The 139,612-nt window shown below is 35.5% G+C and overlaps 16 protein-coding genes across 23 annotated transcripts in view; 7 read left to right on the top strand and 9 right to left on the bottom strand.

Annotated features, from left to right (window-relative positions):
- The window catches only part of LOC110711882 (histone-lysine N-methyltransferase, H3 lysine-9 specific SUVH4-like), a 13,564-nt gene extending 3,135 nt beyond the window's left edge, over positions 1-10,429 (top strand). Inside the window, exons 6-17 of the mRNA XM_021890327.1 lie at positions 221-275; positions 362-471; positions 1,869-2,045; positions 2,291-2,389; positions 3,019-3,117; positions 5,354-5,403; positions 5,495-5,583; positions 6,694-6,853; positions 8,297-8,402; positions 8,480-8,671; positions 9,201-9,437; positions 10,018-10,429. Coding sequence (XP_021746019.1) covers positions 221-275; positions 362-471; positions 1,869-2,045; positions 2,291-2,389; positions 3,019-3,117; positions 5,354-5,403; positions 5,495-5,583; positions 6,694-6,853; positions 8,297-8,402; positions 8,480-8,671; positions 9,201-9,437; positions 10,018-10,131 — 1,488 coding nt within the window. The 3' untranslated portion in view covers positions 10,132-10,429. The remainder of the gene's footprint in view (positions 1-220; positions 276-361; positions 472-1,868; positions 2,046-2,290; positions 2,390-3,018; positions 3,118-5,353; positions 5,404-5,494; positions 5,584-6,693; positions 6,854-8,296; positions 8,403-8,479; positions 8,672-9,200; positions 9,438-10,017) is intronic.
- Positions 10,430-12,110: 1,681 nt separating this feature from the next.
- Positions 12,111-15,381, top strand: LOC110711872 (trihelix transcription factor ASR3-like). The gene is made up of 3 exons (XM_021890318.1): positions 12,111-13,613; positions 14,116-14,157; positions 14,847-15,381. The coding sequence occupies exons 1-3, from the start codon at positions 12,782-12,784 to the stop codon at positions 15,146-15,148; spliced, it is 1,176 nt and encodes a 391-aa protein (XP_021746010.1). The 5' UTR covers positions 12,111-12,781; the 3' UTR covers positions 15,149-15,381.
- A 14,420-nt stretch (positions 15,382-29,801) lies between these two features.
- Positions 29,802-47,174, top strand: LOC110711862 (ADP-ribosylation factor GTPase-activating protein AGD3-like). The gene is made up of 19 exons (XM_021890308.1): positions 29,802-30,506; positions 34,029-34,105; positions 35,676-35,776; positions 36,067-36,137; positions 37,042-37,104; positions 39,317-39,361; positions 40,568-40,633; positions 40,741-40,788; positions 40,913-41,008; positions 41,513-41,554; positions 42,017-42,232; positions 42,328-42,459; positions 42,553-42,777; positions 42,890-42,976; positions 43,061-43,396; positions 44,510-44,655; positions 44,737-44,830; positions 44,987-45,477; positions 46,634-47,174. Exons 1-19 carry the CDS (start codon positions 30,462-30,464, stop codon positions 46,746-46,748), a joined length of 2,496 nt encoding a protein of 831 aa, XP_021746000.1. The 5' UTR covers positions 29,802-30,461; the 3' UTR covers positions 46,749-47,174.
- Positions 47,175-49,937: 2,763 nt separating this feature from the next.
- LOC110711853 (probable LRR receptor-like serine/threonine-protein kinase At1g51820) lies at positions 49,938-53,591 on the bottom strand. The gene is made up of 8 exons (XM_021890297.1): positions 52,438-53,591; positions 52,228-52,320; positions 51,977-52,042; positions 51,619-51,842; positions 51,393-51,519; positions 51,184-51,243; positions 50,895-51,084; positions 49,938-50,765 (listed from the first exon to the last, which is right to left on the bottom strand). Exons 1-8 carry the CDS (start codon positions 53,270-53,272, stop codon positions 50,363-50,365), a joined length of 1,998 nt encoding a protein of 665 aa, XP_021745989.1. The 5' UTR covers positions 53,273-53,591; the 3' UTR covers positions 49,938-50,362.
- Positions 53,592-54,157: 566 nt separating this feature from the next.
- LOC110711832 (glutamate receptor 2.6-like) lies at positions 54,158-58,035 on the bottom strand. Of its 2 annotated transcripts, none has more exons than XM_021890269.1 (5): positions 57,952-58,035; positions 55,966-56,497; positions 55,546-55,855; positions 54,941-55,344; positions 54,158-54,815 (listed from the first exon to the last, which is right to left on the bottom strand). In XM_021890269.1, the coding sequence occupies exons 2-5, from the start codon at positions 56,374-56,376 to the stop codon at positions 54,495-54,497; spliced, it is 1,446 nt and encodes a 481-aa protein (XP_021745961.1). In that variant the 5' UTR covers positions 56,377-56,497; positions 57,952-58,035; the 3' UTR covers positions 54,158-54,494. The 2 variants fall into 2 exon arrangements, with proteins under 2 accessions (XP_021745961.1, XP_021745969.1); XM_021890277.1 differs by having other exon boundaries at positions 55,966-56,326; positions 57,952-58,034.
- Positions 57,996-60,501, bottom strand: LOC110711844 (inactive leucine-rich repeat receptor-like protein kinase CORYNE). Its single transcript, XM_021890286.1, has 2 exons — positions 59,366-60,501; positions 57,996-58,710 (listed from the first exon to the last, which is right to left on the bottom strand). Exons 1-2 carry the CDS (start codon positions 60,223-60,225, stop codon positions 58,401-58,403), a joined length of 1,170 nt encoding a protein of 389 aa, XP_021745978.1. The 5' UTR covers positions 60,226-60,501; the 3' UTR covers positions 57,996-58,400.
- A 3,182-nt stretch (positions 60,502-63,683) lies between these two features.
- Positions 63,684-70,922, top strand: LOC110714076. The gene is made up of 6 exons (XM_021892546.1): positions 63,684-64,109; positions 64,225-64,312; positions 64,409-64,502; positions 67,897-68,378; positions 68,760-69,512; positions 70,903-70,922. The coding sequence occupies exons 1-6, from the start codon at positions 63,684-63,686 to the stop codon at positions 70,920-70,922; spliced, it is 1,863 nt and encodes a 620-aa protein (XP_021748238.1).
- A 1,385-nt stretch (positions 70,923-72,307) lies between these two features.
- LOC110711820 (aspartokinase 1, chloroplastic-like) lies at positions 72,308-78,063 on the bottom strand. Of its 2 annotated transcripts, none has more exons than XM_021890252.1 (13): positions 77,458-78,063; positions 77,300-77,382; positions 77,176-77,216; positions 76,906-77,060; positions 75,628-75,777; positions 75,434-75,529; positions 75,187-75,303; positions 73,637-73,756; positions 73,463-73,555; positions 73,251-73,373; positions 72,992-73,108; positions 72,851-72,913; positions 72,308-72,772 (listed from the first exon to the last, which is right to left on the bottom strand). In XM_021890252.1, the coding sequence occupies exons 1-13, from the start codon at positions 77,842-77,844 to the stop codon at positions 72,623-72,625; spliced, it is 1,695 nt and encodes a 564-aa protein (XP_021745944.1). In that variant the 5' UTR covers positions 77,845-78,063; the 3' UTR covers positions 72,308-72,622. The 2 variants fall into 2 exon arrangements, with proteins under 2 accessions (XP_021745944.1, XP_021745951.1); XM_021890259.1 differs by having other exon boundaries at positions 73,257-73,373; positions 77,458-78,062.
- Positions 78,064-79,447: 1,384 nt separating this feature from the next.
- LOC110714068 (snRNA-activating protein complex subunit-like) lies at positions 79,448-85,260 on the bottom strand. Its single transcript, XM_021892535.1, has 11 exons — positions 84,810-85,260; positions 83,609-83,976; positions 83,446-83,512; positions 83,300-83,355; positions 82,749-82,950; positions 82,075-82,163; positions 81,863-81,966; positions 80,726-80,934; positions 80,363-80,488; positions 80,025-80,282; positions 79,448-79,925 (listed from the first exon to the last, which is right to left on the bottom strand). The coding sequence occupies exons 2-11, from the start codon at positions 83,809-83,811 to the stop codon at positions 79,635-79,637; spliced, it is 1,605 nt and encodes a 534-aa protein (XP_021748227.1). The 5' UTR covers positions 83,812-83,976; positions 84,810-85,260; the 3' UTR covers positions 79,448-79,634.
- Positions 85,261-85,976: 716 nt separating this feature from the next.
- On the top strand, positions 85,977-89,622 carry LOC110711804 (protein NEOXANTHIN-DEFICIENT 1-like). Of its 2 annotated transcripts, XM_021890239.1 has the most exons (12): positions 85,977-86,130; positions 86,501-86,639; positions 86,770-86,853; positions 86,949-87,012; positions 87,194-87,240; positions 87,616-87,670; positions 87,799-87,837; positions 88,074-88,245; positions 88,788-88,851; positions 88,930-88,986; positions 89,196-89,443; positions 89,530-89,622. In XM_021890239.1, the coding sequence occupies exons 2-11, from the start codon at positions 86,572-86,574 to the stop codon at positions 89,425-89,427; spliced, it is 882 nt and encodes a 293-aa protein (XP_021745931.1). In that variant the 5' UTR covers positions 85,977-86,130; positions 86,501-86,571; the 3' UTR covers positions 89,428-89,443; positions 89,530-89,622. The 2 variants fall into 2 exon arrangements, with proteins under 2 accessions (XP_021745931.1, XP_021745926.1); XM_021890234.1 differs by lacking the exon at positions 89,530-89,622 and having other exon boundaries at positions 85,978-86,130; positions 89,196-89,519.
- LOC110711796 (serine carboxypeptidase-like 45) lies at positions 89,621-92,780 on the bottom strand. Its single transcript, XM_021890226.1, has 9 exons — positions 92,036-92,780; positions 91,783-91,878; positions 91,303-91,395; positions 91,028-91,104; positions 90,611-90,892; positions 90,404-90,528; positions 90,104-90,196; positions 89,890-90,007; positions 89,621-89,790 (listed from the first exon to the last, which is right to left on the bottom strand). The coding sequence occupies exons 1-9, from the start codon at positions 92,424-92,426 to the stop codon at positions 89,641-89,643; spliced, it is 1,425 nt and encodes a 474-aa protein (XP_021745918.1). The 5' UTR covers positions 92,427-92,780; the 3' UTR covers positions 89,621-89,640.
- Positions 92,781-93,559: 779 nt separating this feature from the next.
- Positions 93,560-103,620, bottom strand: LOC110711787 (coiled-coil domain-containing protein SCD2-like). Its single transcript, XM_021890215.1, has 17 exons — positions 102,731-103,620; positions 102,359-102,588; positions 100,992-101,067; positions 100,835-100,876; positions 100,684-100,746; positions 99,228-99,277; positions 99,108-99,135; positions 98,776-98,850; positions 98,564-98,674; positions 98,426-98,486; positions 97,216-97,332; positions 96,971-97,092; positions 96,764-96,833; positions 96,534-96,575; positions 95,631-95,671; positions 94,380-94,506; positions 93,560-94,010 (listed from the first exon to the last, which is right to left on the bottom strand). Exons 1-17 carry the CDS (start codon positions 103,130-103,132, stop codon positions 93,928-93,930), a joined length of 1,740 nt encoding a protein of 579 aa, XP_021745907.1. The 5' UTR covers positions 103,133-103,620; the 3' UTR covers positions 93,560-93,927.
- A 4,514-nt stretch (positions 103,621-108,134) lies between these two features.
- LOC110711775 (RNA polymerase II C-terminal domain phosphatase-like 3) lies at positions 108,135-116,728 on the bottom strand. 2 transcript variants are annotated; one of them, XM_021890204.1, is made up of 13 exons: positions 115,721-116,728; positions 115,486-115,618; positions 115,260-115,315; positions 115,068-115,128; positions 113,581-114,975; positions 113,012-113,181; positions 112,543-112,885; positions 112,293-112,439; positions 111,923-112,191; positions 111,699-111,810; positions 109,992-110,249; positions 109,790-109,836; positions 108,135-109,645 (listed from the first exon to the last, which is right to left on the bottom strand). In XM_021890204.1, the coding sequence occupies exons 1-13, from the start codon at positions 116,371-116,373 to the stop codon at positions 109,582-109,584; spliced, it is 3,708 nt and encodes a 1,235-aa protein (XP_021745896.1). In that variant the 5' UTR covers positions 116,374-116,728; the 3' UTR covers positions 108,135-109,581. The 2 variants fall into 2 exon arrangements, with proteins under 2 accessions (XP_021745896.1, XP_021745887.1); XM_021890195.1 differs by having other exon boundaries at positions 112,543-113,181.
- Positions 116,729-117,762: 1,034 nt separating this feature from the next.
- On the bottom strand, positions 117,763-124,520 carry LOC110711744. 4 transcript variants are annotated; one of them, XM_021890164.1, is made up of 14 exons: positions 124,227-124,520; positions 124,027-124,120; positions 123,823-123,957; positions 123,571-123,668; positions 122,998-123,081; positions 122,699-122,832; positions 122,440-122,512; positions 122,316-122,361; positions 122,033-122,142; positions 121,849-121,956; positions 121,688-121,747; positions 119,922-119,983; positions 118,225-118,540; positions 117,763-118,107 (listed from the first exon to the last, which is right to left on the bottom strand). In XM_021890164.1, exons 1-14 carry the CDS (start codon positions 124,314-124,316, stop codon positions 117,883-117,885), a joined length of 1,635 nt encoding a protein of 544 aa, XP_021745856.1. In that variant the 5' UTR covers positions 124,317-124,520; the 3' UTR covers positions 117,763-117,882. The 4 variants fall into 4 exon arrangements, with proteins under 4 accessions (XP_021745856.1, XP_021745871.1, XP_021745864.1 ...); XM_021890179.1 differs by having other exon boundaries at positions 123,823-123,951; XM_021890172.1 differs by having other exon boundaries at positions 124,027-124,117; positions 124,227-124,519.
- Positions 124,521-126,793: 2,273 nt separating this feature from the next.
- LOC110714058 (transcription factor bHLH137-like) lies at positions 126,794-129,514 on the top strand. The gene is made up of 6 exons (XM_021892524.1): positions 126,794-127,105; positions 127,312-127,536; positions 127,654-127,719; positions 127,823-127,891; positions 128,092-128,175; positions 129,365-129,514. Exons 1-6 carry the CDS (start codon positions 126,794-126,796, stop codon positions 129,512-129,514), a joined length of 906 nt encoding a protein of 301 aa, XP_021748216.1.
- Positions 129,515-138,389: 8,875 nt separating this feature from the next.
- On the top strand, positions 138,390-139,337 carry LOC110714049 (cyclic AMP receptor 3-like). Its single transcript, XM_021892513.1, has one exon. The coding sequence runs from the start codon at positions 138,390-138,392 to the stop codon at positions 139,335-139,337; it is 948 nt and encodes a 315-aa protein (XP_021748205.1).
- Positions 139,338-139,612: the final 275 nt, after the last annotated feature.

Below are 139,612 nucleotides of genomic sequence, written 5' to 3'. Positions count from 1 at the left end.
TAATTTTTTTTTTTCCTACACATACTCTTACATCTCAACTGATGTCACATCGACAATATAGTTGTTGCTTTGTCACTCATACACTGAAATATATATTGTGGTGCTGTTGTTGTGAAGCACATATGACTGTTGTCCATGCATTTTCTAGACCCTTCCGGCAGTGAAATCAATATAACTTGTACTTGCATTCACTGTTGACTTGTTTACATTGTGTTGACAGATTAGAGAGAAGAATGAAATATTGTATCCTCATAAGACGATTGGCTCTCTTCCTGGTTGGTGCATGTAACCCGAGCAAAAAGGATTTCTTATTTTCTCTGTCCTGAAATTAACTGGATTCCGTTGTTTGTGGAATGGGCAGGAATTGATGTGGGGTATCAGTTTTATTCTCGAGCTGAGATGACTGCTGTCGGATTTCATAGTCATTGGCTGAATGGGATTGATTATATTGGACAATCTAAAGGCAAAAAGGTAAAGCTTTTCAGAGTTAGTTGAGATGAGATTTGACGGATAGATTGATCATTATTTCCCCTATTATTTGGTTCATGAGTTAGTTCTACTTTCATTTCTTACCTTCAATGTTTTCTTAAATATTTTCATGCATAACATTCACATTGTTTTTTTTTTTTTTTTTTTTTTTTTTTTTTTTAATTTTTTTTTTTTTTTTTCCTTTTAAAGAACATTTCCAGATAATTCTATTGATATAAATTGATAAAATGCTCCAAAAGAACCCTCTTTATTAAATCAACAATATGTTTTGTATGGTAGGATGTACGAATTAGCTCTACACTACATTTTCATATATGTATTTTTAGTTTAGATTTTAAGAGACTTTGTACGAAGAAAACGGAAACAAGATAATCTTTATGATTTGATCTAGTTTGATATAACTAGAACAATTACTAAGCTCTTGAAAACAAGGTGTAGAGAGCCCTAGTACTTCACAGCTTCACTAACCTTCCTTAGGTTATAATTCCTCCGTTCCACTAATATTGCAACAGTTACCAGTGTAGGAAGTTTCATAAATTTTGCAACATTTCCTTATTTGCACATGGTTTCGCTCTACTCTCTCTGTTTTTTTAAGTGTTAATACACTTTCTTTTTGCGGCTGTTTTTTAATGTGCTACACTTCCTTTTTTTGGCAACATACTCCATCTATATATTAATTCTCTCTCATCTCATGGTCCTCACTTAAATCCACCACTACTTTATTTATTTATTATTTCTTTCCCTCTCACATTCCTTACTTTTCAATAAAATATTAACTCCACTATTTTGTAACGACCATATATGGGAAGTGGGGCTGAAACCAAGGGAGTGAGGGTTGACCATATGTAAAATTAGCCATATTGATTTGTTAAATTTGAATTTTGTAATGTAAAAAGATGTTTAAACCAAAATATAAAGGTGATAATGGTTGTTAGATGCCTGGGTGGTGAAAATATTTTTTTTCCCTTTTTTATTTGGGATTTGTTGATCTTTTCTTGTTTTGTTTGTTTGGGTTACTTTTGTTTTGATATAGATATGTTTAGTTGTTTGCTTTGCTTCTTTTCTTCTCCACACTGCCTATCCTTCCTTATTTGCTTTGGGAAAGATTGTATTACCAATTTCTAGTTAAGTTGTATGTGTTCTTTGCAATTAGTGACAATCTCGTCTAGTAAACCTTTATCAAGTTGGTGATTTGATTCTGTTTGCGCTACAATAATTGTAAATCAGCCAAGCCTTGGTTGAGTCATTGAACTTGTCTACATAATTTTTGATTCACGTTCTGTCATCACAAGCTCATGCCATATTAATAAAGCCAACCAAACTAATATTGAATAATCCAAGGATTGCAATTTGATTTGCCTTTTAATTTTATGCAAAAGGGACATGAAAAGTGTACTTTGCCGATTGCTGTGGCCATAGTAATGTCTGGCCAGTATGAAGATGATTTGGATAATGCAGATGATATTATCTACACTGGTGAGGGTGGCCATGACTTGCTTGGTAGTAAATTACAGCAGGAGGATCAAGTTTTGGTTCGAGGTAATCTTGCTTTGAAGGTGAGTGACTTGGGATTTTCGTACTTTGGCTATAGCTATTGATATCTTTCCTTCAAAACTATTACTTGTATCTCTTTTGGGATAATATTTTGTCTTTGATTCTTTTTAAGATGATCCTTCTTCCTGCAATCTCTCCATCCCTTGTCACTAGTGCATTTTTTAGTTTCAGAGTGGCTTCTTGCTCTTTTTGACTTTTTGCCAAGTCTTTAGATTTTCTTCTATTAAAGTATTTGGTAATCTTGCAGAATAGCATGGATCAATCTGTTCCCATTAGAGTAATCCGTGGGCGTAAAAATGCTGGCAGTTACTCTGGAAAAATTTACTCATATGATGGATTGTACAAGGTAGTTTGCTTAATTTAAGTAGGTTTGGTTTAAAGATAAACTATGTTTTTCTTAGTTTTGGCTCTCGTTTTGTGAATTAATATTTATCACATTTACTTTTCTATAAAAATAACAATAGATAAACCAACCGCAACTTATCATCTAAAACACCATGTGTTGATTGGAGTAGTGATTATATTTTATAATTGTAAAACGTTTGTTTCCTCGTGTAGCATCCATACGTGCGACTGAATTCATCTTCATGCTTCAGGAGTTTGGTCCCCTGAAAGTGAAGACCCTTGTGCAAATGTTCATTTTGCACTCCCTTGTAGCTAGCCTTGCAATCTTGATAGTCCCTGTTTTGGAAAAATTGAAGCTAAAATTTCTTTTTTTGGGATAACCCATCAAGTAGTTGATTATTTACCATATTGTTGCTTTTATAATGGTTTCTTTGTTCCATACCCGATATTCATCTGTAACATTACTGCCTCCTGTCATTAATACAATTGAGTCACATTTATAAAATCTGTTATTGCAAGGTCTTCGTTGTCACGATATTTTTATTTGATGTTTTGTATTGTCTTGAGTTAACTGTAATCTACAGTTCTTGTAGTTATTTGATCCTCCAACTTTGCATTTAATACATGCAGGTTGTCGATTCTTGGGCTGATAAAGGGTGTAGAGGCCATGTTGTTTATAAGTACCGTTTAAAACGGATTGAAGGACAACCAAAGTTATCTATGAATCAGGTTGATATTTGAATTTAATTTCTGATGTGCTGGAAGATATCTTACTGTTGTTAAGTTATCGATATGATAGTAAATTTGCTGCACTGAAGATGCCTGAACATGAATGAATTGAGGAAGCTTATCTTCAGATCTATAATCACTGTTTTGTGTTCCCATATTTTTTTTGTTGGTTCCTCTAGCAAGTTGGTGTTTACTCATCTATGGCAGCTATTTTCTTTGGCATATGCTTTCTTCAAACTGAATATTTGCTGTTAATATCAGATATATCTTTAGTTCTATTGTCAGCGTTTTTTGTTCCCAATATTATTCCATTTTTCTTCTTTTGTCGGCTAGCAAGTTGGTGTTTACTCATCTGTGACGGCAACTTTTATTTGGCACATGCTTTCTTCACGTTGAATATACGCTGTGAATAGCGCATATAATTGGCTTTTTTTTTTTGAAATTATTTTTGTAATACCTGTCTGTGCTACCTTTCAAACCTAGAATGTTGAGGAAAGATTTGATGGTATTATAAGACAAGTTCTAGTAGTCATTGGAGTATTATTTGGTCATCAATTATGCTGTGGATGAGAGAATCTGCTGCGCCATTTTTCTTAATCAGTTTCTTAAGAGAGTTTCTTTATATCTTGTTTAGACCACTTAATAATCTGATCCCAGTTTAGCCAAGCATGGGGATAAGAAACCACCCACATCTGCACATTATCGTTTGTATTGTCAAACCTTTTATTTTATGATCTATGTAATTTTCTGAATTATAAACACTGTAGCCCCTGGATATTTCCCACATCTGCACAGGGATAGGGATATACCCACATCTGCACTTTATTGTGCAGTAAAAGCTTTTATTTTGTGTTCTTTCTTTGCGAATCATATGAATTACTCCCTTCCTTTTTTTTTTAAAAGCTAGAGTTGGGATTGTGTGGAGTTTTAGGAGGTTTAATAAAATAAGATGTTAGTGGGGTGGATAAGGTAATAAAATATTGTAAGAAAAGATAGTGGGGTTATTATTTTATTGAAAAGTAAAGTGGTGTGAGAGAGAGTGGGGACCATTTGAGGAGTGAGAAATGATAAAGTAAGAGTGAATGGGGACCAGTAGTGGGTAGAGATATATTATTAAATTGTAAAGGTTTCCAAAAGAGGAAGTGTAGCTTTTAAAAAAAAAACGGACAAAAATAGCAAGTGTAGCTTTTAAAAAAAAAAAACGGAGGGAGTATTAAATTTACCGAAGCTTTTGGATATTCCTGCTGGCTTTAGCATAGGATTTCAATGATGAGAAAAGTACTGCTTTTTTAAAGTTGGCACATTTATTGTTTCAAACCGCACTTACTAAGTAAATTGTACAAGAGGAGAAAATGAGGGAAAGAGTGAGATTTATGGTCACAAATGGGCTTGACATCTATACTTTTGATGGGAACCATTATTTGATTTTATCTAAAATGTGTGTATACCACATGGCAACATGCAATTCTTTTCAATTCTGGAATTTGTTTCAAAAATGTCCTGTCCTTGCACCAGCGTCCAAATTTAGTACACTGTCCCATGTCCATATCTTAACCCTTATGTGTTAGGCACTTAAATATGTACCCGGTACTAGACATTTGTATCAGTGTCTGTTTTCTATAGTTTGTATTAGATGTGTATTTAGGAGCTTGTGAAGGTTCTGGACAGCTTAAGATAGCTGCTTCCTGAGCGAGTTACAGTATATTATCGCACCCTGTTAACATTGAGAAATTTATTGGTGCTTTAAATATATTGATAGGGCCTCCCTTTTATGGGGGTTTGGGGTATTTCTACAAGTATTATGTATCAGGTTGTATAAGACCATGTCTTAGAATCAAATCATAGTATTTTAATTTGTAGATAAGCTGACCATATGATTCATTTGTTAGGATGCCTATAGCAAGGCCTGTTATCTTAGGTTAAAGTTGAAACATAGAACCTTTCTTAAAAAAAGTGTAATAGATTTTCTAAATGTTGTTTGCTCGTTTGTACTTCAAATTTGATAACTTTACAAAAGGTTGCTTTTTTTGCCTGTATGCATGTGCAAATCTCTGTGACAGACAGTGGGAAGTTGATGCTGTTTAATTCTTCATTTTTATTGTCTGAACCTGCTTCAAATATTCTAGTTGCGTGCTATCAAATACCCATGAAATGAAAAGATTATAGCTGTTTAGGTTCAATTAGTTAATCTTTGATGCATGTATTGTGGGATTCTTAACTCAAGCAATTTTCTCAGGTCCAATTTATTCGAGGATGCCCGCTTAAGGTTGTTTCAGACTTGCCCGGGTAAGATTTTGTACATTAGTCTCAAACTGTGACAGAATTCTTGCATTTTCAAGATAATCTGCTTGCTTATTACAATATTTTTGTTGTGAAGGTTGGTCTGCCGTGATATTAGCAATGGTCTTGAAGATAATTGCATTCCTGTTACAAATTTAGTTGATGACCCTCCTATATGTCCCCCAGGTAAGTTTGCTTTAGTTTCTGTGCGTGGTGTTAGTAATTGGATCCGGTCATTAGTAGCTTTGCTTTTTAATTTTTATTTTACCATCTGTTGTGGTTGCTCATTTTAGTCGGGACCTCATGGTCCTTATTCCGTTAATGCTCACTTCTCCTACGTTTATTTTCACTTATTTCACGAAAAAGAAAATTCCTTTGAGTTAAGCTCAGTCGCTCAGGGCCTTTGAGGCTACACAAGTTCAATTCACATTTTAAATACTTCCTCGGTTATTTTACGTGCAACATATCTTCTTGGCTTGTTGTTTAAGGAAGGGACTAGAGAAGGTAAAGGGATAAATTAATTAATAATTAAAGTACTGATAAAGGGGGAAGTGTTGGGTTAAGGTGTAAAGTTATTTTGATTAGGTTGTCCGTTTACCTTCTTTTGATCTCTTTGTGAAAGTGCATACTTAAGGGGTCTTAGCATTTCAATATTCTAGAATTTCATCTTTTGGGCCACTCATTTCTAATTTATATACTTCTGTTTTTTTTTTTTATTATGGCAGAATAATTTTGGTAATGGGAAAAAGGAAGAGAGAGAAGGTAAAAATACAAAATTGTCCATGTGATGTAAACATAAACTAAAGAATAAGTGTGAAAAAATAAGAGTATGTTGGGTATTTACAATATGAACATAGATATTTTTTGTCCTAAAATGTAAATGGTGCAATATTTGTGAAACTTCTGGCAAGTGGTGCAATAGTTAAAGAACGGAGGAAGTAATAAAAATCCTTTCTGAAATTATAAATTTACCTTGTACCAATGTCACAAAACATTATTATCATCATGGATTTAAAAAGTATCCCTAATTAAGCTATCATTGATATATGTATGCATTATTTCACATTTCTTAAATTCTCCCACAAGGTGTGAAAGAAAAAAGGGATAAAATGGGCCTTAAGATTTGCCAAAATTCAGGAAAAGAAAGGGTGTATACCCTACTCCCCCCCTCCCCGTGTTATTACAACTTTTTACTTCAGACATGACATTATCTGTCCTTTATATATTTGTTGAATAAAATGACAGTTGGCAAACCATTTAAATTTGAATTACTTTGTGATGATGCAATATTTGTAGGATTTACGTATATCAAGTCTGTAGAAGTTGCAGAAAGTGTGAAGCTGCCTCCAGGTGCGCCAGGATGCTCGTGTAAGGGGAGTTGCACAAACCACAAAACTTGTGCTTGTGCAAAACTCAATGGACAAGATTTCCCTTATGTGCTTCGAGATGGTGGGAGGTGAGGTTTTTAGTATACTATTTTTCTGTTTTTTCTTTTTTTATATGGAAATCTTTTGTATACTTTAATGTAAATTATACATTTATGCCTCTTTTTTTCCTGTTATTGTTATTAATTAATATGTGGATGCGGGTGTGGGTGTGGTATTTACATTTTCTTTTGATATTGTTTTTTCTTAAATCTTGGGTACATAGTTATCATAGAAATGTGCATGGAATGTAAGTTGGAATTGTGAATACTAACTTTGGAATTCGAAGGTGAGCAGAAGTAAGACGGAGTATATGGATAAACAGGAGGCAGGGGTGATCAGCTTGAATAGGATGATTGTCATGAGGTGCAATATCTAGGATCTGTTATTCAAAAGGATGGAGGATTGGACGAAAATATAGCGCATAGGATCAAAGCGATTTGGTTGAAGTGGACGAGTGCAACGGGGTTTTTATGGTAAATTCTACCGAACGACAATAATGCCTGCTTTGTTATATGGTGTAGAATGTTGGATGTAAATTGTAAAACATGGCCACGTGCATAAAATAAATGTGGCAGAGATGTGTATGCTGCGATGGATGTGTAGCCATATAAGCAAGGATTGATTGAGGAATGAGATAATTTGGAAGAAAGTAGGGGTTACATCGATCGAGTGCAAGACGAGGGAGCATTGCTTAAGGTGGTTTGACCATGTTAGAAGGAGACCATGTGGGAAAAGATGCAAAGTGTTAGGATTGGGTAGAGGTAAACCTAAGAAAACTTTCTAGAGGGTGATTGATAGTGATATGAGTGCTTTAGGGACTGAGGAAAACATGGTGTTGAACAGGCAGTGTGGAGGGAGAAATATTACGTCAACGACGTATCATGATTACATACTACCTTTACCTTTGCCAAAAATAGATGCTACACATTATTTGCAACAGATATTTTCTTTTCTTTTGAGGTTGTCATTTCTCTATCTTTCTCCTCATCACATGCATCCATATTTCTCTCTCTCTATTTTACACTCACAAACAAATTTTTCTAAGGCGTTTATGGCTGTATGCAACCCTCCAAAGTTGCAAATTAATATAGAGTATACTTTTGTTTATTTTAAATTAGCATTTAATATTATTATTTACTCAATTCGTGTTTTTAAACTTATTTATTTCCTATGCTAAAGTTTTCTCAAGCCATTATGTTTTTCTCACATATTTTACCACTATTACTCTTTTAAAACTTTCTTAAATTTTATTCTTGGTACTATTTTATAACACTCTTAAATTTTACGTTTTCTCACTTTACACACCTTATTTTAAACTTTTTTAATCTTGTTATGGAACCTTTTTCTTTGGCTGACGATTCCTTATGACGATTCATGTTACCCGACCCAAATCATTTTGGGAATAAGGCTTTGTTGTATTCTAATTTATTTTTCTTGGAAGTTTATCTTATTAAAGCAATTATGATTTCCAGGTTAGCTGAGCCCAAGGATGTTGTCTTTGAATGTGGACCAAACTGTGGCTGCAACCCTGGATGCCTAAATCGGATATCTCAAAGGAAAATCAAATACCGTCTTGAGGTTTTGTAGCTTTTGATAGCATCAAATCTTTAATTATCATGTATCATACATTAACTGTGCTTTTGTCTTTTGAGCAGGTGTATCGTACACCTGACAAGGGTTGGGCTGTTAGGTCATGGGATTATATTCCTTCAGGTGCACCGGTTTGCGAATACATCGGGGTGGTGAGAAGAAGTGATGAACTTGATAACATTGCGGGAGATGAGTCAAATGAATACATCTTTGAAATTGATTGCTTGCACACCATTAATGAGATCGAAGGAAGAGAGGTAATGTTGCAACTATATTCAAATGTCTGCTTATTGTTTATTGACTAGTAGCAGCTTGTAATTGCATGTATCAATGACAATACATCGAAGTGAGGAAGGGGATGTGACAATTTTTCTTAAATTGAATGGATGTTGCTTACTAACTATTTAGATATTGCAAGTGTTGTGCACTGTGCATAGTAACAATGTTAATACAAAATAAGTACTGTTATGGATGCATCATCCTTAAGCCTTGGATTTGAAGACCCTGTATATGTTCTCTTGTATGTCATGTTATGGCCTGTTGCACAAGCTTCGCATTAGATTCTCATGGAATTAAATGCGTATTTGTTGGAATGTACTGGCAAGTGGCAAGTGGGGAGGGATTGATATCTGATGCAAAGTATATCATTCATTTGTGGTGTCAACCAAATTCTTAGCTGAACATTGTGTATTTCCTTGTGCTGCCTAGTACAACTGATTATAAGAAACAATTTTTTTGTACAATCCTCAACTCTCATCTGTAATAATATTTGATTTTTGTTTTCAGAGACGCTTAGGAAATGTACAGGTGTCCTCTGCTATAAGTATACCAAAGATTGATAAGACGATGTTAGATGGTACGCCGGAGTTTTGTATTGATGCAGGGTGTAGAGGAAACGTTGCTAGATTTATTAATCACAGTTGTGAACCTAATTTATTTGTGCAATGTATCTTGAGCGCACACCATGACTTACGATTAGCTCGCATTGTGCTCATTGCTGCAGACAACATACCGCCCATGCAGGTATTTTGACTCCTTTGACTGCTTGGCCTGATTCTGTTCTTTATGTTTAATGCACCTCAGAAAATAATTGTTTAAACATGTTTCTCGTTGTTGCATTAATTATGTGTTTAGTTTGGCTTTGGAAAGTTAAAATTACCAGATTTGAATGACCTTGCATAAGCGCTTAAAATTTAATGATCTATCATTGATTATTAAACATTTATTCCAATTCAGCCATCCAGTTTTCTGTGGTACCTTAACAACTAGGTCTAGGATAGCAAATAAATGCAGTATTTACTCTGTGTTCATATAGTGTAACTAGATATTTTGACTACCGAAACAAATGACTAACAAAGTAACAAGCATGAATTCATCTGATCTGTCATTTGTCTTAGAAGTACAACCTTCTGAATGGTTCAGGTTACTTCTAATTCACTCCTTTCCTCATTGTTGCTCTAACTGAAGTCATTAGCAATTGCTCTTTATGTTTTAAGTTTTTCCTTTTTTTTTTTTTTTTTTTTTTTTTTTTTTTTTTTTTTTGTCCCTAAATACACTGAGACCTGTCTGCTGATTACAACTTGATGTATGCTTCTTGCAACAGGAACTGACTTACGATTATGGGTACGCACTGGATAGCGTTATAGGCTCTGACGGCAAAATTAAAGTACTGCCTTGTTTCTGCGGTACAGGAGATTGTCGGAAACGTTTGTATTAGTGTAGTTCCCTGACCGGTGCTGAAGCTCAACAATTCCTATAATTTCTTGCCATAGTTAATTGACCCATTCTATAAACGTTGTAGTTTAGCAGGGTCAAACAGAGGTAATTTATTCTTTGTGCAGCAATTTTCAGTATTCTAGACGATAGCACAAAGAACTAGAAGGATCAATTTGTAAAAACGAAGGCAATGCTATGCTTCCGTTTATTCTTCGTTGGCTGCCAAATTCTACAGCATGGCGTTGCATTATTCGGCGTTGCATTATTCATCAACCCCATAACTTGATCTTTTACTAGTATGTGTGTTTTTCTTTTCTTTTTGATGCAACTAATTTGAAATTTCCATGTGTCGTGTGAGAGGACACCATAAAATTTTATGTTTTTGGTTAATTGGTAAAAAAATCAGCAGGTCTACGTATGGGTTAGGAGCTCGTGCCAAATTTTGTAAATAATATCCATGCACAACTCATAGCTTACCAACATTCCTCTTGTGTCGTGTAAGCAGTTTAGCCACATAATCTCAAGTTGTGATTTTTAATTGTTCACTTGAAAGGATAACTAGATCAGAGTGATGATTTGAAGCGAGATTGATACCATGCTATATTGCCATATGACCAATGAAATGCCTTAAAAAGAGGATTAAGTTATCTATGAGAATATTTGTACCTACCAAATCGTATTTTTGTACTTATTCCATCCTCCATAAAAAATTGGGAAAAATATTTATTTATTTATTTTTTTTGACAAATTGGGAAAATAATTTTAGCTAAATGGATTTTTTTTTTTTGAATGAAAATGGAATTTTTTTTACTCATAGCTAGCTTAATGCGGTTTAATTAATTAAACATATAATCTGTATGTGGTAATTAAATTACTCGTAATTGATAAAATTTAGGGATGGTGAGATTTGAAAATTTAGATCCAATTCCATCTATGTTATGGCCATTTATAGCTCTCTACACACCAAAAGTAAAAATAAAATTGTTATTAATATCAAAGATTAGAGGTAAGTAGCCCACTAATGCACTATAAGGTCATTATAGCTTATATTTAGGCACTAAACAAGTGGTCCCCATGGCAGGTCACAAGGAGAATATGACCTTTTACTAACTCTCCCCTTAATGACAACCCCTAATTGTGTTTCTATGCTCATCTTTGGAAGCTTTCTTAGGGGCAAAATAATAAAAATAATAATAATTAAAATTATAATGAGGTGTATTTTGATTAGAGAAGATGGCAAATTGTTTAAGGACAATGAATGACAAGGATAGGCATATCACATAAATATATATGTGAATGGTGTAAGAAAGAAAGGGCAAAATGGGTGTCCCTCAATAGTCTAGAAAGTCTTAATTCAAAACAACAAATTAAAGGAGCCACTAATAAAGGGACACTAATGAGTATTTGGTAGATAATTATGCCTAATAATATAATGAAGGATGAGGTGGTGAAGAAAATAAAGGAGTTGCAAATAGGAGAAGTCTTTCTTTTAGTGGTAGGGTAGATTTGCCTTATGGAGTAAAAGGATCGTTTTGCAATCAACATCATTATCTTCATATTAATGAGATTAGTCGATTATATTCTCTATATTTTTATTATATCATATTTCTAGTTTTTTTTTATTTATTTTTTTGCAAACATTTAATTACGTAATATTGTTTTACAATTTTAATTTATGGAAAAGACAAGGTTAGTTCAAATCTTGTTTTCATTAATGTCCTTTTGGTAATACAAAGTATGATAATATCCTTCCCTCAAAAAAAAAATAAAAAAAATAAAAAAAGTATGATAATAATATCCTCTAGTAAATTGAAAATACATTGAATCATACTCTAAAACAATTTACAAAGTAGGTTATTATTTTTGTTTTATTTGAGTGAAGCAAATAAAACAATTTTTTCTATCTCACAAATTATTCTACTTTGTTTATTTTATCTAATTTTTTCCGTTTCAATGGTAAAATTTATTAATAAAAGGTAAATTAAACTTGAATGCTAAGCATGAAAAATAAGTTAAAAAAAGTAAAAAGTAAGGGCATAAGAAAGGGAGGAATAAAAGGTAAATAAGTAAAGAGAAAATAATCAAGATGGTAATGAAGAAAGTAACCCCCAATTGGGGCTATCTCTCAAATAAAGAAATAAATCTCCCCATATTAGTATTTAATTAAATTTTTTGATAATAGTATTTAATTAAATTAATTACAATAATAATCAACAATCAATTAGGTATTGACAAGTCCCCACATAGTCATACGCAATACTCTCCTCTCTATAATCAATATTAGGGAAGAGATTAGCAAACTTAATTACCAATATATTATACTTAAATACCTCCCACCGTCCTACTTCCTACTCCCTTAATCCCTCTATACTTTTACTAATTCTCCTTTCAACAACCCTTCAAATTTCAACACCCTTTGATCTCCCTTTTATTTTTATTTTTTTAATTTTTAATTAATATAAAAAAAAAAAGTTGTAGAAATTTTTAGGGTAAATAAATTGGGGAGGAGGGTGGAGACACTGGAATTTAGGGGTTTTTTCTGTAACAGGATTGCCCTCTTGATTCCTTGAACGGCGTTTGTTTTGTAAGTCCATCCCTAAAAATAGTGTCACGTGTAAGATAACGAGGCCGAGGATTCTTCATTGAATTCAATGGCTCAGCACCTACTCCGACAACCAAACAACGATAATAACAGCATTAACAATGATGATGACGAGGAGGAGGAGGAGGTGGTTACGCTATCAGCGACACCGTCAAAGGCAGTTGACGTTGACTTTAACAACACCGGGGACGAAGGCGGAGGAGGAATAAAAGCAGCAAGGTTGCCGAGGTGGACGAGGCAGGAGATACTCGTATTAATACAAGGAAAACGCGTGGCGGAGAATCGAGTACGGCGAGGAAGAAGCGTGGCGTTGTGTGATGGTAGTCAAGGACAACAACAAGTGGAACCAAAATGGGCAACAGTATCATCTTACTGTAAGAGACATGGAGTAAACAGGGGTCCTGTTCAGTGTAGAAAAAGATGGAGTAATTTAGCAGGTGATTTTAAGAAGATTAAAGAATGGGAATCTTTGGTTAAAGATGAGTCTGATTCTTTCTGGTTGATGCGTAATGATTTGAGAAGAGAGAAGAAATTACCTGGATTCTTTGATAAAGAAGTTTTTGATATTCTCAACTCTTCTAACAACAACAACAACAACACTACTGCTACTTGTTCTGGTTCTGAATCATTACCACCCGATTCGAATGTCGAACCACTCTTTGACAGTGGCAGGAGTGCTGCTGCTGATGATGGGTTATTCTCCGATTTCGAACCTACACACCCGCAACAACAGCAGCAGCAACATCAGCTGCAGGATGATGAAATTATGGGTGATAATGATAATCAAGTTGAGGTTGAGATTAAGGTTGAACCTCAACCTCTTTTGCTTTCTTCTCCTAATACTACAACTACTACTATTCCGGCTCCTACTCCTATTTCTGGTACTCTTTTTTCCTACCGTCTTTTTTTCAATTTTTTTTTCTTTTATTACATACACTATGATATTATACATTTATACTCCACCCCCACCACCACTAGTAATAGACTAATAGTGCTATATATATAATTAAAAAATAAAAACTATTTTTTAAGTGTCATTAGGCATATCTAAACATTTTTTTATTCAATACTTTGATCTATTTCTATATGGTTAGTTGTGTGTCATTTCTCCACATTTTAAACCCTTAATTGATTATTTATTCCTTAATTAGTGTAATTTATTGATTAATTAATGAGCGGAATAAAAGTCAACCTTAATGGGTTTTAATATTGACCGGATTCTAATCTTATGTTGCCCCTTCTGAAGTTCATAAGCTAAGAGTACCAATGTACTGTTATACGGGTCTATTCTTTGGGATTTGTATTTTATTTGATCTTCTAGTCAACAAATAAATTGATGTTTAATTTATTATATTGTCATTAATTTTGAGTATTGTTTTTCAGAGAAGCAGTACCAGCCCAAGACTACAGAAGTCACACCTCCAGGCAAGTTTAATTTCTCTCTTCTTAATTATAAGAGTATTAGTATTACCAATACATTCTTTGAGTGTTATTAAATGATTCTACTATACTGTGCAACTTCCCAAAACCTAGTAACTTGCTTGTTAGGCTCAACCTGTTGATGTAGTCACCAATATATCATGTTTCTTTCTATTGTCAACAATATTTCCTCATTACAATCTAGACTAGTAGGAGCGTGCTACGTACGAGTACTAACTATGTTACCCTTATACTCTTGTACCAGCGTATGTAGTAGCCTTTCAATTTCTTTTCTTCAATAGAGATCAATCATGTAATAGTTTACACTTGATAATAGAGATCACAACACGTACATACGTACCAAATCAACGTTCCATGCCATTTGGTGGTTTATATCAAAATCCAAGTCCTTTCCCATAACTATCTACATACATTAGGAGTATAATTTATGTACAACTCACTGCTGTTTTGATTCTGAAATATTTATATACGACGTATACTATTTTACTGTGTTCTGTAGTATTTGGTTCTTTGGTATAGGATCCCACCAGATGATTTTAGTTGGCTAGCTGTGTTTTGTTTTGATCTGATGATGGTGAAATTAGTCGTATTTTCATTAGTCGTATGACTACCCTAGCTAGCTAATATATTTCCTGAATCAAAAATCGAATAAAATATTGTTACATGATCTTCAGGAACAAATAATGAGAAGCAACAAGACAGGTTAAATGTTGAAATTGGATCAACATCCCGTGAGGGAAGAAAGCGAAGACGGTTTATGGACGAAGATGATAATAATAATAATAATAATAATGGTGAGCAGGATGAATTATGCCAAGTGTTGGAGAAAAACGGCAGAATCCTAAGTGCTCAACTGGATGCTTACAACATTAACCTGAAATTGGATAGGGAAGAACGTAAAGACCATGCTAATAGCTTAGTTGCTGTTCTCAACAAGCTAGCTGATTCTTTGGGAAGGATTGCAGATAAGTTGTAATAGCTCAGCTAGTCTAGCTATTCGGCTCGACCTCGATCTCTTTTCTAGTCTTGCCTTAAAAATGGCGATATAGTCGTTGGTGCATTTCATGTATATAATTGAATACACTCCCATGCATTCTCTTCTACACCTCTAGTTGGCGATGATGGATAGGATTATCAGTATATCTGGAGAGTTTGTTTGATTTGCGTCTTTAATTAGTTTGATTTAATATTATACACCCAGTTTTCTGATATCCTTGGCTTCTTTCTGCTTCGTATAAGAATATATATGGTGAAGCACAAGAATAATCTACATACAGTGCATGCACAACAGCATTTAAGTACTCTGTTATGCATCATAATATGAAAATAATATACTTGTATATACCTAAGTTGTACTCCATGCAATGCCGGTGATTACACACCTTATTTCTTTGTACAATATTTTTTTAGTATTTTTTGTATAAAGAGAATTGTAAAGGCAAGATTTTAATCAACTAAACTAGCTGACATCCACATTTAACCGTATATGACGTGTTAATATAATGTTGGATATTTGGGGATGACTATGAACATTGTGTTCGTGTACCTCCATACATCTATTGTTAATTTCTTAACCTATGCACAATTCAATTGAAAGACGTACAATAGAGTTTACGTATATATGCATCTCTTCCAATGGGGTTATGCCTATATATGACAAACATTGTTTTTCCATTTCTTGCAAAGCCATTACTGAGGAATTTTTGGAATAGTGGCTTGCAATAGCTGATATTGACATTGGGTGCTTGTGCGGCTCTTCCAATAAACTACGTCTTTTTCTCGATTTGCTGCTTGTGTGTGTCACCTTATTATCATTCAAGTACATACGTCTTATGGTGGAACTCGCCATTGTAGAAGATCCTAGATTGAGAGAATAGAGTTTTAGCTTTGGATTCATCTATCACGTATCGCGTGAATTTACTAAGTTTTATAGTCACGCTTCACCAATTTATGATGGAAGACTATTGTTTCAATTTTTTATGTGATATTTTTTGTCTAACAAAGAGTTTCACCATTGAAGAATCTAGTTCAAACACAACTCTATCATAATTGAATAAGCTAAGGTAGTGAGTCTCACCATTTGACTAAAATAGTCTTTAAATAATATTGTTTCAAGAATAACCCAAATTGATTCCACTATTATTATGGATGATCTAAAGGATTTGATTCACCTTTATGATGGGGGTACGGGTACCCAATCAATGTAAAGCTTTATACTTCGTATGCTGTTCAATTGTATAAATGTTGTGGAATGGAGGGATTAGTGTAATTTAGAAAGTATTATCATACTTGTTTCAAAAAAAAAAAAAAAAAAAAAAAAAACTTGGATGGCTAATGGAGGGACTAGTATACTTTAAAAAGTTTTATCATAAAAGAAAACTCATTTTGTAATATATAAAGTATTACGTATAGTTGTATTTACTATAATTTTCTATTCTTAAAAGGCATATAGATAATAGCATGCATATATATATATATATATAAAAGGTATGTAGTATATGTCAAAATTTGGTGCAAAAATTTCCCACCATTATGTTTTCAAATAGTAAAAAAGTGTATTCTTAACTAATTAATAAAGTATTGTGTCTGTCAAAATATGTCAACAATATAAGGATAGAAGTATATATGTGTATATTGCACGGGTGTTAACCTAAACTTTAGTTTTATTAAATAGAACCCTATACTTCTTATATTTCGTTCATTATATTTTTTCATAAAGTTGGCTTATTAATGCAATAGTTACCCTTAATGTCTTTGGTATAAGTATTAAAATCAATTTATTGTGCTTCATCACTTAAAAAATTAATTTGGTTTATGGTAAATTATTGTTGAATTAAAATTATAATATTAATAAAAATTGTGCGTGGGACTTAAGCGAGCAAATTCAAGTTTATAACAATGAGAAACGAGCGCTCTTTATCAAGGGGTTTTGATGTACTTTCATCTGAAAAGTTAAGGGCAATATTAACATTTTCAATGGACGTTTGCAGCAGTGGCATAGACGTTGTTTGGACAACAGATTTGTTGGGTTTTGCGGTGTCCGACATCGTGCGCGCGAAAACAAAACCCGAAAACCAGATCGCATGCATAATAATTACAACATAAACAAAAGCATGCAAATAAATAAAACACAAATACATAAAGAGAAGAGAGATAAAGAAGCTCACCCTTGACGCGTGCTTCGGTCACTAATCGGGCTCGGACTTGGAAAACTTCAAGCCCCGCAAATGCAAGATCTCTGACGTCTCACACCCTCGATTACCGAGCTGGCCCCTACCCCATAGCTTAGACGGGACTAGACCAAAATTACTTAGAGTTTACGAACTAAGGTTTCTCACACTTTAGGAGATCCCTTAGAGTTCGCTAACTCAAGTGAAATTCCCAATACCCAATGATTGGAATTGTTCCTAAGATTTCTTATCATCTTTCCATGTGAGAGAATTGGTGAAATGCCAAAAGAATGGTTAAAATGGAAAAACAATTAGCAAAAAACAAGTGTCACAAGGAGAGCAAGGGAGTAGGTGAGGACCACAAGGGAGGACCACACCTCCCTTGCTCCCCAAGCAAACCGCCTCACTCAAACCGGGCCCAATAGGCGTGTGCCAGCTGGCAGGCTGCCTTGTTGGCGCCTAGTGCCTTGGTTGGGCTTGCCAGCATGCCCACGCGGTAGCAGCCTCGCATTAACGCGGGCCGTTGTGCGCTGCTAGATGCTGCTATCGTTAGCCAAGCCCCAGCGAGCTGCTGCTGCTGCTACCTTGTGCAAGGTCCAGCGAGCATCGCTTGCTGCTGGCTTTGCTTGCGAGGGTGCCTGGAACATGCAGGCTGGTGCTGGCCTTGCTAGCATGCCAGCATGCATGTTTGCAGGGCTAGCGTTACTAGCATGTGCGCTCGACCAGCTTGCCCACGCAGCACACACATGTGGCTGCTGGGCTTGCGGCCAAGCCATGCGCATGGCTAGCAGCCTTGCTAGCCTAGCCTGCCTAGCCCTCGCATGGCTAGGCCATTGCGAGGCTTGGACTTTTGCACGTGTTAACTAGTTATTTGACTATTTTTTCCTTCTCGTCGATTCCTAAATTCGACTCGACTTTCGACGCTCTAAGCTCGGAATCTGACGTTTTGGTTCGTAAAATCTCTATCGACTCATTTAATCCTTGGATTAATTTATCGCTTTGGTTCGGTTACACGATTGGGTGTGACCCGAAGGGTTCAGTCAAGAGCAAGCTGTAATATTAATTATACATTAATATTACTAATCGGAAGCGGCCTCCAGCTAAGCATTCCAATCACTTGACCTCACTGAATAAGTAGCTTTCCTAATTAATTCCGAACCCTCTATCGGAATAATACATTTGTTCTAATGACACCATTCCTTTCAAGATTGACGACGTTTGAAGGCGTTAACGAACATTTTCTCTCTCTTCCTACAATTCTGAACATTTTCTCTCTCCTATTGTAAAGGTGAACATTTTACTTTCCTCTATCACGAAATTAAAATGGGAGCACTCAATCATTGAAGGTGGGCAATTACCATTCAACTGGAGTTGGGCAATAACTGTATTAGGTAATCCAACAGTGGAACAATTGGCACCATTTGAGCGGCGCAATCAGTAGCGTTTTTTTTGGGTAATTCGAAGGTGGAGTAATCGTTGCCGAGAAGCCTTACTGGATTCATAGTTGGTCTTAAATTAATGAACTCATTGTTGCATCCATGGTCTTCTCGATCTCTCTATTAGTTTTTGTCTCGATTCTTCTCTCTCTCTCTTTTTTTTTTCTTTTTTTTTCTTTTTTTTTTTATGTTTTTTTACACACTCTCTCTTCTGAAAAAGTAACCCAATTAACTTTCTAACTTGACGATAGTCTTCTAGACGTTAATGCCCTCGTTAACTTGGCGTTAACATGGGTCCCTCAGTGCCAATTGACAACAGAGCGAAGATATATTTTTTAAAGCCATTTCACAGAAAACGAAGCAAGATATTTACTGATCAATTGTTATTTGATAAACGTAAATTTGTTACTTGGGCTCCCTCGACTTAAGCTAGTTTTCTATATGAGCTCGTATAATAAATTTTATACTTTAACTAAATTTCAGGTTTTAGGGCCTTATCAAATGTAAGGTCCTATATTGTTGGGAATTTTGCACAGCCCAATAGCTGGCCCTGGCCATAGCCAAGCTCAATGCTATGTCACTTTGTGTTTTGCCATGTCATTGTGATGCATGTAGAGAGATGACAGACATTGCCTTGGAGTTTTAATAACATTATATTCATTTCTATATTTTTTCGAGAGTGAGGAATAGCGAGAGTGGTTAGAGCTTTCCTCCCGATTCTCTAAACATCAAAAAAAAAATTCTATATTTTTTCTTATTATATACATTTCTATATTTTCCCTTTTTTGTGTGTGTGCATATACTCCCTCCGTCTCCAAAAGTTCGACCCTTTTGGCCTAATTTTAGTCCCAAAATGTTCATCCCATTTGCATTGAAATACCCTCCAATTTGCAATAATATTTGTGCAAAATTAGTTTCCCCATGCAAATTTTGCTTTTTCGATATGCTTTTATTACTTTCTCTTTCTACTTTTTTGCAATTCCCATGTAAATTTTCCTTTTCAATATACTTTTATTAGCTTCTCCATACACTCTTATACTTCCAACTTATACCCGCGAAATCAACCCAAAAGGGTCGTTCTTTCGGAGACGGAGGGAGTATATAACGCTCAAATTCACGCATGATGAACCACTGTGATTATTTCAAACAAATTAGATGATTTTCACCAAAAATCAAGCGTAATTTTCTCTCTCTTCAACCTCACTCTCATGAAGCATTTTCTCTCTCCTCACGCCATTTTCGCTAAAAATCGCCATTGATAACTACTCGTCTACTAAAAAAACTACCATAAATTCTCTTTCTCGTTTGTTAGTTTCTTCTGGTGACGAAATTACTCATTGATTTTCGCTCGTTTTGAAAGAAATTACTCGATGAAAGGTCGAAAAACTAGGTACAATTTCAAATTTTTAATTTATGCTAGATTTATACTGTTGTGATCATCTTAGAGGACTATGGAGTTTGAACTGTTTTTTTAATTTGATTTATCACAAAGTTGTATTTGCCGACGTTTAATTTTATTTTTTCAGCTACAATTTTGAAGTTTATCCGATTTCTCAAGTGCAATTTCTTCAGCGACAATGAATCCCTCATTAATCTGCAATATCTGGCTCAAAGCTAGGTATTATTAGTATTATATAAGTTTGATATTAGTTTTTAGCTAAACAATTGAAGTAATTAACAATTCTTTGCAAATTAATTTTGTATGATTATTCAATTATTATTGTTACTGATTTTTGTGTAAAATAATGAATTATGAGGAGTATTTGTGAGATGTTCGTGCTTGAATTTGACGTTTTTTTTTTTGCTACATTTTTTTAATTGAATTTTGGATATTGATTATGTACTTTTTAGAGAGATGATTACCTATCTACTATAAATGGGTTTAAGCCTTACAAAAGTAGATACAAAATAAATTAAAGTAAATCAAATATTTCTAAGAGTAAATAGAAATCAAGAAATTGCTATGAATGCTTATGATATAAGATTCAAAACCTTCTGTTATATCTTATAATCTTTGGACAAGTGAGCTTGAATTTCTAAGTAATAAAAGCAGATACAAAATAAGTTAAAGTAAATCAAATATAAGCTTGAACTCCCATTCGACCTGCTGCTCTCCAAGGGCCTCCCTTATTAGCTTTTCTGTTTTCTATTTTCAGTGCTTTATTGCTTTCCTTCTAGTCTAGTTGTTTTGGTTGCTTTACTTCTGGGTGACTGCATGATTGCTTATTTACTCCACTAGCATCATGGCAGTCAATTTTGGGTCACTACTATGAACTACTCAAGGTGTTTTTTTTACCCTATAATGTTATATAAGTGTTAAAAAAATGAGCTTGAGTTTGAAGCTCTACAATCAATGATGCCTTTGTACACTCTATATCACCCTATTAATAATGGATCCAATAGTTCTTAGATATATACAGGAAGTGTGGCACTTCTGCAAGAAGACCATTCTGCCTCAATAATACTTTAATTTCTATGTTGATAAGGTTGGGTTTTGTTTGTTTTTTTGCTGCATTAATAATTTAATAATGATGCATTTGCTGCATTAATAATTTAATAATGATGCAAGCAAAGTTTTTCTTTTGTTGATTGTTCCTATAAGTTTTTATTGCATATTAATAATTTAATAATGATGCAAGCAAAGTTTTGTTTGTGGTATTCTTGTTTTTCTTCTACTTTATCAACATTGTTCTCATCCGATCAAAGCTCTACTTTATCAGCATTGTTCTCGTATGAGGAGAAGTATATCTGTTCTCTCTAGAAGTAAATAAAAAAGAATATAAAGTAAATAAGAAAAGAATTTAAAGTAAACCTATTAGCTCAAGTGGTAGAGCACTGTGCATATGCATAGAGATGTAGGTTCGATTCCTACATAGGTTATCTCTAAAAGTAGATATAAATCAATTTGAAGTAAATCAAAATAACTAAAAAGTAACTCATATTAGCTCTAAGGTGTATAAATAATTATTTGGATTTTAATGATTAGTGACTATGACAACTTTGTTATAGCATTCATTAACTTTCATATCCTTACATGATGAGTCAAGTTATTAGATAGAAGTATATTGAGCTGTACAATACCAAAAGTAAATAAAAAATTTCAATAGTATATGTATAATGATTGGTGATCCATAAGCTATTTTTTGCTGCAACTTTTCTGTTTTTACTTTCGATTTTCTTATACCGCCAAAATATGATGTTAGTAACTAAAGGTGAACAATAAATTAAGGTACACAATATATCTCAAAAGTAGATACAATAAACTCAAAAGTAAATAGAAATATTCCAAAAGTAAATCAAAATAGCTCCAGAAAGAAATCAAAAGTAGATCAAAATATCTCAAAAGTAAATAACAATAACTTAAAAGTAGTTGAAAAAAAAAACAAAACTCATATCTACTACTCCCTCCGTCCCCAATTTTTTGCCCAAACTAAAAAATCACTTTATTAAGGTTTGGGCAAAAAATGGTACACATGGGTTGACACAAATATCAATGAGGAGAGAGATAGAGAGAGTGCAAGTGGAAAAATATGCCAAAAGTAGTATGGGGCAATATTTTAGGGACACCTAAAAAAGGCAAGTGGGGCAAATAATTGGAGACAGAGGGAGTATCTCTTAATATTACACAGCAAAACCATGTCAAAAAAATATTATAGCAAGGGAGGGAATAGCTTATAGACAACTCACTTCTACTATCTCTGATCAAAGAAACAAGAAAAATATGAGGTGAAAGTAAGGTTTTCATGTTAAAAGTAAAGAAAACAATAACAAAAGTAAACAAAAATGTAGAAATCAGATTTTCAAACATCGAAACATTAATACTTCGTATAGAATGAGTCTAGTAGCCATATTATACAAATGAACCTACGTGGGATTCGAACTTACATCATTGTGCATTTGCACAATGCTCTACTTGTTGAGCAAGTAGGCTAGTGTATCAAAATAAATATAAATCACTCTAAAGTGAATCAAAATATTTCAAAAGTAAGAAAAAAAGTTCTAACTAGAAGTAAGAACGTACAGTAATAATAAAGAGTTAGCAAGACCAAGATTGATGCTAAATTGAGACTACGAACTGCAACCTTAAACGTAAACGTAACGCTGTTTGCTTTGAGAAGAAATTGGTTCTAGTTGAGGATATTTTTCGCAGGGCGCTTAGCATCATAGGTTAGTATGAAAAAGCAAATGAAGGTCTTCCACCTATTATTAGAGTTGCTGCTATTGTGAGGCGAAGCTTGCTGCCACCTTCGGATGCAGCTTGTTTTTTCTAACAATGCTATTGGGCTTGGTGGAGTTATGCGGGATCATGTAGGTGATGTGCTGGTGGCGACCTGTTGTGTGATGCACGACAGCTTCGAGGTGGTGATTGCAGAAGCCTTTGCGGCTCGTCATGCTCTTTCAAACGTTATGGAAGTTGGTTTCCTTTCTGATATCCTTGAAGTGGACAACCTGAAGCTCTATAACTATCTGAACAGGGGCGGAGCCAATTAAGGGACATGTGGGGACACTTGTCCCCCCATTTTCAAAAAAAAAAAAGAAAAAATAATTAAAAAAAAAACTGAAAGAAACACGCTGAGACAGAAAGAAGAAGAAAAGAAATTGCAAAATTAAACCCCAACTTTCTCAATTCTCAATTTCTCTCTCTTCGAAGTTCGAAAGTTGGAGACTTGGAGTTCTCAGTCAGTCAGGCTTGTCAGCGGCACTTCGTCCGTTTGTCGGTTCGTTCGCGTCTTCTCCCATCCAGTGGCGGTGTCGGGTGTCTTGTTGTCTTCGGTCTTCCGCCCTTAATTGTCTCCGCCCCTGCTCCCGTCGCCGGTTTTGTTCACCCAAATCACCAGTTCGCGATTTGGAGTTCGACAAACGACAGTTCGTGTCGCCGGTGTGCGGTGTCGGTGTCGGGTGTCTTGCTGTCTTCGGTCTTCCGGTCTTTGCTAAACCCAATTCACCCAAATCAATGGAGGTATGTAAATCTGAATTTCAACTTATTACTTGTTTAATTGATGAAATTGTTGTATATATCAACTTATTACTTGTTAATCTTGTTTAATTTCGATTGAGAATTATTGTGGATTTGACGATTTGTCGTTTGTGGGTATTGAAGACGAATTTCAACTTATTACTTGTTTAATTGATGAAAGTGTTGTATATATCAACTTATTACTTGTTTAATTTCGATTGAGAATTATTGTGGATTTGTCATTTGTTGATTTGTGGGTATTGAAGTTTTGAACTTATTGAAAATTGAAATGTTTAGTCTTTGAATTATTGGTATTGAAAATTTGTTTTATAGTTTATTATTTTTTTCCCCTGTTTTTGTGAATTTAAATTATTGAAATGTATAGTTGAATTAGAAATTTAGAAATTAGAATCTTAGGTTTTGTTATTATGTAATGATGTGGTTGTGGAAATTGATATATAATTTTCAATTGAATTAGGTAATGTCAAAAGATTCACCAAATTCAAACAAATCCAAGGCAACTAAACAACCCGATCTTCGACAATTCTTGTTTAAAGGTAGAATGCCTTCCGATGTAGGCTATAAACCTACCCTTAGTACCGAAATGGGTACGTTACAGGAAAGAATTACTTCTACAAAAGAAGGTTCCATAACTTCGATTCAAGCAGTTTATGTACCTGCGGACGATTTGACCGAAACTCAATGAAAATGAGTCTAATAACTCACCTTCATTAAGCTCCCCTCAAAGTCAAGAAAATGGTATCGAAATGGCTGGTTCAAGTAATAGTAATGTACCATTAGAGGAAGATTCAGTGTACGATTTTGTCCCCCCAAGTTGAAAATCCTGGCTCCGCCACTGTATCTGAAGAATGGCAGAGTTGAAAGCTCTAGTTTTAGCCTTATTATTAGAGACATTTTACATTTAGCTAGACTTTGTAATGTTATTGAAATTTCTTATGTAGGAAGAACTGGGAACATTGTGGCCCATTCTTTAGCTAAGTGTAGTGATGACTTTGAGGGCATGAGAGTATGGAAGGAAGAAATTCCCTCATGCACCTCTGCTGCTCTCATGTAATCCCCGTATTTTTAAATATTTTATAAATGAAATTTTATTTTATTTATAATATTTATTTGTATTTTTTCAGAATTTAATTTTCAAATTATTAATTGGGTTAAAAATTATTTTAGGCTAAATTATTTTATGAACCTATATCCTACAATCCATTATTATAAAAACAAAGTCTAACCCATTTGTTTATTTAATTGACCCATTATTTCATTAATTGACCCATTATTTTCATGAGGCCCAATTCTACCCTACAATTCTCTCCTATAATTACCCCATGAATCCCCAATTTTTTCCCCACACAAAAAGGTTAGTCTTATTTTCTTCCTCCTTTATTTCTTATTATTTCCATAAAGCTTATGTAATTGATTTTTGGGTTTTGGTTTTTATTGCTTGAAATTAATTTATTTAGTATCAAAATCATGTTTTTGATGTTTTAAACTAATAATTTCAGATTATAATTGTTGTTTTAATTTTCAGATTTTGTAATTTTAAACCTAGGGTTTTAATTTAGTTAAATTGGGTTTTTGGGTTCTAATGATCAATTAATTTGGGGCTTTTGTTCCTATTGAATTTCTAATGATAAATTAAGCATAAAAACAAATTTTCAGTTTTCCGTACTCAACTTATGATCTCCGTTCTTAATTTTTTTTAATCACGTTTAGATTCTAACTCGTCCGATTTTTACAAAACAATAGTATTTTTCGTGTGTAAAGAACGTTTTAATAAAAACTCACTACATAAAGTAGTGAGCACCACCCTCTCATGGCCAAATTCACCTTCTAAATATGGTTTTCGGGCAGTTTTTGATTTTTAACGAAGGTTTAATGTTTAAAATAAATTTTCAAATTTTTATAAAGCTCTAAACTAGCTGTAATTTCATGAATTAGTATGTATTTCAAGGTTTTTATGTAGGAAATTTTCAGAATAATATATAAGCTTTTAATTCTAGCAAAAAGGAAGGTTTTAAAGTGTTGTTGAATTAAATTTTGAAGGTTTTAAAGTAAGTTAGTATTGTCGTAAATTATATTTCTTGGGTATTGATTGAATTATTATTGTCTGGTTTAGGAGAGGACTTCGTAGAAGGTGGTTTCTAGTTCCTAGAGTGGCCAACCAACTCGTTTACTCTGTTAGGATTTACAGCGATTTCAATCAAGAAAACACTTAAAACAATGTGTGGGAACAAATCCTAAAATATGATTACGATATAATTGTAAATGTCAAATACAATTCAATGTATCACAATCAAGTGTTAAATATATCTAAGAAATTACTGAAAAATTACAAAGATTGCACTAGTGTGAAGATGATCAAACTTGTCTTTCCTCAAAGCCGTTAATTCCAAGCATGAACATGAGAAAACCGATGTCCCGTAAGACTAGTACCTTGATACACTGTCAAAGGCGTGTAAACACTTTCCTAAAGAGGTTTATTTACCCCACACGGTGCTTGGGTTAAACTGAAAATCCTCTTTGAGATACAATTGACAACAAATTTCGTTCTTAGCACTAGAATTGAAATAAAGATGATCAATTCACCAAGATTGGATTAATTGAAAGAGTTTTTCTCACAAAAGTTTGCAAGAAATTTGAGAGAAAATGTGGAGAATTCTATTTGGAGTGATGAAGATTAATCCTCTATGTATCTTCCTTCACGAAAACTGATCTTTTAATAAAAGACTCAACCGTCAGGAAAAACCGCAAAACAGGGAGGAACGGGCGCGACACAGGAGGCGCGGGCGCGCCTCCCAAAATCTGCGAGATTCCACAAGAAGGTAGTGAGGGGCGCGGTTTAGGCGCGACCAGCAGCGCGGGCGCGCCAACCACACCCTTCCACTTTTCAGATTTCCAGAGAGGTGGGCGGTTTAGGCGCGCTCTCTGTGCGGCCGCGCCCAATTTACGCGGGTGCTCTTCATGGTTGCGAGCGCGCAACCATTAACACTATAAATATTCAACATACTCAAGGTACGTACAAGGATATGAAAACCTTGAATCTAGAAGCATGTTTAAGGACTTGGAAGACTTAGAATCATGTTAGGAAACTAGTGGATTGGTTGGAATTGTATAGTAGTAAGTTCGATTGGTGAATAATGTGATGATTGGTTTTGTTTCATGTATGAGAATTGCGTATTAATTTATCTTATAAGCATTATTTATGCATTAACTTGCAATATGAGCTTAGAGGCAAAGGTACGTGAATATGTGAAATGAATTATTTTATTACTCGTTCATGATTATTGAAGTGGAACGAGTAAAGGGAAAATTAAAGTCTTATAAGACGAGGTTGAGGATTGAGGTGCCTTATGCACTTAAGGTGTTTATATACCGAGGTAGTTAAATGATTCTATAATGAATATTGTTTGTCACTAATAAATTAAGAATTGAATTGGAAACTTGAGTTGTGTGAATGATTAATGTTTGATTGATTGTATTATTTTGCATTTGAGTCATCACCAAGTTTAAACTGGTAAATCACGTAAAGTGCAAGAAGGATGAGCAATAAAACTCTGGATTTGTGCACATCTGGAGTAATGACAAACAGGGGTTGGGGTACATGGGGTATTAGTCGTGTACTTTCTAGAGGCCGTCTGATCTACGAGTCTCTGGTTACAAATGTTTTTCTAAACTATAAGGAGTTAGATGAGATCTCATACTAGCTATGGCCACGGAGTCGCGCCCGTCTGCCATTGGATGTTTATTAATGTTTTCGAAAGGAGGCATGGGGTTTTTCTTTTATTGATGTTCCGAAATGGAGCATGGGGAGACAACCTTGTCTATTGCTTAATCCAACCAATGAATGAAATGAATTATTGTTTGTAATTAGTGAAGTCTTAGTAATGTTAACAGTTGAGGCGTGTGTGTTTGAGTCAATAATTAGATTGTGTGTGTTGATTGATTTTTAGTAACATGTTAGGGATTCTTTGTTATATTTCGCAACTTGTATGTACTCAGCATTGCTGATTGCGTGCTTTTGTATGTCTTTTTCTTGGTCATGGCATTCGCCTTTTCAATGACCCTGTAATGATCCAATTTTTACACTTGTAATATTGGGGAGCAGATTAATTACAGGTTTATACATCATTAGAACTTGCATCAAGGTGGTGGGATTTTGAGTGGAGTGTTAGTTGGATATTTTCACAGTTTATTACAGCTCTTAAGTTGGATTTATTTTTACTCTGGTTTGATTTATTTACTACTTTTATTGGGTTTTGAATAAGGGCCTTAATGGTTCCGACTTGTAAGACTAAATTTGGTTTTGATTTTTAGTTTTGAAACTTATTGATAACTAAATTAGTTTTTTCGCTGCTAAATTCTGAACTAGCTTTAACGTTTGAACACGTGGCGGTAGCACGTCAGTAATTCTCTTGCAAATTGATAAAGGTATTTACAGGTTTTTAAGAGAGAATTATTGGGGTGTTACATCTCCTCTCTGATCTTTCAGAGCTTTAATTCAACAAAGTGTGCTTTGTGTAAGAAAAAAAAAAGATACTATTCCACCAGAAAAAATTCAGAAATTACAATCTCGATTGCTCATATATTCATTAAAAGTAAAGAAACATAACTCAAAAGTAGACAAAATAACTAAAATGTGATGAGCATGTTGCAGCAAAGCAGCCAACACAACTCGCCCAAACAGCCAAAACACACCATTCTACTACCCTCATCTGCAATGCCCAACAATTGCACTCAAACACACGCACAAGTGCACACATATACATACATTGAGCAAGTAAAATAGTGTAATGTAGCAACATAATAATGTGCAGCATTAGAAAGTGCAATCAATCCCATACATCATAACAATTCCAAGCAAATAATTCACAAAATTGTAGTCTCAACAAATGCGATCACAAGTACGCAAACATAGAATTGTTAAACCTCTAATACGAAGTATATCAATCAAAATCACATAATATAAATTTAAAATTTAAATTAAACAGTACAAAAAACACAACAACGATAATCGAAATCAACTTACTTGTTCATAAGTGGCATACAAATATTTCCACCAAAAATCTGTAGATTTCAACAATTGAAATTAAATTTTGAAACGCAGACATTGATATAAACTATAATTAGCAATCGAAATTGCTAATGCACAAACATATACTTATAAAGCAAATATATCAACTAACAAGTAAGAAAACCCTAATTTTCGCAATATAAATTGCAAAAACTGATTTAAAAAAATAACGAATTAAATTAAGAAAATTAAAGCAATGATAATGATGATAAAATTAACTTACCTACCAGAAATTTGCTCTTACAATGAGCGAAGATGAAAAAATGGAAGCCGATTTGCAAAGTTGAGGGGCGAACAATCAGAGAAATCGAGAGAAGATAGAAGAGAGATTTTTCAGGAGGAGAGAGAGAAAGTGAAAATAGATATAGGAAGAATTTCGGGTAGTCATTCAAAGCGCAAAATGACTATTCTACCCTTAATGAAGCGGGTGAGATGACAACCGTTAGATGATGGACGATCAACGGTCCAGATGAGTTCTTAGTTCCTATTATAGACCTAGGTTCTCACATGATCTCGATTATATATATATATATATATATATATTTTTTTTTGGCCACTAATTTTTCTCAGTAACTATCTAGGACAATTCACTATATTATCAAAGCAACTATTGAATAAGGCGTAAAAATATCTTAATTGAACTCGACAATTCGTTGTTTATTCGTTGAAGCTATTTGACAAACCATTGTAAATCTATCATACCATGTAGAGCTCAACCATCATCATGAAGCCTTTCAACTAATTTGAAATCAAATAGAAAGCAATTGAGTAGCTAACTTGATAGCTAATGTAGGAAATTTTGACACCATATCTCGTGCATTATCACAAATATATGTCTGTAAGTATTTGTACAAAGATGGAGAATTCCGATTCTTACTCACTAATGCAATCGCGTTAGTGAGTACACGGGGAGTATGATTTAAAGAAAAAGAAGAAATTTAGATTGAAAAAAGGGGTAAAAGGAGGAAAAGTAGGAGGGGGTATGGGATGGGTTGTTAAAATAAAATAAAACAAAATTTGTAAATGTCTCTTTCAATCTGTCTCCCTCTTTTTCTTTTTAGACTTCTCTCTTGGCTTTGGCTTTCTCTTTTTATTTTGTTAGTCCTCTCTTTCACATACCCTTTAATTTTTTCTTGTTCCTTCCCCCAATTTTACAGGTTTTAAACTTTAAATGCCATCAACTCACTCACTCACTTACTCACCCTCTCTCTATATTTAATTAAAAGCATAATCATTTCCAAGCACTTGCATTTATTGCTTTTAAGCTCAACAAACAAACATTTCTATTTTTTTGTTTTGTTTTTTGTAGTACTGTAGTAGAACTGGTACATGATTTCACTGTCACTCAAAACTGCAGTTGCTGCATCTGTTGTTTGTTAATCCAGACATATATTCGCTCCGCTGTTTCTAGGGTTTTCTGGGTCCTACTGGGTTTAGGGTTCCATGATAATTTTCTGGAAATTTTACATTTTTAAGCTTCTTTCATTACATGGGTCTTTAAGGGTATACTTTGATTCTTAGGGATTTGGGGTTTTTTGTTCTGCGATCTTGCTCGATTTTCTGGGTTTTGATGTGGAGTGGGGTTGATTGAGTTTCAATTTGGGTGAATTGGATCATTTTATTGCTGCCCTTTAAACATGCATTTCGGAAAGCTTGATGACTCTCCTATGTTCCGTCAGCAGGTTTGTTTCTCCCTCCTATGTATTGGGATTAATTTCTTAGTTTGTTCTTGTTTCTGAAACCCCGATTGTTCGTTCTTGTTTGTTTGTTGCTTTTAATGTAATGTTCATAGGGGTTTAAGCCTTTAAGGGAAATATGTATGTGGCAGAATGATTTGTAATTCTCGAAGGAATAATTATTTCAGAAAGGGAATATCTTTGATTCCTGGTTCTATTCATTACTTGTTGCAATCCTCGTTGCAACTCTATGGTATTCCCAATATGATTCATGATATAACAACTCGTTATAGTGCATACATCTGTTAAAATACCCCCTCCCTCCCTGTTATAGTGCATACTCGTTATAACACTCCATCATACATCTGTTATTGTGCATACGTTGTACTAAATACATTAACAACTCGTTTTGTAGGTGGCAATGAATAGAGGTAACATAAATAAAATTTTAAGTACTGCTAATTTACCCAAATTAACTCTATTTTCTTTATAAATTTTCATTGCCATCCATTGCTAGTTAAGGGGGTAGTATTGGGTAGTAAAGACAATTGATAAAGAAAAAAATAAGGCATAAGTTTGAGGATTTGATTGCATACCATGGACATTAGGATGATGCTCTCCTTGCAAAATACACTTAAATCCATTATAGTTATCACTTTTCATTCTAACAGGAAGGGAGGGGGTATTTTCAGTTTTCGAGTGATACTGTATATTTCATCTCAGAGGATATTGATATGTTTAAGAAGGTGTTCACTCTCTAGGTGTTTTAGTTTGTTTATGGCCTAAGGTATAGTAGTCTACTATTTTGGTCTCAACTTGGGTTTCGTGGTTCACATGTCTTTGGCAATCTTGCTTCCCACTGACTTAGGGTTATCCTATCTAATATCTAATATCTTGGGGGTTCTGTTAGGGGGTGATCCTAAGAGGCTTTCTTTTTGGGATTAAGTGATTGAGGTCTCTAAGAGTTAATTGTTGGAAGAGGGCTTTTTATCTCATTTTGGCATAGGATAAATCTTATTAAATTTTTGTTTGTCTAATTTTTTTTGTTATTATCTTTTCTGTTTTACGTTGTTGGCTCAGGTTACTAAGAAATTATAGTAGCTTATGAAGGACATTTTATGGTTGGGGGTTTGATGGGGAGTAGAGGGATCACTCTTGTTGCTTGGAGTTGGATTTTTAATGAACATTGGAGTAAGTGATGTGGTGTCCAAGAATTTTCTTTAGTGATTTATTTTTGGGGAAGTGGTAGTGGACTACTCTCTGACATAGGGTGATCAAGAGTAAGTTTGATACTTTGCTTATACCGAGTAATTCAAATTGCTAGGCTGTGTCGCCTGGGTTTCATAACTAAGCTTGTGGAAGTTTGTCTCAAAGGTTTTCTCTATGTTACTTCCCTTGATCAAGTATTGGAAAGACAATTAGTAGGAAGCAACCAACCTATAATTCATATCCCATCTCTCTATTTTATCTCTGTCTCATCATGCTCCTATTTCGCCACTTATGATGTAGGATTGGCACTATATATATAAATTCTGTTGCTTTCGCTGCTAATGGCTTAATGTAGAATATGGCTTGTTGATCCTTCACTGTGAGGGTAATGTTACTATACTGTGCCAACTAATTGGTTTGGTTTGAAAGGGAAGTTCCAGACTTGCCTGTTTCTTTGTTGGGCCATATGCAGTTTTGCTAGTTTGTTTTTGGGAGCAGAAAGGTGTTTTAGTGGATGTGGGTTTATCACTACTGTTTAGGTTAGAGGATGTGGGTTTATCACTATTGTTTAGGTGCTTTGGTTGGAGTGTAATGATCGTCTTTTCTTAACAAGGGTATTTTGGGATCTTATAATTATTATGCATCCTTGGTCAGGTCACCTATTTCAGCCTCTGGTGTCTGTATTTAAGTTTGTTATTCCTTATTTTAAACGGAAGCATAAATAATTTATTCTCTAATAGGAATGAGCTATTAAATTGACTATTTGATGATCAAGTGAATTGCATGCTGACATGATGGTTGAGGATGAGGTTTTATTTTATTTCATTATGCTGAAGTGATGCAGAACATCATATGGTAGTAGTTTCAATCAATACCATTCGTAGTCCATTGTGAAAAGACCATGTTCAAGGATTCTAATAATCATAGGAAAACCCATCCTCAATGAAGTAAAATCATTACTAACAGTCTATGAGGGCCGCTATCTTTTTACTTTGCCAGCAGGAAGAGTGGAAGACAAACGAACACGCTTCTTGCATTCTTATGCTTCATGATGCTTGCCTGTTGGAGAATGATGTCTTTATGTGGTGTCTAGGAAAAACAAAAAATAAGGTGTTGTAAACTCTTGCCAGCTGAAAACTAATAATAGTTGATAGGCTGCAGTTTTCTGGAGGTGGGAAGAATGGTTGGGGAGAGGGCCAATAGGTTAGTGCTGGAGAAGGGGGAGAGGAGGAAGACTGCAGTTGGCTGGAGAAAGGAGAGGGAGAGGGGAAGGGGTAATTTTTTTTCTTTTTAATGGCCAATTAGAATGTGACAGGGTGGCCCTTTTACCTGCTAATCCAGTCACCTTAGACTTAAGACCAATTTCAAAACATCTCACCTTAACTTAAGGTGCTTTAGGAACAATTGACTTTAGATGGTTGTGGGAAGACAAACCAAAGCTGGGGTTTTCTTGTCAATTTTCCATACTTTTTTCCTTCTAATTTATTTGTTTATATATTTTACAGCTTGCTTCTCACCAGGTAGGAGATTGGAGTGGTTATGGATTTCATTTGGACTCTAATAATCTCATTGGAGAGAAAGAGTCGAGCTATTTCTTTTAATCCTAATGCACCAAATTAGGAAGTTTAAAAAAGTATAAAAAAAGGAGTAGCTCTTAGGTGTATGCCTTGTCCTTTATCCTCAATAATCTATTTTCTTATCTTAATTATTTAATTTACTTGCACTAATATTACATAGACTTAATATTTGATGGTGATACCTCTATCCATGACTTTCAGACACACTGCTGGTTTGATGTAGCCAATTCATCCTGTGATGTTGCCTTATTTTCAGATAGTTGCTTATCTCAGTCCCTAAACTATGTATTCACTTTTTTCAAGTGGTTATTGTTATTTAATTAAACACACTTTCTAACAAGCTGAATTGTGAAAGTTATATTTTAGCATGTAAAACACCTTTTATCTCTTTATACTTGTCATTTTCTTGATGCATTGTACTTGAGGTATGTAATTAGTTCTCTCTATATCATTCCTATTTACCTATGTACTAGCATATGATAGCAAGTTGAAGAGTTGCTGTTCCTTTGCATATGATTGCATATAGTACTCAAACTCTACATTTTGCCTCAAGTACCCATGTTGGATCCTTGGTATTGTGACTTGGGTATCGATATTTCAACACTTTATTTTGATCTTAAATCATGTCACCTTTTGATTTAACAGCCGAGTTGGGACTCTTGGATATTTACCTGTGTCCACAACGAGTAATAAAGTCTGAGTAACATTGTGACTCCCGTGTGTTCTTCTGTTGGTGATGCAGCTGCAGAGCTTGGAGGAGAGTGCTGAATCATTAAGGGAAAGATGCCAAAAATTCTACAAAGGATGTCGAAAATACACGTATGTCTGGTCTAAATATTACAGTGATTGTAATTGCTCTATTTTGATGAAACATGGAGTTTTTCCCCTGATCTTATCTTCATCAACTCTTTGCTGAGCATCTTGCATGTGTTATGTAGTATGTAGTATTTTTTCTCCCTGCTTTTATTGTATTGTTGGTAATAACATAGTTATACTACCTCCGTTTCCCAATAGTTGCATCTTTTGACTTTGTACACTATTCTTATACTAACTTTGACCCATATTTTAATATTTAAAAATAAATACCATTGTTTTAATTGTTGTTTAGTAAATCTTAATTATTTATTTTCATAATGTGATATTTTCTATAAATTATAATTAAGGATATTAATGGTCAAAGTAGTGCATTGACAAATATGACTAGTCAAAATGATGCAACTATTAAGAAATAGACTTAACTTTGTGATTATCTCTGAACTAAATTTGTCACTTTTTAAATTATTATATATCTTTGTTAACCAATACTACATGGTAATTGACATCTCATTGTGCATTGAGGAATAAAAATACAAAAAGTACTTTGCCTCATCCTTGAGAAGAGGGTATTGGGATAATAACTTTATTCCCTCTTCTCCCTATTAAGCGATGCTTAGCTTTAGCCTTTTAGTGTTGGTAGTTTTTCATTTGATTTTACTGTGTCCTCCTATGATGTTTATGCCTTGTCATAGTTTGCATTTATGTAGATAAGAACTTTTGATTTTGTACATCATAATTTTAATTCCATCGATATGTTATAATTTCTAGTGTATCTTCAATGCTATGTACCTCTGTACTATGGTTTTCTGTTATTTGTATTCATACTACTGAATCCAAATACGAAGATGTTACATCCTATGTTCTACATTACAAATGTTTAGGATGTCTCACTGCTTACTAATGATTGGTTGATTAATTTTAAAAAGTGCCTTAGGTGAGCCTAGGCACAAAGCGCAGTCAGGCACGAGAGCTGGCGCCTTGGCTTTGCCACGCGCAAACTAAAGGCGCGCACCCATGCGCTTTATTCTAGGCTGCTTTTTGCGCCTTTGCGTTTCATGTTGCACCTTATGCTGTATAGTGCCAATAACTGATGTGTATGATTATTTTTTTCTAAGACCCCATGTTACTTTGTAACGATTAGATTTACTGTAATGTTAGTGGAGAGAGAAACCCCATACCCCCCAAAATCAAATTGAAGAACCCTAGCAATCGATCACATGGCCCATTCACCTTTTCTCATAAATCCTTTTTTGAACTTATTTAATAGCAATAAATATTTTATTTATTTATTTATTTATTTATTTATTTTTTTAATATAAATAAACTGTGCCTCACCTGCTAAAGGCGCATGCCTTTGCCTTGTGCGGTTGTGCCTAGGCTCCAAGAACTTTTGCACCTTGGTGCGTCTCGCTCCTTTTAAAACTAAGATTGGTTGCTGAAAATTATATTTTGAATTATTATTTTAAGAAACAATAGAACGACAATGCTGATGTAGAACCTTTCAATTTGCTCTTGTTTCTTTGTATTTACTAGGTTACTCAAATATAATATGTTTATTATCCAACTTTTGCAGTGAAGGACTTGGTGAGGCGTATGATGGTGACATTGCTTTTGCCAGTGCTTTAGAAACATTTGGAGGAGGGCACAATGATCCGATAAGTGTAGCTTTTGGTGGTATGGCAAAATTTATTCTATTGCAGCTATATTGTTATTCAAATTATTGTGTCCTTTCACATCCCCATTGGTGCATTCTTTTTTATAGAATCTGTGTGCAGTCTAACTAATACATTGATGTCAGTCCTTTAATTGTATTACAGTTGTCTGTCTATCTGACGAAGGAAAAAACCCCATGATTTTGTTAGATTCTTGCCTTCTTTTCATGTTTATCATACCTACTCGTGTGTTTGTGGCAATAACAATGTGTAGTTTATAGATTATTGACTGGGAACAACAATTGAATACAGGTCCTGTTATGACAAAATTTACAATTGCATTAAGAGAGATTGGGACTTACAAGGAAGTACTTCGTTCTCAGGTAAATGTTGCAAGTTACCAAGCAATTCCATGGTGTCATTTGTCCGATTATGTTATTGCATAGCACTTTGTTTGGATAGAGAGAAATGGAGGGAAAGGAAGAGAAGAGAAAAGGAAGGATGCATCATCCTTTCTTTTGATATCTAATGCATGGAGGGAAAGGGAGGGAATTGGAAGGATCCATTTTCCTTCCCCTTTTAATAAACCAAATCCCTCCATTGTTGGAGAGATTTGGAAGGAAAATGGAAGTTCACCTTCTCCCTCCTCTCACCTCCCTTTCCCTTTCCCTTCCCCTTCCCACTTTTTCCTTCCCTCCCTATCCCTTCACTATTGTTATCCAAACATAGTGTAAAACTCTATGCAAAGTTTGATCGATTAAATTGGAATGGAGGGAGTATGAGTTGTGTACTATTCTCCTCATCTTATACATTCTCATTTTGTATGTATTTGTCTAAACAATAATGTTTATTTTCATATAGAATCTGATTAAAATTGATTCACTATTGTTTTTGTTATAGGAAGGTACTGATTTTTACTGATTAAAATAGATTTATGATTGATTGAAACTGAATTATATACAATATTCAATTACACACACGCACGCATGCGTGCACCCGCACACCCCCGTGCACACACACACGCACACACAAATATAGAGTAGAGAATAAGGCCTTGGTACTTCAAAGTGGAGGTCAGGAGCTCTACTTTTATTACTAATTTGAAATTTCAATGATCCAAGAGTTCAAACTTTAATGCTTATGTTGATGTGGAACACAGATTTTGCTTTCTCAACTTTACTCACTTCACAGTTAGAAAGCCTTTGTAAAGTGGGCAAGTGACAGCCTTATATTCATGCTGTTTAGTGTTGTCCTGTTTTGTTAATCCGTTTGATCCTTTTTTTCTAGGCTGAGCACATGCTTAATGACCGGCTGTTACAATTTGTCAATATTGATTTGCATGACGTAAAGGTATGATGCCGCCCTTTTAAAATATTAAGCAGATTATTAGCTGTATATGCCAGTGCTAATATGGACTTGATATTCGAATGAAAGTATGGTATCAATGATTAATGTTTAAACTTATTGTGGTTTAATGTGCATGTCTTGCCATATAATTACTATACAATTAGAGTTTTGCAATTGGTTTCACATATATTTAATTTTTTCTAAGTCATCTTAATGAACGGCTGTTATTAATGCTACTACTTCTGTTCTTGAGACCCTTAGAGTTAGGAAATAACTAGATGGAAGCCCAGAATTAGAGTCCTCAATGGATATCACGACTGTAGACCACCTGATTCAAAAATTGATTTACTAGTAAAAGATGTGATTTTTTTTTCTTGGGAGCCAATTTTCAGAAATACAAAGCATGTCAAGGGGAGTATCCCTGGTGGCTATTTATCATCTAAAGTTTTGGCAGTGGGCCCCGTGGCTGATTCGACATTGCCTTTGAGAGGCCTTTTTGTATAGGTTATATAGCTCATTCTTCTTATGACTGTTTTAGGGGATTGGTGGAATATCTTGATGAAGATTGGCTATTAATCCTGTGGCATAATGGTAGTGGCTCGCAGTGACACCAAATAAAGTCTGATATGCCTTCATAAATTGTACAACTCGTGTTGGAACTGGCCTTTTGTACTCATAGGAAACTTTGGAAAATATTGTTGAGAGCTTGGCTGATTAGAAGCCCAAAAATGGATGTTATGAGTCCTATTTTAAAGCCCTTAGTTGAAGTTTAAATCTTGTTGGAGGTTAGCGGGAATCTCATTGGTTTAACCAACGAACATGTGATCAAGATGGGCTATCTTTAGTGAAGATCAAAGTGTTGGCTGGGAGACTTTTAAAAACCGTGTTGGAAAATCTTGGACAGAATGAAGATTCCAAGTCTTTAAACGCTACCATAGAAGTTCCCTTTGAACTATAGAAAATTTGGATCAAGAATAGCCATATAGATTATTAAAGCCCTTCCAAAAGGTTATATTATTCACACCTATGCGGTCCTTGTAGGATTTGGATTGAAATGGGGTGGAATTTTCTTTTGTTCCCAACACAATGAATTAAGCCATAGAAGATTTCAGGGAGATACTAGGCTCTGGTTTCCACATAAGTCATGGTTAAAAGATCCCTTCCTGATACTGGATATTTGGATAACAAAGAGAGAAATTTTTTTGGGATTAGTCTTGTTCAAGTATCATAGATGTTACATGATCCAACATTACTTGAACCCAACAAGAAATTAACTTGGCTGATCTGGTTGATTGGTCTACACAGCCACACAGGTATCCCATAATTTCTCCAAAGAAGATCAAAATTTGTTACTTTAGGTGATGTTTACAATAATGACCTTGTTCATAATTTCTCCTAGGCTTCTTGCAAGAGTTTAAGCTTGTATAGGATAGATTGGGCTACTCTGGATGATCCAACATTAAAGGTTATCAGGAATTCATTCTAAGGCTCAATCAACGGAAATGTTTTGGCGGAAATTGGAGTAGATTCTTCTTGAAGTTTTTACTGGTTAGCAGCACCATGTATGACAGTAAACCCAATATTGATGTCGTGGTGAAAGCCATAGTCAAGCTGCAAAAATCCGTTCTGGACATAGTAATAAATTGGTGAATCATTTGAAAACCCGCTCTTCTTTGGGTTTCTTACTGTACACAGATTCCACATTGATGATCGTGGGGACCAGAGATGTTTCCAGAGCCAAATTCTCCTGGAGAAGCTTTTTTCAAGTCTACTTGTCTATATATCATTTCCATAAGACCTATGTTTGGTGCTTTCTTCTAAACTGATAGATAAAATTTCTTCAACACAGTCAACTGCCACTGACTTCTGTTTCCCACATGTTCATCGTTCTTAGGAACATCTGGTCATTGTTTATGTGGGACACTAGCAAAGGGAAGTCAGAGGCCTAATTCTCGAAACCTATAGGCGCTTGTTCATAATTCTGTAACATATGGAAAATCAGTTTTTGAGATGAGTAGAATTAGATTTAGGTTTATGCTGTAGGAGAATCTCAATTTAGTTACCAATTTGAGATTATGAATCATGATCATGGTTCTGTTACTCAGCTCAGTGGAATACATTGGTAAGTTCAGGCATCTAGACAATTTCTTAAGGCACAGTGGAGTACTTAGGTTCAGCTTCTTCATACTATTCTGAAAACTTTTAATTACTGCAGGAAGCGCGTAAACGTTTTGACAAGGCAAGTCTTGTGTATGATCAGGTTTGTGTTCTGAACTTCAAATGAAAGCTGCATTGCTTTATACTTATTTTAATATATTCAAGTATATTTTCTGTGAGATCAGCTAGGCTCTAGGCCCAAAAATTCGTTTTATATTTTTTTTCCCTGAACAAGTGTGGTAATCAATCTATCTTCTATAAACTATATATTGAAAGACTTAATAAGAATAGTGAAAATTTTCATCAACGAGGCTCTTCTCAATCTAATTGAAAAGAGGAACATGCAGTTATTTATAAAAAAAAGCCTTTTATGGCATTGGAATGATGATAGTGATTAGATTTTAGTGATCTAATTGTGGAACAAGGGTCGCATAATTAGACAAGGCCTATGAGCATTAGATTTTCAATATATGTTGGACAGGGAAATATAGTTGGTTTTGCTAATTATGATGGAGAGTTCATTGAATTGGTAGTTTCTTTTTGGGCACAAGTCATATAGGTGGTGGACTGGTCTTTGCTTCTGACAAGCCATTTTGACTTAGCTAATAATTAGTTCATGCAATAAACTTTTGGAATATTCTATATCATCCTGATGGAGTTTGCAATTTTGCATTATGAGATGTAACATTTGAGGATAACATTATGAGTTAATCTCCGTAATATATAAAATAAAAAAAAAACCGTTGTCTTATGGATAAATACCCCTTTTGCTCTGCATTTATTTATTAATGGTTCTATTTAGACCTGACAATCGTGCCGTGTTCGTTTTCGTGTCGGAAATTAAACGGGTTAGAGAAGGTCAACACTAACCCGACCCATTTAATAAACGTGTCGTGTCCTGTTGACCCAATTAATTAATCATGTCAAAAACCCTTAACACTGACCCGCTTTTTTCATGTTCGGTTCGTGTCGTGTTGTCGTGTTGAATTGAAAAATATTAGTCTTGTTCAATAGATTTATCAATAATTCCATAAATTATTGGGTTTTTATATTAGGCAGGTTGAGTCGTGTTAATTTCGTGTTGAGAATCTCAACACTAACCCAACCTGTTTAATTAAACGTCGTGTTGACCCGTTTAATTAAACTTGTTGAAAACCCTTGACACTAACCCGTTTTTTCTGTGTTCGGTTCGTGTTGTGTCAGTCTTTGCCAGCTCTAGTTCTAGCTGAAGTAGAAAGAAACTGCTTTTCTATATTGCTTTCAGTTAACTTCTACAATAGTAGTCTTGACATGTTTATGATTGATACAGGCTCGTGAGAAGTTCTTGTCACTTAGAAAAGGAACAAAAGGTGATGTTGCTACAACCTTGGAGGAGGTATGGGTTTTATTTATTTTTAATTGAATATTTTCCAGAATCTTTGCAATATGGTCGTTTTTGTTGTCGTCATCTTACACTGCAGTTTTGATTTTGCCTGAAAATAGGAGCTGCATCAGGCAAGATCTACATTTGAGCAAGCTCGCTTTAATCTGGTATCTGATCTTCTGTTGTTCTTTTGTGTCCATGATTTAATGATCATCACCGTCTGTTTATGTTTTTCATATGACTTTATGTTTATTAACTCATTTTGTGTAATCTAAATTTTATTGGACCTAGGTGACTACTCTTTCTAACATTGAAGCAAAAAAGAGATTTGAGTTCCTTGAAGCAGTTAGTGGGACCATGGATGCACATCTGCGTTACTTCAAGCAGGTGCTTAATATAATCCCTTTTCTTTTTAGATTTATGAACGAGTGTTTAATTCTTCTTGCTATATACCTTTTAGAAAATTTTCTTTGATCACTCTTTGAAATATTTGGTGGAAGGGATTCCTGAATTGGTATTTTTGGTTAGGAATATGTTCATTTCCAATGTAATAAAAGTTTCTCTATTCTCTGGGTTATGGGTTATAGTGGACTAACTAATAATAGGTAATCTTAGTCTTCCTGGCTACAAATTAAGGGTGGGATCCTCTTTAGAAGTAATGGAGTGTGATTTAAAGATCAAAATGCTCTAGATATTATGAATAAGAGATAATGCAGTTAGTAGGTGACAGATTTATTAGCTTTCAAAAAAAAAAAAAAAGGTGACAGATTTATTAGGAAGATGAGATTTATGTTAATCTACATGGAAAGATAGACAGGCAGGGTGGTGGGAGAATGTATAGGAGGCTTATGAATTGCTCATTTCTCTCACTGTGAACTCTGTCTCTTATAGGGTTATGAACTGTTGCATCAGATGGAGCCGTATATTAATCAGGTTTGTTTTTATATACCTCTATGAAGTTATTTGTAAGTATATTGATTCTCCCCCCTGCTTTCATTCTGTTTGTCATCTTCTACTTTGCACTAATAGCCTCACAACAGTGAAACCCAAATGGTTTGCTGTAGTGGTCACCTCGCCCTTTCCCCATTAGTTTGTCATCATTTAATGTTGTATCAGTATGTAGTGAGCATACGTAGGGATTTTTTCCTATATTGGTATAAATAAAACTTCAATGACAAAAGCAACTCATCAACATGCTGTTGTTAAGTCTATATATGTCTTCCATTTCATTGATTCACTTTATCCCTGAACAGTGACATAGTGATTCTGATATCTAAATGATGTGAAGGCTTGTGTAGTGTCAGAAATTATATTAGCACTCTTGGTTGGTATCTTATGGTTGGTATTGTGTGCTATCCATATCTTTATTTAATTTGTAAGCCTTTATTGTTATAGGTCTTGACATATGCTCAGCAATCAAGAGAAAGGTCCAATTATGAGCAGGCAGCTCTTAATGAAAGGATGCAAGAGTACAAAAGACAAATTGATCGAGAGAGTAGGTGGTGCTCTAACGGATCTAACGGGTCTCCAAATGGTGATGGTATACAAGCTATTGGTAGAAGTTCACATAAAACAATAGACGCAGTTATGCAATCTGCCGCAAAGGGAAAGGTAAAATGGATACTCTAAATTTTAAATGGACTTTGTTCAACAATTTGTCTGAACATTGTTATTCTTTGCTTTATTGAAATATTTGCTCTTTTCAGGTTCAGACCATAAGACAGGGTTATCTCTCAAAACGTTCATCTAACTTGAGAGGTGACTGGAAGAGAAGGTTTTTTGTCCTTGATAGTCGAGGAATGCTTTACTACTACAGGAAAGAATGCAGCAAACCATCTGTAAGTAAGCTGGATGGACTGTTACAGCAGGCAGAACATAGTTTTCTTTCAATGCACCTTTTTACTGACTGGTTTTATGAAATTTGTTAATAGAGTTCTGGGCCTCGTAGTTCTGGTCAGAGGAATAGCTCTGAACTTGGGTCTGGATTGCTAAGTCGTTGGCTTTCTTCACATTATCATGGTGGAGTGCACGATGAAAAATCTGTTGCTCATCATACTGTCAATCTGCTAACTGCAACAATTAAAGTTGATGCTGATCAGTCAGATCTACGGTTTTGCTTTAGGATTATCTCACCAACAAAGAACTACACCTTACAGGTTCACAGATGTTTCAGTCCAAAATATGTTTAGATTTTCTGGTCAAATTAAGATCATTGCTAGTGAGAACAGTTATATAATGCTAATTCCCATCAAACGCTTCCAAATACAGGCGGAAAGTGCATCGGATCAAATGGATTGGATTGAGAAAATAACAGGAGTCATTGCTTCATTGCTAAGTTCTCAAACCCCTGAAAGGGTAAGCCTGAGTTGGGATGTTCGAGCCAGCTTGTTTCTTCATCAGTGTCTGCTTACTAATTGTTCGGAGTCTTTCATGTTTCAGTGTATGTCTGCTAATCATATGGGAAGTCTTCATCGATCTGCTAGTGAGAGTAGCTCCATCGAAAGTTCTGATTTTGATCATGCTGCAAATGAAGAGAACACATCTGAGAGGTGCCTCACATCTGTGCATCATGACCGTCCATTAAGAAGTTCGCTGCAACAACGATCATTCATGAAGTCTGAAAGGCCAATCGAACTGCTGAGGAAGGTTGGTGGTAATGACAAGTGTGCCGATTGTGGTGCCCCGGAACCTGATTGGGCTTCCTTAAATCTGGGATTACTTGTCTGCATTGAATGTTCAGGTGTTCATCGGAACCTTGGTGTCCACATATCAAAGGTGAAATTTTATTTTATACTAACTGATTTGTATTGATTTACTTTAAACATATGCACTTTGTTCCCATTTTTTCTTGATTGTCACCTATTACTTTGACATAAATGCATATTCCAATGATTGTTACTAGCTGCATAAACTGGACTAGGACAGTAGGATCCACCCTTTTTCCGTTTTCTTTTTTTCTTTTTTTCTTTTTCTACCTTGTAAGTTATTAGAAAACCACCTCTTAACTAGTTTATTGGTTGGAGATAAGACTTTGCGTCTTGAGCATTGTTAATTCGCTTGTACAAGATTGGGTAACAGGAACTCAATTCGGTACCTAGTATTGTAATAGGCCAAATGTATCACTTTCCTGTGTTAGTTTGCCTTTTTTCGGTTTGCGAGGGGATGAGCGAATTTGATAATTTTAGTCTAGAACTTTATGGTTGCTGTCATTGGCAAGGCCTTGGAGTTAAATTTGCATGTTTTTTCAGTTCATCTTAATTTTAGCAGGATGGTTTAATTCTGAGTGTCAGCTATGTTTTATGAAATGTTAGCTTCAGTTATTGTTTTGTTGTTGGCTTGTCTGATGACTGAATTGTATGAACATGTATTAACATACGGAGTAAGGTCCATAACCCAATTTTGACTGTTAGGTATACAAAGTAATCTAGCTGGCTACTTTAGCTTATATTTGGTCAAATATTTCTTACATACCTTAAAGTTATCTGGTATGAGCTCTATAATTACTTCATACTGGACTATGTTTCCCAGGGTTGTGTTTTTGATGGTCATGATGGAAATGAGAACTGATAAATGTAAATGCTCTTGTGTATGCATAATACAGCTTAGATGCATGAACTAATCTGAAACTCGATAAGGCATTGATATTATTGCCGTTATCTTGGTTGGTTCCAAATGAATAACCTCATTTCTATTTCCTTTTTTTTTTTATTTTTTTTATTTAATAAGAGGAAGGGTTTAGGTAGATGGTAGTTGTTTGTTTGTAAATTTTTTATGAAAGGAATTGTAGTTTTTCTGGAACAATGACTGCACATGATGATGCAACCAACTTGTACATATTTTTTGCTTCCTGGTTTTCTTTATCTGTTTCCACGGCTATGATTTTTATAGGTGAGATCACTTACACTCGATGTTAAAGTGTGGGAGCCCTCAGTCATATCATTATTTCAGTCTCTGGGAAATTCCTTTGCTAATTCGGTATGGGAAGAACTTTTGCGGTCAAAGGGTGCTTTCCATGTTGATCTTTCATCTGCAAGGTAAAGATCTCGCTGTTTTCTGCTAAATTATGTGTCATATACTCGTATAGCTCTGCTAATTGAATTCACTTTGTTCTGAAGTTCATTGAAGGCTGATAAGTCACAGCAGCTTTTCATCAGCAAACCTAGTGCTGCTGATTCAATAGCAATAAAGGAAAAGTTCATTCATGCAAAGGTCACTTAACCTGCCCTTATCTTCATTAATATTTTTGTACCCTATTCTGGATTTGGAGACATCATGTGATAAAAAAGAGCATGCACTATGTAGTGTAGATTTGTCACTTATGAATTCAACTGAAATTTTTTATATTCTGTCTTGCCGATGAAACAGTATGCTGATAAGCTTTTTGTTCGGAAGCCAAAGGACACACAACATCTTCGACTATTGGCACAACAAATCTGGGAAGGTGTGCGTAATAATGACAAAAAAGCGGTATATAGATATATTGTGAACTTTGAAGCAGACGTTAATGCGGTGTATGATTTGACATCCGCAAGCTCTTCTTTAACCCTTGCAAAGGTAATGCGGTTGCCAGAGCCGACCAGCCATGGACCCAACATTAGTCAGTGGACTGGGGACTTGTCATGCAAGTCCTCTGAGAGCTCATCTAATGTATCTGCTGAAAATGAGGTACTGAGCATGGAGGATCTAGATGGATGCTCCTTGCTCCACCTTGCTTGCGAATATGCTGACATAGGCATGTTGGAGCTCCTTCTGCAGTATGGCGCAAATGTAAATGCATCTGACTCTAGAGGTCAGACACCACTTCATCGATGTGTTCTGAAAAGGAAGGCAGTAGCCGCAAGATTGCTTCTCACAAGGTGATCTTTAAATTTCTTTCTGCATTAGCTGTTATGCTGTCTTGTGTTCAGTTAGAAATATCTACATAGTGGCCTTGTATTATTCAGTTTTCCAAGTTGTACCTATTGTTTTTGGAAGCTATACACATTGCCCTTTAGGTCTGTTGAGTGAGTAAATTGTACCTTTTCTATTGAAGCATTAATGACTGACAGTAGAGAGTTGCATTTGAACTAAAAATTAAATCAAAACCCTCCTTTTTGTTGGATGTGGTGCCAGAAAGTTCCAATGGCAGCACAATGCTGCTGGTTGTGCAATGGGGATGAGGAGAAGAGAAAAAGATGCAAGATTGAGATTGGGGAAAGAGATTGAAAGCAGGAGAGGTGCGATAGGGGTTGGGTTAAGTAGCTAGTGGAAGTATCAAAGAGGTGTGGAGAGAGAGGAAGGAGGAGGTTGCACCAGCAGCTGAGGGGGGTGTGTGACTTTGCTGGATCGCCTGGGTGTAGGTGGGCAGAGGTTGGGTTAACTCCTAGAGGAAGGAGGAGGAAGGTGGAAGAGGGTATGAAGAGTGGGAAAAGGAGGAAGGAGAGGTGCAGAGAGAAAGGAGCAATTGCAAAGAGGGAGGAAGGTGAAGGTTGCATCGGTGGCTAAGGGGGGTAGGTGGGGTATATTTGCTGGGTGTGGTTTGGTTAAATGGCAGAAGGAGGAGTTGCAAAGAGGGAGAGAGAGGTTGATAATGTTGTTTTTCAGTGAGTTGGTGGAGCTTGCAATAGAGGGAAGATGATGGATAACAGAGTCCCCCCGCCCCCTCTATTTTATAGTTTGGAGCTTGCCTATATAAGTTCCTTTGTGAAAACAGTGTCTTGATTCTCTAGAATCTCTTTCCTGATTTAAGTTCACAATTTGGTTGTAGTTCCTTTGCTTTGTGTACATATTAAAGCACTTCTGCTTCTTGTAGCTCAGAAGCAGAGAGGTTTATTTGCATTGCCTAAATGTGTGTTTCTGTTGTTCCTTTGAGGACATCTGGTACATGTGTGTCTCTGTTGTTCCTTTGAGGACATCTGTTAAATGTATGCTTTTGCAAGTATCATGCTGTCTGTAGGGGATAATTTTTGAACTTACATTTCATAATATATTGTATTCTTACTGATGTATGTCTAATTTGTCGAATCACATCAGGGGTGCAGATCCGCAGGCTGTGGATGGAGAAAATAGAACCCCTCTTGATACTGCCAAGGAGTCAAATTTCGATGATCCCGAGGTACTTTCCTTGTTGTCTGATTCAAGAGGATAGAAGTTATATGAAAAGAGTTTTGGTTTTTTGGAGGAGAGAAAAGAAGAGAGGGAAGGGGGGGGGTGTTGTACTATATTTTTGGAGCTGGTGTTGCTGTATTTAAGAATAGGTTGTGTAGAGTTGTATTTTCTTTTTCTTTTGTATATTTTCATGTTGTTCCTAACTGGAGAATGTTGAGAAGCAGTTTGAGTGCATAACAAGTGCTGGGGGAACTCAAAATATATTGTGCTTGCCCTAGATCTTTTGAAAGCACTTGGATTTAGGTGGTTGTGTGTACAAATTTTTTTTTCCCTCTTTTCTTGTGTTGAGGGGATCAATTCTTTTCTAGAGTTGTAGTTTAGCTGGTTGTTGTTCTACCATGTATCTAGTTTGAATTTTTTTTTTTAAAAACTCAGTAAATGAAAAGTGAGCATTTTGCAGAACTACTATCCATTATTCGTTGCCCAGAATTTCCTGTATAAGCCATTTAACTTTTGATAGGCCAATGGTCTGATAAGAGCATTCAGAATTTGAGATTCTACTGTAAAGCATTCTCCCTAGTCTGGCGTGAAAGCCTGTTAAATATACTGGGCGAGTAATCTTCAGCCTTTTGTTGGCTTGCATTGTTTTTGTTGTGTTATGAGGCTATGTTTTGGACTTATGGGACATTTGATATTTATCACATGTAAGAGATAGAAAATTGCTAGCATTAATGTCTTTGGGAAGCTTTATGCTAGCAACATCTCAACATTCGTGCTGCGTTCTCCTATCATCTGTTTGTTAGGCAGAATGATGGGAAGAATCAAGAATTAATGATAACTTCCGGAAATGCAGTTTCTTCATGTTGGATTCAAGACAATTTAGAGGCTATTGTTTTCAGGTAAAAAAAATCTACTATTGAATCGTGGGAGAAAATCTGATTGTTTTGACAGTCAGTCTATCTGAGATTCTGAGATAGCAGGGCTAATGTACACTGTCAATTATGTCACTTGAAAGAATTCTGCATAGAAGACTGATACATTCTGTACAGGCCAGAATAATTAGAAGCTAGAAGAAGCAAAGTTAAATAAGTCTGAGAAGTGTGAAAGGAAATGGTAGAAGCGTAACAGAAAGAGTATTAGCTAGGGTGGTATGAAAGGCATTGTACTAATTGAAATAGGTTTACTAGGTTTTTGGAATGAAACTCCTTGGATTTTATACTTTCAAGCACGCTTTGAGCTCTGTGACAATGACTCATTATTGGTCTTTCTGCTCCGTCTAACTGAACACACATATCACAGCTAACTCATCTGTTTTTTAAACTATGTATGTCATCTATATTCTGTCTCAACCTAAGGTCTAGTGTGCTGCCTAAGTTCCCATCTCTATACATGATCCTAACCCATTAACCCAAACTCACGTGTTGAAATTGTTGTTTTCCTGTAATTAGCTCCGTTAGGATCAATCCCTAAGTCTGGTCTGTATCATAAATAAATCCAAGTTTGTTCCTTCTTTACAGTATCCATCATCTACATTTTAACTACTGTAATCAAGTTCTTGTGAGAAATTCTTCCAAGTATGTGTTGCATCATCTCCTATCAGTATTCATAAGCCTATGTCTAGGGAGAATAGTTCGTTATTTGGTTTTATAAAATTACAAAGTACAAACCAATGCTAAATTGCTTAGTTGCACGTTCTTTGGAAATACATTGACTTCAACTTCTCTGCTGTCATCCAAGTAACCATGGCAACTGCTGAACTGCTTGCTTAGCAACCTTTTTACAGCATTCTAGTAGTACAAGTTAGTAAGTTACATGGTTAAGGGAAATTGGGAGGAACACCATGTTGTTGGCCCAAAGGTCCAGTTTGAGTGAGAGCAACCCCAACGAATATCTGAAAAGAGGCACCAGTAGACTGGAGCGCTTCGAGCAAGCCCCCATAAGGTCTGTGATAATGAGATGCTGGCTTGTATGGTGGGCAAAGCCCCTGGAGTCTGAGGCTTGCGTAATTAGCAGCCTGATTCATAAGGCCTCTTATCACACTATCAAGTGTGGGTGGTACCGATTGCTCAAAATTTGTGATGGACTGGTGGTTAGCAAAATGCTAGCCTGCTAGGTGCATTCCCCATAAAAAGCAATGCCTTGTTTCAGAAGATTGTATATCTTCATACCTGGAGGCATGGCATTGAAGTCAAGGGGAAAGAAAAACCTGGTTTACCAACTAGCTAAATTACCTATCTCTAGTAGAGATTAGTAATTAATTCATTCCATTATTCTCAAACATATACTTGTATATTTAAATAGCCTATCAGTACTTGGCCGGAGGCTCTAATGGGTAGATGTAACAATGTCTAGATTAAGAGGCGGGAGTGTGGATCTTACTAATATTCTATTTGAAATTAGTTGTCGCATTATCTTAACCTTTATTACGTGACATGTTTTTTTTACAAAAGAAAAGTTCTTAATCATCAGTTCAACCATCTCTATTTTCTTCACATCAATATATAACAAAATCTATATCTTTGTTTGTATTTATTTATGTTTTTTAGTGTTTTTCCTTTTCAACTTTGGTGTTCCGGTCAATATGTAATACAAGTATTCCGTACTACATACGTACATACAAGTATATACATTATTCTTTCCATTTTACTTTTTCTTCTCCATATTTCGTTTTCGCTGACGGGAACTACTGACTATTGTGAGTTGTAAGGAACTTGACAGGGAGGAAATGGTGCCTACTGTACTAATTAGTTGTTTTTTAAACTACATCTTCCTTGATGTAGTAGCAATTATAGAGGAATCTTAATCATACTAAATGCAGCTCCGACTTCAATAACAAAAATAAAAAAAACAAATGTTGGTCAATGCATTTCCGTAATCATATGATTACACAAATTTTAATTACTCCGTTGAATGCTAATTATATAAACTTTGATGAAATCGTTGATTGCTAATTATATAAATATACCCCTCTGGCTCTGGCCTGGTCATGACTCATGAACTAGGCATGAACTATGAGGAAATGATAACCTTATCTTATTTTAAAAGTGCTTATTAAAGTGATTCTTCAAATTTTTTTCTACCTGCAATCAAGATATTTCAATCTATTCAAAGTTTAAGCTAGTCAACAATAGTTTATTTCATTTTCTATCTCTAGTTAATTGTATAACTTGTTCAAAAATCCTTGCTATTAAATTTAAGCAAGAGGGAACTTCTTTAATTGTGTGTTCAAAATTTCAAATCTAGAAGTCTGAGTAAATAATGAAGTACATTCTATCTAAAAACTGGGGAAAAAATTGCACTATAACATCATTTTTGTATATGGTGGGCTGTACAAATATACGGAGTTATTTATGTTCTTGGTTATTGTATTCGTACCTAGCCATTTCACCTAACAACATATTTGACAATCATAATGTGCTTGGAATCCCGTCAAAAAAAAAAAATGTGCTTGGAATCATAACAAAAACTCGTTAAAGTTTTCTCACTATAACAAGGATATACCCTATTTGGAACAAAAATCAATTCAAAAAGAAGCAAGAATACACAAAGTTTAATACAGGCTTGATGCTTTAAGTCAAGGAATGGGACGAGTACGTAACAGAAGTTTAAGCTAGCTTTCTTTCAAAAAATTAAAAAGTGACTCGTGTTAGCTAGCTAGCGTGGTGTGGGAGACATCGTACTACTTGAAATAGCTGCGCTCATCATCTCTAGAGAGTCTTTAGCTGAACTAGAACTTTCTGTGTTCATCATGTTCAAACACTCTTTGAGTTCTGTCACTATTTGAGTCATTGTTGGCCTATCTGCAATTTCTAGCTGAATACATCTCACTGCTAGTTCTACTGTTTTCCACACTGTGAGATAGTTGTCATCTACACCGTGTCTCAGGTTTTGGTCTAGTATGCTGGCTATATCCCCTCTTTCAAGCACGCTCCTAACCCATTGACCCAAGTTCATGACTCTGTTTACTATTGCTGTTTTCCCTGTGATTAGCTCCAACAGAACAACCCCAAAGCTGTAAACATCGCCTTTTTCATGCACCTGTCCTGTTAAATTATACCTGTAATAATCATTGTGGCATAAAAGTTTTAGCCCACTTCAATTAGTAGTGTGCAATGTATTACTTTGATGAAAGAGTGTTAGAATATGTAAGATAGTCATGTATGAATGACTGAAATGGCTCACTTACTGAGGATCAAGATAGCCTAGTGTTCCAACAACCCTTGTTTGTAAATTTGAAACATATTCAGCTGGGAAGATTTTGGAAAACCCAAAATCAGCTACCTTTGCTCGAAATTCTTTGTTTAGAAGAATGTTAGCGGGTTTCACATCTCTATGAACTATAGGCGGGCTGCAACCATGATGCAAGTAATCCAGTCCTACATATAGAGTTACACAACAAACTTTAATATACTGAGTGATCTGATAAAAAAAATCTGATTTAGAAGCAGAAACGAATGTTATCTTATATCTCTCACCCTGAGCTGTGTCGATTGCTATCTCAACTCTCTTTCTCCAGGTTATAGAGTCAGAATATTCTGTTCATAAACCACCCAAAAATCAAATTGATTGTTGTTGAAAGGAGGAAAAAAAAAAAAAAAAAAAAAAAAACATTTGGTTCAATTAACAAGTGCATCAGCTAGGAAAAAATAAAGGACTGTAGAAGTTTTAGGATGCAAGGTCCTACCTGAGAGAAGAGCTTTCAAGTCTCCCATGGCCATGAACTCGTAAATAAGTGCCAAGTTGGTTCCTTCTTCACAGTATCCAACGAGAGAAACCAAGTTCTTGTGAGAAATTCGACCAAGCACTTCAATCTGTGCCAAAAACATTTCTTAAGGCTTTAGCTCTCATATCATACAGCATAAATGATATCAAGAGAGCATGATTTTCTATTTGGTTGCCTTATTACGAACCTCAGTGCTAAATTGCTTAGGGGCCTCGGTCTTTGAGAACACCTTGACTGCAACTTCTTTGCTGCCATCTTTTAAACAACCATGATAGACGACTGCAAAACCACCTTCCCCTATCTTTTCCCTGAATCCACTTGTCATGTCTTCCACTTCAGAATAGGTAAACTGTGCCAAACCATGCTGCCTCCCTCTTTCATTTGCTTCTAGATTGTCTTCAATTGACGGTTCTGTAATCATTGTTTTATGTTATAACTTAGAGCGTATTGATTATAACGGTGTTATAGTTTAGTTTAGTTTACTATGGGGTTAGAAATTAGCATTGTATAGTTTGCCAAAAAAAAGTTTATGAATGGCACTCAACCGTTTTCTTTTGAATCATGGATGAAAGGATCGTCTTGCTGTTTTCCAGGTGGTGGATGTTTATTCCCTGAACAGAGAAAAAGTAAAAACTAGTATGTTAGTTGTATATAGATTATGCTTCAAAGACATAAGTACAATAGCAAAGATAATTTTTATCATCAGGTAAAACTGAACTGAATTATACAAGAATTCTAAAACTAAAACTAAAACTGAACTGAATAATACAACCTTACTAGTTCTTAGTCTTCTTACCTTTTGAAGGATGGCGCTTCCAAAACCAAAAGCCACAGAGAAGTAATAAAATTACAACCACAGATAGCAGGGGTATAAGAACCTTAAAGCGTACTGTAAGAATATAAAGGGAGGCAACAATTTAATCGCATTGCAATTTATATGTAGTGTGAACATTGTAATTCACTGTGGTGGCAAGAGATGATATATCCAGAGATTGTTACCACTTACCTGGTAGAGTTGATGAAGAGGGTGGAGGGGCTGAAGGCTGTAATCCGTACAACTCAAACCCAACTAGACAAATTGGAAGAAATTCCATAGTAGTGGTCCAAAGATCCATTAGCCTGAGAGCCGCTGTGAGGCATCTCTGACAAGATGTGCCAGTAATGAAGGGAACACATTGAACCATCCCCCTTAATGTCTGAGATGATGAGAGTCTAACACTTGTTGTGGCAAAACCTCGCGGTGTAAGGCTATCATTATTAGCTGCCTGATCAATGAGGCTTCTCATGGTGCTGTCAAATATTGGCTGATATTGATTGAGATAATCCCCCATAACAGGAGTGTTGTTATGTCTTGGGAAATAACGGTTAAGATCCTGGGTATCAAAGGAGATGATGGAGTAGTTGGCATAACGCAAGGTGCATTCCTCGTACCAAACTATGCCTTGTTTCAGTAGTTTGCATACATCTAATATTTTTGTTGCAGCACTATCAACACAATCATGACAGGTTTGGAGACCAACATCGCCCCTGCAGTAGTACATAGCATACACTTGGTCAACACCTTCTCCCGTAGTAAAGTTTGAGAAGGCTAAACGCGAGGCATTGGCAACCAGATGGGTGGAAAGGGCATCTTTCAAATTTTCTTCAAACGGGCTGCCTGCACTGTAAGAGTAGCCATCCACCGGACAGTTGTAGCCTACAAAGGCTGGATCATCTGTACCAGTGGAAGTAGCACCTCCTCTGGGTAAATCATCTAATACTAGCAGTAGCAGACTCAGGATCAACAGCATCTTCTGCAGGATCATTCTGGTGACGCGGACACTCAAACAATAAGACTCCATATTACAGATCACCACTCATGCATTAATCTTACTTTTCAATTTGTATTCCTAAAATTTCACAAAGCTCAAATATCCCGACTTCAAAAATGAAATAACACCAGTTAAAAGTTGTTGCTGTTGAACTAGTTAATACTTTTGAGTCAAGATTATTTCAAAACAATGGGAAACTATCGTGATCCCCTATAATTATGTTAAACAAAAACTCTAGCAGGTTAATCGTTCAACGGGATTAGACGGTTGACTTATGACAATTTTGGGTATTAGCTGGCCATTTTTAGATGATAGACTTTTTTTTCTTTGTTTGGTCCATTAATAATCCTATGTTACTTCAAATTATGGATTCATTTTATAATTAGACGTGCTAATCCTTTTCATTTGATTTAGTCAGAGGAGAACAACTGAAGATTAATGCTTCTTTCCATTCTATTCAACAAAACTTCAATTATAGTTTAGATAATGTTGTTCTCAATACAGCTACGAACCTATTACTTTATAGAGAATTATGTATGCTCTGATTTGACTACACAAGGGTATTATTTTTGTTTAATAGCATTATATTTTACCAGAATGTCAGAAAACTACATATTTTTTTAGTATTGTTGTTGATGGTTAAACAATACTCTGCATACCAATAATTATAAAAAACTTATAAGTATAAATTCCTTCGTTGTCTGTTTTTAGTATCTAAATTAACTTTAAAGTTGAGTCTCACACCCTATGAACTGCTTGATATATATATGCTTATATACAAGACAAGAAAGTTATGCTATTTAAAAAAGTAAAAAACTGAAATTATGCTAATCTATAATTAACTATATAAATGAAATGGTTTGGAAGTGATAGAAAAAGCTTATGAAGTGACCTTGTTGAGCAATAGAGGTAGTAATGCATGATCTTCAGTTTTACAGTAGTTATGTTTGGATGATGCTTGTATATATACTTGATTTCAGTTTTACTGCAGGAAGTTTTGGATGATACTTGTATATATACTTAATTCACAGTTACAATTGCTTTCTCAAAACCAAAAATAGAGCGGAAAATTACTGGCACAATTGACATAGGTTTCTAGCTATTGGTTGACCTTACACATCTTGTTGTAAACATGTAACCTCATCAGACATACAAAATGAATCACTCATCCATCACACAAAACGCACAGACGCATGGATCTTCAGTAACTAATTTAAGGACACTCTGACGCTGCATAGCTCAATTAGGCAGGTTAATTCTTCCTTTCTTGGTAATGTGGCAGTAGGTAGCATGGAAAGGCAACTCTTCTTCTAACAGTATCACAGGTGGTTCCTAAGTAGACCATATACAAGATGATCACCAAAATTATAACACCTATTGCCCCGGCAAACAAGATCCACAAAGTATCGAAGTCCAATAGATTGGAATCAAGATCAGTTACATCTGGTTCATTTTCACATGCTTCAAGATTGCCGATTGTTCTCTGTTGAATATCTGCCAATACACTGTTGTCCAATAATTTTAATATCCCCTTTGACATATCTTGTACCAAGGTAGACCCTTTTTGGAAAGCCTATAATTTGGAGAATGTTCACATCATTAGCATATTTTGCAATCTTCTACATATAAATGGACATGTTCATATCAGTATGCAAGGTTATGTACTTATTAGAAGTGAGAAAGATAAGAAATACATACAAAACCGAATCCCTCTGCGTGAAGATCGAAGGAAGGGACAAGATTATAGCCCTTATTGCAGTTCTTAGAGAGGAAAACTTTGAGATATGGGGTTTCGTCAATAACAGCAGCAACGGTACCCTTAGACAGCATATCAATCATTTCCTGTTCTGTATCATAGGTATAAATTTGACTTTCTGAAAACCCTCTTTGAATCAGCAAGCGAGGAACAAAGGATCCTTTTTGATTCCCTACATTTTCTTTTCTTTGTATGAGCTCATCTATTGTTTTGACTGAACTTCTTTGCCACTGTGCTGTCAGCAATGAAGTCAAGCTGGCCGCATAACAGGACGTCAAAAACAACAACACTAGAAAACACATTACAATCACAAGCCTTGTATGTATTATTGCTCTCAATGTTTCCCCTGCATTCACCATCAAAAGGAGGCAAACATAAACAATAATGATTTAAAAAAAAAAAAAAGGTCATCTAATTGAACAACTACTGTCAGACAAAACAACATTTGGATGGACTAAACTTTGTACATTTAAATCATGAAGTGTAATTAAGCATTGCAGGATAGTAGTACCAAATATGAAGAAAAGAGATGGATGAGGGTACTTACTCCGCCAGTAGTCATCGTTATTTGAACGTTGTCCTGGTGGGTTGGTACCTGATGGTGCTTGTGACTGTCTACTTTTGTCATTCTTAAATTCCACGAACCAAAAAATGAGAGCACTAACAAAGCAAAAAGCAAGTGCAGCAGACACCAAACCCTTTATCAGAGGCATCAACTTGATTCCGGTGCTTTTATGGTGCTGCTGCTTTGTAGAAACCATCATTGTTATTCCTGTGTCTGAATAAGGCAGAGTAAAATCAACCCACTGCGACCTATCATATCTTATTGTTGTATCTCCCACTGCCCCATCATATTCCTGCTCATTACATACACAATGCATTTGTTAGATACATGTAAGAGTACTATAATTTGGTCTGTTGTTCAAAGTCATAAAAGTTATCTTTATATATTTAGCAGTTTATGAACCTGATCATTGACTGCTTTAAGCATGTCATCAAAGCTTCCGTTAAATGTTCCATCCGGCTTAGCAAAAGGGATCAGCTTATAGTCAAAGGGACTGCTCAAAGCTGTATTAACGACAGCCTCAAAGACTTGAATCGAAAAGCCATCAATCTTCTGTTTCTTAGTGAGAGGATCAGTGGTGATGCTTACGAACTCTTTGTAGGTACTCACAGGAACCGCAATCCTTAGTTCCCTACCCGCGGTTGTTGGTGATGGTGTTGCTGTTGTTGTTTGGTTTGCCGGTGGTGGTGCCGCAATTGTAGTTGTTTGGTTTGCTGGTGGCGGTGACCCGCCAGTATTCTGACCCGTTGACATGAAGGCATTCCTAACAATCAGGATTAGTATCAGAGATAAACTAATGGAAGAAACTCTCATGTTTGTAACTATTATTACTGTAATAATGAATGTAATGGAATGAAAGGAGATTATGTTGGTTTAGCTTAAACTTATGAAGGATACTTGAACTCTTCTATGTTCCCGTCAATGCCGGCACACTCTGCATATAATAGATGCACAAATTGGGTTAAGTTAATCATATCCTGGTCAGATGGTTATTATTTAATTTCTTCCCAGTAGACTTTTCTTTGATTAATATTTTGCTCTATGTTGACAAATTATACATTTTGAGTTTATCATGAGACTATACTAATCTTTCTATTCATTTTTATTTGTTACGTTTTAACTTTTATTTTATGGACAACGTTTAAAGATTTTGATTATGAAAACTCACTATTATAAGCATTAAAACTTTATCGTGTGATCGAGATCTTATTAGATTTGACTTAAAATATATTTTTACAATTATTTAATAATATTACTCGAATATAATTGTAGATATCCGTGGTCATGTATATTGGAGACTATAAAAGCCACAACGTAACAAATAAAAAGGAATGGAGTGAGGGATTAGTCAAAATTAAGGCTCGTACCGAGGAGAATAATGCACCCATATAATTCTCAGACAGCTCATTTATACAACCATTTATCATTAGAATACTAAGTTTTCTTAGTTCAATTATCTATATATTATTACATGAAGTAACATCACTTCATCATATATAATAACTTTCTTCAATTTTCTTAATTGGATATCATGTTATCATCATTCAACCCCTTCATTAGCAAATAATAGTCTTACCCTTCCCTAGTTCCCTCCCCTCTTTAAATAAACAATTTGATATTAGAAGGATGTTTATCACTGGTCAAAACTCAATCAGCTGACGAGTTAAATAATAACTAATTAACTGCTTTGATAGATTGTTAACTGGCTTTATTACAATTATAGTTCCATCCTCTTTTCCGTTACTCTCAAGAACGATTAGAATTCAAAGAAAATTTGTTTTGGTAAGTTCAAATGGAAATGAAGGATTCTTTTAAGCAGGGATGGCAATCCCGACCCGACAACCCATTCCGAAGTTACTGAGAGAAACCCAAACAACCTGAACTCAACCTAATTTGACCCAAATATCATATTTTGTGATAACATTAAGTTTTACACTATTTTTGATAGTTTTTAAGCACAATCCGAAATCTAACCCAAACTCGACCCATTGATCCAGATTGCCACCAGCCCATCACAACCAAGGTCCTATGCAAGCGAAGATTTTAACTTTTTTCGTCATTGGTATGTATGAGCTTAAAAAAGCATATGTCGAAAGAAAAGACTTGTATATACGTACATGTCAGTCATGGCAATTGATGTTATTAGAGCAATAGTGTTTAATCATGCTTAATATTTCCACTTTTAGTTCCTTATATGCAACCTAAATCTTTTTCCTACGGAGAATGAAGCAAACATGTTTACCTCATTCATTCAACAATCTCACTACTTCTGGACAGTATTTCTTGTATTATAGAGGCATGTAACACTATAAGAGTGGAAGATCATTGCTACTCTAAAACATGTGGGACAGTGGGGTGATTTAGACAAACGGAGACAAGGTAACTGACCTTCCAAGTCTACTGCTTCCTAAAAATAGGCATTTCCAGCAGTATAGTACACCCCAAGAACCTCCAGCATAACATTAATACAAGTGAAATTTACATTGCACCTCCCGTCCCCTGCGAAATAATTCTTTCATCCAAGTGAGCGAAATTACAAGGAACCTTAGCTCACAATTTAAAGAGGGTGATCTGGTGCTCACAACCAATTACAATTTTTCTCTTTAAAGTATATCTCATTGCCCGCTGCATCCTAGAAACCTAGCAAACCTTGTCTAAGATTTTCATGAACAAGCCACTTTGCTTCTTTCCAATACATATACAATGAATCAGTCTGAGAGCCTCAAGTATTTGCCGGTTTTTTCCCACAGCAAGGAAAATGAAGTGAGATACTCCATTAATGAAGCCCTCAAACCTGCACATGACTAACAGGTCCCAACAGGCAATTCACATCACCATCAAAAACTGTGAAGACGAGAAAGCATTGGGACAAGTTCATCACTGGAAGGACGGTCTTCAGGGAGATCTGACATGCAGACAACTGCAATCCTCACTGCCATAAGCATCTCTTCTTCCTCAACCTCTTGCCCAAGCATGCTTTTATCCAAAGCATGCTGAGCTTCTCCAGCTTGCTGCAATTGCCGCAGCCACCTGCTCAAACTTTCCCCACTAGCTGCTTCCCCAAAAAATGGTTCTAAGGGGTCTCGACCAGTCAGAAGTACCCCAAGAATGACTCCAAAGCTAAAGACATCACTCTTATCTGTATATCTGTAGCAACAGAAAGCAAGAAACAGATTTTAGGACAATTCTAGAATGAGCCTTCAGGAAGGAACTTTTTCTGCACTTATATTCACAATCTAACCAAAGAGTTTAATTCCATATCATAATAAGCAATGGGAAAAGTAATGAGACAGCATTTCTTTTTCAGGGATGCTTTCTAGCCCACTGAGAGACACTTATCTCTCCAAACCTATAATAAAGTAACAGAGATGGATGAAGAACAAACAAGTATTTATTAACAATAGTCAATACAGCAAAAATAGGAACGTCTATACTTGCCTATGTGTGCATATAATGTACATTGTCAACATCCAGACGTTAATCAAGGAAGGACATTATTCATACAACAAGTATTTATTTTGTAATGTACTCAGATGAAAGCAAAAAGGGGTATCTCCTACATCTGAATAAAAGGCAAGGACAGCAAAGGTACAGAGTCAATGAATTAAAATTGTTTTTGAAAGACATTAATCTAGGCTTAGCAAATAGCAAAGTATCAAATGACACAACTCTGGTTAACTTCAGCATATGTTGATAAGCAGTTAATCCATGCTACCTTGCAATTCAAAACAAGTCCCACTAGAACAGTACAATAATTATCAAACAGAGCAGTAATATAAAGTGAAAGAGACATCAGATTCACCTGAAGTTTTGAGATAACTCAGGAGCTCTATATGCATTTGGTGATCTATACAATTTGGGCATAAGATTAGCTAGACCACAATCTGCGAGCTTGGGTTCGAACTCTGCATCCAACATCACATTACTAGGCTTGAGATTATAATGCAACACACTAGGATTGCATTCAAAATGCAGGAACTTGAGTGCCTTTATAGTCCCCACAGCAATTCGAAGCCTAACATCCCAACCCATTTGCAAATGATTGAGACGAACTTTACTCATAGCATCTTCAAGGCTCCCTGTGGGCATATAATCATAAACTAAGCTGAAACGATCAGATTCACGAACGTAAGCCCTCAAACTCATCAAATGCCTATGTCTTAACCCAGCAAGAACCTGAAGCTCCTGCTGTAATTTCCTCTTCAAGCCCTTATTGTGAGTTTCCGGAGACCCAATTTCAAAGGGCTCGAGGCTCTTGACCGCGATATTCAGACCATTATCAAGAGAAGTTCTATAGTAAGTCCCATTTGGACTAGATCCTATAAGCTGATTTTCATTTTCTAGGGCTAAACGAAGTGTTTTCGGATCGATTTTCGGGGAAAATACAACAGGGCCTTTGAGGATAGGAGCTCTATTAATATACTGAACAAAACATCTGATCATAGCAGCAACAAGAATAGCAGCAATAGAACCACTAATAATTCCAGAGAAAATGCTAAATGCAACCCTTTTAACTTCAATTTTCAAAGCAGGGGAAGAAACAGGTGGTGGGGATTCTGACTCCATTAACATATGCTTAATCATGAATCCATGGCAAGGTACAGAAATCATGAAAACCCATGAAATTAAGAGCAGAAAATGAAGATAAGTGTAATTTTTCATTGACAAAACTGAAAACCCTAAGCCACAATTATCTCAAAATTGGTATACTTTCATGCCCAGGATAAAGAAAGAGCTCAAGAAGGGCAAACCTGTCCAGAAGATAAAGTGAAACCCAGAATTCAAAAGTTGGAGAGAAATCACAGAATGAAGAGACTGCTAAGTTTCAGATTTCCATGTCCAACCTTTTGAGCTTTCAAGAAAAGAAATGGAGAGAGAATACTCCCAATAGTCCTAGGCTACTACCATTTGAGATTTGACACAAAGCTAAAGCCTTTTTTTTAGCATAGGCATATAAGGGTAAGTTTATCCCAAGACCCATATGTACACGTCATACTCTGTCACGTTAACTTTACGCTAATTTAAATTATTTTTTATTATTTAGACTTATACTAAACTTTTTCTAATTTAATACTTTATCCCAGCACTCACTTCGAACTCACTTACCCTCCTAAAAAATATAAACACGCATTATTAAAATATCAATAACTATTTTGAGCTGATGAGCTGCCAACAAAAAAAAATCAGAATTCTTTTTCAAATTGTAGAGTCTTAAGATGAGTTTTGGATTTCAAAACTCATCTCAAGACTACATATAGTCTTGCACCACATTATTGCAAAAAACACAAGTGTTGTATGTGAGTCTTGAGTCAAGACTAGGGATGTCAATGGGGCGGGACGGGGCGGATTTCGACCTTCCCATCCCCATCCCCATCTAAAATTTTCATACCCATCTCCATCCCCATCCCAGTGGCGGGTCTAAAATTCATCCCCATCCCCGCCCCGTCGGGTACAATTCCAAAACCATCCCCGCCCCAACCCCCACTTGGATATCCACCCCCACCTAATCCCCACCTAAGACCCGCCTGATCCCCGCCTCCCAAATGCACAATCCTTCACAATTAATAAAGATTGCAAAAAGAAAAAAATCATTGTTAATAAAACACATTTTTTTGTTTATAATACAAGTGTATTACAAAGTATTATAATATACTATTTTATTTTACATAATTTTTTTTATAAAATAGTATAAAAGTATATAATTTTGTTTTTAAAAATACATGGATGTGGGGATGGGGCGGGTACAAAGTGGGGTGGATGGGGATGGGGCGGGTACGAAGTGAGGCGGGTACGAAGTGGGGTGGGTGGGGCGGGGCGGGGATGGGGCGGGTATAACCTAAAATCCACCCCCGCCCCATCACCCATGGCGGGTATGATTTTTATCCCCATCCTCGCCCCATCACCCGCCAAACCAAGACCCATCCCACCTCGTTGGGGCGGGTCTCCTATTTGACCCGCCCCATTGACATCCCTAGTCAAGACTAGGCCTAGTTATTAGGTAGGGCTACCCAATGGCAAAAGGATCGGGCCTAATACTAAAGGGTTTTGACCGTTTAATTTTTTAATGGACAAAGCTTCTATAGGGTCTTATTTTATAGGGTTTTTATAGGGTCTTATTTTATAGCCCAATAATTTAAGAATTAAATTAAAAAAACCCAATAATAATGGTAAGGGTCTGCCCTCACTTCCATTTTCTCTCCTTTCTCCTCTGTTCTTCCGCCCACCTTTCTCTCTCCTCCATTGAAGCGCACTCAGAGTTCTCCATTGAAGCCGCGCACTCAAAGTCTCAGGTATCATCATTTTCTCTCCCTTAATCTGTTCTTCAATTTTAATATCAGATTGAAGATATGGTTTAGGTTATATAGGTTGATATAATTATATAATTTGTAACTTAATATTTGATTGAAAATCTGGTTAAGATTTTGAGAATTGCTATTGTTTGATTAGCTACTAATATGCATAATTCTTGAAATTTGATTTTTTTTTTTACTTGATTTTAGTTTTAGAGAATCATGATCGTCTGCGGATTCGATTTAATTTTTATGAAAATTTGATGAATTTAGATATGATGTGATCGAAAATCAATTCAAATTGAATTTTCTTCTGGGTGATTTTGCTACTTACTTGAGCTTGGAAAGTGATAAAAGGATTGTGGGTAAATTTGCTACTTATGAGTTTGTTGTTCTTGGTGTTGCTAATGCTGATTTATTTTGGTGTTTTCATATGATTTAATTATAATTTGGGAGTTTTTTTTTTGCTTGATTTGATATTTGCTTGATTTGATTATAGTAGTATAAGAATTGACTAAATTAGCATAATTGTAGAACGAGAAAGCAAATGTGGTTCAATTGTGTTGTTATTTGATGCCATTATTGATTACTTTCCCCGCTCTCTTTTAATTGCAATGTGGGGGATGCACATTTTTGTGAGAAAGGACAGGGAGATAAATAAGGGACCTGTGTGTTGACTGTTAAGATTCAGTGTAGTTGTGATAAGAGCTTAGCTTTGTATAATAACTCCCATTAACTATTGGTAATCTTTCAGCTTGCATAATTGTTCCTTAATATGGCCGTGCAACCACAAAGAGAGATTTATTGAAGGCTTATGTATTAGAGAGGGATAAATTGAAAGATTTGTTGTCTAATGTTTCTGGTAGAATTTGTTTAACAACCGATAATAGGAAATCAAATCATACTAGACAACATTTCATTTGTGTCACTTCTCACTTTGTTGATGATTCTTGGAAACTCCGTAAAAAAATTCTTAGGTTTAGGGCCGCTCCTCCATATGATGGGGTACGTACTGCTAATGAGATTTGTATGTTTCTTTGCCTATGGAAATTAGATGATAGGATACTCTCCATCACCGTTGATAATGCAACTTATAATGATGCAATGATATCTTGTTTGAAGAGACATCTTGTTCCTAGAGGAGGGTTAAGTTGTGGTGAAACATTGTTTCATGTGCGGTGTTGTGCCCATATTATTAATCTTATTGTGCAAAAAGGATTGACTTGTATTAGTGGAATTTTGGATAAAATTTCGTTCATTTATAAAGTTGATCATCAAATCTTCTCATAGAAGTGAAGAATTCCATGATTGTGCGGAGAAGATATTTCACCTTGATGTAAAAAGGAAATTGAACCTTGATATGCACGTTCGTTGGAATTCCACATATAAAATGCTTGGCACTTCTCTTTACTTCAAAGATGTTTTTCTTCACTTGAGATCTAGTCATGCTTCATTTCAATCATATATTCCTTTAGAGGATGAGTGGGAAAAAGTAAGCGTGATTCACAATTTTTTGGAGTTGTTTTATGAGGTTACTTGTATGTTTTTGGCGGTGAATTATCCTACTTCTAATGTGTATTTTAAAGGTGCATGGATGGTGCATCGCCATTTGCTTGAGGCGGAGAAAGGTCCTTATAATTATTTAAAGGAAATGGTGAAACCAACGCTTGAAAATTTTGACAAGTATTGGTCAGATTACAATTTGTACTTGTCATGTGTTGCCATTCTTGATTCGAGGTACAAAGTGAAATTAAATTTGTGGAATATTGTTTTAGTCAGTTAAATGAAAGTGTAGAGGTCTCAAGACGAATTAACTTGGTGTTGGGAACTATGAAGTCAATGTTTGAGGACTATAAGTTGCAATATGCTAGTAGTTCACCTATTGTAGTTGCTCCTTCTCCTCGTAGTACTTCCGGAGCTAGAAAATACTTTGATGATTATGACCATTTTGTCGGTACTAGTGCAAGATCTCAAGTAGGAAATTCACAACTTGAGATGTACCTAGATGATGATGCTTTAGATCTCAATTCACAATTAGATATTTTGGAGTTTTGGCATCAAAGTTCTTTGAGGTATCCTGTGGTATCTAAGATGGCACGGGATTTGTTGACTATTCCTGTAAGTACTGTAGCTTCGGAGTCTGCTTTTAGTATTGGAGGAAAGACTGTTTCGGCATCGCGAAGTTCATTAATGTCAAAAACAATTCAAGCTTTAGTATGTATGCAAGATTGGCATCGTGAAAGCAATCATGTAGAGGTTGATAGTGAACTTGAAGATGAAATCATTGAAGAAGAAGAGGATGATGATGCAGACCCATTCTACTAGGTAATATTCTCCTGTTCATTTCTCTACTTATATTTCTGTTTTTTAGTCACATTACATTAAAGTAGTAAAGATTTACTTGGCAGTGTGTAGATTTGCTTTGCTAACTGTTTCTGTCCTTGCTGGGAGCAGCTTTTGTCTGCTGGCTTCTGTTTTATTTATTTATTTATTTTTTTTCTGCTGGGGGCTGCTGGTCTTGTTTTCTGTATGTTGCTGGCTTTTTGGTTCTGTAGTTGCTTGTGTTGGTGTGGCTGGGAGGTGCTTTGTAGCTGCTGTTGTTGCTGGAGGCTATTCTGAGTTCATGAAGCACTCAGAGCCAAAGAGCTTGTTTGCGATATTCCTACTGCTGCCATTGCAAGTGCAAAGAAAACCTGCAGTAGTATAAGATTTGTCAGACACGTAAACTTAAATATATTACATGAAATGTTAGACTAAAATTCTTTTGTTTTCTTTAGTATGTAACATTTTTATATCCTATTGCGGCTTTGAGGTTCTGAACTTCTGAAACTAGTTTCTGTTTTGTTGGTAAACCAACTAGCATGGTGCAACGATAACCATCTTGTGTTGTCAGTGTAAGTTAGCTAGTATGTATTGTAGAAGTTTTAACAAATGCCATCAACCATAGAAACCCCCCTGCCCCCAATTCATACTGTGTTTCTTTTTGAAAGGAACTGTCCAACTGAAAGCACTTGAAATCTAATAGCAGAAAGTAGAAGTTAATGGCCCGTTTCACTTTTACCTTGACCCTGACCCGCATTGACCCGGACCCGACCTTGACCCACCCCGCTAATGACCCGCACCGACCCGCCCAATAACCACCCCTAGTCAAGACTCGCCAATAAACTTACCCTAAGATTAGAGTATCTATTTAGGCTAGAATTTATTCATCTTATTTCCATTTACATATGAACTAATTTATTTTTGGGAATTTTGTTAGAAACAATCTTTTGAAATGCTTTTTTTTTTTTTTTTTTTTTTTTAGAAATAACCTTATAAGTTTTTTTTGGGTAATTTCAAACTTGAATATAAAATAAGTTAGGGATTGATGTCAATAGAGAGTAACATCTTGGCTTGACTTAGAGGCATTTTTTGAAGAGTCAATGCACAACAAGGCATAGCTAAGGCATCTTAAACACTTGGACAATGTAGAAAACCTCTCACCCTTACAAAAAAAAAACACATTTATGCCAATGGAGAGTAGCATCTTGGCTTGCCTTAGGGACATTTTTTGGAGAGCCAATGCATAACAAGACATAGCCGAAGCATCGTAAAAATAATTACAAGTGGTGCAAAATCACGAAACAAGATATGAATCAGATGATTCCAGGTACGGATCGAATAGACCTCCTAAGGTCCTTTGGGCACCTTAATGTATATCCTTGTCAGGTCTAGATCACTTGTATGAATGTTATAATACACAAAATGGACTAATTTCGAAAGGTTCAAAGTCCAGTGTTTAATTGAAAATTTAAGTTATGGTGAAGGACATTCCCCGGGTAATAAAGCATTCTGCGAACATATTTTTCCGCTATGATCACATAAAGGCAAGTTGTAGTCTCGAGTCAATGACGAGAGAGGGGGCAAATATGTACTAAACTAAATTGGTCGTGAAAAGGCAAAGTGAATAGTTCTAATTACTCATGTGGCCTCCCATGGTTTCGTGGGGCACATGGAAAACATCTCGTCTAATTTTCTTCCAAAGTCCAATAAAATGAAGTGACGGTAAAGGCTATGATACACGAAATCATTTCATTTGCGGAGATTTCAAGACCCAGTGTCATAAACTGAAGTGACGGTGGGAGGTGTATCACGGAGTCATATAATGTTGTTTGGAATTGTATATTCCCCCTTAGCCAGTAATATAAATATATAAGTATTTTTTTTTTTTTAAAAAAAAAAGCATATATAAATTGTCCCTCATTACCAAAACTAACAACTCATGAACCATCACATTCCCAGAATCACTAGACAGACTGAAGACTAGAAATTTATGTTTCTCGATCATGAAACCAAACCCGAAAACTGTACATCTTCGATCCAGTCCAAGATTATTGAACACCCTAGTTACTACACCCATCAACCTTGATACTATATTCATAGAAACCAATGTGTACAATAGCCGTAAAGGCAATAGCTTCATCAGTTCATCCCTAAATCCCTTCCACACCCAAAACCCCAAAAACTAGGTATTACGCGTACTTAGCCTATTCTTTTGCAAGACAAAGCATCAATTGCTAAATCTTTTAATCACTGTTACGGTTAAACGTATTTTTTCCCCTCAACTTGGTAACTAACTTCATTAACAGTCAAGAATATTTCAATTTAATATACTTATTTCTCATTAATTAAGCTAGCTTTAAATGTCAAAATAAAGAAATACCCCTTTTCTTCCTTCATGTTAAAGTGATTCCATATAATGTGAAATGCAAAAAGGCTACACCATGGAAATATTTACAATCAAACAAAAGGTCGGTCCATTTTATGTTTGTACATTATATATATATATATATATATATATATATATATATATATATATATATATATATATATATATATATATATATATATATATATATATATATATATATATATATATATATATATATATATATATATATATATATATTCTACATGATGGCCTCCTACATCCAATTTTTCTACGTGAAAAATAAACTTTTTTCCAATTCTCTTAAGTGGCACCCAAGTTTGGAAAAATTAAGTATAGTGCCCTTTTTGGGGTTTGATGACTAACTTTTTTAGTTTTTTTGGTTAACCATAATTAAATAAAATAAATAAATAAATAATTTTTTTTTTTTAAAAAAACAAGCCAGCCACCCATGGCAGCCGCCACCTGCCGAACGCCACTGCCCCCGGCGCCGGCGCGCCTGACCCCCTTCCCCGGCGCCGGCGCCACCCTGACCTCCCTCCCTTTCCCCTCCCTAACCATCGTAACCCCTACCCATTCCAATCGAAAACCCCTAAAAGTCATCAAAAAAGTCTGGTCGTTCCTCCCAACACACCCGAAACCCTAGCGCATGCCTTTTCGAGGTGTAGGGGAAGGGGCGGTCGGACTTTTTCGGCGAGTTTTTGGAATTTTCGAGGACTAGGGGTAAGGTTAAATTACGGGATTGGGTGAGGGTCGGTTTACAGGGCTACGGTTGTTGGGGAAGGGGAAGGAGAAGGAAGGGAGGTCGGGGAGGTCGCCGGCGTCGGGGAAGGGGATCTGGGAGTGTCGGCGCCGGTGACGGGTGGCAGTGGGGTTCGGTAGGTGGCTGAGTCGGTGGCTGATTGGTGGTTTTAGTTTTTTTGATTTTTTTTTTGAAGAATTTGATTTTAAAAAAAAAAATTAATTATGGTTAACCAAAAACTAAAAAAGTTAGCCATAAAACCTTAAAAGAGCACTATGTTAAATAATTAAAAACTAGAGTGTCACTTAAGAGAGTTGAAAAAAAGTTTGTCTTTCACGTAGAAAAATTGAATCCTGGAGGTCATCATGTAGAATTTCCCTTTTTTTTGTGTTTAGAGAGACACAAGGGCGGGGGTGAGAATCGATCCTAGGATCCCCTGCATACATGTGAAGTATGACTTCAACTCTTCAAGGAATAAATTTAACTTTTGTCCCCAACAATTAAGGAAATAATTGATTAATATTAATAAAAAGGAGTATATATAAGATTTGCTATAACTTAGAGCATGTTTGTCCTAACTTTTGTCCTGATAGTTGTGAAGTAGATTGTGCTTCATGTAAGCTAATTTGTTCTTCTACTTCATCAAGTGAACATCATTCACTTTCGGGATCAGTTGCATCATCCGCCACTTCATCGGCAACATCATCAGCATCTCCATCAGCGTCTTCTGGTTCTTCCTCCCCCTCTTCATCATCATCCACTGGAGGAGCACCAAAAAACTCTCATACATCAATTTACCCAACACCATCAACACCATCTTCTAAGCCATCAACCCCAACCATTCCTAAGGCACCAACACCTTCTTCTTCTACCCCATCAACCTCAACTCCAACATCGCCTTCAAGCCCTACTCCATCGACATCTTCTCCTCCTCATTCTTCTAATGCTGGCTCTAGAAAGAGAGCTAAATGTAACAATAAAAAGTACGGACAATGTTATAACCAAGAGCATGTATGCCCTGCTAATTGCCCTACTTCATGTCAAGTCGATTGTGTCACTTGCAAGCCTGTCTGCAGTAAGTTTTATCAATTAAACCATAATGCATTTACACTAGAATATTACATATATAGGCCAATAATTAACTCAAATTTTTAGATTTAATTTTTAAGGACTGTAAATTAATAGTGTTGTTGTACTTTTGTTTGTGGTATAACTCATAGTATTATATAGCCACTAAATGTTATTGAGGGAGCCCCAGTTCCTCATTATGAGAAACACTTTTGTTTCTCGATGACATTTTGGAAAATAATGTGATGTTTTTCACTAGTGGGGACCGCGTATGTGTCATGAGTGGGAGCCCCAGATCTTAATACATACCCCATGAGAAACAAAACTTGTTTCTCACAATGAGAAACAAAAGATTACCCATTGTTATGTTTGTTTTTGTACACCATAGACTGTGACTATCTAGGAGCGTTATGTCAAGACCCTCGCTTCATAGGAGGAGACGGTATCATCTTCTACTTCCACGGCAAGAAGGACAAAGACTTTTGCCTAGTAACCGACCCCAACCTCCACATCAACGCACACTTCATTGGTAAAAGAAATGCAAACATGGGACGTGACTTTACATGGGTTCAATCCATCGGAGTCCTCTTCGACAACCATCGTCTCTTCCTAGGCGCAAAGAAGACCTCCGTGTGGGACAATGCCAATGACCGCCTTTCCTTGGCCTTCAATGGAGAGCCAATATACCTAGAAGAAACCGTAGGCTCCCAATGGTCATCCACCTCCACTCCTCTAGTCACCATAACAAGAACAAGTATAACCAACGACCTTATCGTTGAAGTCCAAGGAAAACTCAAGGTCACAGCTAAAGTTGTACCTATAACCGACGAAGGTTCTAGGGTGCACAACTATGGCATAACCGATGAGGATCGGTTTACTCATCTTGATCTCGGGTTCAAATTTCTATCATTAACCGGAAAGGTTGATGGTGTATTAGGAAAAATTTATGCGAATGATTACGTGAGTCGAGTTAATACTCGATTATTGATGCTGGTTATGGGAGGAGAAAGAGAGTATGCTAGTAGTAGCATTTTCGCCACTGATTGTTTGGCTTCAAGGTTTGTTAGTGCTCAAGATGAGACTTCATTGCCAGCCATGGAGCTTGCTAGCATGAATTGTGCTAGTGGGATAAATGTAGAGGTGTACAAAAACTGGACCGGACCTGAACTGACCTGACCCGGACCGGACCTGACTCGGACCCGTTGGTTCAAGTCCGGTCCCGGTCCTTGGAAATCAAGGTTTTCGGTTCTGATCCGGATCTGGTCTAAAAACCGGGGGTTTCGGGTCCAGACCTGAAACCCGGAAAAATTGTATTTAAAAAAAAAATCAAAAATCAAAACAACGCTTCAGTTTCAACTTTTCATTTCTAACCCTAACTCCCTGTCTCCCTCATTCTCACTGTCTCTCAGCCCAGACGCCAAGTAGCCGACACCTCCTAGCCTCCCTCACTCTCTCAGGCGACACCCACCGCCCACCTCACGCTACATCAGCCAAACAGCCACCGCTCGAAATCTTCGGTAAGTTTTTTTTTTCATTTTTTTAAATGTAAATCTAATTATGTTTGGATATTTGGTATTCGAAATAATGAATTAAGTGTGAGAATTTATATGTTTATTCATGTTTCAATTGCTTATAATGATTGTTTGATGTTTGCATGTTGATTTCTTTTTTCTTTTTAGTTCATTTCTTTCGAATTTATGTTTATTTTTGGTTTTTTTAGTTTTAATAACTACTTTCGAATTCTTTTAGTTCATTTGTTTCGAATTCTTGTTGAATTTTGGTTTCTTTCGAATTGTGAGTTTAATTTCTGTTTTTTCTGTTTTTATTTTGGGGGTGGAGTTACTCGGAGCTGGGGGTGGAGTATCGGGGCTAAGTGCTGTTTTTCGGGGATTGGGGTGGTGTTTTTCATGGCTGGTGGTGTTTTTCATGGCTTGGGGTGGTGATTTTCATGGCTGGGTGGTGTTTTCGTGGCTTGGGGTTGAGTTTTTCGAGGTTGGGTGGTGTTTTTAGGCTGGGTGGGGTTCTTCAGGGTGGTTAAAGGGTTTTCCGGTGTGGCTAGAGAGATTTGTGGTGGGTGGGGTGAGGTTGGCCAGCAGTTCAGGGGTTCTTATTCTTATTCTTGCAGACTTGCAGTTCAGGGCTAACAAGGAAGTGAAGGAACCACAGATTCTTGGTGTTTGGGAATTGGGACTTTATAGAATTTATGTAGTTTTGTGATTGATAATTTGGGATTGTATGTAATTATTAAATTATGCAACAGGTCTAAAAATCACAAAACAGGTCCATATACAGTTCCATATGCAGGTCCAACATGTTATTTATTTGAAAAAAACGAAAAAATAACAAAACAGGTCTGTTCAGGTCCATACTCGGACCGGACCTGATTTTTCAGGTTTGACTCGGAACCGGACCTGTTGAATCAGGTCCGGTCTCCGGTCCTCAAAATCCCCTAATTCAGGTCCCCGGTCCCAACAGGTCCGGTCTAGGTCCGGTCCGGTTTTGGACCAGTGTACACCTTAGATCAATGGACCGTGTTGTTTGCAAGAGGTAATTCAATATTATTTCCATGTGATGGGAATATATAAATTACAAAATTTATTTAATTACACTCATATAATAAGTAATGTACATAAATATATGTACAAGGTTGAATGTCTTAAAGAATATTCAGCATGGAATGTTGGATACTGAAAATAGTATGTTAGAGGGGGATGTACCATATGCATGGTACACTCGGAAGTACATTACATATAAATAAAAGAACATTGGGACAAATTTAATGTTCTTTTTTTATGAAGCCTCATTTATATGTAATGTTCTTTATTTTATATGTAATGTTCATTTCACTCATTCATTTTCTCTCTCTTCGATACTCTCTCTCCTCTCCCTCTGACTTCTTCTTCCATTTTATTTCTTGATTTTTATAGTTTTTATGTGCTTAATTCATCACTCACAAACACATTTATACTAGATTTTACACTCTAAAATCCAAATTTCACAACCAAATTTTCGGATTTTTCATGATTTGAGAATTTTGGGTATTCTTTATTTTGGCTAAAAATCTTGCAATTAAGTGTTTAACTTGCTTGATTTCCACTATTAATTCACTTTACAAAGGTTTTCTACTCATTTGAGGTATGACTTCTCTTTCTTTGTTCATCTTTGTTCTACTTCATGAATATGAAACCCTAGGTTGTGCTTCAATAGTGAACTCTCTCTTTGCTTGTTATTTTTACCTATATTTTGTGTTTTGTGATAATGTTTATTGTTCATATAAAGCTTTATTATCGTGAAATTACTTGATTGTTTGAATTTTTGGCACCATTGTTGTTCATCATCTTCTTCCATGGGTTTGGGTAGTAGCATTTTTTCATTATTTATATGTAACGTTCTTTTTCAGAAAGATAATGTTATTTTATATTTATATGTAATGTTATTTTATTTTTAAGTTAGGTTCTTTTATTATATGTAATGTTCTGTATTTTATATATAACATTCTTTTTGATGTACTCTATGTTCGCTTGTAATGTATAATAAATTATTATAACTACGATTTTTTTATTTATAAGTAATGTTCTTTTATTTATATGTAATGTTCTTTAATTTATAGGCAATGTTCTTTTATTTATATGTAATATTCTTCTATTTATAGGTAATATTCTTTTATTCATAAGGTAATGTTCTTCCGGATGTACGAAATAATTATTGAAATTATACTTTAAAATTTAAGTTCGTCATATGCATATTATTATATATAATGTACTACCGTAGTAAGTTGATATACCATTTGACATGTTGATTTTGCATAAAAATTTCTTATAAAACGATTTGTGAATTGATATAGCCAAATTATCCTTTACCAATTAGGAAATTAAGTAGTTTATTATTTTCTTAAATGTTCAGATTATCCTTTACCAACGTGTACAAGCTAACAAATTTTTAAAAAATACTTCGTAACACATAATCGACAAGAATTACCATAATAGCATAAAGAGCCACAAAAGAATACTTCCTTTGGGCTGCAACAACAATGAAGTTCTAAGTAACTACAGTACAAATACAAATACAACAGCTTGGACACCATGAAAAAGCACAACTTCCAATAAAAAGTTCATATAGAAAATTTCCCTTGGATCATAAACAAGTGCAGCTCAAGGACTATAAAGCTGGTTTCCCCTCATGGAAAGGTTGAGTACGCCAAAAAAAAGAATCAACACAGAATGCTGTGCGCAGAACTGAACCCAAAATATCTCAGTTATCTAAGCGAACTACTGAGCCGTTTCCAATTGTTGCAGCACTGAGATGCAATTCAGGAACATCGTTGCTTTCGAAAAATGCATAATGAAGTGCCTTAACACATTTTTCAGCTTCATCATCATTTACTATCAAAGATATGTTGACCTGGAAAGTACCAAGTTAAGTGCCAACACTAGGGCATTGTCTCAAGGACTTTTAATGATTTAAAGTAAAGACACTAACCTTAGAAGCCCCTTGTGAGATCATCTGGACATTAACATTGTTGGTTCGAAGAACATGAAAAGCCTGCAGAGAATACAACACTTGTGAGAAGGAGCTGAAGGCAATAAGTAAATTACAAATAATAAGTGTAGAAGACCACACCTTTTCTAGAATTAAAGACGAATATTGTACATTCCCAATGAGAGATATGATTGATCTGTTTTGCAGCAAGTTAACAACTGCAATATTTTCCAACTCCTCTACTACACGATCGAGTTCCTGCCATAGCACAATAGAGTTAGCTCCATCACCCTTTCTACCATAAGCTTATAAACTTTCAAAAGGCAATCATAAAAAAAGGAAAAATGCATATTTATGGTTTCGATGGGAAACAAATCAAACAATGTATGTCACTCCATACTCTTGCCTGCTGAATAAGTTCTCTGCTCCAAAGCTTAGATGGATCCAACGTCAGTGATATACTCACTTCACTAGTAGCAACAACATCCACAGAGATCCCCAAATCTTCAAATATTGAAAAGACCTGCATATCGATGAGCCAGATTAAACCATGTTAAAAAAAAATCTGTACGAGCCAAGGAAGAAGCAGTACAAAAGATAAAGTAGTCTGACCTTTGCAAGGAATCCAAATTGACCAAGCATGCGAGTACTAACTATATCCAACATGGTAACATTCCGCTTCAACACTATGCTAGTAAGTAGAACCTGTAATTCCATCGAGGAAGAAGCGGTCAATGCCAATCATGAAAGGATTGCAGCCATCGAATAACTCAATTTTATACACACCTCACTCATATCACGAGCCCTGTTGATTAGTGTCCCTGGAGCTTTTGGGTTGTATGAATTTTTCACTCTGACAGGAACATCCCCCTCCCTAGCAGGTCTCATTGATTGTGGATGCAAAACCTACATAGAAACAAACATTATCCATAATTAACTACCATAGCCTTACACTTAAAAAAGAAAGATCATGGGGAAAAAGGGATAAAAATTTAAGGGCATCAAGGCCAGATGGCAGATAGGTTGTAATCTATGAACCACATTATTACCGAAACAATCAAAATGATGGCACTCTGGCACAAAAAAAAAGAGTGCAATCTAACTAGAAAAAGGCTAAGTGTCACAGTCCGACTGTTTTGACACAAGATCATACAACACACTTACACACTCTTGCTCTAAAAAGGCAAGAGTGCAAGCCAAGGTTGTGCATGTTCACAAATATCGTGCACAAACATTGCCTCTTTCCTATTGACGACAAGGGTCAATCTAGGCCCTTAGATGCGTTAAGTGAGACAAACGAGGGCCAACGGCATGAATGAGTATTTTAATGAGCAACAAATGAAGGGAGGTTTAACAAAAAGGCAATATCAACAACAATATGCTAAGATAGAAAGCTTTGAATCTCATCCATTAATTTAAACTCCCTAAAGAGCTTTATTTTAAAAACAAAAAGTATTCCCACTAAGTATTGTGCATCAATAACATAATAATGCTTTCAACAAGCAACATGTGCACGCCTCGAATGGGTGTAATGAGTTTAAAATTAAGGGAGTATTATTTCTGTATCTTTGGATTGGACTTGGGGTAACTAGAGAAAATTAATAGCTACCCACATCCCCCCCCCCCACCCACAAAGTAATTATTACTACTGTACAATCAAGACTCTTCCTCTATCATACTCTCCCTTCTCTATCTTCTATTTCTCTCTCTCCTTCGCCTCTGTATCTCTCTGCCCGATGGAAGCAGCTGGCCACCACCAAAGCTGCCAGATGGAGTTGAGAAGCCTTGCCAATCCAGGCAAATTAAAAAGAATGATTTGAATTGGAGCCATCAATTGAAGTAGTTGAACGACAGCTAAGGGCTTTTGATTTTTCCAGTGAAGGGTTGCTCAATGTGGTAACAATTTTCCAACCATCATGGTGGCTGCCGTCAATGGCCATGAAGTGGTGGTCTTGCAACAGAGGCGGAAGAAGATTTAAGGGATTTTCTTCTTCACCCTGTTGCCAAACCTTAAGGAAAGATTATTCCCTAAACTAACAGTCGAGTAGAATCTACCATTACCCCTTTCATAATTTCTGGAATTCAGGCATGCCATTAAAGGACAATAAGGCTGGGGCCTGGGGGCACACAATAAATATGCCTATAGATTCTACAAAAACATAACGAAACCTTAGGAAAAAGATTAAAGAAAGGTGGATTCTAACACTAGGACCATAATCAAGTGAATTCTTGCCCAGCTTCCTAGGGTTGTAGGCTTGTAGCTCCTCTTTACAGAAATTAACCAATCCTAAGCAACCAAGAATCAACCTCAGCACATAAAAATAGTTAGTGCTTACCTGTGCCCCAAAATAAGCAAGCTCAGCTGCCTCATCAAATGTCAGGTATGGTACAGGTTGAGCTTGAGGATAAATAGTTGGGTCACAAGTTAAAACACCATCAACATCTTTCCATACCTGAGAAAATACAAGCAAAAAATGTTTTATATATAATGGAACAACCTTTTGAGAACTTACATAAACTTTAGGCTATGTTTATCACTTATACAATTCAAAAAATTAAACCATAAATATAAGACAGATCAACCTGTATTTCCCTTAAGCCCAGTGCTTTGCCGATGGTTGTAGCAGTTAAATCACTGCCACCCCTGCCCAGTGTTGTGATAGCACAAGACTTGCAACCCTATAAATTGAAAAAGCAGTTCCATAACGAAACAACACAGATGATCTAATTTCTAAGAAAAGAATCCCAGAAAATTTCAGTAGAGCAGCAAAGAAAACCTTTCCAAGGAAACCAGTGACAATGGGAATTGCAGGATCAGCAGCCCAATCATCATTAAATCTTTTGGCTAAGGCTGGATAGGTTGCTTCCAAAATGTCCGCATTGGTGAAGTCATCAGTTGTAATAAACCCAATATCAAATGCATCATACTGCAAAATTCTAATCAGTATCCCAGTTAGCAAAATTTAACACCGAGCAAAAGAAAGTAAAAAGCTCTGGACCCAAAAGAGATCACAGTATACAAGTGATCGCACATTTTGATTACACACTACACAGTAATCAAAATTCATCATAGATAGGCTATCAGTCAAAAGTAATAGGTATCAACAGTTGCAATTGGCAAAAAATAATGTTTTTTATTGCAGGTTTGTTTGTCAAGACAAATCATATATAATGTCAAGTTCCATAGAAGTATCAGCAGTATCAGGTTGTAATGACATAAACAGATGTTGATTATATTGTCAAAAAAATAAGTTTTAAGAACATACACACTTGTCTTACAACCTTATATAGTATGAGTTATATCAAAAAGTGCCTATTTCTTACACCAAACATGTAATTAAAAGGTGAAAATTTTCATTAATCCAACAAAGGATTGTGCTGTCATATTCTTAAGGACTGCCATAAGACCAGTGTTGCTCTATGGTACAGAATATTGGGCTTCTAAGAAGGAGTACATTAAAAAGATGGAGGTTACACAAATGCGCATGTTAAGGTGGATGTGCGGGAACACTCTAAGAGATAGAATTAGAAATGAGGTTATTCGCAAGAAAGTAGGTGTCCAGGCATTGCAAACAAACTAAGGGAAAATCGTCTCCGTTGGTTTGGGCATGTTAGACGGAGACCCGAGGGTGCACCGGTTCGAAGAGTGGAAGAGTGGAACCATGGAGGGCTTAAAATGAGGGAAAGAGAGACCGAAAATGACTTGGTTGGAAAGAGTTAGAAAGGATATGTAGTATATGGATTTGCATGAGGATAAAGCATTAGATCGTAAGGGATGGAGGAGGAAGATTTTTGTGGATAACTACACGGAATAATCAAATTTGGTTCATGTAGCCGACTCCACTTATGGGATTAAGGCTTTGATTGATTGATTGATTATCATATATAAGTTGATGTGTAATGGAGAAAGCTTGATCTAGATAGAAAACTAATGATTAGGAGTTTCCATTCTGCCATTAACAATGATGACAATGTATGTTCTTTAAAAATTATAACTTTGTCAAAGTTGAAACAGCACATATATATAATCATATAATCTGAAGCTGATAACATACTTGGCGTGCTTTGGCACCGATTTTGTTCATATAAGCGGCGAAAATTCGGGTGGACAAACACTCTCCAAAGGAAACAAGATAATCCTTGGTACGTAGAGTGAGCTCCTTCATCATTGCAATACCCTTGAGAAGCTGCTCTAATTCCTCTAAATGCGCTTTTGGAAGAAGATAAAAAAAAAAAAAAAAAAAGAGTCCAAATTAAAAAAACTACGGGCAAAGAAAGGGTTTACAATCCATACGAAACACTTGAATCATATACAAAATGCTTACAAGATACAACAGAAACGTCAATTCCGAGCTCAGCCACCGTCCTTGAGGCACATAATAATTTAGTTTCAGAATTGAACAGGAATAACAAACAAGCTATTAAATATTATTATGGTTTTCTGGTTACCTATAATGAAGATCCTTAATAAGGCTGAGCTCCGGGATGTCGGACGCCTTCGAAGCTCCGCAACTTACCGCCTTTTCTCCAGCCTATGTACCCAACACATACATAAAATGAATCCAAAAACGAAAGATGATTGAAGGAGAGAGAAAATGCAAACATACATTGAGGAGATTGTTAGTGGTCTTTCCCATGGCAGAAAGGACAACAACAGGAATTTCATCAGGAAAACTGAGAATAAGCTGAGCAACCTCCTTCATTCTCTCAGCAGAAGAAACAGACGATCCACCGAACTTCATAACAACCGTGAAAGTCTTCTGCTCTTCAAAACTACTTTGCTGGGTATATCTCTCTTCCTCCACCTTCAAACAATTAACTGTGAACGAATGATTCATCTTCGTGTTCTTGACAATCGCCATTGATTTACATCCCATCAATTGAAGTTGTTGGGGACAACAATTGAAACCCAAGTTCTTCAACGAAGGTTTAGAAGGGATGAATTTGGGAGTAACAGCAGCCTTGACGCCATGGAAATGCAAGGAAGCCGCCATTAGAGATTGAAGAAGAAAGATTGTCGACGAATATGAAATGAGGGGAGGTTTTTGTGTGTGTTTCTGTCTCTCTCTGTGTTCAAAATCAGGGGGCGTTGGAAAGCATAGGAGAGAGAGAGAGAGAGAGAGAGAGAGCAGTCAAAGGAATGCGGAGGACGAGGAGAGCAAACTAAAATGGGGAGTTGGAAAAAATATGATTGCGTTGCGTAGTAGGGTTTTTGTGTGTTTGAGTCTTCCTCGAGTCTCCGCCTCTTTCGGGTCACAGGATACCCGGACCACCCCTTTCCTCTCTAAACACTTTCACCTCATTTTTATTTTTTTGAAGAAAAAAAAATCTCAAGTGAGTGATGTTGAATAGAGGTGTCGACCTTAGTTGATTAAGGTGTTGGGTGGTATGTGAGATCAACTTTTGTCTATATCATTTGTCTTTGAACTCTCTCTACAAAAAAAAAATGATAATCAGACTAGAAATTACTCACTTATAATGAAATGATAAATCTATTTTAAGATCTAGTTATATGCTTGTAAAACATATAGAAATTGCAAAAGAAACTAAAAAAAGGCCTAACATATAGATTTAATGTGGTTCAAATCCTATGATTCTATGTTTTAACACCGTAACAAGATATCCTTAAAGCTAACTCAAATATTATTAATACAAAGCCCCGTTCATCTAACTTGATGCTTATTAATAGCACCTATCTTAATACTACTTATGGTTGTACCAATGATTAAGGAAACTAACTGAAAAGGTGCACTATTATGGAACAATTCCAGTTGCCTTTGGAAGGTAGAAACACAAAAACAAGTTTCTTTAACACAAGTAACTTTTATACTACTCCTTATTGATTACAGCATACATTCTTGTGAGTAGGGTTGCTAATTGAGCGAGTCAATCACGAGCTAAGGGATGCTCGACTCGACTCAAAAACTTTTTTCATGTGCTCAACTCATCTCGTTAATGTTTCGAGCCAATAAAACCTGCTCGACTCGTGCTCGTTAAAGTTTCGAGTCAAGTCGAGTAACCCACAATTTGCTCGTTAAAGTTTTGCCCTTCTAAAATTATAGGCCTTTATTGTTTTTGTTCACTTTATATAGTTTTCTTTTATTTATTATTAAAGATTTACTCTTTCTTTTTTGATAATATAAATTAACTCTTATTAAGTCTCAAATTTGTTTATGGTAATAACTTTGTTTGTAAATTCTATATTAATAAAATACATTGTCGAGTTGCTCACGAGCTTATCGAGTCGAGTTAGAGCTTGCTCAACTCGTGCTCGTTAAAATCTCGAGTCTAGTCGAATGCGAGTCGAGCCAACTCGAGCCAAGTTTTGACCGAGCTTTTACCGAGTCGAGTCAGAGTTGTTCAAGAGCTGCTCAACTCAATTAGCACCCCTACTTGTGACTATAGAAAAATATGCTCTTAAAATGGGTATGCCAAACATTTCCCCTTAACAGTGTATTTGTAAATTCTGCATTTCTTTACTCACCGGTTATATTGACTGATCTATACCCCTTAACACATAATCATTGTCATCATCACAATCAATTGCTAATACTTCCTCCATTACTCCATGCTTTTGTAGGACACGATTTTAGGAAAATACCGTTGTGTTGAATTCAACTACAAAGTACTACAATAAGCAGATATATGGAGATGCACATTACAAGTTATTACAGAATACTAATCATCAGAATTCAGGTGATTAGATTCAAATGGCAAGCAAAAATTTATACCATATGATGAAATAAAGGAATATACAACTACACACTGAATATGAAGACCACAATTAGGAGTAATCCTGAAGATAATCGTGCACTTCAAACGTATTATACAGCAGAGTACACTCTTCAGAATAATGGAGGAGGTAATAACAGTTATCACAGAAATAACAAGGGTTTTCCCCAGCCAACTTGTCATCCAACGTCACCTTTGTGGCTTTGTATATACGACAGACAGAGCACTTCTTTAAAACCGATTTCAATTGATACACAAGCAAAGGGTAAGCTTCTCGCTTTTGTACATCGTCTGGGGGAATCAATCTCATGTCTCTTATCACAATAACATGTTTGCAATCTCCCTGCATACAGTTTTGCTAATTACATTAATCATAAATCAATCTCAGTAGTCATGAATCAGGAAGCACATGATATTGGATAAAAAGAAAATTAAGGCTTACCTGGTGACAGTACAGATACCCAGAGCCAAGCCGGAATCCCAGGTCACAAAAGCGAGTCCTTTGCATGTCAACTGATCTAAAATTAGGCAATTTGGATATTGGCTTGCTGTCCAAAGGAAGCTTCCGACCTTTTCCTACACCAGACAGAATAGAGTTCCATTTTGCAAGTGCCTCTTTCTTGCTATTCTTAAGCCAATCAAAAATTGGCTCACTATAGTTGATAGCAGAAGGGTTCCTTGTGTCGTTGCAGAAAACCTCCTATAGCAACAGGAAAGTTTGGTTAAATATAGTAATCAGGCACCATATGGATAAAATGAACAAAAGAACCCATGACTTACCTCTATGAGGAAATATCCAGAAGGATCATATGTATCTGCTTTTTGCATAACCATATCCGTCAAACAACGAATCTTATCCCTCAGCTCAGTCAAGGTTTGATTTCCAAGGACCAGAAATTCCTGTGTCTGCAAAGAGGAGAGACAAAGAATGAATATACACAAGACACAAAGACTGATTGTACCACTAGATCAATAGCCTACAGACCACCTACTCCATACATCAAAAAAGAGCATACTTGTATAAGATCCAAGGATCTTCTACAGGTTAATTTGATGTAATGAAAATATATCATAAAGTAACAGACATCAGCAAGTTAAAACACTGAAATATAATCCTAGCTGAATGAATGTAGACACCCATACCTTTTTCCAGGAATGTTTGTTATGATAAAGCACAGATTCTTCTTCTTCTTCTGCTTCTTCTTCTTCTTCTTCTTCTTCTTCTTCTTCTTCTTCTTCTTCTTCTTCTTCTGCTTGAACGCCATAATCCCATAAGTGGGGTCGGTTACATGAACCAACATGAACACTTCCCAGGAGGTCATCCATCCTAGTACTACTCTCAATCATTGTGGCTCATGTCAAGCGATGTGACAAAGTTTTACACTGGCGTCACTGGCCTACTGCAACCCCCCTCCTTTATCCAGGCTTAGGACTAGCAGTGGAAAACCCACTAGCGGAATTCATGGGGCTACCAATCGATTGTAATAAACAATGTGTTTCATTTAATGTTGGAAAAAGGAATAAAAGTAAAACTATAAACTTCAGAAATATATGAAAATCTTCAGATTTCCACTTGTTTGATTATAAGCTTATAAAATAAAATTATGCTTTTTTTTCAAAAAAAAACTTTATGTATGGAGTTGGTGGTCTGTAGGCTAATGATGCGGTGGTACAATCTTTGTGTCTTGTGGATATTCATTCTTTGTCTCTCCTTCTCTTTGAGGACACAGGAATTTATTCACTAGGGGTGGGGGTTGTTTGCTAATTCACACCCACCTACTTTCCCCACATTCTAAAAAAATTCTGAGTCTTCTCAGCAAAGCTCACTATCCCTGCAGTTCAGATGGTTTAATTTCTCTGGGATCACAATGAATGAAATTTAAGATGAAACAATAGGAGTACAATAGAAAAGGAAAAAGGAGGGCAAGTGAGATGCATCAGCTCACTGTTGTTAGCTCACTCTTAAGGATATCATAAATTAAAGTTATACTGTCAACTCCTCACTCCATTCAATGGTATAGAAACAAAGCCAAGTGAGATGCATCAGCTCTCACATATTTCATTGCAGTGTTGTTATTATAAGAGCATATTAGAGTTCCCCCAATTCCCAGCGCAAACAACACTAATGGAATAAAAAGTTGAAAATAGGAGGCAGTGCAAAGACCGTCAGATCAGAGCAACCAACAAATTCATCAGCTATGTAAGAACTTTTTGGAAGCAAACCTTGACTAGACAGCAGAGTGACTTGGAGAGAGTAAAGTAACATCAGTAATCAAATAGATTCAAGGAAAGCACACACCTTGGTAAAACAGCCAGATGAGTCGAGATATTTCAGAGTTTCAATGTTTCCAGATGATAGAGCAGTGGTGTTATCTTTCTCACAACTGATATTTCACCGACAAACAGAAAACAAAAGATAAGAAACAAGAAAGAACTCAACAGATAAAAGAAAGTTCTATCAGAAGAGAGTTTCAAATAGATCCAGAAATAACTTCAATGAATGGAGTTTCACTGATGCCTTTTCCTCTTCCTGCTTCTGCCTGATTTTTGCAAGATGCTCCACTTTCTCAAGATACAAGTCCTGCAAAAACAATTCCACATGAATCTAAGGGTCAAGATGGATTCAATAGAAAACTTCACAATAAAATTTATACACCAGGAAAAATAAGGAAGCTACATTCTGCAGGTCTTGCCCTTCAAACAAAATGATCTAGATAGGTCAATTTTCATTTAAGAAAAAACTCTAGCAGAAAATGATATGAAAAAAAAAAAAAAAAAAAAAAAAAGGAAGAAAGAAAAAAAGAGTTCCTATAAGCTTAATGTTTGAATCATTATTCAACGATGAAGCCAAAATACACAAAAATTGTTTTTTAAATTTATACAGGCTTTTGTTATAGTTTAGGCAGCAGTGCCTTCCATCATTAATCCCTATATACCACACCAAAGGAATGAAACAAATCTTTAAAATTGTTCGCCTTACAAAAATTGCAAGTTGAAATTAGAATCTTAAATGTAGTTCATGTGACCCTTTTTTCACAAAATGTTGGATGGGTCTTCTAAATCCCAAGCTTGGAAGAGGGAATAAGGCATTAGTTCCTAAGAAAGGAGAAACTTTCAAAGTATATACTACAACACAGGGAATAATAATACGAAGGGAGAACAATACATTGTGTTTTTTCTTATCACGATCAATCATTTTCTTCGTCCTCCCATTCTTTGAGCCGGCTTTATTTTTAGCATTTCTCTTCCTCTTCTTCACATTAGTACCATCTTTTTTTCCACAGTAACTTGTGTCAGATGAAGAGCCATTAAAGGACTCACAGGAAGCTGATGTATCAGCATCCAACATTGTTTGATACTCTTCAGCCCTGAAAAACAAGACAGTCAAAAGTCTAATAAACCATAAGTTTTGCAAGCTCAAGCAAAAATCTCAAATATGATCCGCCAATTTATAGCCTAGTAATTTTTATTCAATTGATCAGTCAATCAGATAGTAATTGTGTATTAAAACAACTAATATGTCTATCTTGCCCCTCTCTTAATCACCAAATAAGGTCCTTATGGAAATGGGTTCATCAAACTTTAATCATAGTATCAAACCAAATTGAAATCCCAATATGCGCGTTATATATTCAGAAAGAGGCAAGGAATTTCCAAATACAGTACAATTTTTCTAATTCTCAAAGATCATATCTTTAAAATTTTAAATTTACTAACCCTGAGCTGCATGGGTCTTTTTCCAAGTCTGAAGAAGTTTTATCCTCCCCGTCATCCTACAGAAATAAAATGCAACAAGATGATTTAAGAACCACAACAGAAAATTAAATTCAAAAAAAAAAAAAAAAAAAAAATTGATACCATACCTGAAAAGCAATCCTCATAGCCTCAGCAACTAACTCCTCATCACTGTATAATTTAAGTTGACCCACCCTGAGACAGAAAATTGACAGCTAAATTCAACGGCAACGGTAACAGAAAAATCAGTGTAAAGGAGCTAAAGAGGTGGAAAAACAAAAAGTGACTTACGAAATATCTTCATCTTCGAAATCAGTAGAATCAGAGACTAATTCAGCCTTCAAATTCTCCAATTCATGGAAAACATCGGACTCAAAAACAGAAACCCTAGTGAGGGGGCTTACAAAGTCATGTACAAAGATGGGAGCTCCTCGGGGAATCGAATATGAGGACTCTTCATCTGAAATTCGTTGCGATGACTCTCCATTATCCATTTCTAATCACCAAATTTCTTGGATTCTAACCAATTTAGCATTCAGGCAATAATGCTTTCTGAAAGCCACACCTGAAGTCCAATATGCAATCGCTTGCCTCCTTTGTGATAGGGAATTATGACAGGGCGTTTGCTGATATATTCTTTACACACCAGAGGTTCTATTCTGAGATAAGACCCAAATAAGTAGTTTTTATACTTATTATACAAACAAATGAGCAATTACAAGCATTTATTGCAGAATAAATGCAAGTATTAACTAATATAACTAATAATTTTTAAAAGCAGCTTTTACAAAGCCACAAATCAGTTAGAGATTATTCCGGTCAATAATAATAAGCGAGAGAGCAACATGGCCACAGTACAAGCTATAGCACTCAAGTCAGCCTGGAACTCTGACCATTGGTCCTTTTCTTCAAAGAAATAAGATGAAACCTCTTTAACTCTCTTGCCACCCTTGGCTCTTACCATGAAAACATAATGGTTTGTATAACGTAACCAATGAGCAAAAACTCAAGTGAGCATCTTTTGGTTCTCTGTCTTTTGCAGATTTGCATGAGGATGAGGCATCGGATCATAAGGGATGGAGGAGGAAGATTTTATTCGATGACTACACGGAATGGTCAAATTTGGTTCATGCAGCCAACCCCACTTATACATACAAAGATAATGAAAATGAGATTTATCCATGGCAGTGAATGGAATGCCATTAGAATTCTGGCTAATATACAATTTTATATATAGAGGCGAAGTTAAGCACCACAACCACAACTGCAATTAGCGTTCTCATGATCCTTAAGACGAAACACTGAATGAACATATAACTTAATTTAACAGTTCATCCTCCCGAATAAGCATATAACTAAATTTAGTTTTAAGTATCTAAAAAAAATCTTTATTTTAGTAATAACATAAATTAAAAATTGAAACAAATTCAAGTACCTAACAATATAAATTAAAAACAGACACTTGAATAAAATGGCATTGAATGAAAATTACCGTGATAATCGCTTAATAATCTAAGAGGAGAGAAAATTCACAACCGGAACCCTAACCGCGCGGCTTCTCCTCTAGCGGAACCCTAACTGGTGGAAATTATTTGTATTGAAGCTCAGTAATGTAAAGATGAGGTGAATTCCAGAAATTTTGAGGAAAATTGTTGTTTCGAATCCAGAATTTTAAGGGGAAATTGCAATTTCCATAAAATTCAATGAGGGGGAGGAAGAGGACGGGTCGGTGCCGACGCTAAGTGTCAGCAGCGTCAGTGTAAAGGAGAGCACGACGAAGAAGGGGGAAAGCGTCGTAAAATAACACAAATCTTGGCTTCTTTTTTTTGGGCGGAAATCTTCAAAAGGCTCCAGTGAAATTAAAACCAGAGTACAGTAAGAACCAAATACTGCGAAGTCTGCTACAGTTTTAAAAATACTTAACACTCCGATTTTTTTTTTTTTTTTTTTTATACACAAACTCGGTTTTTTATTGAACTGGAGTGTCTTCAATGTTTTTTTGGCCCTATCAAATTTTTACACTAAAATTGCTCCGGTTGTACATAAAATTGAACCCTTTTTGAGGGGTAAAAGTCGATTTTTCTATTAGTGGTTTCCCTTAAATTCGTCATTTTATCTAGATATTATCGTCTCCTATCACAATAAACCAAGCTGACAATGCCCTAAAAGGGTAGAGGGTGAGATTTGTCGCTAGTGAGGATCGAACCTCGCACCTCAAGGATACGAGGCAACCTCTTATACCACTGCACCAAGAGGTCTCCCTCTCATAACTTTAAATATGTACATACTCGTTCACTGCTTATCAAAATTATATTCACACCCTTTTGAATTTTGATAATAACCCCTATGTAAATCAAGTTTAGCTTTCTTTCCAAATGATACATCTTGTGTCTTAGCACGAGAAGAAGAAGTATCATAAGAAAGAGAAGTGGGGAAGGCAGTTGGCGCCAAATTAGAATAAAAAAGGTGGTTGGATCTGGGTGTTTATGTTTTGTATGGTTAATGAGTTTGGTACTAGTTTAATGTTTAATCTCTAGTAGTACCACTCTTATCAGCTTCAGACTGAGGATAAAGACATAGTAAAAGGGAAGTCTATCCATATTAAAATAAACAACAGGCAACCAACCAATGAATTTCACCAGAGTACTCTCCTTCCTTTAATATATAAAATTAAAAAGATAAACTCCGATCTCCATCAATCTGCTGACGTCACTCCTTGTCATCTATTCTTCTTCATCTTCTTAAACACTCTCTCTTCTTTCACCTCCACCATTTCATTGAAGTTGCTCATCAATTGGACCCTCCAATCAAATGTAAGTCTGTATTATTTATTTCTTCCATTTAAATACTTTAGAGCATTACATTTTACAGTAGTATTTTACATTACATTTACTTTTGTTAATTGTATCAGTGTTTTCATTTTTTCATGATTCCATGAATTATGATGTATGGTATATTTGTATATAGTATATTAAAATATCTGAGTTTATAGTATCATCATATCATAACCAACTTGCTATATTAAAAAGACAAAAAGGCTGCTGCTTGCTATTTATAGATAGTCCAGAATCCATCTAATTAGCTGGATGTCTCCTCAGTGACCTCACCGCCGCCTTGGTTTGTTGTATCATTCATTCATTCGGTTTGCAAAACTATGGACTAATACTACTACTATTACAATAGTTGCTGAAAAGCCAACTTTACAGAAAACAAATAAATTGAGCTGAATTTCAAAGAAAGCAGAAACTTGAAAAATGGAAGCTGCTGTGGAAGCTAAATCTTGCACTTCTTATGGAAAACCCCCTTGGAGATTCACAGGCAGGCCAGTTTCCCAGTTCTTTATCTTTTCTTCTTATTCAATATAATCTTCCTTTTTTTTTTCTTTTTTTTTTTTTGGTGTTTTTAAACTTTAAGATTGAATGGTTTTTATGGGTTTCTGTTTTAATTTGCAGGGCTCTGTATCAATTCCATTTAGTCAAGGCCGATGTCGCCCGAGCTCTCATTCCCAAAGAGTTCAGATTAGTTGAAGCTTTTGGGTATAGTTCCTTTTTTTAGTGGAAATTTGTTTTGGTTCTTTGCTAATCATTTGGGTATTCTACTTTGATAACAAACTTTACTTTGGACTGTACAGATATACACTTGGTGGATTCTTTCTTGCTAACTATGATCATAGTCCTGCTGGAGTCTTTGATGAGGTGCCTACATTTCCACTCAAAACATACTAGACTATTGTAAAATTCATTCATTACTCTAATAACATAACAACTATTACATTTTGAACTCTTTTTATATCTGGAAAGTGCAATCTTTTGGATGAATAGTGCTACTGTTTCTTATTCTTTTGCTCTTTTTTGGGTACTTTGTGGTTTGTTCCAGTTAGTGGTGATTGCGGGAATTGTTTGGAACCCACCGACATCTTGCGCGTATGTTTCTTTCTAATTCCATCTTTTCTTGCTTAATTATTGTTTAATTAATCTAGACAGTCAGCATGATGTGCTAACTGTTGCAAACCAAAAGAAAAGTTACTACTAATTATTTTCATTAACTAGTAAGTAGTATCTCTAATTTTATGAAACCTATGTAACGATATAAAGATAAGATAGTTGGGGGAAAGAACATGATTGAATAAGATTGAAGCCTTATTTTTTATTTCATTTTTTTCTGGAACTTTCAGAATTTACAATATCAGATTGAGTCAAAAGAGTTGGTACTTGGTAGTAATCAGTATGTTCAATAAATTCATGCTTACATGGTATATACTGAGACTTTAATTCTTTTTTTGGATATTGGTCAAACAGATGGGCATCCAAGGTTCTTGTTAACAGCAACGAGGCATGCCTTCATGGACGAAAGGTAGGGGATCGCCAACTTGATACCAAGCATAATTTCCTGCAAGCAAAGGAGAGCCTTTTTTTTTTTTAATGTATGCAAGTTCGTTTCTGTTTTGGCGACTACTTTACTTATAATGTTCAACCTTGTAGGAAGTGGGACTTCCAAGCCATGTTGCTAGGTTTACAAAGGTGGGTTCAGCTAAACATTTATGTTAATTGTCAAATGCTGCGTATTCTCTCTGGAAAGTCTTCTAAGCTGCGGTTATAAACCCGGTCCATTGAGCCATCAGTAACTGAATGTTTAGAAAACTAGTAATCAACACACCAATGTTATGAATATGCAGAAATTTGAATATGGCTTCTTGTTATAGATACTGTACTATAATCAATTCTATCTTACATAGCTTCCTTGCTGTCCAGAGCAGAAACTCACATCAGATGCAAGGACAGAGCAAAGCAGAGCCAATCGCTTCCTAAATATGATTGGTTTAGGTCATGCCAAGCCCAGTTCAAGGATTTATTTGGATACTGAAGTAACTGAAATAAGTGGCTCAGCAGCTACAGCTGAGAAGTTCAGTATCAACCTCGTAAGTTCTGGTGAGTTTGGTGCCATTTGATCAGTGGAGTTTTTGTCGGTAAATGTTAGAATATGATGCTAATCAATGTTCCTGATGCTTTACCTTGCATCAACTTGACATTTTTTAGATCTTAGAGCTGCCTAGAGTTAACTAGGCTATATGGTCATTACTTTGCCTGAATTTTCAGCTAATGCAGTTATGAACCTAGCATTATTCATGTATGCTACTATGTCATGAATATTATGTGAATGATATGCCTTTTCTTCTAAGATATCTCTGTGTTCGGGCTGGCTGGTCTAGGGTATATGATGTTTCAAAGGCTTAAAGACCCCAATTAACAATCTCTGGGAGATAGTTTACGGGCATGTTGGTCTTGTGAAGTATTCAGTTCAGACTTGTGTGATAAATTCTAAGAATTCATGTTTGCAAAAGAAAAGTAGTAATTATTTTCTCTCATTTCCTTCTATAGCTGGTAGAGCTGGTTGTTAATTCTCTGTCAACTGTGGTGTGATAATTGTTTTGATTGTTCACCTTTTGTTTGTGTTTTTTTGGTCTACTTAGTGCCTGAGGAGAATTCCAAAGCATGGTTGGGTCCGTTCATCAACTTGTCACTTCCAAGCTTTAGGTAAATCATCCAGAATATCAGTTCCACCTTTATATGTTGAAGTTTAATGTCTAAAGGTTTCATCTGCTGATTTTGTAGTGGACGTACAGAACATAATCCCAACCTTCTCAAGTACTCTTGCCAAATGGATTGCAGGTTTGCATCTTCCTACAATGCCTGCCTTTCATAATGAGTTTCATATATAATAAAGCGCCAGCCAATTGAAATTGTTAGTATCTAAGGTAGTACTAATGAATGATTAACCTACACAAAAAATAATTTCAAAGACTTCCCTTCAACTTGAATGAATAGTCTTTTATTTGTTTGTCTTATTTTTTCCTAAGAAAAAATCTTTGTAAGTACAGGGTGCGTGTAGTACAGCCACTTCAGATATCCAGGCCATCTCCTACTACTGATCACAGGACTGAACATCAGGCTGCTGTAGACCAGAATTCAGATTCTGCACTTCAAGCTGTGGAAGATACCTCAGAAATAAGATGTTTAAGTCTTTCTGTGATGTTATCAAAACCGATACTGGCTTTGGAATTCAACTGTTTGAATATGAATGTTGAAGATCCTCTGGTCATTTCTCATTGAAATGCACCTTGTCTGTGTAAGAATTATCTTGGTTGCAGATCTATTGTGCGTCTTATCTTAATAAAAAGCTGACTAACATGACTTTCATTCGACATTATGCAGAAAAGAAAAACTGGCCTTTCTTACTGAATACGGAATTCACAAAAGCTTATACTTAAAATCCCCTAGTTACACTTATGTTTTCTGTTTCCTGTGCTTACTCATTCAAGTAGATCAGAATACTTCAGGAAGAGGCTTACCCTCCAGAAAAGATTTAAACAGCACAAGTGACCTCTCTGGCTGAGAAAATGGAGCTTCATGAGATGCTCCTCGTATTGTGGCAAAAGATAGGACATCTCCATGCACTTCTGTCCAACCACCAACCTACAAATTGAAGACAGTTTTCATAAGTATATCCAAAGTTTAGTTCATTAGTTGTTAACCTCTTGTAGAGTTAAAAAATTCTTCAGTCTGAAACCTGACCTGCATCCCCACAAACCAGACTCTGTATGGTACAGTTGTGTTCAGTTTTAGCTCATCAGCCAGCCGTTTAACTAGTGTTCTACTCCCAGTTAGAGGAATTACCGAATCTTGATCTCCACTATGACCGCAAAGGTTAAAGGAAAGATGTCGTCATGGGAAAATTAAAACTCAAACACAAGACATTATCACTGACATAAACAGAAAAGTAGTATACCTGTAAATCAGTACAGGAATTCCAGCCTTGATGAGATCGCCTAGAATATGTATAGTAGGTTGCTCCAGGTCAAGTAGCTCATAATCCAGGATTCTATTTGTTAAGCATGTCAGCAAGCATGCATATCAAAATCATACATTAAGAGTTCAAGACACATAAATTAACATCAGTAAAGTGCTAAAGTTAAATACAGAGGTTCTTCTCCTCAACAAGAAATTAGTCTTTGGTATTTCCAATCCTACTAGTATAGTTGTATACAAATTCAAATTAAATTTAGTATAAATGATGAGAAAGTATTACTTGCTACAAACAGTCCATGAATTGACTCCTACAAGACGAGCATGCATGGCCTTTTGCACATTTTGCCGATTCAAGTATTTCAATGTTTCATCCTCCACACAAACGTCTATTGTCTCACCATCTTGCTGCGGTATGCATGAAAAGATTGAGACAAAACTTTCAGCTGAAAAAAATATAAAATAAGTAACTAATGATATTCAAACTCACATGGGGAGTAAGGAATTTGGATTGGGAGAATATAGATGGCAAGCAAACATCCAGGGTAACATCATATTTATCAACAAATCTGCTTGTTTCTCGGCTCACCAAGCTCATCACCTTAGAACACATTGGTGACACAAATCCTCGGTAGTATTCCCCCACATAACGTGAATAGTTGCAAGCCGAAGTAAATACATTGTAGGTGGAATCAGATATCAATCCATGAGACCAGAAAAACTCTGCCCGTGAATTGAAATCAGTTGTGAACTCTAGAACTGGATTACCCAACTGCAATTGAGAATGGAGATATAAAATAATGTTAAGATGTTTTCATCAATAATAAACCATGGCAACTATGTCAGTAGAAAAACTACAACAAAAACCAAACAATATTTAAAAGAAATATGTGATGTTGCTACTCACTGCAATTCCTTTTAAGTTGAATAGTCTGTCCTTGTTGTATTGAAGCATAAGTTCAGCTAGTTGGGGAACATAATGACCTGTTTATTTAGTGTGCATCAAGAGTTCAAATAATAGACTTGTGTTATTGACTTATCAAAATTGCAGTTTACATTATCATCCGGAAGTATTTGTCACAATGTAAAACTAATTTCGGATAAAGTGAGTGCGAATTAAGATTAGTTCTGCTATAAAAAAAAAAAAAAAAAAAAAAAAAAAAAAAAAAAAAAGAGAGTTACCGGCATAGCTTTCCCCAGTAATGAATAAGCTTTTGTTCTGATATTGTGGGAACTTGAGAAACCATTTTTGCAGAAACGCGAGATTGTCCCTGGCTTTAATTTTTGAGTAAAAGAAACCAAAAAAGCAAAAGAAGCAGTGATGGAAAATATGTCAATCATGAAGTCTTTTCTTTTTCCAAACGGAAAAATACACAAAGAAAAAGAAAAAGGGAAAACGCAGAAAAGGTAAAGAAGAAGAAAACGAAGCCATAAAGTATTGAAGTGGACAAAGCTTGAAAAAGGCAAAAATTAACAAAGGGTGTTGCAGATAAGATTCCTCATTCACCACTGTGTTTAAAAGTTTAATAGTAGTGCGTGGGGCGAGAGCGAGACCCGGAGAAGAATCCGATTTAGATACTTGAATATTCATTCTTCATAAATTTCAATGCAACGAACTTAATTTAGATGAAGCAAAATGTCATAAAAATGGAAGATAAAAACCTGTAATATGATCATTTGCAGTTTGATAAAAGGAAAGATTAGTTGAATATGAGAAACCAACTCCTGCAGGAGTTTCTAAATACAGCATATTTGCTTCTGCAAAAATATCAGCAACTTAAACTGTTAACAAATAATGCAGGAGATCCTAAATACAGCATATTTGCTTCTGCAAAAATATCAGGAAGTTAAACTATCAACAAATAATGCAGGAAATCCAGGACATAAATTTGACAAGGATGAAAGGAAAAAGAACCTTTGTTCCAGCTATACTGATTAGTAACGAGGCGATTTCCTGTAGGCCGAAAAGGACCATTTTCAGAGAAAGCGCCAACACCAAGTGAAGAGCAACCAGGTCCTCCATTAAGCCAGAGAACAAGAGGCTTAGTAAGAGGGTCAATTTCAGCCTCAACAAAGTAGTAAAACAGAGCTTTTTGGTTGATTTCGTCTTGATCATCAGTAATTGTTACATAACCAGAGTAATGCTGGAATTCTACTGAAGGTTGTCCTGGTAATCTTGTTATTTTGTCAGTCGACTCGATTATGATCACACCATTCCCAATTCCTAAAATTAGTAACTGCAAGACTAGGAGCATTCTCATCACCATTGCGTTTTTTTTTTTTTTTTTTTTTGGTAGGAAACTCATGCAAATTAGTCAAAGTGGAAGAGAAAGAGAGACGTTGGGTTGAATAGGATGAGGGTAGGCTGGTAGCAGGTAGAAATGCTGGTCTACTGTGGTGCACTTCCTCAGACCCACAAATTTATAGTGTGTCCAATGATAAGACTTTTCACTTTCAATTTCAAAACAATAAAACTATTCTACTATGGAGTATTATACGATATTACACACATTTATACCGTAAAAAACATTTGTTATGAACTTGTCTAAACTCATCTCAACTTATTGTTTTATGAACATAATAAGGTAAAACTTCTAGCCAATGAGCTTAAATTTTCAAAAATAGAGAACCTAAAAGAAATCTATATGTACCTCTTCTCTTATGATATCATAATACAAAGTACTTTGTATATTGTTGTAACTAATTGTTAGGGACTAATAAACAAGTTTTCTCTAGAGATACATAAGAAATATTATTATTCTTTTGTTAAAATTATAAAAAATGTCCTTTCTTATGAATCATATATCATAAACTTGACTTTATGTTTAATTTTCAAATCAATGATTGACTCTTAACTAACAATGAAAAAGTGAAAGGAGGGACAAAATGTTACCCTTCAAAAGAACTTACCCTAAATTTCTGTTAATTGTACATGAATATACATTTTTTTTTTACGACATGAATATACTTATTTTCTAGTTGTTACCAGGAAATCCAAGTGGAGTGAGCCCTTTTTGTTTACTTTTGGTGCATGAACAAGGCCTATTAAGGCTCCTTCCTACCAGTAGAAAGCAGTAGCAAAAACCTACAAGGATGTTGTTAACTTGTGATAGTGATGTCGCACATGGTTTGATGACCCCATATTTCCACTTTTTGGTTGTGGGTTGTGACCAGCCAAAGTGTAGCTAGGCGAAATTAAAAAAAAAAAAAAAAAAAAAAAAAAAAAAAAAAAAAAAAACAAGAAACCTATACATGTATGTATTTCGTCTCTTCAAGACACATCACTCGGGTAAACATGACAGACAATGACTTGTTTTAGTAATAGTTACGGTATTAAGTTACAAATATGAACACCGCTTCGGATTAGGAGTACATGGGAGATCTTCCCTAAGGTCACAAACAATGAGTCCTTTCATCAATTGTGGGTTACGGACCTCAATTAATTTGGAATCCTTTCAATGTAAAATTGTGTAAGCCAAAAATAAACAGAGAGAGTAGAGCCCAAGTATCTCAGCTATCTAAGTAACTGCTGAGCCAATTCTAGTTGTTGCAGCATTGTTATGCATTTCAGGAACATCAATTACAGTATGCATTACAAACAAGATTGAAAATCAGGTCTAGGATGGTGACTCGATATATAAAACATATAGGAGCCTGAATCCCAATAATCAAAACAGGGATGGCCCAGCAAGTAGGAGAAACTAAGCTATGTACATAAAAAGAAGAAATACATTCTATACAGCAGTGAGAACGAAAGCTGAGGTCTCAACTAGTAAGTAGAAATTACGTGTAATTTAAGTAGTGGCATCAGAAATCAATTTCTCTGCGAGATGCCTCCCAGAGTCGACGTTCAATCCCTAATTTTCTCAGCTCCACCAAACCTTGATCAACTGAGCAAGAGGCATCAAACGAAGCATATTAGGAACCATGTGCTCTGACACTCAAACCATATAGCAAGTAAGCAAACAAACCAAAACAAATTCTTGGCCAATTCAGAAACAAAATGTCAAGAACACTTTTTTTTCTGAAATGAGAGCATAAAAGTGATAGATGGACAGCAATTCTGTGTTTGTATGAGAAACCCACACACATCTAGAAACACACACAAATATGGATCAGAGGTTTATCAGCATGATCAATTTTTCTAAGAGTAGGGCCCTCTTACAGGGTACAACTGGACCATAACTTCCAGGAGGATATTACGTTTCATTTTTAAAAAAGGTTCTTAGAAGAATTAGAAACCAGAAGAGAATTTTTACCGTCAACTGCATCATGTGAGGTTGGTGAATGTCTGCTCCGACCAATCCAAAATTGAAGCCTTTCTTTGGCAATGTCCTTCTCTATACCAAGGTTCAGAGCTCTTCTCCAAAAGTAAGTCAGCCATGCCTATTCATCCAACATTCAATCAGTCAAAACCTTATATCACTCAATCAATCAAAGCCTTAATCCCATAAGTGGGGTCGGCTACATGAACCAAAAGTGATTATTCCGTATAGTCATCCACAAAAACCTTCCTCCTCCATCCCTTATGATCAAAAACCTTATACCACTCACATCAGAAAAATATGGATAACCTAACACCTGAAGCTTACCACATAGGTCATCCCCAAGTTCCTAAATCCAATTTCAGTATAATGGTCACTAGAAATAGATCCATTGATCACTGTTTTGCTTGCTTATTTTATCCTTCACATTAGATAACTTGGTCTGTTCATATAAAATGAACTAAAAGACAAATTGTATCATAAACTCTCAAGATGTCTAAGGTTGCTGTCTTTTGGTCAAAGATGTAGCCATATAGGGTAAAGGAATGAGAGTTCACAATATAAAAACAAAAGGGTTTGAGCCGCAGAACTGACACCACGAGGCATGTGACTCCATTAAGCGTGCAGAATATGAAATAACAAAAAATCAATAACAGTTCCAACTTTGAGAGACACTAAATTAGGACCACAATGGTTAAGTTGAATTTGATGTCAGAACGAATATGAAAACTGGCCACTTCAACAAAAATTACACTCTCCGTGACTCCGTTTCGTAAAATCGCAACATTAGAAATTGCACAAAGTTTTTAGAAAAATACAGGGTGGCTGGTTGGGGACCATTAGGGGATTTTTTTTATAATATATTGTATAGTTAGTAGGAGAAAATATATTAAAAAAAAAAAAAAAAAAAGTGGTGTAAGTGGGGTCATGGGAGAGAGAAATAATAATAGTGGGTCCTTACCAAATAAAGAGGTGTTGCAATTATTATGAAACGGAAATAAAAGCATAGTGTTGCGATTATTACGAAACGGGCTAGCAATGAACATGGAGTAGTTTCTGAAAAGCAGTTTTCTGTCAAAAGCAGTGGATATAAATGATACCTAGCAGGGATCATTGCGAACATAGATAGCATTTGGCAATCTCAGAAAAATTTCAAACACAAAATTATATGCGCTCTAAACTTGTCAAGAAGGAAAATAGAAAAAACCTAGAGTAAAGAAAAACTGAAACGGAAAAGAGCCAAACCTCTTTAAACAGAACATCTTCCGACTCCTCTGGACTTAGCTCTGTCAGCAAAAAGGAATGTCAAAACCATGAAGGCATCAAAATTTAACATGACATCTATCAGATATACAAGTCAGATTCACATTAAATCTAAGAAAATCTCCATGATTTCTAGATGAACAAGAATATATTTCACCAGAATATTGGCATAGCTGGATCATTAAAAAAACAAAATAAAACAAAAATCCGACAACATGAAAAAATAGAAAAACACCATAGAATTTATCGATACTTTCTTAATTCAATTAATTTAGCATCACAATTTGCAAATAAAAAAGTGTCAGCTTACAAACTTAAGAAATAGTAGCCCGGAATAAAGTCAAGAACTTACAACTACTCTTACAGTGGATTTTGATTAAATTTGTAAATAAAGGGCAGGGAAGAAAGGGAACAGATGGTATGGGGATTGGTTTATTCCCTCCAAATCTTTCCATTCAAAAGAAGGAAAATGGATTGCTCAGTTCCAATCCCTTTCTTTCCCACTCCAAATTCAGATAATTGAACATGCATGGATCCCTCAGTTTCCCTTTCTTTCTTCACTTAAATATCCTTTCATCAAAACTCACTTATAAGGATTTTCAACAAAGTATCTGTAGGAACTGAGTCCAAAGAGTATGTCAATGTTAAAGCCTAATAAAGCAGCATATATCTATTTATTCAGTATACATCGTGATTGAGCTTCAAATTTCTCAAAGTTCTTTACTAAAGGTTTTGGTAGATAAAGTTATCATTGTAACTATCTCTTTATAGAGGTCTTCACAAAATTACACTCAACTCTAATGAGGAGTGGTTTCATCCAACAATTAATCTATCTGATACTTTATGATTTAAGAGAAATCAAATCGCAAAAACAGAGATATATACCAAAGGCTTCCATATACTTAGCATCTCCTGGAGATTTGAAATCTGCATGCAAATGAAAATGATACATTAGTCTAATAGCAAAACTTTAACAACAAAACATATGTAGAAAGATTCTCCATGCCTAAAAACCATACATAAAGTACTAGCAAGCTCATAATAACCATTAAAACAAAATCATGATAAGCTTGTTAGAGCCTTTATGAGAAAGTGCCAAAGTTATTTATGAAAACCTGAAATAGATAATCTAGAAGAATTCGGCCGGCGTTGCTGGGCTAATGCATATGCAATGGATTCTTCCACCTGAAAAGATTAAAACCATTTCAAAAGTTAAAAAGAAAGAAAAAGTTAACAGCATATGGAAAGAAAAAAAAAAATGAGGAATGACTGTCACAACAGATTGCATATAGTGCCATATCTACAGGGAAACTGAAAAGAACCTTTAATGACGCAAGCTCTTTTAAGCCCATTTCAACTGATAGCATACTCTCTATGTTTCCATCTCCAGTAAGATCATTGAAGTCTTGGTTGAGCCTGCTTTTATTCTCAGAATCTTCACCACCTGCTCAAGCATATAAATGACATGAACAAGTATTGAGTACAGAATTCATAAATAAACTTCCGTAATCAGAAGAATTAAAAGATATTCCCATGGCTTCACAAAGCTAGGAGACATAGGTACAACCTTTTTCCCAGCTTTCCTCTTTAGCCTTCTGGCCGGCAGAAATAACTAACTCGAAAGGAAGAGGAGCTAATGAAGACCAGTGTTCATATTTGGATGTAGCAATATCTGCACATATACCTGCCAAAAAGTATGAGAATACAGTCAGAATCAACTAAGTAAACATATTATTTACGAAGTATTAAACTTCTAAATTGTAATGTCCAATGCTAAAGGGTGGAGGGCAGAACATAGGCAATTGGCTGTTCTTCTGTTATCAACTCTCTGAATCATTGTAATATGGCATCACGAGAGAAGCCTGGTTGTTCCATGTGGGCAAGAGCACTTATCTTTGCCACTTGTGCAAGCCTTACTACACTCTTCATCCATATGGAATTTTATTGCCGTATGACACTTATGAAAAATGTTCACGTAGAATTTTTTGTAAAATAATATAATAACACACATACCCCAGCTACTGGATCTGTAATAAGGCAACTGCAAAAAGTGACTGCATTCAGCAAGACATAAATAGGGCCTTTTAAAATAATTCCCTCTAGGTTCAAGAAATTACCCAACTTAATACCTCATAAGGCTGCAAAAAGTGACAAAATGTGCATTTTTAAACCAGATGCAATATAACTGCCCAATGAGCCTGCATTATTATTCAAGTGTTATTATGTTTATTTTTTACACCCTGCTTTCTGTAGCTTCACTTTATCTAGTAAAGATCAAAAAACATTATGATGTTCAAAACATAAAAGGTGTTACTGATAGGATAACCAGTGAGGTTATGTGATATGTGACTAGACCTGGAGGTCCACATGGTAGCCTTCCAGTAGCAGGGATTTGTGTGGATCTGACTCTGTAACAAGGTAAACTAAGCCTTTTTCTAGCTATAATCAAGCCGGACCATCGTATGGAGTTATTATGCATATGAGACAAAGGAATGAAGAAATCAGTAAGCAAGGGCAGATGTTAATATTTGAACATGTATCTATGGAAATTGACAAGATTAAATTCACACAAAAGTTATAGAGAATTCCAGTATTTCCACGGAAAGACACTAAGCTCTCAAAATAGCCAAGCCCGAGAAGTGAATGACATTCCTCAATACTTCCCCGAAAGCATGTCAAAAATTTATTCTGAATAAAAAGAATGAACAAAGTATTCCCTAACCAATGAGAAAAGACCGAAAACATTAAAAAGACCATGAATATAAAAGGCGTATTACCAATCTGTGCAGCTAAGCCCCAGTAACGAGCAAGCCAACATCTCTTGAGAACTACTTCTTCCTGCCATGATAACTTGATCAGTCAGATAACTTCCAAATAATCAATGATGAAATCTGCAGTACATAGCGGGAACAGACCATCTCTTCCTGGGTTAAAATCATTCTTTCTGTCATTGAACGAAGAGCTTTAACTTCAGATTCAGTACCCTGAAGCCGTGCTGCTGCAGCTTCAACTTCATGTTTAGCATTCTTCAAAGCAAGGAAGGAAAGAATAAGATCACATGTAATAGCAAAAAAAGCATAAGCAAGCAAGTAGCCAAAAGTTGCAATTGTATCTTAAAAAAAGTTACCTTGGCTTCTAAATGAAGATTTGTGACTTCTTTGTTAATCACTTCTTTTGATTGCTTGTCATCTTTAAGTGCAGCCTGTAGAGGTTGAGGTCTTCATTAATATTCATATGAGCAAAGAACCCACAAGTACAGAATAAAGTTAACAAGTGAGGGCTCGGGTCTGTTTGATGCATTAAGAATCCTGGATAAATCCAACTATATACCCCCACATTTTACATAAGGAAATCAATTAATGAAAACTGAAAATTTTCCAGAGTAAGGACCAGTAAATAGTCAAGCAAGTTCAAAGAAGAAAAAAGGAAAAGAGAAACAAAAGCCACGTTGTTAACAACCTCTTTTTGACGTAAGGCGGCTTCTTTTCTGCAGAGTTTACCAGAATGCAGAAATCAGAACAGAAAGTCTGAAACCCCAAAACAGGTCAAAACATATATATATTGACAGTAACATGATACCTGTTCAAAAACTTAGCTTCTAAAGAGACTCCATCCCCAAGCGAAGCAACCTAAAGAAACACAAAATTATCAAGATAATCAGCAGCGACAGGATAAACAATTACGAAATATAAGTTAGCATAGCTGAACAGCGGCATGAAAGTTTCAGTTCAAATTACTCCCTCTGATTAAAATATTTTGACAATTATTCCCTTCTAAAATTCACCCAAATATTAGCAAAATTTTCAAGTTAATATGCCCCAGTTATAGCCAAATTGTATGTCAATACGCCCCCAGTAATTATATATGGACGTCTATTCATTTTTACAACATTTGAATTTTACAGTCATCTATTAGTTTGCTTTATGTTTCCAATGAAGCAATTTCATTTTATAGGCTTTTTCTGTAATCTAGCTTTCATTTAAAACACCAACCATGTTTCAAGGAATTTAGGAGAGCATGACTATTAATCGTACACTTGTATGTGGCAGACTATCAAGTTCATTAGTTGTCAGATACTTTTAACTTGATCAACAAAAGTTCACAAAGTTTCATTCCTACACCATACTCTGGACAAGCAACAGCTCCCAGAACTGAGCTCCATTGTCCTGTTGCCTAACACTTTGATTCATTAAAGGTTCACATAAGGAATGTAAAATAAAAAATCTCACTAAATTTCGACTTGGAATCAACTGTAAAAGACAATCTGATCTAAATGTTAAACTTATGGTGAAGGAGTGTCTCCTAACGATGAGTACAAGAACACATGGAAATGTTTCGCACAGGACATAATAAGGATTTGTAAACCTATAACCCTATATAGCGAAGAACCCTTTTTTATTCTGTTTCTGAAGTCAAAGCTTCTTTTAAGTGAGCTAGTAAATTTTATTCGAATTTCTATGTTATTTTAGTCTGAATTAATAATGTTACCTTTTACTTCAAAGGAAGTTACAATTAATTACGTATACACTCTACTAAATCCACATATAGAATACGTCTATTCCAACTTTATTAGTCTCCATCTAGGACAATGAAGGAAATTCTAATTTAAAAGCCACTTATCTCCTCCTTTTACCCCCTTATGTATCAGTTTTCATATGGATAGCTAAAATTGCCTTTTCTTCTGAGTTCATAAAGTGGAAAAGAATTCCCTGTGATTTTAGGAAAACCAATGAACCTTGTAATAATTGGAAAGAAATCTGTGGCTCCCAGCCTCCCACCTGTATAAAGCTAGTTCTTAATCCCATAATATAAATTCAAACTTAATTTTTAAATACTACAAGCTTGACATAGAAAAACTGAAGTTCTAGTTGTAATTTGGAATCATCATTCTTCTTGTAGAACTCTGAACAGTAAAATTATCAAAAAGGAGACCATAACAACAAAGGTATGCAATCCAACTGTGATTAAAATAATGTTAACAATTTACAAACAAATAAGATGTTATTTTCTCAGGAAAAGGACATTGAAGCAAAACCTGTTTTTCAAGCTCTTTAACTCTAGCCTCCACTTGCTTACTTCTCTCTTCTTCTGCTCTAAGCTACAGAAGATATGATATAAAAAATAAAAACCAAACCAAAACATTAAAAAATATGATGAATCCAATTAGAAAAGCAGAAAGCATGAACCTTTGCGAGCACATTGTTATTCTCCTCTTGTAGCATATCAAGCTGCAAAAGGATGCGTCAATCAAACAAATTTTGAAGAACATGAGAACTAATATCCACCACCTCTTATATCTAGATGCATAATTTACAAATCTCTGCATATAAATTCAAAACATACCTCATCACGTAGACCAGAAGAATCTTGCAGATGTCCTGCATCTTTTATATTATTTTGTACTTTATCTGCAAAGAATCTGGAATCAAAAACAACAATTTAAACTTTTGGACGTCAATGCATTACAATGATTTATTTACCAAAGATTCACCGCATACATGGTTCTGCAAAAGGGAAATAGACATCCATCCATGTGTCTTATTAGGCAAGGAACCACAGACCGACAGACAGGACCAAAGTAGAAGGTATGAGATAATACAGGATGCTATGGGCAGATAGGAGAATAGGAGAGTACTTGTACATGAATCAATAATTTTATAGAAAGCATGAGGTATCAAACTACTAGTGATGCAAAATACTCTAGGGAAACGTAAAAATGATAGCAAAAGTCATCTTCTTGACAAACTTACAGGAAGCATTACTTGAAGTCAAGTTCTCAATGGCCAGCCATTTTAATATCCTCAAAACCAAGATTAGTTTTATTATTAGAATAGTAGAGGCTAATTAAATATTACACAAACCCTTTCGAACTAGCCCCACTTCACACATTACACATTTGAACGAAATCTCATGGGTGTTATATCAACAATCATGACTGATGCTGCACAAAATTGATGAATTAATATGTTTTAACGGCAAATTTACGGAGTACTCACCAAATTTTGTGAGTACATAACCTTCAACATGGCCTTATTATGTCAGCGAAGAAGTAAACAGTTATCCAAAAAACTAAGGCTAACATTGAGTCCAATAATTTCTTCTGCTTGAATTTGACATACAATGCTATAGAATCGGTAGGTGCAATGGCATTAGCTAAGTAGAAAAATATTAACATTTCATAACTTTATGGGCTGTAATTTTCGTTAGAACATGATTACAGAAACCATGATCACTGAACATTTGCGTTAGAGCAACTCAGCAAAAACAACAATGTCCAAGCATGAATCTCGTCAAGACAAGGTCAGGGCAAGTTCAAATGTATGCAATCTTGATTGTGCAACATCAGCATTTTTTTTAAGTACCTTATGGTGTTTGCCCCTTTGCCTTGGGAATCTTAAATTCAGAAATTGCAAGCTGTAGGTGCTCTACAGAGACAGAATTGAAAGGCAATTTCTCGATTCCATACTATGTATGTCTAAAATAACGTATAATCACAACCAAAACTTTAGCAATTCATAGCATCATTGACAAAAGAACATGTTTCAGATTTTGTCTCCAATGCAAATGTAGCACATTCATTGATCTTAATTATCAACTAAAATTCGCAACAGAACAGATGCATACTCCTAAGATTCCTAACCACAATTAGCAACAAAAATCACCACATACAACTATTATCTTTTTATCTTTTTGAGAAATCAATACTGTACCGTTTACTATTATCTTTTTGAGACCTAAAGGAAGGTGAATCCAATGGTGGGAGGGAGGATTGGCTCTTCAACGTAGTAACATTCGACGACAACGGAACTGGTGCCGGTGTTGGTACCGGTGCTTGTGCTGATACCGATTTCGGTGCGGCAGCAGTTCGAACAGATGCTGATGATCTACCATTAGATTTCGCCCGAACTGACGGCAATTCATCCAGCGAATTCCTCGCTGACTTTCTCCACCAAAATAATCAACAAAAATTCAATCAATCGTCAATTCAATCAACAACAAAGCTAACAAAACTCAGCAATGCCCATCACAACTACAGCAGATCAACAAATCAAGATTAAGAGAGAGAAAGAGAGGTCACTGACCGCAGGAGAAGAAGATCTAGTGGAAGTGATCTTAGGAGCAGAAGGAAGAATAGGCTTGGAAACACCATTAACGATGTTTCTAGACAATGCAGGAGCAGGAAAACGTAGATCAGCACCATCATCATCATCTTCATCAGTAGTCTGAGAAGCCATAACTTGAGCTAACCGTTGAGCAGCAGCTCGAGCAGCGAAGTTCTGAGTGCGCTTAACACTGGACATTCCAGTGGCGGAGGAAGTGCGAGCGTGGTGGGCGCGAGTAGGCGAAGCGGTGGGTGACTCGACGGAGGAGGTGGTGCGATTGTGGTGGGGACGGGAAGAAAGGAGAGATGCGGCGGCGACATTGTTGGGCTCGGAAGTCCACCGGCGAGGGTAGATCGGACTTTCAGTTCGTTTGGTTTCCATATTTGGGTGAAGTGGTAGTAGTGATTGGAATTTGAGTGGAAGATTCTGGAGAAGTAGGTGGAGCTAGATTTTCGTGGAAGTTAATATACCATTGTCGTCAAAATGTTAATGAGGAGAGAGAAAGAGAAGATGAAGAAGAAGAAGATGTCGTTTGTTTTGGTGGTGTAATTGGCTCCACCTCCGTCGAGGCCGGCGAAACAGTTGTTGTTGTTCAACTTTTTTTTTTTATTTTTTCTTTCTATCTCTTTCTTTTCTCAGTCACTGCCGTTGTTGTTGTTAATATACCATTGTTGTTGTTGTTAATATACCATTGTTGTTGTTGTTCAACTTGATGGAGTGATGGGTAAGATTTCCACTTTTGAACTTTAATTGCAATATTTTAACTTTTAGGTTTATTATTCCGTTATATGAGTACACGTATGAATTATCTCTGAAGCTTTTTAAATTTATCATCTACTCCCGAGTATTTAAAAAAATTCATCATATGCCCTTGATGACTAATAATTGTTATTTTCGTCGGTCATTATAGCTAAGTATGATCCGAAACCACCCTAAATACATTTTCCTACCCTCGAAATCACCCACATTCCTTTTTCCCTCCCTCAAAAGCACCACAAATTTCCTTTTCTCATCCTCAAAATCTATCATACGAATATGGTTTTGTAGATTTGGAGTGATTTGGGGGGTTGGAGAAAGGAGAAGAGTGGTTTCGGGGATGGGAGAGAAAGATCTAAGGTGATTTCGATGCATAATTTACCAAATTCCACTCATCTTGTTTTAATTAGGGATATATGGTGAATTTTTGTAACAACTCAGGGGTATATGGTGAATTTGAAAATTTTCACGGGTATTTGATGAATAAACAAAATACTCAGGGGTATATGGTGAAAAAACCGAATGAAATATTTCCTTTTCTAGCGATTTATCTCTATTTTTTAATAATATTCTCTTTACTTTTAATAACTAATAATCCCAACAAAACCCCTTACTTTCTTCTCTCTCCTCAAACTTATACCCCACTACTTAATACTATTATTTTAATAAATTCAACTAATCTTCCTAAAATTCCATTGGGACCATTGGAAGCAAAGTCAAGACATAGTTATTATTATTAAAAAAAAATAAAAAAAAAACTTAATTGAGATTATTAGAAGTAAATCAACAATAGTTGTGATTATTAAAGTGTGTTTTTCCTAAAAGATAAGTGAGGTAGTTGGTGTATTCAAAAAATGGTAAAAGTGATAGAGGAATTACTCCGTTCATACTCATTTAATTGTCCAATTGTATTTTTTGGGTCAAACTTTTAAACCTTTGGCCAAAAAACCTCACTAAGCTACCGTATAAAGAATAATATGGTCAAATAAGATCTTGTTATATTCTTTACAATATCTACTTTTAAATTTTCATTTTTACTAAAATTTTAACGTATATATAATTAGACATATTAATGATGAACATATGTAAAAAGTCATGAAAAGTCAAAATGGAGCAAAGAATTAGGGACATAGGAGTAGTTGATATAAATGGTTGTATTAATCGGTTTGACTTACTGATTACATTAGATGCTTTGACTAACTCTTTACGAGTAAATGGATTTGACTTATTGGTTACATAAGATGTTTCGACTAACTCTTTAGATGAATTTGATTTACAGGTTACATTAGTTGCTTTGACTAACTCTTTAAATCATCTACTCGTACATTATCAAATTATCTTATTGCTATAATTGCTCAAATAGGTCTTCTAAAAAACTGGGTTGAACAAATTTTTCAATTCAACTTGCGGAACTCCAATCATTTATTTTTCAAACACCAAAAATATTTGATTTTGTCGTCAAATTATCTAATTGCTAAAAAAACACTAAAATCTCATCAATCATCTCTTTGTCAGAACAGGGAAAAATTCTTATTATGTGAAACCAACACATCATACATTTATAGTAATGATGTCTCCCTTCGTCTCTTATTATTTGTCCAATTTAATCCAAAAAGCTCTCATATAAAATGGGCTGATGGCACAAACAAATAGGGACTGAATGAGTATTACTTAAGTTATTCTTATGGTAAATAACTATTGATTATAATCCCTAACCTAAGTGTATTTTAACTAGCCATACAAACCATATACTGCTTACTTCACATATAAGCTATGAATCATGTTAATGTCTATGTTATGGCTATATATATTTCCTTCGTTTCAAAATTACTATGTAGCAATGTAGTTGACATGTTTTCTCTTTCGGCACTATTAATAAATTGTACTTTGAATATCTGTTGTGATTGATAGATAAGTTGTACAATTTTCATTGCAATATTATAATTGATATATCTCAAGTTACGTATTACAAATTGATATGTTCAATTTATATAGAGATTTACTCCCGTCCCTTGGTCATATTTAGAAGTATTTTTGGCTCTTTGTAGCCACTTTTATTACTAATATGCGTTTTCTAATGTTCTCGTAGTCTTGGTATTATTTATAGGAAATTGCGGATTTGGAGCATTTTCCCGCACTTATTGGAGCCACTACAAGCGTTGGAGCAGGAGCGCATTAATATTACCATTTTCCGTATTAGAGTTATCAAACCGGTGATTAAGGGCTCGACAAAGAAGAAGAGTTCGAGGCATTGGACCGAGTAGTAAAGACCCAAAGAGTAAATCCGGATTAGGCTAAAAAACTGGCCCCATCGAAGTCCATGTTTGCCCGAGTGCTCGCCCGACCGGGAAGGTCCTCACCCTGAGGCTAGCCCAATCGGGCGAGGAAGAAGGAAGAGAGCAGCTCTCTGCCCGGGCGCGAGCAGAGGTTCCCCTATCAAAAAGGCGGGCCCGGCCGGGCGAGATGGCGCCTGACGGGGCATGTGTTTTTAAGTGATGTTTAAGCGTCTTTTACTTCGATTAAGCTTAGGATTTTTCAACTAAAGTATAAATATGCTTTTCTAAGCGAGATTTTTGGGACGTCATTCATTAGTTAAATTCTCAAATTTTAGTTTTAAGCTTTTGGTTAATACACTTGTTCTCTCTCTACACTTTTAGTTTATGCAATTCATTATTTGATAACGATTTCTTCCCCTTTTATTTTCAGTAATTTAATTGCTTTGATTAATTATGTCTTGTTTGTTTGCTTTGCTTAGTTTAGATTTAAATATGTGTGAGTAGTTTTATTTCTAAGGTTGTGGGGATCCAAAAATAATATGAATGGGTAATTTATTATTGTTGATTGTCAATGTTTTGGTTGATTTCCTATTGATTGATTTAATGCTATACAATTAGATTAGACCTGGTTTAATTGTATGAGTTATGCAATATTGATTCGAGATTCGAGAGATGAGAATTGATGTTTAGGCATAGTTTCAATAGGCAGGTTAATTTATAGATGGTTAAATCAAGATTCGAGAGATGCAATTTAATACCAGTAGATTAATTCTATGATTGTAATACATAGCGAAAGCCCTTTATGATCTGATTAATTGATGCATTGATAATTGATTGTTGTGTTTTACCCTGTAATATTATTTATTGGTGAACCTATACCATAGGCTTTGATTTATTGATTTCTCCCTAATTTAATTTGCTTTAGTTTAATTATTTCCCTTAGTTTAATTCCCATAAAAATAATTTGGTTACTTGATAATCTAGATTATATTAATTATTTAGAAATAGAAAAACTTTTTTTCCTGTGGATTCGACCCTACGTTTCCTATCTTCTTTAGCTAGAGGACTTAGGTAATTCTTTTGATTAGGAGATACGACTAGAACCTGTCACAAATACTACAACAACATCAAAGTCTCAGTCCCAAAATGAAAATTATATTATAACAAATAAGTATAAATAAAAAAAAAATCTAAAAATTAAAAATCAGGATGATTTTAACAAAATTACACATGACTATGGTTTGTAGAATAGAAAAACATTAAAACATAAGATTCTAATGCTTCTATTTGCATTAGAATCCTTCAAGATTTCAAATATAACAAACAAAGAAAACGGATGGAGCATAATCATGTGGTATTTTGTTTTCTCTATATTAAAAATATCAAAAAAAAAAAACATAATTTTTATTTTTTAATATTTAGAAATATGAAGTATTAAATATTATATAGAGCATTGGTAAACAACTAAACATGATATTAAAAAAAAAATGTTAACTAATTTGGAAAAAGGGAGTATTTAGGCTATGTTTAGCTCAAAGTTACTTAAGTTGATATGAATTTATTTCACAAATAATTAGATCTAATTAGATCATATCTTTTAATTTACATTTATTTAGTTCTTCGTATTAAATATTTGAAAGTATGTTATACGAATCTTATTACATCTCATTTGATAATTTTGTACCTTATAAAATATAGTATACAATACTACAATTTAGGTTAAAATTTGATCAAATCTGATAAATAAATCAGATTCAATCAAAAAAATTTGGATAAAATCAGATGATTTATTTAAACTGAACATAGCCTTAATGTCCATTTAAAAAGTATTCCAAAAAGTGAATTATGTCTAGTGTCAATTATATCTCAATTTTTCCCAACTTAGTGAAGGAAGGACCTCACAGACTCAATCACCAAGTGTGGTCCAAATGTTTGATTTGATGGGGACAATGAGACTATGAATAAAGCAAGCACGCAACACTTTCAGTTACTCCTTCCGTGTTTTAATAAGTGTTATATTGATCGGCACATAATTTTAGGCAATTTAATTGACTTAAATAAAATAAAAGGTAAGTGAGGTATTTGGAGTATTAAAAAATTGTAGAAAAAAAAATAGTAAGGTTAATAGTTTATTAAAAAGTAATGAATGTGAGAAGAAGTATATAATAAAAAAAGTAATAGTTGGTTTAGGTGAAAAACATGAGAGGAAAGAGATATAATATTTAAAGGTAGTTTTTGCCAAAAAAGGAAGTGTAACACTTATTAAAATACAGAGGGAGTAATAAAATGTAATGTGCATTTATCACAACCCTTTAGCCGGGCATAGTTATAAGATTTTGTGTCGTTAAACATTTTTTTTTTTTTTTTTTTTTTGGGTAAGAAGAAGGGGCCGGAACCTCTCACAGATCCTCTCAACCCGAGTTACCGTTCTTTCAAATTGCCCCATCAGTGTGGCCATTAGCAGCCCACCGCTACTGGCGGCGTATGTTGTATCTATTGCCTGTTCACTACCATGTCAAAAGGTAAAAACCAAGCCATAAATGAAGTAGATTATTTAGTAAAGAGTACCGCCGATGCTTGCATTAGCCGCAAAAATGAGAGACCTGATGGCTTATAGCCGACACATACTAGTCCAGGTTCGCATGTCATTATATACAACTAGAAAGGTTTTCTTAGAATGTTCAATTATAGTAATCCATAATAAATTTCTTAATGTTGTAAATTGTAATGTCAGAGCCAACGGCTCGGATATTCGGCAGACCAAATTTTAGTTAGTTCCACTTTATCGGACAAAATATACCATCCATCAAATAAAGGGTTCCAAGTTAAAATATAAGATCAAAACAATCAAAATATCACTTTCTGTCAATTAACCTATTTTCTCCTATGAGATTACTTGAAAAATGAAAAAACTTAAACAAACTTGCAGATTAGATTTATTTGACAAACAACCCACCATTCGCCCGACCACTGGTTCAGATTACTTTTACAGTTTTACCTTAAATGGTAAAGCTTTAATCAAATTTGATTCAGATAATCTTTGATAATGTCCCCATTACCACCCCAAAAAATGAATTTTCTTTTTTAGTTAGTTACTAGAATTAATGTTTTGGCCTTGGGACCTCTTTAGGAGAGCAATTGATCTGGCCAGCATTCAACTTTGCCCTCTGGGTTTCCCAGGCAAAGTTGTAAAAAATCATGCTTTTCTGTACATCGCATCAAGTTAAATCATCCCTGCTTATCCCTTCACTTTGCAAGAAAGGCACCACCACATACCTGCAATATTCAACATTTTAGCCTCTGCGATCAACCTCTCTTTAACCCATGACACTGATTCCCCCACCAAAAAGCTACAGCCAAGAAAATGGCTTCTCACCCTCTCTATATTGTCAAACTGTAGAGCATCAACTACCTCCCTCAATTCCCTATGGCATCGAGCATCACCAATTTATCCCATATTTCCCAGCAGTTGCTACATTCTACACCTACCTTGGCTGTAATATCCAATCCTTTAAAACAAACACAGCCAGCCACTTTTGCTGGGCACCCAGCCATACATTACCCGATCAAGCATCACTAGGGACAAGCCATCCTAAATGTCCGGCGAAAAGTCAGGGGTGAAAAGATAGGGCTGGTCCTCACCACCAAAACCACATTTTCAATATCACTGGCAAGGAAGGTCTGAAGGTCAGTTTCCCCTTGGTTCCAGCTTTTCATGAATTTGAGGAAGGCTACCTTAAAATATCAAACTGCACTCAACAGTTTCTGTTCGACCAGAGCTGGACACACTATAACCTTTCACGATTTCACAGCAAAATCTTGCTCATTTACCCTTCTGTAAAGTAATGCAGAAGCTTCCACCCTGTCATGCAGTTGAAAATAATAATAGTAATCATCAGAACAAATTAAAAAAAGAATAAAGATCTACTAACAATAATAATTAATACTCCGTATTATGCTTTAAAATAAACTAGGGTTGGACACTTGGACAGGCAGAAATTCTCACCAGCCAGGATGCACAACAAATTTTCCAGTTGATATAGCCCAGTTAACCTGCTCCAAATCAAATAAAATCAAGGCCTACTGTTAAAATGAAAAAGATTTATGGGCAACAGGTAATTGTTCTGGATCAAACAGCCATGCAGAACGATTAATCACTAACAGTTCAATCAACGATTTACAGTCAACTGGGGAAAAAAATAAAATACCTTGTCAGTCCCAAGAGAATTGGCCACTACATGGGTAACTTGTTCGTCTATTTGGTTGGTGCACACAGCACCAAACTGCTCTGCTGTCTGCCAAAGTGGGTGTAAGTGAGGTTTAACTTCCCCAACAGGGAAAACCCTGCTAAACACAATGCGGCAGCCAGCAAGAATCTTTCGCTGCTCAGCAGCCAAGATATTTCTCACATCCACATCATCCAGGGAGTTGTGAGCAAAGAAATTATGGTGTATCCTCTCTATGACCTGTTTCACAAATAAATAGACAAGAGCCTATGTAAACAATTCTTATTTCTAATAATGTGCTTAAATGACAAATTTGGAGGGAACGTGTGGAGAGGGAGAATGAAAAATCTATTTTTATTATTTGTACTTTCTCCATTTCTTTTTAGTTGCAGTCTTTCTAAATAAGGAAGTTTCAAATCAGATGCACCACTTTCCTTTTTAGTTAATAAATTCTCTCTATCTCTATCATATCACATGGGTCCTCTTTTTTCCTTTCTGTCTATCTCTCATCTCCAAAAACTATCTAGGAGTCCATGTTTTTACAAATGATGCATCTAAAAAACACCTTTCAGGAATTATATGGGATGAGGAGGGGACAGAGAATAGGAGTGATCCATTTTTCCCCCTTTTAATTAATCCAAAACCCTTAAAATAATTAAGGGGTCATTTGGTTGGGGGTATTCAACAAAGAGAATGGGAATCGACGGGAATCATTCCCTTTGTTGTTGTTTGTTAGGCCAATTTTCCAATCCCCTTTACCCCCTTCATTCCCTCAAATCCCTCTAAGTTCATTCCCCACCCCCTAGCCTTTTCCATTCCCTTTCCTTAGCCAGCATTACACCACCGTGCCTACACCAGCCACCACCCTTCTACCCAACCCCCACCGCACAACCACCACCCAGCCACCTCACCGCTTTTCCCCTGGCCATCGCCGTCCCTTCTCCGCCACTTGCCGACCTTCGGTAAGCTCGCACCTCACTCGAAAATCTTCCCCAACCCCTCGTCGGAACTCACTGCCCTGTTTGCACTTCCCTCACCCCTTGCCGGAGGTTGTCGCACCTCCCCCATCCCTCAAAAATCACCCAACAACACCGGAAACGCCAACTCTTACCCAGAAACCCCACCCAGCCCCCTCCTCCGATCACCCATCCGGTCACCTTCCTTGTTCTTGAAACCCCAATTCGAAACCCAGCCCTAACCAAGAAATGAGAGATGAAGATCCATGGAAACCACTTTGGGGCTAGACAATTTAGGGTTTGCGAAAACGAATCTCAAGGACTCACAAATCAATTTCAAGGAAAACGATTGAAAAACGAAATTTTCAGGGAGAACGAATTGAAGAACGATTTTCAGATGAATCTAGGGGGAACGAAATTTCAAGGACTAAGAAAATTGATTGAAGAACGACATTCGTGTGTGGTGGTGTGCTGTGGTGGGGGTGATTCCCTTTATATTTTTAAAACAAACAACACACTACATGAAATGGTTTTTCATTCCATTCTCTTTCATTCCCTTTGTTCATTCCATTCCGATTCCCCTGCGCGAACCAAACGGTCCCTAGAAGATTTGGAATGAAGAAGGAAGCACATGCTCTCTATTCCCTGGAGCCCTCACCTCCCTGCTCTTTTCCTTGAAAAATAGTAACCAACTTCACACTTAAATCTCAAGAAACTTCTGCAATAGACTTACTGCCAAAGACGATGCCAACGTTCCTTCTTCTGGTCTCTCATCATGGTCAATCTCAAGAAGTGAAGGTCCTGGGAGCCCAAATTGCCTCCTACTACAAGGAAAATAAGTATACCTGTGGGACAAACGATTGTGAGGTGTATACAAAGCAGTGAAAACACAGCAGAGACAAAAGCATAAATACAAAATAAAATCCAGGACATTACACACTACTTGTATTCGCTCACCTTTCCACAACTATCAGATTTAGCTTGTTATGTGGCCAAACTCTAGCAGAATCATCAATTATTACAACAGAAGATTCCATGCCCAAAACACCCTCTAAATCCTTACTCTTGGGTACCCTCTCATCTCCATCAACGGTATCCCCATCATCACCCCGTGAAATAACTCGCCCAGAAAACAAACTTCCCTTTGGATCAAGCACTTTGGCCATCTCAGTGGCATACAACTTGTTCCCCATGGTATATAGGTGAAGTTCATAAAGCTTACTAGCCTGGAAAATTAGCAAAAGTGCTCAAATTAATCACGCTGCACTAAGCCACGAAGGTCCAGCCAGTAAAGGGGTGAAACTAATATTGTTGCAGACATACATACCTTCTCCAAGAAATTCCAAATACCAGGCCGTAGCTTTGTCCACATCGCCATATGTGGAAAGCGAAAGAGATGTCGCCGGGGCTTTTCACGATCTTGTTCCTCTTTCTTTCTCAAAATCTCATCATGCACAGGATCTACCTCCGAGAACTGTGAGGAACCAGATCAGATGATTATCTATGTAATGTCAAGAGCACCAATAATATTAAAATAGCAGAGGCACTTAAGTTATAGCCTTAAGCACCACACTCACTTTTGCTGAATTAAGCAGCGTATGATCCAGATCCAACACAAGGCACAATTTGTGGGAAGCAAACATTTTCTTCTGCTCATCAAGCCTTCTAGTTCTCTCTTGCTGTATAGCAGCCTTTTGCTGATCATCATATCCATCAAAATAATGCTCAACATCTCCCCAATTGTTCTGCAATTGTGCACCAGTAGAAGCTTCTTCAGGCTTCAATGCAGACCCACTACGCTGGTCGCCAGTATTTAATACTCCACCAGAACTACCAGTTGTTGCTCCACCAGAACTAACACTTTTGCTGTCCAAATTAACTTGCACAGATGGAGAACTTAATGCAGGTGGAGACTGAATACTGGAAGTTTGTGGGGCAGAAATAATGTCAGCGATATTTTTCAAATTCTTAGTAAACTGCTTAGTAATATCAGGCAAAACTGGGGTCTGAGAAGATGCAGCACTAAGGCTTTTCACGTTAACATGCCTTTGGAGATTGAAATTGTCTTGGAGTCCTTGAGTAGTTGCATTTTGAACTCCATTTACTTTTGTCTGCTCTGGTATAGAACTTCCAGTCCTTTGAACCAAATTGGCATGTAGGACACGACGAGGGTCACGGGGTTTCATGCGATGTTTTGTCAATTCATCCTGTGGGCTCTGCAAGTACATCATGTTTACAAAATATTAGCAATTAGCCTCAGTTTTTATGATTAGGCATGATTTCCAAAGCTTCAAAACAACGGTTCAAAGAAAGCAAGCATAAATTACACATAGTAGCCTTGTTGGTACATGGGATAACCTAAGATGGCCAAGCCAAGAGCAACATAGAGCAAACCACTAATAAAACAATGTATGGGGTATATATTATCATACTAAATCTTAATAATGTACAAAGCAACTCCATGCAGACAAGAGACAAGACCACAACTAGCAGCTCAAAGCCTCAAATGAGAGAACTTAAGTGGCCAATTGCAAAGAAGGTAACAAAGCACCAAAAACATTTTTAATTCATTTTTTAAAATGGGAACCCCATAATCAAAGGGAACAGTGTCTCACCGTGACTGCTATCTGAGAAGGGACCTGAAGCAATCCTGCACTTGCCTGCCCCACCCCAGGCGAAGTTGTTGGAGAAGTGCTAGGCGAGGGAGATGTTCCTAGTATTGAATTTGAGTTTGCAGAGTGTGATACACTTTGTAAAGATTCACTGGATTTTTTCTGCTCCTTCATAATATTTATCCATGCTGCTGGATTCCCTGCAATGCCTTTTAACAGAGACTGCAAGGACGAGGTGCCGCTGGTATTCTTTGTGGACTGAGTAGTTGTATTCACTGTCGCACTGGAATTAATAGTAGTAATCCCAGAAGAAGCGATACCACTTCCTATTTTCCTAGGATCAACAGCCGGACCCAACAGCCCTCTGCTTGCAAATTGTGGTCCTAGAATACTACTAGTCTCCACTCCAGTACTTCCAGGCAAGGTTTTTACTAGATTTGCATTTGTGGACATCTCTTTGGTAACTAGGACATTTCTTGGTCTCTTGGCAACAGGACCATCTGAGAGGGGGCCCTCAAGTGCCTTAGTCTTCTTAGGATTCATTATCTCGCCCAACGGCTCTAATTTAGCTGCTGAGCTGGACACCATGGGTGAAGGGCAGAAACTAAGGTCTAATGAGCCAAAACTGGGATTAATATGCCGAAGTCTAGGATCTCGACTCTTTGCAGTGGGCTGTGATGAAGAAGAAGATCCAGCCCAAGAAACTCCAGCACTAGTGCCACTAATCACCCCTTGGACACTTGAAGTACTTGTATAAGTAGCAGAAGAAACAGCTGGTTGTGGAGCGACAAAGGAATTTGTATTCCTACTAATAATATTATTATAGGCAGCAGAACTAGAAACCTCCTCATTGGAATCATCAGCTCCTCCATCATTACCATCTTCGGAAGGAGTTGGGCTAGGAAGTGTGTCAGTTGCTTGGAATGTACTCCGAACATACCTTTGTTGGTAGCTTGAGACAGCGTTCACTGCTTCAGTTTGATAGGGATGCACCCCAGATTTCTGCAAACCATGGACAACACGGGGGAAAGCTGCTTCAAAGAAAGGCAAAGGAGGCGCAGATTTGCTGGTGGGTGATGGAAGACTGTCTTCATCATGAACCGTATGGAGATCTAGCAGAGGACCAAAATTGCTTCTTGCCTTTACATTAGAAGGAAGTTGCCTCAATGCTTCTGACAGAATGTCAGTGTTCTTTCTTTCCGACTGATAAACAGAAGATTCAAGTTCCAATTTCTTCAAATACTGGGAACTGTTGTCACCAGTATTTACAGTTAATGTATTCGAATCAGTGAGGATAGCCTTATCTGTAACTGACAGTTCTTCCTGCCTGTCCCTGGACTTGGGCTTCACTGAAACCACCGGTGGTGGAGGGTTAACAATGGCAATCATGCCCTCCACCTAATAAACATAATACAATCAAATTTCAATACTAGATCGAATCGGAAGTAAGTTCATATGATTAAAGAGAGAAAACATTGCAGTAAACCAACCTCTTTCCTCTGTTCTGGTGTAAAAAGAGCAGAACTGAGGCCCTTAACAAAACTAAGCAGTCTGCATTAAAGAATTGAAGGCAAAAACAGTACTTGGTTGGTCAAAAGAGGGAGAAAACAAAACAATGGCCTCATTTACTACTGAGTGCTTAAAATATGTAACTGAGACAATGAAGGGAACAAAAGAAAGACCTTGACATCCTATCCTTATTCTGATCTTTTAAAGTAGGGGTCATTGAACTGTAAACCTGAAAGAAAAAAAAAAAAGTAACAAACATCATACATTTAAACCAAGAAACTTCCCTCTAGAATTCCCATTATAACACACTTCAAGCAAGCTTACGAAATCGAAATCTAGCATTTGTATTAAAACTGAATTGAATTCTCAAGGTTCGAAAAGAAAAGAATATTGGCTTACAGTGTAAACACACTGGACAGCAGCAAAAGCTTGTTGAATAAGCGCATCTTTGGAAGGAAACCAGGTATGCAACACCAATTCTTTCAAGCTCTCTAAGGAGCCCTTCAACCGAGCACACACGATATCGAATGATCTAAACAACGAACGAACAAACAAACACACACACACAAACAACAATCAATCAATCAATTGTTTCTCCTGATAAATTATTCCAAAGAGAAAGTCTTAAACTTACTTATTGGCTTCAGCAACAGTGACATTCTGAAGAACTTTACGAATAGAAGAAACCTGATTCTCCAACTCTTCATCTTCCATTTCCAAACCCCCTAACCTACTAAATTCATCTTCAACCTTTTTATTAGCATTATTAATAAGTTTATTATGATTACTGTCAGTTTCGTCCTCGGAATCGAAATCAATCTCGCCTTCTTCCAATTCACCTTCTTCCTTCTCACTATCAACCATTTCAGCAACTCCATTATTACCACTACTATCTAACTGCTGCTGCTGCTCCTTCCCTGCATCAGCAGCAGCAGTATCATCACTAACTTTATTACTACTGTTTTTATCATCCAATTCTACCAGTGCTTCATTCAAAGGCTTATTCTGTACAGCTTGCGCCCACGCTAAATTATGAAGACCTGAAGCTCCATATCCTCTTGGATAATACTTGTACAAATTATTCATCCAATACCTGTTGTTGTTGTTGTTATTGTTTTTGTTATTCGATGTCGAATCCGATGAAGCCGTTGTTGTCTTGCTCATTGATTGTTGTTGTTTCCATGGCTTAATTTCATCCTTACTAATCTCAACAATGGCGTCTGTATCTGCTTCTGAGATTTCACCTTCTTCACCTCTATTAATCTTCATCTTCACATCGCTTCCCATTTGAAATTAAACTACCTAATCTAGGGTTACCCGATCTATGATATTATACAACAAAATTATGTAGTTTTTAAGTTAGATCTGGAAATTTCCGTCAAAATTAGGGTTTCAGATTTGAGAAACTCTTTTATTTCTGGTCGAAATTACAAAAAAATTAAAGTCAGTAAGCCTATCAAATCTCAAATTAAGCGATTTTATCCGCCGAATTTGACGATCTATTCAATTGTTGATTTATTGAGATAATGAAATGAAGATCCAGAACAAAAACAAGAACACGAATTGAAGCCGAAAGAGGAGAGAGAAATGAGAAAGATGACGTTGATGATGATGTTAATACACAATTATACGATGGAAATGAAAGCAAAGCAAATTAAGAGGTTTAAATAAACCAAAATATTTGTAGCACACAGTTTGATATCGGATCTCAACCGTACACGTCAGCGATCCGAATCAAAAAGTAGTTTCCCAGCCTTTGGATTGATTGAATAAAGCAGCGCCAGTCGGCACTAAAGCCACTAATTATTGGGTTCACTTAAGGTTGTGTTTGCATGATATTAGGAATTTTAGTTTTGATTTAATTAAGCTCTAACTTGATTATTCATAAACCTTGAATATTATAAATTGACTTAGGATTTGTATGGATTAATGTTTTGGGTAATTGTTTATCATTTGAGATTAATTTATAAACATTAGTGAAGAAGCTTACTAAACTGACATCTCTGAAGGGGGAGGTAAAGGAACTTAGAAACCCCCTGCTCACAAGCAAAACTTGGGAGTTTTAATTGATTTGTATAAAACTTGATTTTTTTTATTTATTTTTATTCCAAATACAAGTTATAGAAATATTCAATTATAAACTTAATATTATTGGAGTGATGGTTAAAACTTTACATTAACAATGTGCGGCCTGAACATAGCTTGAATATACGATTTACAATTTAAGATACTTCTTGCTTCATGATAGTCAACTGTGAAACACTATGTATCAAAAATTAAGTGTTACTTCGGATACAATACAAATCAAGTAAATTTTTAAAAACTTTTATTGTACGAGTAGTTGTAGTTAGTGAATAACCATGTATCAAATATTTGTTTGCGTTTACTTATCTCTAAAAAACTTTAACTATGAAATTAAGAAAATTATGTAATATTTATATACGAAAAATACACATTACAAATTTAATAACATCTCATTTGATAATTTCTATCTTTTAGATAAAGTCACCTAAGCAAAAATGTTCGAAAAGGAACTTGTTCAGTTGTTCATCATACTTTTCTAAGGTAGATTTTTCTCAAAAAGTGGGCAAGCACAATATAACAAAATTTATCCCCCCCCCCCCCCCCCCAAAAAAAAAAAAAAGGAAGCAACTAGCACTATTTATAACAATGGGCTCAAGGTCAACTAAGCAACCTTAATAATATACGAAGTATGAAGCAAGAGTCATAATACTTGTAATATTTCCTTTGAATAAAGAATATCCTACTCCCTAAAATCTAATTTTCATGTAAAATTTAATTTCCATTGACATGTTTATCATTTTTGTTCGAGTATGGAGGATAAATTGTATCAAAAATAATTCTTGACAACATATATTGCACTTCATGCAAACTCCCAATAGCTAATGACTCATAGTTAATCTTAGTCCCATGCTTTGGTGCGAATCCTTTTTCCCTTCCCTTTGCAACACAACTTATAATCCTCTCTGTCCGCAATTGCAGTGGCAGTGAAATGAAAACCTGTAAAAATTAAGAAAGGCAAGCAGATTAGCAAAAATTAGCCACCCTTATAATCTAGCTGAAACCAACGAACAACGATAGTGATGATTTTACCACATTAAGCAGTAATAAACTTACCAAATCTGAAAATGGTGCCTGTGGATACTTTGCCATTGCTTGAGAAATAATAGTCTCATCAGTCATCTGACACAATGCTTTTTTAACAGCAGCAGCAAGATCTTTGACGTCATTTTCCAAATTCTCACCCATATTTTGATTCTGATCTTCAAGTAATTCACGGAAACCTGAAGCATGTGGTCGAGTGATGCTCTTAGCAATGTTTACCGCTTCAGGTAAAGAGCCACCATTGTGGACAGCTAGACAGAAAGCAGCAATAACCAAAGGATCCCGTGGTTGATCAGCCAATGCTTTGTGAAATGCTAATAAGCATATCCTGTAATGTGATGCAAACAATCAGAAATCGAAAAGCTTCAAGTCTGATGGATGGATGTATTAAATATTTATAAACCTATATAGACAAGGATCATGGGCTCCGTAAATGTAAAAACTTGCATCAAAACAAAAACAATGAAATATAATCTCCAAGTAAAATGCTACTCCCTTTGTCTGATAATTTCTGTCAAATTTGTGATGCACCAGGTTTATGGGGAGAGGCATTCTAGATTTCTAGGTAGTGCAATATGACTAATATTTCAAGGAGGAAGATAACTGAGTTTAATAAAAGGTTATTTATTTAATTAAAAGTGACTCTCTTCATCCCATAATAATCCATATTGGCATGGAAATCAAGAAGAGTGAAAAACGAAGAGAAAAAGTGGGTGAGTGAGTGTGAGGACCAAGCATAGAGAAGACGCAGAGGAAAGCCTACTATACAAAGTATGTATACGGAATATCTCAAAAAGGAATATGCATAGTTTAGTATAGGATAGGGAGTTATCAAATTACTCATACACATTTACGGGAGGGAGTATATGCAAACAGAAGAAAACAACTATAGCCAACATCTAAAATAGATTTCTGCTGATGGTGTGGTACGGGAAAGCCCTTGATCAGTCCAAACTAGCAACACCGAGGTATGGATTTTGCCGACTGACTTGTTGGGAGACCCAACAATTTCCAAAACCATAGAAGTGGAGAAGTAGGCAAACACTATATATTAAGCCACATCATCCAGATGACAGAATTGCTAAATTTACTATAAAGCTAGATATACACAAGAAAGAAAAAAAATTAAAAGCGTTCATATGCTGAACAATGACTGATGAATTGCAAAGGGATCCAATTGTCGTTTAACACCTTGTTTACATGAATATGATACAGAAACAAAATCTACAAAATAAATGTAAAACCAAAAATTGATTGATATTTGATACTCCCTCCGTCCCTTTTTTATTGTCCCATAGAGCAAAATTCACTTATTTCAAGAAACAAAGCATAAATTGTGCACATGAGGAAACAAAGCAAAAATTGCGCACATGAGGTTACGTACGTGTACGTGTGTGTGTGTGTGCGTGTATGTGTGCGCGCGCGAGAGAGAGAGAGAGAGAGAGAGAATTGGGTTGCGAGTGAGAATATTTACCAAATAGGGTAATGGAGCAATCTCAAAAGAATACCCCAAAAAGGAATACGGGGCAAACAAAAAGGGTCCTAGGGAGTAGGAACTAGAAGTACTCAAATCCAAGTCACCTGATACTTTAACATACAACATTTTCAGCTATAATACCAACCTATAAGCAGCAACATCAAATACTGATTGGTCCATGCAACAGCAATCAACCAAAGCTACAATTATCTAGGCAGGTGAAATTTCTTACCACAAGCTGCTATGGCATGGGCGATCTGGTGCTAGGAGTTTATCCAGATTTGAAAACAAAGACTGCAGACAAGTCAAACACAATATAAGCATGTAGCACACTGTTGGCTAGAATAGAATGACTGAAACTTAGTGGTGAAATACTTTAATTTAGTGACCAAAAGTACAAAACGAAGAGATTAAGGACTGAAACGAGAGATTAAGGGACGAAGAAGTAAGATTGAGGAAGAACAATCAAAGATATGACTAAACTAATGCTAACCAAGGTGCAAATCACCAAATACTAACAGCCTTACCAATCTTTCAAGAGGAATGACACTCTCCCAAAACTACAACAATCACTGATCAAAGCATTCAACATGATTATCTCTCTCTAGTTAGCTCTATTTATAGAGCATTTACCTAACAAACAAGTTAACTTCTCATTCAAGCTACTAACAAATTTATTATCGTTAGAATATGACTAGATTATCAATCAAGGTTTGGCATAAAAGCTAAGGGATGAATTACTTGTGTTAAGCAAGGAAGAATTGAATGGATCAACTTCAGCTGGGTATATCTCTCAACCTACTTTGAATTTTGAGATGATTCAAGTTGGATGTGAAAGCTTGTTTCAATAGCTTTCCATCGACTAGTCATAAGCTTGATTCTAATAACATACAAGGAACTTATAGCTGTTTTGTGATGAGCTGTCTGAACTGACCTGTTTTACAATATATAACATTTTGAAGCCTTAGCTAAAACTTTATGAAATATAAATTAATCCTAAAATATAATATACGAAGTGTAATACTGCTATCATGCTAGAAAAAAAAATTCAAAGCATATAACTCTTAAGTTAAGATTAAAGTAATATGTGAAAAAAATGTTAAATACTATGGAGTATAGGCTAATGGGATTATTAGGATCCCAAATTGAAGCAAGCCCACTAACAAATAATGTGGATGTGGGGAATAAATAGTGATGTCTAAAGAATGGAGAGAAAAACAGTGCAACAAAATTCGAACTCTAGTCACGCGGGAGATACTCCTTTGAAATATTAAAACAACTGGATCTATCAAGGATAAACTACCCCCCCCCCCGGGCCGATTACGTCCCTGCTGAAACTAAGACATATTGTTGTTCACATTTCTCACGATAAATTCAGCTTCTTCATACAGCAGATACTATTTGGAGGGCAGTCAATCAACATGTACCCACGGCCATGAATAATAAATTGCAGGCAACATTGAATAGTGATACAGAAGCCAATGAAAGAAAGAAGAACCTGAGAGCTAATTTTAATTATGTACATAAACATTACAGTAAACTTAGCAGCTGCCCCTCAAAAAGAAAATAAAACAGCTAACTTGCTACAAAAACTGACATCTTAAAACTGCCAAGCATCTTCAATTACACTGACAGCTTATCACTAAAACATAACCTTATGTTCAGTTGCCAACCAGCATTTATTAACCACCAGGACTTTATGCATCTTAGCCATAGCGATAGGAGACTGTAATATGGTAAGTTATCATTTGGTTTAGCAACAATGTGAGAGAGACGGAATCAGTGAATCGCAGAAGTACAATGAAAACTGAGAGAGTTGATAAGGGGCCTTTAAAGCGGCTACCACAAACATTTTGTAATCACATGCATAATTTAAGGCTTTTTGGCAGACAATGTCATATATTCAGCTGCATTTTTATTACACTTACAACACTAAACACAAACTAGGGAAAGATCGAAAGGATTTTCAACTGTAGAAGATAAAAAAATTCCTCTTACCAGAAGCAAGTTAGACCTTTTGTCTCTCCTTCGGAAACCCTGTGAAACAAAATATGCTGCCTGCAGGCAAATAGTAACAATCATGTATAGGAAATAAAATTTGGACACAATTAGAAGTCAGGCAATTGTCCTAATAGGAAAAACATATAAAGATTCCATACCTGTAAAGGTAAGAGTATCTCTAGAAGGCCATACTTCCATAGTAACCTTAAAGAAGCTTCAGCAGATCCATAAGCCAGCATATAATTCAGCTCCATAAGGATCCTTCCCTGCAGCATTCTGTGAGACTCTATGTGTGAATAGCAAGAAAGACAATTAATAAAGAGAACTTAAAGGTATAGATACCTTGTCAAGCCTTAGCAACGAGTAAGATAATTCTTTCAAAGAAAGTGCGAGTTCTTTTGTAAATTTAAACTCTAAGCGTGCCGCAATTCTAAAAGCGCGTAAAATTCGAGCTGCAAAATCAGAATGTCTCTGTAAGATGAAGTACCAGACAAAGATGTAATGGTATTGGTATCCCAGATTATATGGATAAAAAGTTCCAAATCTATTATATGTTTGATTTTCAAACTTCCAGCATGGGAGTTATATCAAAGACAGAACAATGAGAGAAAATTATTATGATTACCACAATCTTCCGTGAAAGAAGAAAATGCCGGGATTACTGTCCGCACCTACATGAGTAAAAGGGGAAAAAAAAATAAGCATTTGGTAACCACAATGGGTGATAACAACAAGAGAAAGAAACAAACCCTAGATTTTTTAATATCTTCAATTCCGCCAATATAGTCATATACTAGCTTTGAGTAAGGATCAAACATCAGCCTGCAAAAATCACGAAGGAAAAAAGGATGGGAAAGTTTAAGAAAAAAAAATGACTTCGGAGAATGGATTGATGAGAGAGGCAAATGACAATCGTAAGATTATAATAGGATCATTCAAATTCAACCAGATTAGTTAAGCCAGAACATGCAATCTGAAATATCTGACTTATGAAAGTCATGTAAATACCCGTTAATTGTAAAGTCTCGCTGAATACAATTTCTCCAGCGAATATAATCGCGCTCATCACATCCTCGAGGCCTTCTGAAAAGATGATACGAATTCTTCCTTGGCTTATTTGCAACAGTGCTAAAGCTTGACACCTGTTCTGACAACAAAATGCCTCAAGTTGGAACATTGAGATGTTGACAGAGAAAAGTTACCGACTGAAGAAAACTGACATAAATATAACTCTCACTCTCTGCTCTTTTTTTTTTCCTTTCAATTTAGGGATGTCACTCTAATTTCATGCAATCAGGATTGCAAACCTCAATAATAGAATCCGCTACATGCACATGACAAATAGGAAATCGCCTTCCAACTATTTCACACCGAGGAAAGCTTCGAACAACCTGAAAGTAATACAGAAACAGTAAAATCAGAGGCCACCATAGTCATGTACATCTTAATTAAGGATATGTACAGGCCATTCACTGACCACAGAACCAAAAAAAAGATCACTTTGGCAAGAAATCAACCGCTTTCTTTCCATGGGGAGCAAATGGGCTACCTTATCCAAACATAGAACACTCATTTTATAGTAGTATAGGGTTCTTATATCCAAGTAAGGAACGTTCAATTCAAAACACAATAACACATCCTTATCCTAACATAAACATTCCTCATTCCATTGCACCATCTTATCAATCCCATACGATATCACACAATAGTATTCTTTAATCCAAGTAAAGAATGTTCAATCAAAACACTGCCTTATCCTAACATAACAACTCTCATTCCACTTCACCAAAAACTTGGTCGATTTGAATGTCTTAATAGAACAAATATAGATTAAAAATTTAAAAGGAGTGACGAGAAAGTTGTGTTGGCAATAGACAAACCTCCTTGAGCTCAGCTGAAGTGATGATATCAAAATCCTTGGGAATTCTCTTCAAGATGAGGTCGCGCACGCACCCTCCAACAAGGTAAACCTGGTATCCTGTGAGATAAGTTTATGAAAACAGAAACAGAAAAGCCTCTCTAAGTCATAAATTGCGAACATACAGGAGTACAAAGATAAAATTGATCCTACAAAATACATTTATGGAAAGGAATTGAATGACAGTTTTAAAAAAGCAAAGAGAAAGACAAACCCTTGTTCTTGAGGGCTTTAAGAACATATTGAGTACGTTTATCAATCATAGAATTAGTGATGCCAAGTTGTTTGGAACTCAAAGTCTTCCACTCTCGAGTTTTACATTGAATACCACCAACTTCATTAACTATACCTTCAAAGCCAAAAACTCAATAAACAACAACAACAACAACAAGAAATCAAATTTAATCAAAATTAAAACCTGGTGAATTAGGGATAGATTTAGGAAGGGTTGGATGAGCATCATCTGCTTTGGGAGATTCAACAGCAGAAACAAAAGTAATGCGAGGAAACTGCTAAAACCCAGAAAACCCAAATCAAAATTGAATCAAATGAACGTGGAAATGAAAGTAAAAGAGACAAAATTGAAAGAAAAAAAGCAAATAAGGAAGATTAGTTAACCTTGGCAACACAATAGATGAAAGGAGGACAAATTGCAAAGGGTCGTTTACTGTAACCCAATCCAATTCCTATTGCAGCTGCCATTGCCATTTTCAGATTTTTCACATCACAATTCCTCCCCTTTTCTTCTTAATTTGAAAGTTTTTATTGTTGATTTTGCAATATTCACTTCATTTTCTGGGCGGCATTAGCATATAGAGAAGGCTTCAAGAGTAGCAGGTTTCTGGGTTTTCTCATCCTTCCGTAAGATTCTTGATTTTGGGCCTATGCTTATGCTTGTCTTGGTCAATGGTTATCTTTCAGGCCTTTTGAGACCCAAACAAAACATTACTGGTACAGTGGTACTAGTTTTATTAGACAAAATATACTAGTAAGTCGTAACCACTATGTTGTCTAGGTTTTATAAGATAGGTGAGAAGAATTGTCCTATTTGAGCAAAATTTTGTATGGATCCGTCCAATTAAGGTAAGCGGGTTAGCTCCTTTGAAGTGGGAAGAAGAGAGAGTTCACTAACCTTGAAGGATATAGAGATTAGCTTAGCATAGTTAAACTTGGTAATAACTAGTTTTACTTGGTTTGCAAAGAGATAATAGATATATGGGACAGAAACATTCTTGCAAACAATCCTTCTTGTACAAAGTTTTCAGTAAAAATTAATGATTTCTTATAACAACTTATACTAGTGAATTTAATTTTTTTTTTTAAAAAAGTTGTATACTCTGTATATTAGGCCTTGTTCTTGTCATTTGGAGTTAACCAAGCTATAAGAAAAGGTGTGAATCAATAAGCTTCATCTCGAGTGGATATGACAATTTGAACAACAAAATGCCTAAACTTAAGGCCCTTGAGAAGAAACTTTGATATGAGATGTGATTTATGAAGCAATACTTTGATGAGGTGAACAACAACTAATGTTAATGATAACATAAACGACATTTATTATTAAGTACTAAACAATGAAAACAACCAATACGATTCTACTATCAATTCTAATATCACTTAGGTTAAGGAGGAGCAAAACGCCCAATAACAAAGTCAATTAGTACTTACATAAACACGAAGGTAAAGTTTTATTAGCATGACATAACAAAATCAGAAGCTAATGAATTGATGATAAAGTTAGGACCACTATAGAGCCGGACTTTAGTGAAGTATTCTAAGGCCAGTTTTCAGTTTTCACCCCCTTCAAATATCTTCTCTCCATTCCTAAGAAGCATGCAAAAGAATGGTCAACATTAAGTCCTTGAATACCATATAATCCATATCGACTCAAATGATACATACAATACAAGGTATGAGCATATAAATTTTACAACATACATAGTCCATATAGATATTGATAAATGATATGGAGTAATAATAATAACCGTTTGATGTCGGCTTCAGTAATCGAACTCAGAAAGAACAAAAACTAAAAATGAGAGTTACATGCAAAGTTGCTGGCATTTTGATAACAAAACCACGTGGTACAAACATGGGCGCCGACTACTTAAACAACCGATATATGTTAATGTATGTATGTAGATGCTCTTTTGACTACGGTTTTCTGGCTTTAGTAGTACTAGTGCATCGTTTTCATGTTCTGTTATATATGCTAGCTGGTCCCTAACTATCTAACTCATCTTTGAACTCCACCTTTGTTCTAGAGGATGCACTGCAACTAGCATTCAAGTACCCCCCATCCTCCTCCTTTATCCTCTTCCTTTTTCTCCTCTCCATGGAATGTATACGACATACGTAGTATATATCTTCACTGGATAATCACACCGGGAGAGAGTGTGACCACATATAATTAAGTTTAACATGACGTAAGGTTCCTTTATAATAAAATCAATTGACAATAGATAGATAGTCCATTGGACTTGCAATCTATAGGTAAGTTATATTTTAAAACTGGACTATACAGGGCAAGGCTTTGAAGGGGCTTTAGTACCCAAAAGCCCAATTGTCCATTAATAAAAGGATAATATGTTAAAACTAGTTGACATCTGTCCCCTCAACAATTAAGTTTGACTTCGCCTCTAATATTATATGTATCACACTGTATGTATGTATGTATAACATATGTAGCATACATAGCCAATTGAATTAAATTTTAACCAATCCCATCCAATCCTATTTATTTAATTTTACATGATCTTAAGAATCAGATTCCAAAACCCGTTGTTTATCCAAGAAGTTTTGAGAAGAACGCACCACTTAAATGGTGATTACACTATTAGTGTTGCATATATAGGAAATCAGCCGCACATGAAAACCAACCATACAGGGAATGGAGGTTAATTGTGTTCATTCTCCTGGGCATATATATGCAGTTACAGTTCTGCTCAAAACAGTGACCACTCAAGATGCAAAATATTTTTTTGACAATGACAGCCTTAAATGTACCACTAGGATTATTGGTAGTTTTGTAAATTCCCTTTGCTTTCAATACTGTTGTGTTACAATATATATTTACAGCTCTGTTACTTTTCTGCTACCTATGAAGTACTATATATATGCCTTGTTGATCAAGCACCAAGCAATGCAAGCTAGTCATTTATATTGAAATTTAGTATAAACTCAAAATGTCAGCTACATGGTACCAGCAACCCTCTTCATTTTTATGTGTGGTGGATGATGGACAACAACATCCTCATTTCCAGTCTACTCATCACCCTGCAAGCAACTACGATACTGGAGGCTCATCGTGTACTAGTAACTTGACTGCCATGCCACATAACATCAATCATAATTATTCATGGATTTGTGATAACTTCAGTACTTTTGAGGATTTTTCTCAGTATTATGATAGTCATCAGCAATATTATCAGGGCACTGATGTTAATGAGCTCACAGCTGTACCAGAAAATACCAAGAGTAGTACTATCCATCCTGAGGTAACACAAAAACATTACGGAGTATTACAATTACAATTTTTACATGCATAATACCTAGCTACTATTTAAAACTTTTGTTGTAACATAACCTAGGAAAACCTTTTCTCAATGCAACGTACTGAATGCTCGAATTTGATATTATCTGATAAATGTAGCATTCTACATACTATATATATGTACTAAATGCTCATTGCTTGTATATATAGGGAACAAGACAGAATACGAAAGGGAGACAGAGAAGTCGGAGGACTGACAAAAAGAAAGACAATGTCTTAGAGAAGAAGAATAATACAACACAAAACATTTGCAAGAAAGGTGAGGAAAAAACAATTTGTGATAATAAAGAGGATGCTTCAGGTTGTAAAGATGGCTGTGTGTATGTGAGGGCCAAGAGGGGTCAAGCCATAGGCAGTCACAGTCTTGCTGAAAGAGTATGTCTTCGGATTATGTTTTTATTATTATTACAAAGTACTATATATTATTATAGTAAACATTACTTTGAACAAATAATGAAACATTTCTTATGCAATACACTTCATTTCTTTCAGGTAAGAAGACAAAAAATCAGTGAAAAGATGAAGCTCTTGCAATCTATTGTTCCTGGTTGTGACAAGGTGCGTTGTATTCAGCTACCAAGTTGCAAACTTCTCTATGTATTAACTTAATTAATGTTTTTGTTTTCGTTGTTTCAAAACTTAACATTAAGCATTTTTACAGATAGCAGGAAAAATCCCAACACTAGACAACATAATAGACTACATTCACACATTACAAGATCAGGTCAAGGTAAATACTGACAAAGTCATGCAAAACGAGGAAAACATATTATTCATTGATGTCTTTTAGTTTCCTTTGGTTTTATTCTTTTCTTCAGCTTCATACTAAGTACTGTAATCGTTTGTCCTTTTTCGTTAGATTAACAGAATATGACCTGATAAATCGATCAGTATTCACTCTAATTCTCATTTGTATGTGTTTCCATGTAGTCCCTAATGACAGAGATTGCTTTGGTTGATCCCACATTTGATGTCAATTATCTTGCCTTAGAATCGATTGTGACACATCTAGAGGTATGTACTACTACCACTACAAAAAAATAGACATTTAGCAACAGGTCAAATTCGTTGCTAGTTTGTACTTTTCTGTCGCTAAATATAGGTAGCGACAGATTTTGAAACGGAATTACTCCGTTGGTAAAACGTTGTCGCTAAATGAGACTAGCGACGTTTTATTTGTTTTCCGTTGCTGAACTTAGCAACAGATTTTTATTTCCGTCGCTGGTTTAGCAACGGATTTTTATTTCTGTTGCTGGTTTTAGCAACGGATTTTTATTTCCGTCGCTGGTTTTAGCAACAGATTTTTTTATCTGTCGCTGGTTTTAGCAATGGAAAAAAAATCCGTCTCTAAATTTAACAACGGAAAAATTATTTTGTGTCCATATGTAGATGCTATTCGGTTCGACCTCACTCAGGTCAACCCGAATCGGCTTTGCATGTAAGACTCCTTAAATCCCCAATCTCAAGAATCGCAATAGGTAGGAGTCGGACCCGTGACCTCATAGTCACATAGTGAAACTCTTACCAATTATACCAAATATTATTTGTTTACTTCTATGCACATAATTGATAATAAGTGAAAGAAAAATTAGAGACGGATTTTCAAATCCGTCTCTAATTTAGAGACGGATTTTCAAATCCGTCTCTAATTTAGAGACGGATTTTAGTTTACATAATTCGTCGCTAAAGTAATATTTTACATAATTCGTTTTGAAAATAATTTAGAAACGGAATTAAAAATCCGTCGCTCATATCAACAACGGAAAAAAAAAATCCGTCTCTAATTTAGCAACGGAAAAAAAAAATCCGTCTCTAAATTTAGCAACGGAAAAAAATCCGTTTCTAATTTTGCAACGGAAAAAAATCCGTTTCTAATTTAGAAACGGATTTTCAATTCCGTTTCTAATTTAGAGACGGATTTTTTAATTCTGTCTCTAATTCAGAAACGGATTTTTCAATTCCGTTTCTAAATTAATTTAGAGACGGATTTTTTTAATTCTGTCTCTAATTTAGAAACGGATTGAATTCCGTCGCTAGAATTCCGTTTTATATGGACATTTTTTTGTAGTGTACTGTTATTACTATGTGAGATTACCTCAGTTTTTTATCCTAGTTTGCTGACTAGTTGATTCAATGATGCTTATTAAAGGCGAAGCTTTCCACTTAATAAATTTTTCTGCGTGTGTATGTGTATGTGTGACAGAGTTCGTATGCTACGACTGATGTTTCAGAATGCTCAAGGATAGCAAGTCAATATCAGTCCATCCCTTTGTATGGAAGCAGTGCTCAGGCGGTATCTGCACTTCCCTCACCTTGGCTTGCTCTTCTAGAAGACAGGGAATATACAATTTAATTTGATGTATTATGTCTTGTTTATCAACCCCCCTCATTCACTTATTTTCTGTGGAATGGGGGCAGAGTTGGTGCATGTATGATTGTATGTTATATATGTCGTCGGATTGTGGATATAAATAAATGGAATGCTTAATTAAACCAGTCCCATATTGTCTTTTAATTTAGATCATGTATGTTATGGACTTAATTATTCAACTTCTTATGTGTTATATATTGATCAGTATAATTAATTTAAAAAAGGTTTAAACTTCTAAAGTTGCACCAACAAACTGTATTTGGACAACATCTCCATGTATGTAAGGAGGATAAGTTTTGATCTCTATGACCATTAATGCTATAGAGTTTAGACTGATAGTCTACCGCGATTTTATTACAACGCTTATAGAACAATTAGTTTTTAGATGGTATCATGTCCATGAAACATGATCCATGGGCAAATCAGAGAGCTCGAAGGTCTGCAATGGGGTAAGCCTTTCAAGTTCACATGATTCTTGGCCATCAGTCAATGTAGCATTGCCGTAGGGATAGGGCGTGCTTGGTCTCGCTTCCACTTCCATATCATCTACTACAGAAAAGTCTGAAAGATTGTCCAGGTACATGTAGCTGTTGGAACTGTCTGTGATACCCAAGTTGGAAACCAAGCAGCCGTAATTATTCGCATTAGTATTAGTATTAACCGAAGACTCTCCAATATTAAGTTGTTCGGCTTCCTTTGATGCTCCGATCATCTGCTCATCAGGAGTATTATATATATAATTGCACTGATTTAATCACACTATGTATTATGATAATTTGTTCTAACAAATAAGAAATCTAGACCAGCTTACGTATCTTCTTCTTTCTTCATCTACGTAAATGCCAATATAGTCCCCTGCTTTCAAATCATGGACTTGAACAAAATGTCCTACAATATGCAAAATCTTCTCAATGCATACACTTAATTGACTTAAACAATAATCGAATTTGTTTGTGCATTAAAAAGTGTCACAAGTAAGAATACTTCCGAAATGTTGAAGAAGGCCCTTACTAGTTCCTTCTAGGGAATGGACTTTGGATTTGTTTGTAATACGGTATCTGCTCCATAAAAGGGGATGAAACAAAGTGAGCATATTACTCAATTCATTATATCGTAGTACATGTACAATCCTACAAACAATTTTTTTATTTTGAAGGAACAATCCTACATACATGAACCTATCTTTATACACCGTGAAAGGGAAATAAAGCATACTTGAATCTGAAGCCCCAAATTTCTTTAGTTTCTGTATCTTCCATATATAGTCGCATACCATTTCTCGAGCTTAAATAAGGCAAATGAGTTTCAGCATCCCTCTGTTTTGGAATCATATAAGACTATATATTAGGGGAAAGAAATCGATTTTAATGGTGTAAATCATAAATCTGGACCAACAATAATTATAGTTAGAAGGTTTAGCTGACCCTAGGAATGATAATTTTGTTTTTCTTCAAGGCATCACTGTGTGTAAGCTCCTTGCCGAAGAGGAACCTCAAAGCCCTTGTATTGTTTACCTGTATGTACGTGTATTCATCAAGTTTGTTATGAATGCTAAGGTTCTAAAAAAAGGTTCTGAAATTCACAGCATTGACAATAATAAACTGAATGAAACAACTATCAGCGACAAAAATGCCCTTTTTTTTTTTATTTATTTAATTAACAAATTTGGGACATACTATTCTTGATTACAAAAATTATAAATAGTTTTTTTTTTATTGTTTATGTTATGATCAACTACAATAATTCAAGGTAACAAATATTGTGCAGTAGTTCTAACTTGTAACATGAACAGTATGGCTTGCACGCATGGCCTAGGGAGCATAATCCCTGCGCCACGAAATATGAGAGATAATCCATCATAAGTTGGTTTAAATCAAGTGCTAAAAATTAGTTGCATGGATCATTGGTGCATAACCTTGTTCAATTAGACTAGCAATTTTAATAATTTAGGCATGATAAAAAAAAAACAGCCAACACTTCTAGACTTATTGGGCGGGTTTGGGGTATAGATGTTTAAACACGTGCAAGCGCAAGTTTGATATGATGAGATCATCGAAATTTTTGTGTTAAACACAAATGTACTCCGTAATCAATAATCAATCTCAAAAAGACTACTGATAAATTTTTATGTGATCAAGAAAGTGTACTAATTATTTAATTAAGGCCGTATACAGTTAGAAGTAGTGAATGCAGTGAGGAATAAAAGGAGATAGTAAACAAAGAGTTAAGGCGCTTACAATTAGGGGAGCAACAGTATGATAGTATACGGTAGAGGAAATGGGTAACGATGCATGCAATTCGGAATGACCAACAGGCATCATCAAAGAATTGATGTTGAGAATCTGCTGATGCTGATGCAGAAGTTGCTGCTGTTGCTGCTGCTGGCGCGAAATCTGTGATGCACAAGAGCACGTCCCCTCACTACTGATAATATTTTCTGAATTATTATTGATTCTTTGAAGAGGAGGCCACACCCAGTCCTTGTTACATGACATGCGCGTTCCACCTAATGCATCGCCGCGACCCTGGGCTGATAAAAATGTCCCAAAATTAACGGCGTTACCTCTAGAGTAACCCGACACCATGATGAGAAAAAAATAAAGTTTAGCCGGCAAAAACTGTTTAGCTATTAGCACCAAACTACCTTTTACAACTACTTAGAAATACAATATTTGCAAACTAATTGAGCTATATATACACAAATTAAACTAAAGTGCTAACTGATTGCTGAGTATTGGTAATAAATATATAAAATCGTGACTGATTTTCCAAACTCGAGTTTGAGATTTAAAAAATAAAGGAAAAAGGAAACATATATAGGTGTAAAAATTTATTTGGGCAAGTTAAGGAGTACATGTATTAGTGTTACTGCATGTACATACACCCCTATCAGATGAACGCTTGTCAATCAGGATCATTAACTCTGGTTAACAAATTTAACAAGGAAGAAGTAGAAAAGAAAACACAGTATCATTCAAGTGTAACAAATTCAGGAGTTATAGATCAAGCAAGACACATTATTTTTGGGTTGAAGGTTACAATTTTCAGTTTTATATTTGTTTTTTTGTTGTTACGTCCCCCTTTTCTACCTGTATCAAGGTGGATTTGATTACATTAAATAGTAAGTTGTGTGTGTGATGTTCATATATTTTGGATTTACCTCGACTCATGTTTCATCATGCAACCTGTTGTACCTTACGTGAGCACATAAACACAAGTTACTTGCATAAAAGGTTAAATTTTCTCAACGATTATGTATCTTAATGTACACTAAACAACAATTGCCAGCTCAATCACTAAGTTAAGGGTATATTTGCAAGTTCTCGTGAAGACAAAGAAAATGGTTAATTAAAAAAAATTATAAAAAAAAAATAAAAAAAAAACTTTAATTCTGAAATTGCTTGATATCCAATAGGATACACAATGGTCAACCTTAATAAGTAGCTAGGATGCTGAGAAGAATCAACAAAGATTTCTCAAAACTTTAATGTAGGCAGCTAAGCATGCAAATATTGTATAGCTAACTTCCTCGGAGGTTCATGGCCTTTCGACCGTATTGTCTTGCTTTAGTCACTTTTAATTTTGATGTAAAATTCCTTAAAAAAAAAAAAAAAAAAAAAAAGTTGTGGAGCGCTAAACCTCGTCCTCGAATCTCCAAGTAACGCCCACATTTATATCTAAAAATACGTTTCTACCCTTGTTATAAAACTAACTAAATTTACCTCAACTTCCTACTTTCACTCTCCACAAATATTTTTACTTTCCTATCTAGTCTCTAGTGGTCACCAGACACCAACCAACAACGACCACCGATTAACCACCAACCACCATAACTTACAAAATCAACCAAATAATTCCAATTTTGCAAATGTTTTTAGTAAATACAAATCACAAAATTTTGCTAAAATGTAGCTTTATAATTTGTGAATAGTGCGAAAGTCAAAGTGTGTCAACTAAAAAAAATAGAGGAAGTATTAAAAAAATACTTTCTACACTTTTTATTAATTGTGCCCTTTAGAGTTTTTACGCTTGCCAATACAAAACTTTGACCATTAATTCTTTAACTTGTTTTTAATAAAAATTAGCTTAGATCCCTTGCGATGCACGGATTTAACAAAATGTTATAATGAATTACAATCTTTAGGTTTATAGTTATACAACAATTTAAATGATATGAAAAAAGACAAACACTTACAAAAATCGGATGTACAATAAAATATTGTACATTTGCTATAAAGTTACCTTAAAATGATCAAAAATTACCTTGTAATGAATGAAAGCTACCCAACATATATAAGTTACCCTGATATAAATAAAACTTATTTATGCTTTATTGATAAAGTTACCCAAAAAAGTCTAAATGTTACCCTAAATTCAATAAAAATTACCTCGATGTACAATAATATCATTGTACATCAAATGTATATAAAAGTTTTTGATGTAAAAAATATGGAAGATATATGTTAACTAAAATGAAAGAAATATAGAATATTGTTTAAGAAGATTTGCCAAAAAAAAAATGGAGGGAAATTTTTTAACCAGGTAAACATGTGTCACTCCTAGTCTCTCTTTTAGCGTATATATATATATATATATATATATATATATATATATATATATATATATATATATATATATATATATATATATATATATATGTATAGAATATTGTTTAAGAAGATTTGCCAAAAAAAATAGAGGGAAAATTTTTAACTAGGTAATGACATGTGTCACTCTTGGTCTATCTTTTAGTATATAGTTATTGATTGATTATAAATTATTGATATTTGAAAAACATTTCGTAAATCAAGACAAATCTATTAACATCCCACACGATTATAATTTTTCTAATATACTACAGTACCTACGTTCTTTTTTGTTTTACTCATTCATTGCTCATTAGATCAAACTACGAAAACTTTGTCCATCCACTGCAACTAATTACAAATCTAAAATTATCATTTGTGATCTTGTTAGAATTGTTTCATTGTCTAATTTTCAAATATCAAATTTTCATAATTAACTTTAATACACAATTAAAGATATAGTTGGTCAAGCATGTATATTGGAGACCACACAAAATACAAGTGAATAGAATAAAAAAACGAATGGAGTATAAAGCAAATCAAAGAGGAATGTGTGAATAGTGAAAAAGGTCAGATGGAAAAAATACGAGGAAGTAATAAAATTATTGTTAATAAAAAAATAACTAACAGTATTGTAAATTAGATTTTTCTTAAAGGACAATATAATAGTAATAAATATTTTAAAAGGATATATAAGATAATTTTATTACAAATTTTCATATAAGACCATCTTTTTAACTAATGTATATGTTAGTAAATATCAGTGATATTTGGCTAACTGAAAATTTGGTTATTGCTTAGTTTTTAGCAAATTTGTGAGCACAAAGACATACAATTGTAACATACAAGTACATTAAAACTTATACTAATATATTAAATTAATATTGCCTTGAATCATGATCAATAGGGTGTGTTATTGTTACTTGATTGAACCTGAATTTATCTAAATTTATTAGACCTGATTTAAACTTATTGGACCTAACTGAAACTTATTTAAACTTATTTGGTAAATAGGGTGATCGCTTATATAATACATAATTCTCATGTGAATGTAATGTTCAATCATGGAGGAATTTTAACCCCTTACATTAGAGCTAGCTCCAATACCTCTTGGGCTAGGCATAAATATAGATTTAAAAAACAAAGTGAGAATGGTTCACCCTGACAACGAAAAAGGCAAGATCTACTCCTTCCGTGTTTTAATAAGTGTTACAATTTGACTTTTTTCACTATTCACATAATGGTTTTGACTTGATTAATTTACTAATATATAAAAAACTAATGTTATTGTATAATATATTGTTGGAATCGTTGTAATGTATACATTCATATTATAAAAATTCTTATGATTTTACTAACATATAATTAGATAAATTAAGGGTTAAAGTCGTGTCTCGATATATGTATTTGGTAAAAGTGTAACACTTATTAAAATACGGAGGGAATATATCACTAACTTTTATACCTTAATCTCCTATGTCTAAGCTTTCTTACTTAATATATTAATTCTAAGGTTGGAGATTTTCAGATCGACTAATACAAGTTCATTTATGTTAGATCGACTAAATTTGAAGGTTGGAGAAGGATCAAATAATGTGAATCAAGGTCTTGTTCAAAAGGTCTTGCCAAAAACGAGTTGGGATTCAATCATTTGGTCTCTTAACTTGATTGGTGTATGAGAATCTTATTGCAGAAGGAAGACTTTTTTTTTTTTTTTTGAAAGGCAACGGTAGCTCAATATATTAGTTTGTGGAAAGGTCTTATGAGGCCAATGTTACAATGCTTTGGGGAAAGAATCCAACCGTATAAGTTCCTGATTCTCCCCTGTATCATCCTTAGCAATTAGGTGAGCGACCGTATTGCAACTACGCTTTGCATGAGAGAAAACACATACATTAATTAAATAAGCAATTTCGATAAAAGTCTTAACCAACCTTTTTGTATGACTTGAATGTCTGGATTTTGACCGAATCTGTAACGAATTCCCAACCACCTATGGTAACGAACTTGCTTCTTACTTATTTGTTATCTTGTGCTCCTAAGACCACTCTCAATGGTGAGCAAAAAAAATGCCCACCCACTATCTCTCTACCCACTTTCTCTCTCAACAAATCTGTTTTTCTGATGGGCAAATTTTTTTCACAATTTCTCTCCCAATGGTGAGCAAAAAAAATGCTTGTCCACTACTCTCTCTCTCTCTTACTTTTCCAATACCTCACCATTACTTTCTCTCTACACAACACTTCTTTATTTATTAATTTCATTTATATTTTAACAATATTACTCCAAATAAATAAAAACTAGTCTAAATTTGTGTAACTTTTTTTTTTATTTGTGTCGTTTTTATCGTTAAAATAAAGAATATGGAGGATTTATGGTATTTCTGAAATTATACCAAAATATACCAAAATGCATGTCTATTTATAGAGAATTAAATTTTATGACCGTTGGTAATTTTAATTTTTTTTTTTAATAAATATTTATTTCAGAATTTGCATTACAAAAAATATAACCATTGCAAATTATGGAGCCCACCAGAGCACTATTTTTGACTTTTTCTCATTTGCTCACCATTGTAATACATGAGCAAATTTTATGCCCACCCAAAATGTCCATGAGCAAATTTTTAGCTCATCATTGGTAGTGCTGTGATGGGAATACAAATTCTAAGAGTTTGAGGAGATTCCATGTTGTCTGGCAGGATTTGAGTGGTAGTAGGCGCTCATGTAATGTATCTTTACATGAACTTGTGTGCATTCTCATTGATAGTTGGAGGAAGCCACATCACAAGCCGACATAAATAAATAGCAAACAACATATTTTTTAAATATAAATATCATTTTGATTCCGCAAATTAAAACATGAATACAATAAACCAGTTACTAGTCAATTTTATGCATCATTATTAAAAGAAATAAAGAGTTTTAGCAAACATAATCAAGTTTAGAAACAATTGACTGACCTAACATCTAATGCGTCTATAAAAGGAAAAAATTGTACACCTTTCAATCTTTCTATGCTCATATATCATTAGTATCCGTAAAGCAGGATTCACGATTAATAATTAACAAGCAAGTTATATTCATTTAAATAATTCAGTAATATAAAAACAAGTTGAATTATGTCACATAATTTACTGCCATCTTTGAAAAAACCGAGTTAAATAAGAGAGATCAACTTATTATAAGTTTACCAAATCAACTTGTTATTGTAATCATTTCTATATCAATTTACCTTCCTAATTCAAATCCATAATAAGAATGGATGATTTATTTATTTATTTTTTGAATAGATAAGAATACGGTGCTAATTGAGCGAGTCGATCACGAGCTAAGGGGTGCTCAATTCGACTCAAAAACTTTTTGTATGTGCTTAACTCGTGCTCGTTAAAGTTTCAAGACAATAAAACCTGCTCGACTTGTGCTCGTTAAAGTTTCGAGTTGGGTCGAGTAGCTCACGATCTGCTCGTTAAAGTTTTGGCCCTTCTAAAATTATAGGTCTTTATTGTTTTTTTTTTTTTTCACTTTCTTTTAATTATTTTATTTAGTATTAAAGATTTACTCTTTTTTTTATATAATATAAATTAACTCTTATTAACTGTCAAATTTGTTTATGGTAATAACTTTGTTTGTAAATTCTATATTAATAAAATATATTATCGAGTTGCTCACGAGCTTATCGAGTCGAGTTAGACCTTGCTCAACTCGTGCTTGTTAACATTTCAAGTCGAGTCGAATTCGAGTCGAGCCAACTCAAGTTGAGCCAACTCGAGTCGAGCTTTGACCAAGTTTTGACCGATCCGAGTCCGAGTTGCTCACGAGCTTCTCAAACTCAATTAGCACCCCTAGATAAGAATGGATAATTTGACATTATTAGTACAAGTACTAGAATTAGGCCTTGTTATTTTGAGCTTTTGGGTAGAGCAAAACTGATTTTAGTACAACAAAGTAGATTAGGTGTTAGTATAGCAAATTGAGTCAACAGAGTAGAATTCAACAAAATAAAACTGATTTCAGCAGAGCATACTAGCTTTAAAGAATAGGGCCTGAGTGAGTTTTTCTACGAATCCTAAAAATAATTTGGGTATAGTTAAAAGGATGCCCTAAAAGTGGGCCTAGACAATATAAACCACTGGGTTCGGGTCAAAATAAGACAATCCAAGCCCTCCTCATCCCAACACTTCACTCACACACTTTCTCTCTCCTCTTCCTCTTCCTCTTCCTTCTCCCTCTCTCTTTCTCTCTCCTCTCCTTCGAATCAAGCTTTCATTAATGGCGGCCGAACTACAGCCGCCTGGATTAGGAACCCAACTCACAACCCTTCTTCCCGGAGCATCAGCAGCAGCACCTCAGAATGTCCCACCTTCATCGACCACCGAACCAAACCCCGGCTCAACTCTAGCCCCAAAACGGCACCGGCGTCCCAGTGTTCGATTAGGCGACATCGGAGACCAACCCGCCACTCTTCGGACCTCCAAACCATGGCGGCTCAACCCCAACTCGCACCCACATCGAGAACATCATAACCCTAACAAATCCTCCAAGATTCGCCCGTTAACTAATCTTGTTGCCCCCATTAATGGCAATTTCGATTACTCCTCCGCGGAAACCACAACAACCAACAATAACGGGATAATCTCTCACCGGAAGTTTCCGAAAGAGTTCAAATCTAAGAGGGCTACTAGTACTAACAGTTCGAAGAGGGTTCGAACCAATTTGAGGGTTGAAGAAGATGATGATGAGGAGGAGAGAGAAAATGGAGGTAATAATCATGATTTTAATGAATTTGATGAGGATATTGATGAGGATAACAACAAAAATAATAACAATGGGGAAGAAGGGTTTAGAGATTTCGACCCAGAAATTGATGGGCCTGAAAGCCCAATTAACTCAGGGGATGATGTTGGGGTTAATCTAGATATTTGGCATGCTCATAATCGAAGGTCAATTAGAGCAACTAGGGTTTCAAATTCGCAGCAAGAAATGGGGATGGAATCGAATTCCAGAAATAGAGGAAGTGGATTGGAAGAAGGGGTAAGGAAATGGCTGGTTGAATTGGGGTTGGGACGATACGCCCCGGTTTTCGAAATTCATGAGGTTGATGAGGAGGTGTTGCCATACTTGACCCTTGATGATCTTAAAGATATGGGGATAAATGCAGTTGGTTCAAGAAGGAAATTGTATTCTGCCATTCAAAACCTCAGGAAAGGTTTATCGTGAGTCTTCAATTTTTCTCAATTATTATATCAACTTTGTTGTTGCTCACTTTTGCTGTTGTAATATTTTCAAGTTTTTCTTCTTTCTTTATAGTAATCCGTTGATAAATAATAATGATGATAGTAATAATGATTTCAATGCAAGAATCTCTTTTTTGGCGCAATTGATATTTGCAGGGTGGTTGGTTATGTCACATTGTTTTAGTATTTGTCTTGCATTGATTGATTGGTAGAAGTTGACAGGGAATGAAGTTGATTCTTATTGTGGAAATTCACTCA

Source organism: Chenopodium quinoa, unplaced genomic scaffold (genome assembly GCF_001683475.1).
Source record: "Chenopodium quinoa cultivar QQ74 unplaced genomic scaffold, ASM168347v1, whole genome shotgun sequence".
Classification (NCBI taxonomy): Eukaryota; Viridiplantae; Streptophyta; class Magnoliopsida; order Caryophyllales; family Amaranthaceae; genus Chenopodium; species Chenopodium quinoa.
The sequence above is the reverse complement of the archived record's forward strand: the minus strand, read 5'-3'. Positions and strand labels throughout refer to the sequence as shown.

Excerpts from the sequence above, each read along its gene's own strand:
- LOC110711872 (XM_021890318.1), top strand. The coding sequence starts at position 12,782 with ATGGCTCAGCACCTACTCCGACAACCAAACAACGATAATAACAGCATT. Across the intron at positions 13,614-14,115 it reads GGCTCCTACTCCTATTTCTG|AGAAGCAGTACCAGCCCAAG; the intron begins GTACTCTTTTTT and ends ATTGTTTTTCAG. Across the intron at positions 14,158-14,846 it reads TACAGAAGTCACACCTCCAG|GAACAAATAATGAGAAGCAA; the intron begins GCAAGTTTAATT and ends CATGATCTTCAG.
- LOC110711862 (XM_021890308.1), top strand. The coding sequence starts at position 30,462 with ATGCATTTCGGAAAGCTTGATGACTCTCCTATGTTCCGTCAGCAG. Across the intron at positions 40,634-40,740 it reads TTGCTACAACCTTGGAGGAG|GAGCTGCATCAGGCAAGATC; the intron begins GTATGGGTTTTA and ends GCCTGAAAATAG. Across the intron at positions 42,977-43,060 it reads GTTCTCAAACCCCTGAAAGG|TGTATGTCTGCTAATCATAT; the intron begins GTAAGCCTGAGT and ends TTCATGTTTCAG.
- LOC110711853 (XM_021890297.1), bottom strand. The coding sequence starts at position 53,272 with ATGGAGTCTTATTGTTTGAGTGTCCGCGTCACCAGAATGATCCTGCAG. Across the intron at positions 52,043-52,227 it reads GAAGCGCCATCCTTCAAAAG|GGAATAAACATCCACCACCT; the intron begins GTAAGAAGACTA and ends TTCTCTGTTCAG. Across the intron at positions 51,244-51,392 it reads CTTGAAAGCTCTTCTCTCAG|AATATTCTGACTCTATAACC; the intron begins GTAGGACCTTGC and ends GTTTATGAACAG.
- LOC110711832 (XM_021890269.1), bottom strand. The coding sequence starts at position 56,376 with ATGAGAGTTTCTTCCATTAGTTTATCTCTGATACTAATCCTGATTGTT. Across the intron at positions 55,856-55,965 it reads TTAAAGCAGTCAATGATCAG|GAATATGATGGGGCAGTGGG; the intron begins GTTCATAAACTG and ends TGTAATGAGCAG. Across the intron at positions 54,816-54,940 it reads ACGCAGAGGGATTCGGTTTT|GCTTTCCAAAAAGGGTCTAC; the intron begins GTATGTATTTCT and ends TCCAAATTATAG.
- LOC110711844 (XM_021890286.1), bottom strand. The coding sequence starts at position 60,225 with ATGAAAAATTACACTTATCTTCATTTTCTGCTCTTAATTTCATGGGTT. Across the intron at positions 58,711-59,365 it reads GAGTTATCTCAAAACTTCAG|ATATACAGATAAGAGTGATG; the intron begins GTGAATCTGATG and ends CTGTTGCTACAG.
- LOC110714076 (XM_021892546.1), top strand. The coding sequence starts at position 63,684 with ATGAAGTCAATGTTTGAGGACTATAAGTTGCAATATGCTAGTAGTTCA. Across the intron at positions 64,313-64,408 it reads CCTTGCTGGGAGCAGCTTTT|TTGCTTGTGTTGGTGTGGCT; the intron begins GTCTGCTGGCTT and ends TTGGTTCTGTAG. Across the intron at positions 68,379-68,759 it reads CACTTGCAAGCCTGTCTGCA|ACTGTGACTATCTAGGAGCG; the intron begins GTAAGTTTTATC and ends TGTACACCATAG.
- LOC110711820 (XM_021890252.1), bottom strand. The coding sequence starts at position 77,844 with ATGGCGGCTTCCTTGCATTTCCATGGCGTCAAGGCTGCTGTTACTCCC. Across the intron at positions 77,383-77,457 it reads CCACTAACAATCTCCTCAAT|GCTGGAGAAAAGGCGGTAAG; the intron begins GTATGTTTGCAT and ends TTGGGTACATAG. Across the intron at positions 73,757-75,186 it reads TTGCTTATTTTGGGGCACAG|GTTTTGCATCCACAATCAAT; the intron begins GTAAGCACTAAC and ends GTTTCTATGTAG.
- LOC110714068 (XM_021892535.1), bottom strand. The coding sequence starts at position 83,811 with ATGGATAATGGAGAGTCATCGCAACGAATTTCAGATGAAGAGTCCTCA. Across the intron at positions 83,356-83,445 it reads CTATGAGGATTGCTTTTCAG|GATGACGGGGAGGATAAAAC; the intron begins GTATGGTATCAA and ends TTATTTCTGTAG. Across the intron at positions 82,164-82,748 it reads GTGATAAGAAAAAACACAAT|GACTTGTATCTTGAGAAAGT; the intron begins GTATTGTTCTCC and ends TTGTTTTTGCAG.
- LOC110711804 (XM_021890239.1), top strand. The coding sequence starts at position 86,572 with ATGGAAGCTGCTGTGGAAGCTAAATCTTGCACTTCTTATGGAAAACCC. Across the intron at positions 87,671-87,798 it reads CATGCCTTCATGGACGAAAG|GAAGTGGGACTTCCAAGCCA; the intron begins GTAGGGGATCGC and ends TCAACCTTGTAG. Across the intron at positions 88,852-88,929 it reads TTGTCACTTCCAAGCTTTAG|TGGACGTACAGAACATAATC; the intron begins GTAAATCATCCA and ends CTGATTTTGTAG.
- LOC110711796 (XM_021890226.1), bottom strand. The coding sequence starts at position 92,426 with ATGAGTTTCCTACCAAAAAAAAAAAAAAAAAAAAACGCAATGGTGATG. Across the intron at positions 91,105-91,302 it reads TACTGGGGAAAGCTATGCCG|GTCATTATGTTCCCCAACTA; the intron begins GTAACTCTCTTT and ends CTAAATAAACAG. Across the intron at positions 90,529-90,610 it reads CCAAATTCCTTACTCCCCAT|CAAGATGGTGAGACAATAGA; the intron begins GTGAGTTTGAAT and ends TGCATACCGCAG.
- LOC110711787 (XM_021890215.1), bottom strand. The coding sequence starts at position 103,132 with ATGGAAACCAAACGAACTGAAAGTCCGATCTACCCTCGCCGGTGGACT. Across the intron at positions 96,576-96,763 it reads TTCTAGATTATCTATTTCAG|ATTTCAAATCTCCAGGAGAT; the intron begins GTTTTCATAAAT and ends ATTTGCATGCAG. Across the intron at positions 94,011-94,379 it reads CTCACATGATGCAGTTGACG|TTGATCAAGGTTTGGTGGAG; the intron begins GTAAAAATTCTC and ends CCTCTTGCTCAG.
- LOC110711775 (XM_021890195.1), bottom strand. The coding sequence starts at position 116,373 with ATGGGAAGCGATGTGAAGATGAAGATTAATAGAGGTGAAGAAGGTGAA. Across the intron at positions 113,182-113,580 it reads CTTCTCAGATAGCAGTCACG|AGCCCACAGGATGAATTGAC; the intron begins GTGAGACACTGT and ends ATGTACTTGCAG. Across the intron at positions 112,192-112,292 it reads TTTGGAATTTCTTGGAGAAG|GCTAGTAAGCTTTATGAACT; the intron begins GTATGTATGTCT and ends CTAATTTTCCAG.
- LOC110711744 (XM_021890164.1), bottom strand. The coding sequence starts at position 124,316 with ATGGCAATGGCAGCTGCAATAGGAATTGGATTGGGTTACAGTAAACGA. Across the intron at positions 122,513-122,698 it reads CGAGACTTTACAATTAACGG|GCTGATGTTTGATCCTTACT; the intron begins GTATTTACATGA and ends TGATTTTTGCAG. Across the intron at positions 118,541-119,921 it reads CCATGCCATAGCAGCTTGTG|GATATGCTTATTAGCATTTC; the intron begins GTAAGAAATTTC and ends ATCACATTACAG.
- LOC110714058 (XM_021892524.1), top strand. The coding sequence starts at position 126,794 with ATGTCAGCTACATGGTACCAGCAACCCTCTTCATTTTTATGTGTGGTG. Across the intron at positions 127,106-127,311 it reads GTAGTACTATCCATCCTGAG|GGAACAAGACAGAATACGAA; the intron begins GTAACACAAAAA and ends TTGTATATATAG. Across the intron at positions 127,892-128,091 it reads CATTACAAGATCAGGTCAAG|TCCCTAATGACAGAGATTGC; the intron begins GTAAATACTGAC and ends GTTTCCATGTAG.
- LOC110714049 (XM_021892513.1), top strand. The coding sequence starts at position 138,390 with ATGGCGGCCGAACTACAGCCGCCTGGATTAGGAACCCAACTCACAACC.